General features: G+C 43.0%; 3 protein-coding genes across 6 annotated transcripts in view; all 3 read left to right on the top strand.

The window, feature by feature from the left end:
* The window catches only part of KLHL31 (kelch like family member 31), a 6,528-nt gene extending 5,116 nt beyond the window's left edge, over positions 1-1,412 (top strand). The window contains exon 3 of the mRNA XM_065730802.1: positions 232-1,412. Within this exon, the coding sequence (XP_065586874.1) occupies positions 232-964 (733 nt within the window). The 3' untranslated portion in view covers positions 965-1,412. The remainder of the gene's footprint in view (positions 1-231) is intronic.
* Positions 1,413-30,274: 28,862 nt separating this feature from the next.
* On the top strand, positions 30,275-60,764 carry GCLC (glutamate-cysteine ligase catalytic subunit). 3 transcript variants are annotated; one of them, XM_065730812.1, is made up of 16 exons: positions 30,275-30,523; positions 42,692-42,804; positions 44,073-44,255; positions 46,184-46,297; positions 47,051-47,109; positions 47,199-47,335; positions 49,749-49,823; positions 50,637-50,753; positions 51,484-51,622; positions 52,149-52,261; positions 52,928-53,020; positions 53,728-53,832; positions 56,795-56,876; positions 56,964-57,067; positions 57,161-57,281; positions 60,194-60,764. In XM_065730812.1, exons 1-16 carry the CDS (start codon positions 30,374-30,376, stop codon positions 60,397-60,399), a joined length of 1,911 nt encoding a protein of 636 aa, XP_065586884.1. In that variant the 5' UTR covers positions 30,275-30,373; the 3' UTR covers positions 60,400-60,764. The 3 variants fall into 3 exon arrangements, with proteins under 3 accessions (XP_065586884.1, XP_065586886.1, XP_065586885.1); XM_065730813.1 differs by lacking the exon at positions 30,275-30,523 and adding an exon at positions 34,008-34,067; XM_065730814.1 differs by lacking the exons at positions 51,484-51,622; positions 52,149-52,261.
* A 29,175-nt stretch (positions 60,765-89,939) lies between these two features.
* On the top strand, positions 89,940-130,680 carry ELOVL5 (ELOVL fatty acid elongase 5). 2 transcript variants are annotated; one of them, XM_065730823.1, is made up of 8 exons: positions 89,940-89,995; positions 110,782-110,847; positions 112,745-112,932; positions 123,038-123,115; positions 123,542-123,713; positions 125,198-125,322; positions 127,151-127,285; positions 128,744-130,680. In XM_065730823.1, exons 2-8 carry the CDS (start codon positions 110,790-110,792, stop codon positions 128,873-128,875), a joined length of 888 nt encoding a protein of 295 aa, XP_065586895.1. In that variant the 5' UTR covers positions 89,940-89,995; positions 110,782-110,789; the 3' UTR covers positions 128,876-130,680. The 2 variants fall into 2 exon arrangements, with proteins under 2 accessions (XP_065586895.1, XP_065586896.1); XM_065730824.1 differs by lacking the exon at positions 89,940-89,995 and adding an exon at positions 91,185-91,258.
* The last annotated feature ends 13,070 nt before the right edge of the window (positions 130,681-143,750 follow it).

Below are 143,750 nucleotides of genomic sequence, written 5' to 3'. Positions count from 1 at the left end.
TGATTGTGAATGGCATAAACACATTTTCCTCCAATAAAGAACTAAATTAATTCAGAAATTTGAGTAGGGAAGGAAGTTTCCTTCCATTGACTTCTACTGGGTTAAATAAATAGCTAAACACAATATTGATTTAGCATTCCTCAACCACAGCAGTAGTGGGACAGATATAGGACTGTGGAATTTACCAGAGCTGCATGTGAGACAGTCACCCTCTGTTTTTAATGCTTGTAGATATGATCCTCGTTTCAACACCTGGATTCACCTGGCAAACATGAATCAGAAGCGTACCCACTTCAGCCTGAATGTATTCAATGGCCTCCTTTTTGCAGTGGGTGGTCGCAACTTGGAGGGTTGTCTCTCCTCAATGGAGTGCTACGTGCCTGCAACTAATCAGTGGCAGATGAAGGCACCCCTGGAGGTGCCCCGGTGCTGCCACGCCAGCGCTGTGGTGGATGGTAGGATCCTAGTGACGGGAGGTTACATTAATAATGCTTACTCTCGTTCAGTGTGCACGTATGACCCCAGCACTGATAGCTGGCAAGATAAGTCCAGTCTTAGCACCCCACGAGGTTGGCACTGTGCCGTGTCCCTGTTGGAGAGGGTCTATGTCATGGGTGGGTCTCAACTCGGGGGGAGAGGGGAAAGAATCGACGTTCTCCCTGTGGAGTGTTACAGCCCTTACACAGGCCAGTGGAGTTATGTGGCACCCCTTCAAACCGGGGTTAGCACAGCCGGCGCTTCAATGCTGGATGGGAAAATATACTTAGTGGGGGGCTGGAATGAGATAGAGAAAAAATATAAGAAGTGCATTCAGTGCTATAACCCAGATCTCAATGAGTGGACGGACGAAGACGAGCTGCCTGAAGCCACTGTGGGAGTATCCTGTTGTACTATATCCATGCCCAACACCAAGACAAGGGAGTCCAGGGCAAGCTCAGTCTCCTCTGTACCAGTCAGTATTTAAATGTTGGTCAAACCAGCAACCAGTACAAATGTTTACCAGCATAGCAGTATAATTAACCCTTTAAGTAGCATTTATGAGCTTATATGGAAAAAAACAATTGGCTTTGCAACAGTTTTCACGCTGCAAATTTGCCAGTTCTCATGGCCTTTAAAAAGGTGGTGTGAAACAAGCAATTAGGGGAAAAGATGAATTTTCTTAGCAGGAAGAGAGTTAAGCCATAACTGCAGAGGGAATTTCATTCTGTTCCTGACTTTGCCACTGGCTCACTGTGTTATCTGTGGCAAATCATTTACTTTTTTTGTGCCTTGGTTTCCTTACCTATAAAATAGAGATAAATTTGCTTCAGAAGATTGTTGTGAGGCTTTTTTTAATACTGAGTTTGAAATGCTTTCAGAACTCAAAATGAAAGTCAAATACTGATAGTAATAAATCTCAACAGAAATTAGAAGTGTGACATGTTACGTTAAAATTGGTCAATTTTGTTATTTTTTAAGCTTTTTCTATTTTGAGGGGAAAAAAAAAGAAAAAGAAAAAAAAAACTTGCAGATAGAATGTACATACTTTACTTCTGGGAGCAGTGATATTCACAGAAAATTTTTCAAAACTTTTTCTCCATCAGAAGCTAGTAAAAGAGAGCCTTTAATTCTCCGATCTGATGCTGTGGTATGGCTTTCAAGACCCGAATCCACAAAGTACATGAGCTCCTGTAAGCATTACGTCCAGCCCTGAGGTCTTCCTTGGGTGCTATGTTGCTCTCCTGGCCTCCATGTGTACACCATGTAGCAGACAATCACCTCCCCTTCCTTCTCAAACCAGGGAGACTCTCCTGTTGCTCCAGATGGAAGACAAGCAGGCTATCCAGTGTGTTTCCTCCTGCTCCTACTCTACCCCACCTGTGTAGTTACGTACCTGTGGGCTGTATTCTCTTCTGAGAAGGCCCATGCCAGAAGCCAGGAGGTGCCACAACAGAGACAAAATCTGAAAACTGAGTTCGTGCCAGGGGACACCAAGGGCTAAGTAGTATCTCAGGGTGCAGAAAGTGCACAGAACATCTCTCCTACTCTGTATCATTTTGAAAAAAAAATCCCTGTGAGATAATGAACAAAGACTAAATGAAGGCTGCAGGATGTGCTTTTAAGCATAAGATATATGTGTGGAAAACCATGAATCACGGGAAACTGGATGAAATCAAAGATACTTTTCTTAATAGTAGCAAAGAGATCTTAACACTTTTCTTACCAGATGAGGGCAAACATCACACAGACTAACATTTTTCTAGACATCCCATTAAGTATATAGTTTTGAATTCTTTGCTAGAGCCTTATTTATATTTTGAGGAGCTCTTAGTCACATTTTCAAAGGCTAGACTACTGCTGTGCTTGTTGAAGCCTGTAGAGTTTCCCCAGTGAGTGAAGTCTCTGCTCAACTCAGATTAATTTCCAAGAACACTTTTTTTCTCTAATCTCAGCACACAGTAAAGGAATCAAGTATGATACCTAATCCCGTTCACATAGTCAAAGTGATATGCAGCCCACAAAGTCCCTGTAGTATTTGATTCTGAAGGGCTGCTGTCAGCATAATATGTCTACATGCTTCTGTTTGAGAAGTAAAGAAACAAAACTAGAAATTAAAACAATTTAATATAACCAAAAGGGTAAACATTCACTCAACAGATAGTTGAGTAGTTTATCTCATTTGCAAAAGAGAAATGCTATAAAATTGTCTGTGTATACACACTTTGTTGAGACAAGCATTTAAAGGTCTCTCCTCCTTCATACTTTGTAGCTTTGTTTCAGCTCCATACTGAACATAACACTGTTAGAGATGATATAATTCACCCTGTCCATTGCAATTAATTCTACTCGGTCCTGTTTTCCACTTCTTAATCAGAATTCACATCTGCATCCCGACTGCAGAAATTTAAATCCCAAATTCAATTTCTGAGTACTGCATGCTGTTAGAATACACTGCATTACAGTGTCCTGAAGTCAGAGTACCAGTCGTTTTGTTTTGGTTAATTTGATTTGCATATAGTTATCCTTTACCTTGTCTAATCCAAATGAATAATAATTCAAATCCAGTCACAGAACAAAACATGGACTTGTGTAACAGAGTAGGATTACTGTATTTTAAGTACAAAAATACTGTACCTGCCCAATCCTATCAAAAACATTCGCATGGGTGACAGCAACATTTTTACTTTCTTGAAGTCCTGATCACATGTTCCATACAAAAGTATTTAAGATGCTCTTTGAAAAATCCTTCCGCTCCAATAATTTTTTGCCAAATTATAATACTATTAGATGTAGCTGCTTATCCACCCAGGTCAATGAAGAAACAAATTCACTTATGTCTGTATATATACGCTAGTTATTTAGTGCTTCTAGGGTACCCATTAAGGTAATTAAGAATTGAATAAATAATCATTTGGCCTCGGATAAATATGGGATAAAATTCCATCATGGAAGAATCTTCTTTTGTCTTTAGGAAGTCAGGTCCCAAATGATATTAGCAGTCAGACGTTGCTGCACGCTTTCCTCTTTTGTGAACCCATACTTTCTATACTTCAGCACCAATCTTCTGCTTTTGGATATAAATTTATTTGTGAATGATGGGTTAAGTGCAATGAAACTACTCTCGTACTACTTAAAGGGTTAAAAACACTGGGGGCCAAATCCTTTTCATCTTACTCACAAAAAAAAAAGTTCTACTGACTTCATTGGGACTACTGAATAAGATGTATAGGATTTAAAACTCTTGGCCAAATTCTGGCAGAACAGTACATATAGATGCCTGCAAAACTGTCATATCCAGAGGGAAGATTGACCTCTCAGCCCTCTCCGCCCTTGGCCTCACAAGTCTGTAAGGAAGTGTCCTGGGACAGGAGTCAAGCACCACTGGCCATGCGTTTCTTCCATTGCACAAACTAGGTACATACTACAGGCAAAAAAATCTTAGGCAGATCAATAAGAGGCATTGTTATCGCGATGGCACTTCAATGTGGCTTTATATTTTCATTATTTTCTGTAAACATCTGTTTAGGCTTCAACTGCATATTGAGCCAGGATTTGGCCCTTAATATGTGACAATATCAGCTGAACTTAATATTATTCTGATCGTACCAACGTACTGAGATAACTGTGACCTTTTTATGTACAATCTCATTTTGTTAGAACTGTAAAAAGTGGTTTGTATGTTACATGTTATGGGACAGTGTTCTTTCATTGTTCGGTACCATAGTTTCAATCTCCAAATATTTAATAAGAAAATCTCAGTTGAACTGGAAATACTGTGCATCCCAAATAGAAAATTACAAATGCAGTTTTGGAAGTACCGTATACAGTAATATTAAGTACAGTAGAAGTTCCAACTATATGAGATGCAGGTTGCAAAAAGACTCCAAGGATCACCTTTAATGCTACAGTACTAGTAAAAAAATAATACTGTTGTCTTCAAAATTCCATATGCCCACGCATGTATAGTCTATAACATCTGTGCTTCCAAGGAATTGAAATCCGAAAATGATCTCTCTTCAGTCTGTGAGTTAAACAATTTGAAAACATTTAGTTTTCATGTTTATTAATGCTTGTATAGGTGCATGGGAGAGTGTGTTGTAAGGTTACGAGTGAGAAGCCTACTGGTGGAAAGGGATGCTGAATGGGAGATTCTGTGCATAGTTCTTAGCCATGATGAGACCATGATCATTCCTGAAGTTAACCTATATGATCATCTATAGATGAGTCAAGAGTCCAGTAAGTTTAAGTGACAACTTCTAGCTGATCAGAGAGGGGAGCAGCCAAAATTAACATCAACCAAAGCTACGAGGTGTTAAAATGTGTTGTGTGTTGGGATTTTTAAATGGCAGTTCTTGCAGGAAAAAGTACATGATTAATTAAATAACTGAAGTAGACCATCCTTTATATTATCCTTAAACCTAAATTCAATGATTCTACCCCTTTAACTCTTTCAAAATCCATCATGGGTTTAGGGGGACTTTTTCCCTAGTAACAGCATTTTCCCTAGTAAAAGCAATAAGTTTCTAGCAATCAGTTCCAACAGTCATAAATATAGTTGTATGAGCACATTTCACATTTTTAATACAGTGGTGCCTCTCTTATGTACATACACATAACATATGTATAATATATATTCTCATGCCTTAATGTTTGGAAAAGTAAATTACAAGAACTGAAAAAGTAAATTACTATTAACTGAATGAATGAAATAATTAATATTAATTATATTAATATATAATAAAGGCCAACATGGAGGTATCAGTATTACCATTCAAATGCCTACTTTTACCATACAGGCACATGAAATTTTTGCAGACTATATTTCCCCATTAAGCATTATTTCCCAGAGAATATCTGTTCAGTGAAATCCTGTGTAGGCTTCAAGGTTTTCTGTGCAACACACAGGACTGGAGATGCAAGATCCAGACAGGGGAAAGCAGAAGACGGAACCCCTTACCACTGTCAGGAGATTAAGATTTTGATCCCATTTCTCAAGGCTGTTTGAGAAATACATGCTGGAAGGAAATATTTGCTTCAACACACATTTTTCCATAAGCAGCCTTTGTGTTACATGACTGAAGTTGGCCGACATTTCTTAGAAAAGCTCAGTCTCAATTTTCTATTGACTATAATTTCCATTCACAGTTTAATAGAATTTTCAACTCGCTGTAACCTGGGCTTTCCCAATCTGGGAAATATTTTTCAAGTTCTGAATATACCTGCTTGGAAAATTCAGCTGAAGTTGATAGTCCTTAAACAGTCTCCTGACATTTTTGCAACAAATCTTCTAATCCTTTTGTCAAAGATTTGCTTTATATGAGTAATCAGAAACTTTTTCATGAACGCGGGTTTGTACTCTGATTCCTCCATGCAGGAGAATCTCTTGTTCCTTTTTATTTTCTACTTTTTGTCCATTATTGAGTGATTTTCTCACAAGCAACCAAAGCAGATGCTCATGGTGCACAGATGCACACAGTTCATGGAAGCTCATCTGTGAATCTAATGTAAAAAAAAAAATCTCTTTGCTGTGGATGGTAAAGAAAAGGTCATATTATGGAATGCCTGTAGGAAAAAAGTGGTGAACAATGAGTTGCAGGTGCTCACTTTTAAAACATGGCACTGCTAAGAGCTCTATTCCCAGTAGTTCCCTAAAGGACAAAGGAGAATCCATGCAATTCTGTATAGCTTGAGTGAGAGATCCAGATAATATCAGATGAGTTTTGCCATGCAAAACACTAGTACATTCATTGGTTTCTCAATGGAAATTCAATTTTCAGTAAGAATATATACAGTAAACTTTCAGGAAATACATCATAAATATCAGTCGTTAAGAATGGGAGCACACACATTTAGATACACTGGGTGTTACACTGGCTGCTGCCTTGGCAACAAGTCAAAAAGATAATTTATTTGTGTAAAGCATTTCCCTGGCTTATAAGTGTTAGACATACTGCTATACAAATAGGTTTTCTAATTATACACTGTAAGGATGAACTGTGATAACACATGGGAACATATTTCAACAGAAAAAAATCTATACATGTAATGTGAGAATGTTACTACTTAAAAATTGAAATTTGTAGTGCAGCAGTTGTTAAGTGGAATAAAACAGCATGTCAGTATTTTTCATTGTGTGCTTCAAATAAAACTGTTGACACAAAGAACAAATTATTTTTGTTGTCAAGTCCATTTGTATCTCTGGGACTGTCTTTCTGTCAGGCTAACTCCTGGCTGCAGTTTAAATATCCTTTGTATTCCAAGCCCCATGCTGATCACCTCTCCCATACCAACTAATTGGCATCTTTGTCATATGCTGACTGCCAATCCACGGTCATGTTGAGCTACACAGGATGACGCTGGTGCCACTTGTATCCTGTCTTCATTTCTTTCACAAGGAGAAAAACTTTTCTTTTTAACAAAGCATTTCATAGTCATTTTTCATCATCCAAATGCCTAACAAGAAAAGATAACAGAGTAGATGCGTGATGAGCAATTTGACATATTTTCCTTCTCATTGTATGAGTAACATTATCAGAAATAAAAGCATCTAAGTTTTGAGGGGGAGAGAAATAGTCATAATTCTAAAAGGCAACTGAGGGGTTTTGGTGCATCTAAAAAGTGTTCCCTGAGTTTTGACAACAAGGGCTTGCTTCAAAGCATGATTTGGTGTTCTGTGGATATCTAAGACAGCTTGATGAGACTGCTGAACAAGAACACGACCTGCATGCACTTTTGGACATCAAAATGTAAGAACAGAATCTGTTAGAGAGTGTCCAAAGGAGGGCTACAAAGATGGTGGAGGGTCTGAAGGGCAAGACATATGAGGAGCAGATGAGGTCCCTTGGTGTATGAGGTCCAGAGCAGAGGAGCTGAGGGGAGGCCTAATGGCGGCTGCAGCTCTCACAGGGAGCAGAGGGGCAGCGCTGAGCTCTGCTCTGTGTGACAGAGACAGGACCCGAGGGAACGGCATGGAGCTGTGTCAGGGGAGGGGCAGCTGGGGGTCAGGGACAGGGTCTGCACCAGAGGACAGTGGGCATGGGATGGGCTGCACAAGGAGGCACATAGCCCTGAGCTGCCAGAGTTCAAGGAGTGTTTGCACAATGCTGTCAGACACAGGGTCTGAATTTTGGGAGATCCCATATGGATCCAGGTGTTGGACTTGATGATCCTCAGGACATTCTACGGTTCTGTGAATCACACACCTCTGGAGCATCAGTGAGGTTCCTGACATCTGACAAGATGCTACCTGCCTGAGGTTATGCTCACCTGCACATCAAGTCTGAAAGTCAGGACTCAAGTGTCTAAATGTACCTCTCAAGTATTATTTGACATGCTCTGGACTCCATCTGCTGTGGTTTTTCCACAGGTCCCAAAATGACAGCCTTAAGCAGATGACCCAGGTGGCATAAGGTGTCTCATAGGTTCATAGGTTCATAAGGTTGGAAAGGACCTACAAGATCATCTAGTCCAACCATCCTCCTATCACTATCCCTACCCAACTACTAAATCAAATCCCTTAGCACCTCATCTAAACGCTTCTTGAATTAAATTAATTAACATGAGGTTATCAATCTGTGAGTGACCTGTAGAAGGGGATTAATTTGCCTCAATATAGACATTTTATGTCATTTCCAACGCTGAAGGGCATCCCAGCTATCCTCTGCCTGGCAGTCCAGAAATAGGTAGCTGTCCTATTGGTGTCTCAGTGCATCCGTGAGTCCTTGCTGCCTTGGGCAACTACAGTGTCTCAAATTTGCCAAAGCTCTTATCCAAAAAGATGTGCTGAACTGTGAGTTATAATTAATATAACTCATGGTAGTTACCCTACATAAATCTATTATTAAAATTTACATTAGCTCATCTTAGCTCAGAATTGACGTTAGCCTTTCTTAGCTCAAATCCTCATAAGAACACTATTCAAACTATGTGTAAGAGTTGTTTCTTTCAGTGGAGAGGACTATTCAAAGTGCCAATGTCTGACTTTGGCCCAGTGCAGTAGGATATAATGTTGTTACCTCTTGATGATGACCAGACTGGTAATTTAGCAGTGTAAGCACAGTGGTGCAAAAGTTCTTAGGGAATAAACAGATCCCTAGAGCATACAACTTACATTTCATATGGTTAATGGTGTGAAGCAGAAAGCAAAAGATTCAGGGATTATAGATGAATAACTTCCATCCAGCAAGCATGAAATGTCAATGTTTATCTGTAAAGCATTTCCCAGTGATCCTCAGGTAATTAAAATCTTTAAAGACTTAAATCTTTAATGTTGTCAGATTTCCTTTTTCATGTGAATAATGTTGTTGCTAGAGAAAAGGACAGTGTTGCTTTGCTTGGCATAAGGAAATTGCTTTGTATAGTCATAAGGTATAGAAAGAGACTTAATATACGATGTTACCTACTGAAATCAGAGTTTCACCATTTGTTTGTAAGGAAACATAACCAAGATCACATCAGCCTGAAAGGGATTCTGATCTACTCCTGCTGTGCAGAATGGGATGAGCAAGTCTCTCCCTTGACCCCTTGTCAAAGCTCATAGCACGTTGGTCCCCACCACTCGGAGGAAATGAGGCTGGTGCGGTACCGCTGTGCCCAAGACATAAATAGTGCTACTGCCATATCTCACCTCTAGATGAGTTCTTCCTGAAGCCAGAGAGGGGATCAGGGAAGAAATGTTAAGAACTATGTAAAAAGAAATGTATGAAAGAAACTGGGTAAAAAGAAACTCTCGATGAGTTCTTCCTGAAGCCAGAGAGGGGATCATAGAAGAAATGTTAAAGAACTATGTAAATGATTGCTGGGAGATAAAGTAGAGGAGTTGAAAAATCAGGGGTGTTTTTGAGGAAGCAAAATACAGGAGTCAAGCCATTAATCTATGCACTGAAAAATGCTAAAAAGTTTTTGTAAATAAACCATGGCTTAAAAGGCAAAGATTTTAATCAAGTGTTGCCAAATGCATTATTTGGCAGCATCACTAAGTAAAAAACAGAGTAAACACTGGCTGCATTCTTTCTTATTGAGTTTGCCTTGTTACTTAAGAGTAAAAAAAAAAAAACCCTTATTTTTCTGTATTCCAGGCATTTCAGAGATGATAATGTCATCATTTTCCTTCAAATCGAGTGAAATAATATGAATGAAATATTCACTTAGAGAAAACCATTTTTCCCTAAATTATCCAAAATGTAGCTGTTGGACTTGCACAGATTTATGGTGTCCATTACACCAATGTGTAAAGGTCTATAAATTGATACGTTTCTTCTTTCTGCAAAATGCTCACAAGATAAATGTATTTTAGTAAAATACAACCCAAACCTATGGCAATGCACTGTGTCTCATCTGAAGGACATTGCGTATCCTTAAGCAGAATCCTCATGTAGCAACACGAGCACAGCCATGAAGACCAGTAGGACCAAATGGGGGAGACTGTTTTCATCTTCTGCTATTTATGTACAGGATTATTCTGAGCCAAACAGTGAATCTGTTGAAGTTGCTGAACACAGAATCATAGAATTGCAGGGACTGGAAAAGAGCTCTAGAGATCGAGTCCAACCCCCCTGCTGAAGCAGGTTCCCTGCAATAGATTGCATAGGCAGGCATCCAGATAGGTCTCGATTCCATAGCAGGAGACTCCACATCCTCTCTGGGCAACCTGTTCCATTTATGAACACTAATCAGATCCCCTCTGAGTCCTCTTTTTTCAAGGCTGAACAGACCCAGGTCTGTCAGCTTTTCCTCAGAGTGGTGCTCTAGACCCTTGAGCATCTCTGTCGCTGCTCGCTCCAGCGAACTGAAGTCAGATTTCGGGTCAGGGCAGTGCCTGATCCTGGCGGGCTCGCACCGAGCGCGGAGGAAGCGGGACCTCAGCAGGGCCGCGGGAGGGCAGCAGCGGGAAGGACACGAGCCGGCCGAGTCCTGGCAGAAATGACGGGACGGCAGCGGGGGAATCCGGGAGAAAACTATTGCCGGAAAACTATTCCGGACAGGAGTGCTGTGGGGTTGGAAAAAGAGAGGAGGAAAAACAAAGACGATAGTTACGTCGTGTAAAAAACTATCAGTGGCGGCCTGCCCTCTTTCCTACACCTCCTCTGCGAAAAACACTTTGGGAGTGGACTGTGACTCGGGAAGAGCCCAACAGGGTGGTAAAGCGACCTGAAAAACATGCAAGCGTTCAGCGAGGGGCAGCCGAACGGATCCGGGTCGGTAACGTGGCAGTGCGAGGGGATGCAGGAAGGTGGGCAACATTCTCCGCAGCTGAAGTTTTCTTAGCTCTGGGATGAAATTCAAGCAGCCACAAGAGAGCATCATTCCCACAGCAAATAAGACACAGCTCTGGCTAGGGAGGACGGGCGGCTTAACTCCTTTGTGCTCACAGTGGGAACTTTGTCGGCATGTTCCAGATCTGTGGTCCCTACTTCCAGCTATATGAAAGTTCCTCTGTCTGCTCTGCCAGAGTTAGTTTCAGTGGGATTACATAATATTTATCCCCACTGGACAGATGTACAGATGTATTTTCTGCCTCCCAAGCCTTAAATGCTGATCACTTGTCAGGACGATGTTCACAAGAATATTTTTTGCTTCTATCTCAGTGCAACATGAATGAGCTTTTTGGAAATTGCTGAAGTTTAGGAGCTGGGAAAACAGTTCTTTCCCGTGTTGCCAGGAGGACAGTATAGCCAACAGATTTATGGCCCAGCTGCTTCTCTGAAGCTCATGTACTGGTCACTGCATACACTTGAGTGTTCAGCCAGTGAATTATAGGTTGCTATAATAAGAATGTTCTGCTTTCTGTTAGATCACACTCACTGCAACAATAGCAAATGAACTGACGCAGCTGACGGAGCCATCAGTGACATTTCAGGGTCTCTTTCCTTCACTGCTGGCTTCAAAGAAGTCTTGGCAAGAAAAAAAGAAAACACCTCAGTAGCATTATCAGAAGTAACAGATCAGTTCTTCTGAAGGAAGTAGAGAGGTCCCAGGCCATGTGAACAGCAAAAACTCCAAGAATCTCAACAAAACCAGAAAAAAGTGATTGCAGATATCGTAATTCATGTACTGAAATTCAATGCAGAACTCTGTCACAGTGTTGTGTGAGTAATAAATAGCACTCTCCACTCTCAGCAGCAGACTGAATACTTCTTTATCAAAAAACCCTTTGGGGAAAAAAAAAAAAAAAAGAGATAAGTGCATTTCCTGGACTAACATTGCTGAAAGGAGTGACGAAAAAGAGAACGGTTCACCCTGTGGAAGCAGAGCATGTGTGGGTCACACTGCCAGCAGTTGGAGCAGTTTGTGTGAGAAGCAAGTGTTCCAAGAATTCCTACGTGATCTTGTCTCTTTGGAGGGACAGACCACTCAGAAGAGGCCAGATAAGTCATGCAAGTTAGGAAGCTGAGTAGTCGCAGGCATTATCTGTCGGGAAGCTTAAATGTTTTTTATCTACCATTGCCCCTTTGAAGCAGTCAGTGCAGCCATTTCGAGTGACTTATTCAGTCACACACAAGGTCCTACTTTTAGGAAGAGCTGAACTGCTCTTCAGGCTTTACTGACTGCATTGGCTAGAGTCAAGATTTGCCCTTAGGTGTCCAGCACTGGGAGGGTGTCCTGGCTGACACCCAGCTGTTCCAAAGGGCATGGGTTTCCCCTGTAGCTTCCCCTGTCAGTGACAGACATTTGTCTTGGGCTTCTGAAATAGCACCAGCTTTCAGGGAACGGAATTGAGCCACTCATATCCACTGACTGAGCCACTGATCTCCACAGGCAAAATGTAGCAAAGCATATTTATAGTAGACACGTTAATGTAAGGGCATTCAGTGGAGCAGGATTCTGCTCTAGATACTGCATGTCTGTCTCTGCACTCGAAGATTTCTTTGGCTTGCAATTTTGTTTTGAAGCCATTGTGTCTTTTAATTGCAGAATCCCATGTATCTTTGTCTCACCAACCACGAGGCAACCTGAAATAACTGTTCAGCAGTAACTTACATTTATTGAGCCTTAACAGGTTGGTGCAGAACAGTTGCATATGCACAGAGGTGGTTCAGAGACTCCTGGGCTTTCTTCTACTGACTTACTGCTAGTGACTGAACTCTGGCATCAGCTGTCCATGAAAGGCAGACCTATGGCAAAGAAAAAAATAGTTGGGTAGCCACAGGTGAAGCAGGAATGGAAGTATGCAAGAGCAACAGACAAAGCAGTAAAGCAAGGTCAAAGAAATGGTCAGTATTAGTACTCAGGGACATGACTGGCAGCAAACTGGAAAGCATTGAGAAATGAGTTGGTCCCCTACTCTGTGATCAGACCTATGCTTTGTCAGCAAAAGGATGGCAGCGAGTTCACTGTGTGTCACTGCTTCCTGCTGCTGTCCCACCCGGAGGACAAAGATAACCAAAAAAAGGAATCTTGGGCAGTGGCCTTGCAGGAGATGCACAGAGGCTGAAGCTTTTGAAGACAGAAAGAGGAGCATCAGCTTGGGGGTGATTGCTCCAGTTCATTTGTTTTGAAGTTTTTCACCGAGCCCATATTACTTATTCTGGTTTTCCTACAATGAAACATAAACTGCCTGTTTTTGAACTGCTCTTTGGGTGAGTCACCAACTCACTCTGTGGCTACGAGCAAACACCAAGCTATCTCTGTTATGTCTTTTGAAAAACAGGGCAGTGAGCTATGCTTTGCTGATAATGAACATGTGAACATGAATGGAATTATGCCCGTAAAGTAAATTACTAACTAAATATGTATTAGCAAGTGATCCTGAGATGAGAACAAGCTTGTGGAGGCAACCACATATTCAATAAGGCCAGCCTTGAGCAATGCCCTGCCTTATTAACTACTGAAAGTCACCATGACAAAGCACAACTTGTTATGAAGGTTATTAAGGTGGTAATGACTCTTTTCATTCAATGACATTGCAGGGATTAACAAGCTTCTGAGAAATATCTCCTTCTGGGTTCATTTCCTTCTGTGTGATGCTGTTGTTGCCAATGACTGCCTCTCCTGCAGTGATGCTGCTTCCTAGTCTTCTGCAAACAGACAAGAGGCTGAGATTAACCGGGAAACATTGCAGCAGGTACATTGTCACAACACAGCCCAGACCCAGCAGTTTAGAAAGAGTACCACTAACATTCAGTCACGAATTTAGGACAGAATCACAACAGTAAAGTATTCTTATTTATTTATTTGCATTACCATGCATTTTACAGATTTAGGCTTGTTGAGTACGACATTTATGGCATGCAGCAGAGATGCTCTGAGCAGAGAACTTGGAGCAGGAGCCATCAGCAGGATGGCCACAGGAAACGGAGACAGAGAATCTGGGCAGCAGCCTCAGCAGAGCAGTCACTCCATCATCATCAGGACTTTAGGAGGCCCAGGGAAATTCAGAGAAAATAATTAGTCTTGCAGGTATTTGTGGTGAATTCTTCTGAGAAGGGAGAATGGCAGTGAGGAAAAACGCAGAAGTTTGAAAACTGTCAAGCTGGAAATGGAAATTGGCACCCTGTGTTAATCAAAGGTAGGGCTTGGCCTCTGAACAATGAAAGGGTTATTGTAGAAGTGGTTTTATCTGAGCAGTCACAGCATGCAGAATTGAGGTGAGTTCATGGGAACAAGCAATTAATTCTATGAGCAGTAAATCCAGTGAAGACTTGCTTCTTACCACCTAGTGTCTTTTTTCTTACCCACCCATCACAGCAAAGTTCTGTACCACTGTCTCCTCACCTCAGCGGCGCACTCACCTCCTTGGCACATCCCTCAGATGCTGGATGGGTGAAGGGCACCATCAGCTCTCCTGGCTCCCAACAAGGGGTTAGTGCCAGCTACCAGCCTGATGCCCACAGCAGCTGGCCACCAACTAGCCACTGTTGGAGAGCACACACCACAGCTTTGGCCTCAGTGGAAATGTAAATTTCAATTCTTATATAATGAGTTGGTCTTCAGAAGTCTCACAGAAAACTCCACTATTAGGCTGTTCTTCGTCTCAGCTGATGATCCCAACTACGTGGTACATAAAGGCACTCCTGGCTTGTGATTCATCCTATCCCAAAATAGATGTCTAAATCAGGTCAGGTGAATCCTGTTGAGAAGTGCCAACTGGTCTCCACTAACTGTAAGGACAACCTAAGGTGACGATTCAGATGATACTGCATAGTGATATGATGTTTAAAGTCTAAACTTAGGCGAAATTAATCCTAATGCCTTTGAACTGTGTGCCACACTGATGCAGTGTTAAAATTTGGCAGTTAGTTTAAAAGTTAGTACAGGGGGACAGCTGGACAGACGTTATCACCAATGTGTTCCTTCCTTGGGACATTAAGCTGAAAAATCAGAAAGTACATGCTAAAGGCAAGAAAATTTTTGAGAAGATTTGTGTATTTTTCCACAGAAAAAGGTGCTGCATTCAATGAATAAATTATTTGTCGTGTCACTCAGTCTGTTATAGATTTCATGCCCATACATCACATTTAAATATTTAAGGTCCGAGATAATAAACTGCATAAAGGTGCACACAATAACTTCTGTGTAAAATTCACAACTGTTCATTCAGTTAGATAATGTGCTGACAAAAAGGCAGCAAGTTTCATGTTGAGTTATCTTTTTACATTGTGAAAGTAAATTCAGAAATTGACATTTATTCTGGGAGGTCCTGTGTGGAGTCAGGAACTGGACTCTGTGATCCCTATGGGTCCCTTCCAACTTGGGATATTACACAATTCTACGTTCTATTTATCACTTTAATAGCCTAAAAAAAATCTACATAACAGCTTTTCCAGACCTCAGGCCATTTTCTGCCTCTTTCTTATCCCTCTCCATCTGCTCAGCAGCCTTGCATGGGTGTGGGCATCCTGACCAAGGCATCCTAGTGCTGCTGTCACCACAGCATCTAGAACCACCACATGTTGCTTGACAGCAAGTACCAACAAGCTGCCTTTTTCTACAGTGGTAAATGTAGTTCACTTACCTTCCTGCCTTTTGCAAGTTTTTGCAGGAATTAATGTATGTTTTTCTAGTGAAGTTAAAGAAACAAAGCTGCGAAAGCCAGAAGATGAAAGAGAAGTCACATATGACATGGGTTTCAACAAGATGAGAATATTAAGTTGTTCTGTGATGGGAAACAGAGCAGAAAAAGAAAACATTCAGTAACTAGTAAAGGACATTGAAGCTTTCTCCCACATGCTCCGGTTAGAGTTCAGCTTGGGTTAACACACACCTCTGTTTCTGCAAGCCTGGAGTTTGCCCACAAAATCCCTACTAAGGTCTACAGAGCAGATTCACAAGAGCTATAGAATTATGTGGAGCAACTACAGAGTTTCTTTCTCAACACACAAACAAAAATAATCCAGTTCAAGTTGCTGGATACACTGAAAATTGCAGAAAACTGACGTAGCATTAGAGAATGCTGATTGGGAAAAAAAAATAGGATAATGAATGCATTCCATACATTGTACTAGAAAGACAGACATTTTTAATAAAATGAAGACTTTCTCTACAAACTGCAGCACTGTTTTCTATTAGGCTGGTGAAAGAGAGCCAGCTTTCATGCTGATAACCACAGCGGAGTTGTGCAATGGTAGCCTGTCCCAGCACCATGTGACTCTGGGCATTTTATGCCCAGCATAATGTGCAAATATGAAGTTATTGGTTTGCTAGCAAGTTTGCTCCTGTGAAACAGGGCCAACAGAGGATGACTGGACAGAAATGAGAGGGAGCTTTCACGTTACGGAAGGGTACATGAGCCTCATCATAGCCTGACAGCAAGGTTTTGTGTTTTTGCAGAGAAGTAGAAACTAACACAAAAGTTGTCTCCAAGGCCTTCCTTCTATAAATCTAAGTACAAACAAATGGTGTTTTCAAATCTATGTGAAAAGTAACTTGAGACTGTATTTTTATTTTTGGAGAGGACTGTTTTTATAAGGGTAACAGCATATAGAGTTGGTAGCAGTGTGACATTCACATTTCTTTGTGAAATGAATTAGTAGATTTGGGCCATACTGCTCACTGACCCGGGCACTGATCTGCAGCTGCTGCTACACCTTGAGTTCTGTGGGATTTATCGCAAAGCTGCCTCCTCCAGTTCTAAATCTCTTTCTCCCACAAACAGGAACGTGCTTCAAAAAGAAAGACACTTGAGTTTCCCATGAGTTTAATTTCTGCAGCTGTTTTTCCCCGAAACTACCATGTAAGCTGCACTCCTGGATTTTCTGCTTGAAGCTTTTATAAATAATTTACAGTGCAAAGAATTGAAACAAGCCAGCTAGTCAGAAGAGAAAATATCAGTTGTCACCCATTTTTCTGGTTTATACTGCTTCTTACTAGTCTTGGGAGGAAAGTGAATTCTGTGGCAAATTTGATCATTCGGTTCAAATGAGAAATTAAAGTCATTTAGGAAGAACAGGTGCCAACTGGAAAACAAGCAGACAGCTAAAAGGTAATTAAGGATAAAATATTAATCTATTTGCATTCCAGGAAGCTGCCCTTTGGACTTTCTTTGAGATAATACATTAACATGAGGATGAAATGTTGATACGTCGTCCAAACTTTTAACCTGGCTCTGAATTACAATATCTGAATATATCATAGGAATATATCGTATAAATGCTGAGTCACTTTTTTATTAGCACAGTGAAATAGCATGACATAGCTCAAGTATGGGACCGGCCATATACTTTTGGCTTCATTTGTTGATATGTCAGCAGAAAAAAAATTAAATGAACTCATAAAAAGGATCTATCTGCTCATTTGTTTTCTTAAAGAAGAAGATTTGATCATCTTAGCTTATTCCAAATGACATCATACTGGATCTCTGGCTACCAAGAAATCTGATTCCCATAGTACTGCTGGTGTGATGCTGAGATGTAGTTTGCCACGATAACAATCTAGCCATGGTTATACATGGCTACATATAAATATAGTAAGGCACACAGATACACAAAGAACAACCACAGGAAAACCCATCCACAAATGTTAGTTGCTTCCCACTCCAAGCAGTCTGAGACTGTAGCAGTAAGCTGAGATTTTAGGGGCACAAGACCAGCAATTTGGTGCCAGTGAAATCAGCCAGTTTATGCAGAGTGCACCATCAGCTTTTGCTAAAGACAGCAGCTTGTTGGATACCTGCAAAAGAGTATTTATCAGAACTAACGATCCTCCTGCTGGGTCAGTAACTGAAGCACAGCTTTATCTAGGACAGCTCCTCCCTTTACTCAGCACTTACTAGAGAAAAACTATTTTTGTGGATTTCTGGTAATTACAATTACTTTTGCTATCACTCCTCAAAATAACACTGTTCCATTTCAAAATCACTATATCTATTGGTTGATATCTCAGTGGTTCAAGAGTATGAGAATATTTACAGCAGACTATATCCTTAACGCAAATATTTCTTCATGAACAAGGAAAGTTACTGCCTTCTGATCCCTTTCTCAGTTTTAATTCTGTTTTGGATTCTGCTGCTGATCTGTAGGACTCAAAGAGTCGGTGTGCAAGTGAAACTAGTCACCAAATGCAGAAATCTGAGGTGTGCTTCCTTTGCAAATACAAGTGGAATATGTTATTGGACACCTAAGCAGCTATTACCCTTATTTTAGAGCAAGAAAATGAAATGGCATGCCTTAGGGAAAAAGAATGTGAAAAAAAAATCAGGACAGGAGCAAAAAATAATCCGTCTGAGCTCTGTTAAGGATTTTCTGACTGGTACCATAAACAGAGGTTGCAATGCCAGTTCCAGGAAAGGGTATCCAGCATTTCATGTCTGAAGATCCTCATCTGACATTGTAAAACTGGAAGCTTTTATCTTCCATATCGAGTGTTTGTCATTAAAATTAACAAAAATGTTTGCTACTGCTGAGAAGGCAAGAAATAAGCCTTCTTTTTGTTTGTTTAAAACAAGACCAAGTAGCTGGGCAGTGTGGGTTTCGCTCATCTCAAGTTCTTCTGGAGCTGGGAATAAAAATGTTTCTTTTGTCGACAAATAACGTGAAAGGCAGTGGGAACACACATTATAGTGTCCTCTTGGGACTGATTCCTTGGGGATGGCAACTTCTCAATGCCCATGTTCAAATGGTCTTGTAAACCTACGAACCACCACACCGCACTGAATGAAAATTAGCATTGTAAAGTCAACCACTCTAACATCATGAAATGCTAGAATTAAGAATTAATTTAATGTGGCACCCTGCTGTTTTTATATTACAGTACACCTTTCTAATGGTACAACTGCAGTACCATTCCTTTCAAGAGATCCCTGCTTCATTCAGTGCACAGGAACAGCAGAGGTTTCTTAATGAGGGTCTAGCCAATATTTTTTATTAGTGCTGTCACTCAGAGCTGCACTGTGCCCTGCTTACTGAACCCTTTCTCAGCAAGGTGCTGAAGAGAAAATTAAAAACGTACAGTTTTATTTTGTAAGTTCAACTCCCAGTAAAATTCAGCTGAAGCAGAGTGCTCAGACTCTGTAGTCCAGGACAAAAAAAAATTAAAACAATGAAGACCAAGCAGGACCTGTGGTTTCAGGTCATTTCAGGTCTTGCCTTCCACAGGCTGTGTGATATCCAGCTGCATTAATTCTGCTTTCCTTTCAACTTGTCAGCTCAACTCTAAAGCTTCCATATTGTGCAGTAAACACAGACAAGACCCTTCAAGGAACAGAATCTTTCAGGTTGGCCCCAAAAGACGTACATCTTGTCTGCTTTTCTGACTGACTGCAGTGTAAGTTTGCAGAGTACAGAAAAATGCCTCAGGATATCATAGCAAAATGTGAAATTGAAAATCTCCAGTTCCCTCTGATCTCTCACAGAATTGACCACTATATCCAATACCTACATGCATACACAGAAGAGTAGATTCCTTTGAGAAGGATCCTGAAGGCGGTCAGACTGGTCAAAACTCAGGGAATAAGATAAAGTATTCAGTCTTTCTGCTTCCCAAGACACAGCATGAGGGCCATATCTGTGGCACCAGGAGCATTAGGCAAAGAGCTGTCTGTGGCAGTGGTAGCTGCTGGATGGTTATTTGATAGAATTCCTAAGATTCACCTTCCTCGCAACCCTCTCAATAGGAGGAAACACACCTCCAAAGTAAAAGGTACAAGGAAGAAAGCAACACAAATACTCTGCTTCTCAAAAAGAAGATAAAAGTGGAAACCCACGATACATTTAAAGGTGTCAGAGAACAATCCGTTCAGGAAAACAAACAAGTACACTCTTTCTGCGGGCTACATCTTTCAATCGTGACTTCTCCACACAGAAGCTCTAGGATATCTTCGAGCAAGACTTAGGTTTTCCAAAGTAGATGCCATCTTGAGTACTCTAGTTTACCACATCTAGCCACCAGCTACCAATATAGAGGGTGTGAGGATTCAAGAGGTCCTACATTGTATCAGCAGTACCATGTGGATGGCTTAGTTACCTTGGGTAGTTATGTCCTGATATGGACCTTGATCCCTACCAGCCATTGCACTGAGGCTGTGTTGAGGCATGTGTAGATCATCTGCTCCCTGCACTTAATTCTCTAGCATACCTGCCCACAGCACACGCCTATGCAGTACAGGATACCACAGGCAATAAGTCACTGCAGTGCTCACCTCCACATGCTGTTGCGTGAGGAGCATGTCTTGTTTTTGCTGTGTTTTAATGAGCCCAGAGCTCTACTTCCCACAGAGCTCAAAAAGCGGAAAAGAGAACCTTATATGACCTTTCAAGAGAGGATAGCTTAGGAGGTGCCTTTTCTTTCATACTAGACTTAGCAGAAGAATGAGGAAACAGATTAGTGTTAAAATGAATGGTGAATCTACATAGCAGATGACTGACCTAGCTCTGAAATAATACCATACTTTATTATTTTAGGTTTAAAAAGGGAACGGTTCAGAATTTATGAGATTAAAACTCCTTCAACTGCAGCCAATGGAAACTTGATTTTGACTTCAGAAGAAACAGAGATTGTATGAGTTAATCCAAAAAACACTTTGAACAATGGAGTGATTAGCACTTGCTGACAATCATTAGCTTTCCTCCCTTTTCTCTGTCTGAATCGCATAAAATCTCTCCAGGGCAGTACATTTATTTATTTGCAGTTGAGCTTCATAGTTTCTTAACGCATTTTTGAGAGAAAGATGAAAAGTTGATTTGTTTCCAGAAATCTAAGATTAAAAAAAAAAAAAAAATCCTGCCAAACCTGAAGAGGAAAAAAAAAAAGAAAGAAAGCTTACCTAGATATTGCAGAGGTGGCAAGAGAGATTGCAGTTATCAGATTATCTCTTGCAGGGAGCTCAAAAATGAGCTTACAAAATATCCAGAATTTATTGACCATGTTCCCTTAGAGCAAAGCCTTCTTGCTGCTGTCACACTGGCTAACCTGTGATATTGCAGTCAGAATGTTACCCATGGATATTCTGTGAAAGGCTAAACAATGCCAGCAAATAAAAACAACTTGTATATCTGGAATGGTGCTAAAAGTGGATTGTGCATGAACACAACGTCATTGTTTGCTATTCAGGGGCACCAGCACATTACAAGAAAGGTGATTTACAGCTTGCCTGTGAGATAAAGATCTATTCTCCTTTCCTCCTCTTCCTTTCCTTTGATCCAGATCCAGCATGCAGTCCTATTCACTACCATTAGCTATGGTGCTCCTCAGTACTTTGATGGTTTGAGTCAAATCCACACATCATCACAAAATGATCCACCTTTTTTTTTTTGCAGAAAATTGAATTGATTTGGTGTAGGGTCAAAGAAACACAAGCCAGTGCAAGCGAGGAGAGCAGGGCCAACTTGAGGAGAGCAATGAGTAGAGCAAAGAGACTTTTCCCATATGTGGAAACGAGCTGTTAGATAATCTCAAGCCCAAACGTGTAATTTCACCTGTGGCAGTTTTGTTGCAGACACTAATTCTCTGTTACTTGCACTATAGACTTGTCACAACAGCCATGTGCAGCCCATCAGTAATTAATCAGCCTGGCTCTGAGTGTTGAGCAACAGTGTGATATATGGTGAAGAACTTCAAGAGAAAACTTCAGAAGCTCAGTGGTCTAAATCATACAGTAGCATCCAATGAGGTTTTCACAATGCACTCTGGTAACCTTTGGGAACTGTGCATTTCTTTTCACCTGTAGCACCTTTGTATTCCAAGAATCTGGTCTTCACTTCCAGGCAACTCCTTTGGTTAAATAGGAGCACATCTTTCTGCAACACACGCTGAGAAACACATGTGGTAACACCACCAAAGATAGTGCAGCCCACAGTCCATGGCTATATCTAACAGCAATGTTTGTACAGCGTATGGGAGCAGCACCGAGGCAACAACCTGCAGAGCTCTTTCCTCATGATTCAGTTTCTTACAGCAAGTAAGTAGCGCTGCTGAGTCCACCCATACTTTCCAGGAGAAAAAATCTTTCTAAAAATACAAGCTGTCACAGAAAGATACAAAGAAGATGTAAAATTGATTACCTGAAACACTCAATGGAAGACCAAGGTTTCCTTTTTTGATCTAGTAGATCTGGTTATTCAGAATGAGAATGGCATATTCACATCTCTGCTTCACTAGTATTTGGTAACCTAGCTAAAAGCATTGTTGATTCTTGAGCTGTCTGGAACATGCATTGGCTCACTAATAACTTTAATCTTCTGATACCTCTAGTAATAAACAGGATTCTACTTGGGATTTTGAGCAACTATTCATGAATAAGTTAAAGCCTTTTACTTGGTGGAGTGCCATGGTATTATACAGCTCTTGTGAAAAGGAAGATTAGAGTAGACTGGTGAAACAGAGTCATGAGAAATTTGAAAAGTACAAAGGTTTCTCATGGGATAATCCATGGGACCAAAACTTGCACACATACATACCAATGGGGAGCCTTCTCCGCCCCTTTAATTGTGCATGGATATATGTTGACCAAAACAAATCAACACTGCTGCCTTGGCAATGCCCTTACTGTCTCCTCCTGGAGCAAGAGATCATGGATCACACGGGCCTACGTTTGGAAAGAACCAGGTGGTCTCTGGCTGATCCCATAGGCGAAACAGACAGGAGTCCTGCTGTAAGCACACGAGCACGGCGTGTTTGGCAGGCAGATGCTGTCTTTTTTACTTAACTGTGCAAAGTACAGTCCCTGTGATAAAAGATTACAGTATCTTACAGGTTATGTGGGGTAAAGGTTACATTTCCTCTACTCTTATCTTTGTGTCTGATGCATTCTTTCATAGAAATGGAAATTTGGGCAAAGACTAAAAGTGACACGGTTATGAACTAGTGGGTAACCACATACTGTTACTGGCAGTATTAGCAAGGGTTAGAATCTGAGCCATATCATCATTTACAGGCATTGAAGAGAACGAACATATTTTCTATAAACCTCAAATACAATGGAGACTTCAGGGATTTACTAATGCAAAACCTGGTTTGAGTTCCAACTCTTACCTCACCTGCTAAGCATTAACTATTTCTTCACAGTTAAAATCTTCATGAACGCCATTACAACAGGTGTATATATATATATTACAGAGCCTGAGCTGAAACGGGGAATATAAAACCACTGTACCTTGCACAAAGCAATGTTACTAACAGACACGAACATACAAAGGCAGCACTACTTTAAAACCTACTTGCATGTTATTACTGTTTTATGATCATAGCTTTAGTATCGGCAGTTGAACAAGGGGAATATTGTTTGTCAAGCCTCCCAAGGGAGCCAGAGAAACTGAGGACACAGCACACAACGTTTACCCGTTCCACTGACCTTCTGCACCAGGAGATCAGTAGGTCACCATCAACAAGTCCAAGTCTCACGTCAGTGGTCTGGTAGGGAATGCACAGCTTTGCCCAAGTGGTCTCTCGTTAGTCCTGACCTTTTCAACAGTGCTCTTTGGAATGGTGCTCTCCTGCAAAGCCGGCACACGGAAGGGATGCCACTAAACAGTTCCCAGCCCCAGTTAGCTACACAGTTGCACAAATAACCCAGCCAGTGCAAACAGCAGACAGGAGAGAACAGGGTGACATATGTCTGGCAAGCTACTGCCCAGCTCCCCACCTGCCGGTCCCAGTACCTCAGTCCACAGATTCCTGCCACTGTGCTTTCTCACATGGTAATTTCACATCATACTTTATGAGAAATTCAGCTTCTTACCCTAAGATAACTGGAGTAGACCCTATAACTGAGGACCTACAATTAAAGTAAAGCAATAATTATTGTATGCACTTAAAGGAAGCATCCTGGATCCCACCTGAAGCAGCGTGACATCTCTCCTCCTCAGTTTGTCTACCTGTACAGTAGGACTGTTTATGCTTACTGCCACTTGCCAGTTGCTCAGATGTGCTATAGATGATAAAAACATATTTAAAAAATGCTGTAACACTAAGGCCAACTTTAGCAGTTACTCCACTTAGAGAAATTTCAAAGAAAGGCATTTTCCACTTCCTGCAGCTGAGGAAGACGTAACTGATCTCCGGAAACTGTTCCGTGTGTGATTATTAGCAGAACTTAGGGTACCCTGGTTTTCAACATATTCCTGAAAAAAAGTACTGTCATGAAATATTACCTCTGAAAATATACTTTTCCCCATTAGTCTGAATAACTGAAGTATGGCACTCAATATAAGTTTGAGATTGCTTTTCAACAGTTTAACAATTGCAGCCAATGCTGTTCCAATAAAAGCCTGTTGTTATTTTTCTTGTCATGTGAACAATGACTTATTCTTTAAGGAAAATGATGTCCCGGTTATTAGTAAAATATCAAAGGGTATTTGCTGACTGCCTCAGTCTTTCTAACTGGATGCAGTTCTTTTAATCTAGATTTTCTCTGGGACTTAATACTTAGGGAAAAAATCGATAGAAGAAATGTTCTGTATAATCTTTTTGCAACCATCCCTGCTTCAAATTGACAAAAAGATCAAGTGTTTAAATCCAATCATTTTTTGAGACTTTGGACTTATAGGCTTGGAAAGCTTTCACTCACGTTTTTGAAAAGCTTTTATCTTATCAAATCCTGCTCTGCTATCTCATTTTCTTCCTGAAGGTTAGGTAGTTTCTGCTGCTGCTTTATCAAAGGTACAAACACCTGTATGCGTGGCCATTTAAAACAAGGGATCATTCCCATTTGTTACATAGCCAAAGGCTTCCAGAATGAGCAATCCCGTAAATATTGACTATTCCCACTACAAATCAATCAAGCATAATTTAAACCACAGTAACAAAATTGAATGACTAAGGGAGAAAAAGCTGCAATACAAAAAGAGCTGCCAGACAATGAACAGATGCACAAATTGGGTAGGAAATCATATCCTGTCTTGGGAAGTTTGTGATATTTACAGCCTGCAGATCTAATAGTGTAACTGTTCAGTATCTTTAGCTGGACGTGACCTGGATGCCTGTCAGTGCAAAAGGATCTTAGATTCGTGCTGAGTACCTATGCATTTTCTAGACATTTGCTTTTCCTGGTAAGGAGACCTCACCACAGGGGGACAACTGGAACTGCTACCAGGACAGGACAAGCTTGTGGCTCAAGGTTGCTGTTGGACAGTCCCAAAGAAGGATGACTGAACCCAGGCTGCCCACCATGGCACACTCCAAGGTGGGAGAACAGCACAGCGTTATGACTATTCTCCCCTTTGAGGCTCCTGGCACAGCAGTCACAGGTTCTGCTTTCCTTTCCTGGTCTGAAAAATAATTAAGGCTGAACTATAGTGTCAAAATCCAGGCATGATATGTTACAGAATCACAGAATTGTGAGGGCTGGAAGAGTTTGCTCTCATCAGTTTGATTCCCAAACATTAAATACTTATAAACAGTTATGAGATTCCCTTCTCAGCCTTCTCCAGACTGAAGAATCCCAACTATCTCAGCCCTTCCTCATAAGGGAGATGCTCCAGGCCCTTAATCATCTTTGTCACCCTCTGCTGGACTCTGCCTGGATCCCTGTCTTTTTTGAACTGGGGAGCTCAGAACTGGACACAGTATTCTACACATGGCCTCATCAGGGCAGAGTAGAGGAGGAGGAGGATCACCTCCCTTGACCTACTAGCTGTGCTCTTTTTATCGCACCCCAGGAAGTTACTGGCCTCCCTGGTCACAAAGGCACACTGCTGGCTCATGGCCAACCTGTTGTCCACCAGGACCCCCAAGTCCTTTTCCACAGAGCTCCTCTCCAGCAGATCAGACCCAATTCTGTACCGATGTCATGTGGCTATTCCTCCCCAGGTGCAAGACTTGATATTTGCTCTTGCTGAACATCATCAGGTTCCTCTCTGTCCAACACTCCAGTCTGTCCAGATCTTGTTGAATGGCAGCACAGCCTTCTGGTGTGTCAGCTACTCCTCCCAGCTGTACTATCAGCCAACTTGCTGAGGGTGGACTTCCTCCCTTTATCCAGGTCACTAATGCATCTTACTTAGGAATTATGCTTTTTTTTTTTTTCCACTATGGATCAGTATTTTATTCATAGCTGTTAAACTTCTCTATTTAAAATAAATATACTACAGTTTGTGAATAGCAGGAAAGAAAAGGCAGTTGCTAAAGAGAAAAATGTTATGTATTTATTATACTTTTCAACTAACTTGTGAATGTTTCAACTAATATTCAACTTACGTTTGGGGTTCTGCAAGTTGTTTTCAGAAGCTGACTGTGAATTAACACTTTCTGGTGTGCCCTCTTTGACTGCAAGAAAAGACCACAGCCAGATAGCCCTACCAATGTGAAGAACCCAAATAACCAAGTTGCTTTGTTAAGCTGCATTTGTCTGAAGCCAGTCCTTTGGAAAAATGTGCTGTCAGCAAAGCCTTTGGAAGGACTTTGCACATACTCCTTGTTTCTGGTCATGCCTCTGTTGTTCCTCCTTTCTTATGCCGAAAAAGGAATTTTACTGCTTCTGATATTCATTGTAAATTACATGGCATTGTAAAGAGAACAACTTAGCGTCTGGAGAGGATCAGAAGGAAATCTGTCTTCAGCTTTGTTACCGAGCACCTAGTATCAATTTATAGTACACAGAGAAGACAATAATTATAAATCTAGTTTGGGGAAGAATCAGCATTATAATTCTGACTGGAGTAGGCCTTTGTTAGTCATCTTCCTCACTGCAGAACAGGAAGACCTTCATTGGATGATCCTCAGGAAATCACAGAATCAGAATCAAACATCCTGAGTTGGAAGGGACCCACAAGGATCACTGAGTCCAGCTCCTGGCTCCACACAGGAACACACAAAATTCCAACCCTATGTCTGAAAGCACTGTCTAAATACCAGTAGAACTTCAGCAGCCTGTTCTGTGCCCACTGCCCTCTGGTGCAGACTCTGTCCTCAAAAGGAGGCAGTTACCACATCTGCTGCTCAACTCTGTTGATACTGGATACAGGTGCACACCATAATTTATGGACCTGGATCAAAAAATACAATTTTTTTTTCTACCAAACACACTATTCTAAAATTGTGAAAGGGGACTGTTCAAAATGACTTCTTCATTGTATTCACAGAATAACACTATGTTCAGAAATGACAACTCAATAATCTCTTTGAACAGTGCTACTCTAAAAATTTTATCTGATGATTCATGAGGAAAAACAAACCTTTCTTCATTCCTTGTAACAACAGCCTCATCACAAGACATCTGCTTTTTACTTGTTACTTCTAGTGACAGCTGGTAAAACAAAGCTTTCTGTAGAACAGAGCTTTGAGCTACCTGGTCTAGTGGAAGATGTCCCTGCCCACGGCACAGGGTTGGAACTAGATGATCTTTCAAGTCCTTTCCAACCCAGACCATTCTGTGAGTCTATGATTCTATGCCTGGTCTCATCCATGAGTCTTCCACCTCTTTCCACGAGTATATTCTAAAAGCTCCAAGCTACTTTATTTAGATTTAGAGACAGGTGATTTTAACAGCTTAGCATATATTCGATGTGTGTTGTACTCTCAGGACTTTCTAGAAGACAGGAACACAAATGCTAAACCAACTGCTCGCTATTACAGGTATTGTGCCATATACTGTCTTCCTACAACCCTACCATCTCCAACTTAAAACTACATATGCCTTTTTCTTTAACTATTTCAGCTGTAAAAAGTAGATAGTTTAAAATGCTTTTCTAATGGCTTTCAAGGCAAGGATCATTAAGATCACCTAGGACTTTTTATCTTCAGTACATCTTTATTTCTTAAATTATTTGCTTCCTGGCATAGCCCTCACTAGGTGTTAAAATGCTGTATCAACATTATTGTAAACATACAGCTGAATCTAACCTGAAAATGATTTTTCCATCTCTGGGGAAAAAATAAATAAAGAAAAAAAAAAAGATTCCTTTTTACAGATGGATGCAAAGAATTTGCGTTCCTTTTCATATCAGGAAAAGCTCCTCATTAAGTTTTTGTTTCAAAACAAAAGCAGGGAGAACAAAAAGGAATGAAAAGCTGATATTCATTTAACTGGACATGTAATTTAATTAGAGCAATTATCCTGATTGCCTGAAAGGTAAAAAAAAAAGTAAGGAAAAAAAAACACTCAACCACTGAAAATGTACTAAAGTCACGTCCTCAAATAAATGATAATTTGCCATGTGGTAAAAAGATACAGCTTCAGGAATGAAGAGCAGAGTCCCTCACTGGGACTGAAGAGCAGCTACTCAATAAAAAGTCTGGCCTGCTTATAATACAGATCTCGTCAGGGTAAACTGAATTTGGACTGAGTCTACCTTAATAATGTTCCGCATTGCTAAGTTTACATAAAGGATATTTGTGGGGGAGGAGGTATTTCTTCCCCATAAAATGGCTTTCTAGTAAACAATTTGTTTCAAAGATGAATCCAGAGTTTCCTTTGGACTGTCCAGAGAAAGTCATATCTTGGGGCTGGGAATATTGGTACTGAGTTAAACACACTACAACAACCAAAGCCCTGCAGGTATGTTTGAAGAAGCTTTCTTTTTCTTTTTCTTTTCTCTATATTAAGTGTATTGGAAGCAATTATACATCACATTAAGTGCACTAAATTATGCAACATTATGAACACATGCAGATATTACACAATACTTGTGCATCTAGAAGTCCTATTTTAATGGATGAGTGAATACTTCTGCACGTGTGCGTGTCAGCCTTAGAATGGCTCATACTCCTATGCTCAGTCCTCTACAGAGGAGAAGGCCACGTGTACATCCCAACACTCCCAGAACACACACACTGGATGTGTATGGAACTGAACTGAACTTCTTCCTTCATGTGAACTGAGGGGAAAGAGCTTCAGCTGAAGACAGTAAATACCTCATAAATGGAGCTGATATGTTACACTGTGAGGCTAAATATTACAAAGTGAGAAAACAGTTCATATTTTTATCAGTTTTACTGGTGCAGAAGGAAAACAACTTTTTTTTTTTTTTGTCATAAACAGTATACTAGCTCAATAACTGATAAGCACACAAAAATGTGAAAAAGACATAAACAGTGACACTGAAACAACTCAAGAATTAGTATAATAGTGGTGAGAGAAAGCCACTGAAAATTAGCTCATGAATTTCAGGATGAAGAGTAACATTAGCAGTCAGCCAAAGAGTACAGACTGCTAAATAGCAACTTGCATTATTGTAAAGTTGAGCTTAGTTTGTAAATTCAGTGCATGTTGCCAGAATTAACAATTAAGCACAGCAGCACACTAAAGGAACTTTGGGATGATAACAAATACCCAAACCTTTCAAAAACTTCTCTCAGCAACACAGTGCTCCACCAGCCACATGAACAGAGAGCACAAGTCCTGTGTAACCTATGTAATGTAGGTTCACCTGGATTCATAAGACAGAGTTTGTTCTGAGGTAATAACATTTGCTCCCAAACCAGGACAACTGCTCCAAGAGAAGGAAAGGGGTCACAGGCAGAGCCATTTCATGCTGTTCGGATGCATTTGGCATCAGTGTGACTCCTCAGGTGCACCCAGCTGGACACCAAACCTATAGAAAACCTGAGTCTGGGTGGCAGTGTGGTGGCACTGATGTTTGAATCTGTCCTTTGGCACAAACAGCCTCAAATACAAGGGGCCACGCATGCAGTCACTTCGTCCTCTCCCAGCACAAAGCAGAAGTAGGCTCAGCATAAGCAGTATTTTTCATCAGACTTCTGTTGCCAAGCATGAAGATTTTCTAACTTCCCCATTTTTCAGAAATCAGAAAGGCTGTAGGAATTTTGGAACTAGAAGAAGAGATTATTTTCTTCTCCTTCAAACTCAAAGGGCCTCTTTCAGATCTACATCTGTACCAGCAGCACAGCGCTTTCAGTTGGAGATCAGCCATGAAGTCTGTGCTCAAAACCACGAGTTTTAATGAAGCTGTAAGCCCCTAGAACCAGGGCATAATTTTAATTGCAGTGGTCACTGCCTTTCTGGTAAAGGTTTTGTCAACACTGTTCTTTTAAAGCAAATTCAGTCCTTGAAAAAATAACTAACACGTTTTAAATTCCAGCGATTTTTACTTTACTACTGTCTCCTTTCCACTAAGGCACTTTAGGTTATTTTAATACGTTAGGAGCCTGTCCTATCCTTGAGGCACCTCAGATCCTGGAAGAAGGACCATTAGGCAGCTCTAGCCTATCTAACCTTTCAGTTAAGGGAATATCTAATAACAGCATTAGTAGGTATACCACAGTTTAAATGTTTTACTAGTCCTCGAGCCCTTAACGAGGTAACCCTGCTGCGTGCTCCCCGCAAAGGATCGCGCACCCCGGCCTCCCCCTCACGGCAGCGCGCAGGAGCCGTGCGGAGCGGCGGGGCGGGGCGGGGCGGGGCGTGCAGGCGGAAAGTGCTGAGTCACGGCGTGACGCGCCGCCACCGTCACGTGCGGCGCCGGGCTCGGAGCCGCCGCGCAACGCGGCGCCCAGCGCAGATCGCCGCGAGCTTCTGGCGGAGTTGCCGCTCGTTCCCGCTTGTCCCTCGCTACCCGGGGCCGGCATGGGGCTGCTGTCGCAGGGCTCGCCGCTGAGCTGGGAGGAGACGCGGCGGTACGCGGAGCACGTGAGGAAGCACGGCATCCTCCAGTTCCTTCACATTTACCGCGCGCTGCGCGACCGCCACAAGGACGTCCTCAAGTGGGGCGACGAGGTGAGTTCCCCCCGCGCCCTGCCCCGCCTTTGTTTCCCCGCCCGCGGCGCCCGGCTGTCGGGACGGGCCTCGGTGCAGTCCGGCTGCGAAGGCCTACGGGAGAGCCCGTGTGTGCCGCATCCGCACGCTGCGCCTGGCCGCGGCCGTCAGGAGCGACGCGGGGTGCTCGCAGGTGTTTGCTGCCGGGGGAAAACGCCGCTCCCCTCCTGCGGGGTGAGAGACCTCGTGTGCTACGTGTGGACTGCTGGCTGCTTTGGGGTCAGCGAGGCAAACGGTGCGCGGCTCTGCCCCCGTCTGACCCTGCTGTGCCGGCAGAGGCCGGTGAGTTGTAGGTTCAGGAGTGAAAATGGAAGAGTACTCCTGTTAGTCCGGGACTGGACTTGAGGGTTTCTTCATGAGCCTTTAACAGAGGTGCCCACTTCCAGTGTTACATGTAAGTTGTCCTTGTCTACCTCAGGTGAGGCAAGCTGTCCCAGCATCCCTCCTGGCTGCTGCTCTCTGAACTGCCTCTGCTACCCAAGCACCGATCATATCTTTAGCATGGTCTTTTCTCTCAGCAGCACTTCACAGCAATCCAGCAGGCTCTGGTCAAGGTGAGGGAAGCACTGGGAGCTGTGGAGGAGCAGGCAAGTGGCAGCAGCCTGTTGTTGAGTGAGCACTGCTTTGTTTGTGTCACTGGGTTCATCGCCTCGCTGTGATTTTAGCAAATGGTAATAACCTCAGGTGTGGCAGCTTATCTTTATTCCACTGCATTGTGCAATTTTTATATAATGCAGCCTTAAGGCGTGCACTGGTGTACTGGGTGCTTTTGCCACTCTGCAGTTGTGCAAAGCAGAACCATGCCTGTGTAGCTCACTGTGCTGCAGGCACCTAGCTGGAAAAGCAGCAAACTTGTTTTCAGTTTTTTTTCTTCCACTTTCTGGTTATTAGAAAGTGGACCCACACTTACGCAGTCCAGATGAGAGCTGGGCAGTTGCCACTAACTTGCCTTCTGTGCTCCTTGACCCCTCCTTTATAAAGTCACATCCTGAGGGTATATTATTGTCTTAAAAACTGACAAAGACAAAAATCAAAGAGGATGACAGGCCTCACATAATGGTAGCAATGAAGTCAGGATAAAGAAAACTACTTCTGTGTTAACAGGATGTTACTGAGACATATTTTGGTGGAGAATACTTTTTAACTTCATTTTCAAAGACTACTTGCAAGCAAAATCCAACTTACATGTCATGCACTGAGTTTGTCATCACTGCAGGCAATGTGAGTGTTAGGCAGATTGTCCCAATGACACTAAAGCCATTGTGGAGAGGAACTATGATGTCTGCTAGTGAGTATAGAGCCGTCCTTAGCCTTGATCATATTATCGTCAGAGCTCAGTCACACAGCATATGCTGTAAGACTCATTAACAGAGCAGTGGTGGTCCTTTAGGATGCTTTAATGTGCTGTAGACTCCACTCGTGGTTGCAGATGAAGCTGCAGGGAGCCCGTGTATCTCTGTCTGCCTCCTGCTGCCAGGCAGGAGCACTAAGGAGAGGGGCAGACAGAGCAGTGTGGTGGCACTTGTTCTGAATGAAGCTGAGCAGCTCTGCAGCTCCTGCTGCTGCTCTACACCCTGACTACAGAGCTGGAGTGGTAGAAGCATTGGCTCTGCTGCCTCTGAGACAGCCAACTTCTTACTTGCAGTGTTAGGAGAGCCAAGGGCTCTGCCAAACTGATTTTGGCTTTTTGGGTTCTGTTTTTCTGGGGGTTTTGTTTTCTACACCTGTGAAGTTTTTGTGTACTTAAGTACACTGCAGAATAAGACGTGCTTAAAAAAAAAAAGTTCTTAACATCTCTTTGAAGGTGTGTTTAAGGGGCAGAGGACACTTACCTCAATTACCCTTCTGCCTCATTTACTTTAAAATTCCCTATTTATGCTTAGCATCTCCTGGCTGTGAAAAATACAGAGCATTGAACTGTCTCATTATCCCTCATTAAACCTCTTTTTATGATCCCTGTCTTAATGCCTGTCTTACGTTCTCCTGAGCTTTTCATCCTTCTCTCCCCACCAACAGTGTGTGCTTAACCATGTGTTCCCAGAGAAAACAATTATTAGGTATTTTAATTCTTGTGTGTGTGCAGCAAATGCAAAAACCTCCACCTTTTCATTACTGTGTACTAGCAGCAATAGCAAGCACTATGTGAAGCAACTGGATCATGCTGCTTGGCACATGTTAGTGGTACCAAGAGTTTTCAAAGTTTCTTTGAGAGTAGGGCAAAACTTACTCCATTGCTTCCCAACTTTTCTGCTGCAAGCTGTCTCGGGTGCTCCTGCACTACTGTGCTGTGCAGTGCCTCTGGTCTGCTATTTGCATTCCTCTAGTTGATGGCTGTTGCTTAAATTTCACTTTGCAGCTTAATGTGGACGTTCAGATCAGACATGTGGAATGAGTGGCTCTTGGCTAGGCTCAGCTCCATCACTTTGTGCTGAGTGGGCATCTGTGTGTATGGAGTAACAGCATCGTGTGTGGATCTACATATGTGGGTGCACATCCATTAGTGCTTACATGTGAGAATTGAAGCTTTCTTGCCATCTGTTTCATCCCTGAATGGGACAGGTTGATGTTCTGCAGGCTGAATGCCTGTCTGGGCTGGGAAAAATGATGCAAGCAAGAAGAGCTGGAAGAGGGAAGTTGAAGGGGCAAAAAACTGTAAAAAGTATATGAAAATGGGGAGAGATCCCGTCAGAAGAAAAGATGTTGAGAACAAACCATGATGGTTTTATTTGGTGGAAGTACATGTAGATTAGATGGCAATCTGACTTGCTTTGCCTTGCTTAATGAAATTGGATATAATGGTCTCTTTGCCGCTGTCAGCGTTAGGCCATACCACGTACTGTGCATCTTCAGCTGTTGTCTTCGTGGCGACATGGACTTTAAAGGTAGATGTTACTATGTTTGATACTGAATTTTATGAGACAATATGAAACATGCTACCTTACTGCTTGCAAGTGGTGGTTGCGCGCAGCAAAGTGTCCTTTCTCAGAAGGTGCTAGAAGAGAAGCCAGAGGTTTCTTGTCTAAGTGACCCACAGTTGTTACTTCTGAGGAGAAGATCTTTAAAGTTTTCTCCTTTTTCCTGATGAAAGCCTGTACTGGGAAAAGAACTCCTTGTCCTTTTGAATAATTCCTCTTGAGGACCTAGCTACAGTATTAATGTCTTGCTGCAGTTCATGGCCTTTGTTTTTTTCCAGACAGGAGCAGCGCGGTGCTGGGATCAGTGACACTGCACTGCAGCCTGCATGATTTCAGGCTGGTAAATTAGTCGCTACAACTGAAGGAAATGAATTTGGGCTCAGGTGCACATGGTTTGAGTCTCCTGTTAAATGTTTGTTATTTATTTAAAACCAGAGACAAAGTCTAGGGTGTTTTTTTAACAATGATTAATCCAGCTCACTTGCTGTATGAAGTGCAGCTCCTGCCTAAAACACATAGCTGAAGTTTTGGTCATCACTTCTCCAAAATACTGCAGAGGCCTGGTGAGAGACATGCAAGGAGGAATTCGGGTAGAGATGAGAGAGAACTTCAGTAAAATAAGAAATAGGTTTGGAGAGCATTGTGATGTAAAATAAGGGAAGTTGAATGTTTCTTCTATACAAGAAACTTGGTAAGCTAATGGAACAGAAAAGCAGCAGATGTAAAATAATTATCTCAAAAGGACAAAGCTTACATATCCTATGGCATAAGATACCATACAAAAGCATCCATCTTAGATTTAAAGCTAATGTGGATGACAAGAGTAGGCAATTTCTTAAGACTTTTATTCACAAAACTCCACATTCTGCAAGATATCCATCCCTGTGTCCAAACCTCTTAGACAATTTTCAGTTGTTGGTTTGTTTTGTTTGGTTGTTTGTTTTTTTTTAGCATTTGAGCTCTTGTTGCTTTAAGACAATCCCTTGTAGTCTCCTCCTCCTGCTGCAGAATTCCCCAAACAATGCATTTTTAAATTTCTTTCATGCAGAAATTCCTGGTGATGGCCCCCTGCCAGATGCAGCATGTCTGGATGCATTTGAATGATGGTTGTCTCCATCTATGTGCTTTGCCTGCTTGCCACGTGAGGAGAAGCAGCACTCATGAATGATTGGGTTCTGTGTCACGTGTCTTCCTGTTCATACTTTCCCTCTGAGCTTTGTCTATGTAAAGGAGCAGTGATATTATTTATTTACCAGCAATTTGTGTTTCCTTTATATTTTCATAGTTGCACTTGCTGCTTGTTAGAGTAGTGTTTCTGGGGTGTGATTTTAATGCATCAGCTGCCACTGCTTGAAAACTTGGGGTTTTTGAATATACTAATGAATGCAAATATGTCTCCTTATATCTTGATTTGGATGAGGTAGGTGCCCTTGAAGAATCTTCTTGTTTATTCCTTGTTTATTTCAACTCATAATGTACTATGTGATGTTATGATGTGGAATACCAATGCCAAAAATCATAAAACCATGGCACCCTGGATGCTTCGGCTGACAGTTGTAAAACTACATTTCTGCCCTGCTTTAATTCTTCTATTTGCTTCAGCTGCTTCCTCCTCAGTTCTTCTGTGACCAAAAATCAGGTTGTAGTGGAGCAGCCCTGACCCTCAGGCTGCTCATGTGTGGTAGATGCTGATCTGTTTCCTCAGGGAACATGCTACTTACCTGCAGTGCTCTACAGCCACCATGGGAAATGGATGTGGTGGCTGTTTCTGTGGAAACTGCTGTGTGTAACTTTCATTATACCTGCTATTTGATGCAGTGGCCTAGCCCGTGTTACATCCTCAGCTTAAAACAGGTGAGACTGCAGGAGAGAGGAGCAAACGAACAGGAAGAGGAATGCAAGGTACCTAATATTCAGAAGACATGAGCTGTTAGGCTGAAGAAAATGTGGAAGCTTAGATTTGGGGAGAAAACACAGATCTGAGAGAAGTTTAGCTCTGGAGTATCCAGAGGGGGACACGTGCTGGGATTTGTGAGGTTCCCCCTATCTGCTGCTGCAGAAAAATAATAACAGAAAGCACAAACACAAAGATTTGTACATCCTGGTGTTTTTGTTACCCTAGACTGTTAGGAAAGCAAAAGAGGTTCTCGATTCTGTCTTAGAAAGTGAAAATACAGATGCAAGTCCTTTGCCTTGCGTTATGCTTCTGCTTTTGGTTCTCTTTGTTTAAACTGTCTCTATTGGTTTGGAATTGCTTTCATAAAGTTTATTAGTGTAATCATACAGGTATTTAGCTCAGTTGTACTGAGTGTTTCAGCAAATTGTTCACAGTTGGGTGCTTTATTGAAAGCTAATTTTGCAGTTCATGGAAAATGTTTCAGAGGGCTTATTTTTTTCAGTTTTCTCTAAACAAGCCAGAATTCAAATAAGTAGTGCCCAAGCCCCACAGTATGCATTGATTTCCTCCTTTACAAACTCCAATTTAAATAAAGGGTGTTTTAGTTATCTGCTGCCTGTGTATTTCAGATAGAGAAATACTCTGTTCACAGTGAACTTCCTGCCTTGTGTGAATGTCAAACGAATTGCCATCATCTTGTCATGGATTCACCATCTATTGTTTCAGTATAATTCCTCTTTTGCCACAGGCTCGCTTCTTGCTGTGCAGATGTGTATTAGAAAAAGGCTGAGTAGGAAGGATGAATACAGGATTGGGGTTTTATTCTTTTTTTTTTTTTCCACTCTGGCTTTGTGATGGAAGAAGCAATGTAGAAGCTTGCAGCATCTTGTTTAACAGTTAAGGAAATAATCTGTTACTAGTCTACAAAGATTTCTAGTCTGTGAATTAGAAAACATAGCTGTATCAGAAAGACTTCTACTTTTTTGATTTAAATCTAAATTTTGAGTATCTTAAATTTGTCCTTGATTCAGAAATGTGGAATTAAAACCATCTTTTATAGTATTACCTCAGATGTGACACAATTCGGCAATTGGAGAGGAGACACTTAGTTCTCTAGCATGCCCACGTGTTGTTCCAGAGAGGCGTGCAAATAGTTAAAACCTCTAGATTCAGTTTTGAGTAGCCTAGTTTCCTGGTATGTGCAGCACAAGACATCCTCTTGTTACGTTGAATCACATGCGGGGGAAAAAAAAATCTGCAAATCTGATGTCTACAAGTGGGAGGGGAGCAGGCAGGAGCCCTTATCTAGGTCTGCATTGCCTCTTCGTTTTGTGCAGCTACATCTGCATCTTCATCTTTTGTGTGGTACAAAAGTGCTTCAGCTTTGTATGTACTGGCAGTGTAATAAGCATCAGTGACGCTGGGTTTTTTGTTACTGTTGTTCAAGAGCATGATTATTGTAGGTTGGTTTTGTGTAGAGTTGAGGACTGTTGATTGGATTAGCTGCTCCAAGGGTGACCGATCAAAACTGAGCATTTTGGGAAATACATTTGAGTAGCAAACTTAAAAAAATAAAAAATGTTTTAATGGCAGAAAGTAGGGATTGCAGTCCCATGAGCCTGGAAGTGCTCCGTGCTGTGCCAGTGGGTCATCTGGGGGCTTGCCAGTGAGAAATGGGGAGCCCAGCTTCAGCTGCAGTGCCAGAGTTCTCCTCCCAGCTTCTCTCCCTCAGGACTTAGGCTCTCCTCTGTGGGCCTGCAAACCTTTATGAGCTGGTTATTACCGAGACTGTATTTTATGACAGCAGTGGTGAGAAGGTAACTACAATAAAAAAACATTGCGTGTATCACAGTACTTAGAGAAAATTCTGCTTTTTCCGTGTTAATGCTGTAGACTTGTGGTAGAGCTTTTTAATGAGTAGTCGGATTATTAAAACTTTGTTCTTCTCTGGGCCGTCATTTTAATGAAATGTGGCATTTTAATGACTGGCCAATAAATGTTCTAAGGAATTCTTCTGCCACAGTGGATCTTAATAACTAGTGAAATGGGTTCGGGTTTTTTGTTTGAGGCTGTTGAGAAGAAAGGTTAACTTTAAATGTGTATGTAAATACGTGAGGCATACTACATGAAAAGATTTTAAATGTTTTTGTGGCTTCTGGATACAGTAAACAAGCCTCGAGAACTTGTTTGGTGCTCAGGAAAGGATTGTGTTGTTTTGTTTTTAAGCTTCAGGCCAAGGGGGAAGTATGAATCCAGAGACCGCTTCTGAGCAGTTGTTAAGGTGACTCAAGTAATTGCTCCAAATACTTGTGGCAGTGGTTGCCCAGTGAAGGCCCTGCTAGGGAAGAGAACTTGGATAAGGCTGTCTTCGAGGAAGAGTGGTGGTCTGTGAGTCATCCCAGGCTCTCCAGTGTCTCCTGTGACTCATGTGTCAGTTTATTAGCTTGGGGAGAGAAGCTCAGGGAAAAGGTGAATTCAGAGGTTGTTTTTCCCCAGGAGGAAAGAGCAAGGCTGAGGGGATGTGGACTTGCACTTTCCTCTCAAAACCAGCTCCTTCTCAGATAATTCTTTTAAAATTAGTTTCTTCTGTTGTGTAATTTCAGTCTCTTCAGTGCCTTATTTCTGATCTTACTAATGTGTAAGTCTGGGTGCTTCCTTGTGTCTTTATATACAGAAACTCCTCATGGCAAATATTTTATACATTAAAAGCATCTCTCTAATGCCCTGGAGTGGAGGTTTGATACTCGAATATCAACCAGACTTTGCTCCTAGTGTACTTAGCATAATGGTGTTATGTTGGGTATGCTGAGAGAAGGGACGGATACTGGAGAACTGGCCCCTGCCGAGACAAGTGTTTGTACGCTGCTGCTCTGCTGGACACACATCAGTTTAAGTTCTCTTTGTATCTGAGGACTGCTACTGGAACTTTGTGTCACCAGCATGTCTACAGTTTTAAGTAGTGTGCTTTGAGAAGAAAGAATGCATGTAATTAATAAAATAAAAGTACATGAACTCTAACATTCACATGCAGTTTTAGACATGCTTGCCCATTTCCAGAAAACAATTAGCTTTGGCATTGCTGCTGGGCAAGTCCAGTAGCAGCTATTTGGCCTCTTGTCTAGAGTGAGGTTTGGCTCCTTCCCAGCCAAGAGTGGTTTGCAGTCTTGCCTGCAGTCATATGTACAGAGGTGACATTGAAAGAACTTTGAAAAGTCTTACATTTCTCTAGTAAGCAACTGTAAGAAGTAAACCTGAAGCAATGCTGTTCTGGGAACTATCCTGCCACCAAGGTGCCCCAGGCATAGCACTGCCACCAGACGGGGGGAGGGGATGTTCTGCTGGGCAGAATCACAGGATTGTAGGGGCTGGAAGGGACCTCCAGAGATAGAGTCCAACCCCCTGCCAGAGCAGCTCCCTAGCCCAGGTTGCACAGGTAGGCATCCAGGAGAGCTTTAAACATCTCCAGAGAAGGAGACTCCACCACCTCTCTGTGCAGCTGTGCCACTGCTCCGTCACTGCACTGGGAAGGAGTTCCCACACACACCTGTGTGGATCAGCATCACCTCCAGTGCTCTATGGGCTTTGGGTGCCACAACATAAAAAACATCAAACAGTTCGAAAGCATCAAAAGGAGGGCTGTGAAGATGAAATGTCTGGAGGACAAGATGTATGAGGGAAGCTGAGGTCCCTTGGTGTGTTCAGAGCAGGCTGAGGGGAGGCCTGATGGTAGCTGCAGCTCCTCACAGGGAGCAGAGGGGCTTTGCTGAGCTCTGCTCTGTGACAGGGCCCAAGGGAATGGCATGGAGCAGTGTCAGGGGAAGGGCAGCTGGGGCTTAGGGGCAGGGTCTGCACCAGAGCACAGTGGACATGGGATGGGCTGCTGAAGTTCTAGCAGTATTTAGTCAGTGCTCTCAGACATAGGGTTGGAATTCTGGGTGTTCCTGTGTGGAGCCAGGAGCTGGACTCAGTGATCCTTGTGAAGCCTTTCTAACTTGGGATCTTCTGTGATTGTTCTATGATAGTGAAGGTCTCTGCTCTTGAAAAAACATGGTGAAACTGATGTGGACATATTCTGTAGTTGCAGTGTGCTGCAAGTTAGTGGTTGAAGGAAGCCGATAAGGAATGTTTTTTCTTTACGTTGGCTCTAAGGTAGATCTTTTGTACTTGAATTAATTTATTTATTGGTACTGAGATTTATTTACCATTCAAATTCAAACCTATTCCTAGTTTTGCTGTACATCTGGAGGGATTTTACAGCTTTCACTTCTCTTTCTTCCTGGCCAATTTCATTTTCTGTTTCCCAGTGATCTGTCCACATTATTTCTGCAAGCTGAACAGACCCTTCCTGGTCAGAAGCTTCTGCGTATTGGAATTGTGTTGTGCACCCCACTGCAGGGAGGAGCCTTTTGTCTTCACTGGTATCCTCATACTGCACGTTCCAGATGGAGAGAAGACATGCTTTGCTCTAGGGCAGGAACACCACCTAAGTGTATGAATCTGTGGTGTCTGCCTTTCTTATAGCAGCAGAGTGCACTTCTCTAGCAGACCTAAGCATCACTTCTTAGCCATGTGCTTTAGTGATTTAACCTAGTATGTATTTTGCTGCTTGCTAGGTAGACTAGTTAAAAGTGGGGAGCCAAGTGAACTGCAAGAGTTTGTCAAAATATGCTTGAGGTGAAACCGAGATCACTGTCTTTCAGTCTCAAATACTTACAGATGTGCTGATGCTTTCAGCTTGGTCACAACTCTTTGAACATTACTGTGGATACAAAACATGCTAAGTCTGTGAATGAAGAGTTTGAGTTAAATGTAAAAGCATGTGAACTGTGAATGTTTCTCTTTTGCTAGCCATAGGCTAAATCTTTTGATGAGCTTAAATTAAAATCTTTGAGGATGCCCATTCAGTCAGTCTGTCTGTTGGCAAGATATTCTGTGGGCAACTTCTAATTGTTGGCAGCTGTCTGAAGTTCTTCTTTCTCATTAATTTTAATGGCAGATCTTCTGTGTTTTAAGACAGCTTTGAAGATTTAGTCTGTTTCTGGAGGCAAGAGTAGCAGTTGTTTCTAAAGCCAGATGCATAAATGGCATGTATTCACTACTGTTTTCAGATCATGAAACATTTTGATTTCCTTCTTATTGCCTTCTTGACTTAATGCTTCTTTACATTCTTTTGATTTATTTTCTTTTGTGATGCTTTTAAACTGTGTGTAATGTAGTTCATAGAGAAGGACGGTATTCTCACTACCAGATTATTGTAGTTAAATCACAGAAATGTATTTATACACAGTGGACAAATGTTAGCCTTTGGGGTCTCTGAAACACAGCTGCAATTTTTTTGCCCTTTCTCTGCTCACAGTCCTTCCCGAAGGTGCCATAAAGACAGTGTGGATGCCAGGAGAGCAGGAGGCTTAATGCCCAGTCACACATCTGTCTTTATAACTTGAATTGTGTTCTTAAGTAGCTCTGATAGGTCGGGAGTGAAGGTAAGTTGGCTGAAGCTCTTCCAAAGCAAGAGATGATGTTGACTATGGTAGGAACCCAAGAAGTGTAAAAGAAGTCCCTTTGTGTGGCCACTAATCGTGAGTCAAGTGTCAGTAGATAATAACTAAGTCAGTGCTTGAGTGCATTCCGGTTGGCTATTGTCTTTACTTATCTTGAGTAGATTATTGTGGCATAATGCACACAAACCACAAAACATGCTGTGCTGAGAAATGCTGTGTTGCACAGAAACTAGAAATCATTATTTATCTTTAGGGGATTAAGAGTTCATCTTAAAAAGTATTGAGAACATACCTAATTGCTCAATGAGTTCCTCCAGGATTTGTATCTAATCAGATTCTGTAGAGTTACAAACATTCTCAGATAATACTGTTCTAGATTTAACCATAAATCCTGGCAGTGTTACATTCATTGTCCTGTAGCTAGCAACCACTCTTCTATGAATGCCAAAGTAACCAAAGACTAGGAAGCCCACAGATCTATTTAGTGTGCTGGAAAACACTGCACAAGCTTTCCTGTGCTTTGCCAGACTGCTTTTCCAGGTGCATCAGACCTGTATAAAAAGAGGTTGCTACCAGTTTGTACACTGACACTTCAGAATCAGTGTCTTGTGTGAATCTGAGCTCCTGGCATTGAAGTAGAAGTGTTGAGAAAATACCTCTGGGTGCATTTGTAGATAGAGTCAGAAAACATAACTGAGTGCAAATGCTGGTAAATTCTAGCTGTGGAAGTATAGTTGGAATTCATAACTACAGCTGGCTGTTTGCATTAGATTAGTTGTGAAGGGCTTGGAGCAGAGGTCTGAGAGCCTCAAACACCTGGCACTGTGTAGCAGTGCTGGTCCAGCCAGGACTGTTCAAAGCCATTACCCTTGTGATGCATTCACATCTATGACTTCTGATTTTCCTTGGCAAGCAAAGCATCCCCTTCCTAATAAGTGTCAGGAAACACTTGTGTCAGTAAGCGTTGAAAGGTTATCAAGTCCTGGTGGCTGTCAGGGTACTCTGCTTGGTAGTGCTCTACAGGTCCATAAGGGAGTTTGGGTAGCAAACATGCATCAAGATTAGAAAGTTTGAAGTGAGGGTGTTCCGAGTTTGGCAGCTTTCAGTTAAGCAAACAGTTTCCTTCAGGCCTGGGGCACAGCACCGGGACTGCTTTCAGCAACAGCTTGTGGGGTTCAGGTCTCTATTTAGATGGCACCAGAGTGAGTGGAAGGGCAGCCAGGAACAAGCAGAGGTCCTGATGCACAGTGAGATGAGGTCAGGAAGGCAAGAAAGGCTGTGAAAGGGAAGCTGAAGCAAGCCTCCTGTGATGTACTAAGAGCTGGAGTGCATTAATAGCAGCCTGATGCTGTTTGTTAAAACCATGGACTTCCTGTGGTATAAATGAGGCTCTGTTGCACCACTTAATAACCAGCCACTTGTTGGAGCTATAAATGGCTGTCCTGTTTGTAGAACGAGGGTTTTCTGTTTTTATCAGCTGCAGAGACTGACCTGTGTGATGACAGGTTAGCAGTTTGCATGGAGTTTTAGCTTTACAGATATAGAATCTTGCTGTGAAGTGCCCGTAGTTAGAAAAAAAATTTAGTCAAATTTCCAGAAACTTCAGTTTTGTGTTGAAGATGAAATAAGCATGCAGCCATCTTCTCCAGCATCATTTGCTGTATTCACAGTTAGCCATGGCTTTTAAGCTTCTGTTAGGTTCAGTCTGACATTTGACATCCCTTTATACTTGATGCTTAAAATCATGTGCCAGTGAGAGTTTGTGTATGAAAAAACCCTACCACTAACTGCTTATTTTCTTCTTATTGTGTACAAGGTGGAATATATGTTAGTAAAATTCGACCATGAGAATAAGAAAGTACGCTTAGTGCTGTGTGGTGAAGAAGTTCTTCAAACGCTGCAAGACAAGGGGGAGAAGATAAACCCCAAGTGAGTAGCTGTTTCCTTTTATTTCTTCTTCTTGTACAACTGATATAACTTGAAGTCTGCTTTTTGTAAGGCGCAGTTATCAACATTTTCAGATTCAAATGGGATGCAGGAAGTGAGAGATTTTGAATGCATCTGCAGGTTGCCCGTGTACCTTTTATTTTAGACCCTGTGAAAATGAAGGATGTAATGATAAGCACACAATTTTCGGTTTTAGGTATTTGTTTTGTCTTGCTCTGGTTTTGTGGTTGTGTGTACAGACTGCTTGCATACCAGAGCTTCCTGCCCAGAGAAGCACGTGTGCATTCAGTGTATCCCTGACTGCAGGAGCAGATGAGGTCTGTCTAAGGAAGCTTTCATCTTTAGAAGCACTGTCCTGTTTTTGACAGATTTAGGAAGATAGACACAGCAGGCCAGTTCTTCCTCAGCCTGTGATCTGCAGAATTTGTAGCAGTGACTAGATGATATCCCACTTAAACTAGCTGCACAACTGCAGTGCCTTCTAATTGATGGCAGCAGGTCTTATGTTTCCAGAGCTGAGAAATGAGATCACAGATAGCAAAGTGTTTGGCTAAAAACAACTAGCACTTAGAGGAAGTTAGAGAAATTGCTGCGGTGGTGAAAGGTCTTTATGCCTCAGGCCTTTCTTCTTCTTGCTATGCACCTTAGCCCATGTCATCCAGAAAGGCTTCCCTACTTTTCTCCTCAGTAGAGGAAGTAGAAAGCCTGCAAGAACAAATCTCTCTGCTTTTAAATCTTTGTGCTTGAAACCACTGCTATGTGAAGGAGCAGCCAGGAAATGCTGCTCTGCCTTCTGCTTTCCTTTGTCAACAAAGCAAGCTGTTTTGAGGGGAGATTAATGGTGTGCTTAAACTTCATTTCATTTCTTGACCTGATAAGGTTGTGAAATCTGACCAAGTTTCCACTAGCAGCAAAAGGAAGAAACTGGCCACAACTTAGCTTGCAGTGTGCTGTGGCATGATAAAACCCCAAGAAACAAAATACAGACAGGTACTGAAGGTGGCTGCAAGATGACATAAGCAAATTTTGCTTACTGCATTATACAACAAACTTTTTAGCACAAAACTCTGCCTTAATTTCTCTTAACTGTCTCCCAGTGGTGAGATCCATTGGAATGCACATTGTAGTGCTCCATCAAATAATGAGCTTGAAAAGTTTTTTCTTACAAATTGCATTAGTCTGAAACTTATGCTAATAACCCATCTTTAAAGTTGTACAGATATTTAAATATGGCTGTTTATGTATTGAAGCCACCCAACACTCTGGCGACCAGAATACGGGAGCTATATGATTGAAGGCACACCTGGGCAGCCGTATGGGGGAACCATGTCTGAATTCAACACTGTACAAGACAACATGAGGAAAAGGAGGCAAGAGGCTGCGTCCGTGCTCAAGGAACATGAGGCTGTTTGCACTGTGACATCTTTCCCGAGGTGAGATTGCTGTTTCAGAAGTGTAGTGCTGTATTTCCTTTCCTCTTTATGCTCCTTAAACGCTTTTTCTCCCTTTTACTTTTTAGCTAAACTGTACAATTAAACTGAGCAAAATATGACTCTGTTAACATTCTTGTTTTCAGAAACCGTATTGCTGTGAGTCGGAAATAACTGAACATCTGTATTTTTAGGTTACTTCTGATTTATGGTTTTGCAGTAGAATATCTAGTTATTCATAAAATACTATATGTAGAGTAGCTTGCAGTTTTGAATTGATATGGCAAATCATACACAAAAGGTTTCTCTTTATTTTCCAAGCTTTGATGTTTATAAATAGTGGTTTTGTTAAATGTGGTTAACCTGATCTGTTTTTTTAATTCTCCTCATGCACTGAAGCACACACATTCTTCCTTTTATGGCTCTGGACACAACAGAAGAATATGATTATCATTAAAAAATGAAGATTTAAAACTTCTATAGTGCTGTATTTATCCGATCTACAAAGTAGTCCACCTCTCCTGAGTTGCCTGCATCTTTTCAAAGGGTAGATTTCTTCATCTGTTGTTGTGAAGAGACTCCTGATGAAGTGCATTTGGAGTGTACTTCATTGCCTAGGGAAAGCTGTACTTTGTGACCTTCCTTTCAAACACAGTTCTGAGGGAAGATTAGATGTGTTAGTTCTGAGCAGCCTGGTCAGCCAGATGAACAAAAATAGTTACACTTAAAACAGTATGTTTAGTTGGTTGGTTGCCTCCTTTTTTTTTTTGTTTGGTTGTTTTTAAGTGATAAAAGTTCTACGGTAGAACAGAAGCATCTGGGCTTACCACCTGGTTCTTTGTGTAGTACAGGATGAAATGGCCCTGAATTGTTACTGAGAGTGTGAACACAACTGTGTAACTTAGCAGCAGTATCGGGTACCAAAATGCCTGTATTACCTCTCATGTATTCTGAAGAATGCTCCGTTGATGAAATACGCTTCCTCTTATGAGAACTGTACTCTCTGTAGTAAGGAGAGCTTATTTAAAGTTTGGTGGTAAGCAGTTCAGTATGTTAAAGAATTGTTTTGCCCTGCAGTGTAATTAAAAGGTAATGTCAGTAAATACTGTGTAGAAAGATTTCAGAGCCAGTCTTGCAGGTAATAAAACGAGGGACCCAACACCTTGTAGATGCCAGTAGGTTTTACATATCTGTAGAAGCGACACATAAGACTTAAGTGAAGGCCAGTAAATAACAAAATGTGCAGTGTGTATGTTTGAAATGATTCTTAGCTTCATCCTTCAGAGTTTATTCTCCCTAGGTCATATAGTTTATTTCTGCCTTTTCTCTCTTGCCATTTAAGTCCCTGTTTGACTGTAATCCTGATAACTTGTTTTTTGGGATTTTTTTCTGTTATTATAACCTCTACAATAGATAGGTCTGTTGATGTAGATATTACATGCATATAAAAAAAATCTGTGCATCTGAAAAAGAAAATGTTAGATGTCGGTGATAGGTAGATGGTTGGACTGGATGATCTTGTAGGTCTTTTCCAACCTTGGTGATTCTATGATCTTATATATTCTGTGATATAGAGGAGTTAATTTTATGCAGCTTTATTTCTGTTTGACTCAGTTGTACTGAAAACCTACTCTTTTTTTTTCAGATGTTTCTTAAACTTGCAAGGAGGGCTTCAAAGCAGAAGACTTTATTTTCATTTTCTTGAAAATCTCTTAGCATTTTATGCCTTATAGCTGTATCTTTTCATTGCTTACTATTGTTTCTCCCACTTAGAGGATTCTCTAAAGTTTCAAAACCACAAGTTGTCGTAACAAGTTTTTAAAAACCTCTTTTTATTCCTTTGTATACTGGAATCCTTGTCTTAGGTCATCTGACACTTTCAAGATCAGTCTGTTTTCTTAACAACTTGGACTCTCATTGTTGTGTTGTAGGTTAGGGTGTCCTGGATTTACGCTGCCGGAATATAAGCCAACTCCAGTAGAAGGAGGAGCTTCAAAATCCCTCTTCTTTCCAGATGAAGCCATCAATAAACATCCTAGATTTAGGTAGGAGTATCTGAGGAGTGTGAATGGGAAGCCTGTTTTTTTTATTTTGCTGACTTATTACAGGCATAACTTCAGTAGAAAGACTACATGGCTGCATGTATCCTAGGGTCTTGGACAGAGATGGTTGTGATGGCATGTGTTTTTTCTCAGTGACTTAAACTGTTAAACTCAAGGAATTTTATATAGTAGTTTCATTACATTATCAGGGATAATAACACCAGAAATGGTGTTGATTTTGCTTCTGCAAAATTGTTTCCAGTTAGAAAACCTCTGGTTAACCACTTTGCTCCCTGTTAATCCAATTCTTACTCAGGTATGTTGCAGTACATTTTATTTTAGCAATGTCACAGTGTACTGAACTTAGCCAGGTTCACCTGCAGTGGATCAGAGCATCAAACAAGTTGTATGGTCCAAGAAGGGGTTTAATTATAGGGTGAGACTTAGGAGAACCAAATCATTCAATTTAAAAACTAAGCAGTGCCTTTTCACTCGCCCTTGGTTTCTTCAGGTCAGTAACCTATTACTTCTGCCCATCAAGTCCTTCAAAACAGGACTGACTTCAGTGAAGAAAAATTCAGTTTGGAGTCTGTGGTAGTCTGTTATAAACCAAGGGAAGACAGATTTCAAAGGAAAAGCTCAAAACAAACAGGAAGCTGATACTCTGAAATCTTGAAAATTAATGAGAAATTAACTGTTAAACTACTCTCATAAAGAGAAACCTTTGTGAATTTCATTGAACTCTTCTTGTTTTAGTACACTGACCAGAAACATTCGGCACCGAAGAGGAGAAAAGGTTGTCATTAATGTACCAAGTGAGTAAATCCAATAGATTTTCTTCTTTCTGAAATTAGATGTTCAGTCTATTACTCTGGGTTACTGAATATCTGTGTTCTCCACACAGTATTTAAAGATAAGAATACACCATCACCATTTATAGAAACCTTTCCTAATGATGATGGAGAAGCAGCAAAAGCAGCAAAGCCAGACTTTATATATATGGATGCCATGGGGTTTGGAATGGGCAACTGCTGTCTTCAGGTAAAACACATGTACTTTTGAGATGTCATCTTTCTAAACTGCTTCTTTTTATTAATTATTATTATATTTTTAACTTCTCTTATGCCTAATCACTCTTGCTTAATGCTAGTTGCTGCATTTTCAGTGTGGCAAAAGGGGAAATAAAAAAAGACAGACTTGTGTGACAATGCCTTCTTAAAATCCAGATTTGTTTGCATGCACTATGTTTATTTTTTGCAAATTCTCAGTGGTAGTTTGCTGTTTTGCTGAAAGGGTTTGCTTGAACTGGCCATGTCCAATTCAAGCACCTTCTCCTGGTGCTCCAGAGTTTTTAAAGTCTGAAAGGTCTTCTTGTTGCCATCTTTTTCAGGCATATCCAAAGAGCCTGGTGGAAATGAAAACTGAACTGTCTAATAGAAATGTGTTCTTTTTTGGGGGGGGGGTTATTCACCTTGCATTTTCTCTCTTGACGATTGTTAGGACAGTAAAAACAAAGAATGATAAGAGGTCACTGGAACACCTTTAAGAAATAAATAACTGTGCTTCTATATACAAACAGCATCAACTCCTGCATACGAATTTTGTCATTCATGCATATTTTTACCTGCCTGTAAATCTGCCTTCTCACTGCCAAATCCACATGGGTAGCTGCCTCCTTTCTCTGTTTAATGAGAGACATTCTGCTTCTCTTATTTCCCCTGTTAAAACATTGCCTCTTTCTACTGTTGTTCATTTGCCTGATTTAAAGTATCCAGTTTAAATCCAAGTGTCATTTTCTTAGTGCTTTGATTCTTTCAATCTGGAGTTTTGTGTTGTTGGTTTTCATTTGTTTGTTTGCTTGTTTTAATGCTTTTCTTTCACAGTAGCCCAGTAGGGATGATGTCTTGGGTAGCAACCATGTATTTGACTGTTGTTAAAATCTACCTGTTGCCAGCACTGGCAGCATGTAAGCAGAGTAAGGAAGAGGGGAGTGTTAGGTCTCCAGGGGGTTAAAGGAAATTATCTATTGTTTCAATGCACTGGGGGAAATAACCACATGAAAACACTTCTATTTGAGACTAAGAAAGTTAAAAACATGCCCAGATAAAATGTTCTGGGCAACAACTAAGTATGATTACTTGTTGCTGTAGGTAAACTAGCGGGAATATGACAAAGTAGTGAAGTGTGTTAGTGTAAAAACATGTAATATTATATTATATCCAGCCTGTTTTGTACCAGCTCTTCTGGTGCAAGACCAACGAAGAAATCCAGCCTTCTCTTTCAGTCACTATTTGAACTTTAAACAGAGATTAGCATTTTTTTTTTATTATTATACAAATCTGCTATTCACCAAGCTTATAATCAGTGGTTAAATTCAGTACTCTTGTTATCATCCAAAGGAGAATGAAAAGAAAGCTGTCAGATGCTGTAAGCAGTTGCTTGTGTGTTAACTGTTAATTCTTTATAACCAAGTAGACAGAAACATACACATTGCCTATTTTCTGTAGTTTCTAGTATGGACTATTTCTCACTATGCATGTAGAATACAACTTGGCTTGAGATATTTCTGGGGTCAGAAATAGTGCCCTGATCAGCTCAGCTGGGATCACTTGCAATGGTACAGTCCCCCGTGAGCAGCAAGGCATGGTGTTGTGCTCCCGCCCTTGTTTGGGCTTCATGCACCAGGCCTGTGAGGTTTGGTGGGATGTTTTTGTTTTGCTTTGGGTTTGGTTTTTTTCTTGGCACGTGCTCACAGGTGGAGAGGGCTTCACTGGGAGGTTATCTGTGACTTTTGTGGGAGTCCTTAGTTGCTGTCTGTGGATGTGGATAATTGTGCTCAGCTGCTGTTATTCTGGCCAGTGTGCAGCGATGGTGATTCGGAGCTGAAGCAGGTTGCATAGTGTCATGATAAGTTCCATTCCAACCTAAATTAATTGTGATTTATGAATATAAACTGAGAAGAGGGGGACAGAAGCTTGTAACCTGTTCATCTTTTAACAGTTTTGAGGTGAAAGAAAATTATGAGGATCAAAGAAAAACACACTGAGGGCAGTTATTTAAAACAGGAGTTAAAACAAGATTAGCTGTCGCATAAAACAAATGTTAGAGCTAAATCTGGCTGTTGTTTTAAATGATTGGGTTCCTGCTGTGGTTCCCGAATGCACATTACCAACCCACATGTGTTGTAAATGTTAATTCAGTCTTTGGTTCTGGCAAGGATTTGTGTACGTAGCTTCACAGCTGAAGTGCTCTAATAAACATGAAAGTGTGGGGAAGGGAGCTTGTAATGCTGCTGATAGGTGAGGCAAAAGCTTGTCCAAGTGTCTGAAAAGGAAAAACACCTCAACTTCTGTTATTACGATTCTTTTACAGTATCATGCACTCTGATTGCAGGAAGACTGTGCTCACACTGAGATTATAGAGATTGTAATAGCAATTGTCTTTCCTCCATCAGGTAACATTCCAGGCTTGCAGCATTTCTGAAGCAAGATATCTGTATGATCAACTAGCCACAATCTGTCCCATTGTGGTGAGTAATGCACTTCTGTCACATCACATCCTCGTTGTATGAAATAATAATAATTAATATTTTGGGGAAAATGTTGATTTCTTTTACTATGTCATCACATTCACAGTGTTGTTCATTTAGTGGCCAAAAACATGTAACATATTTTCACTTTGGGGTGTATGCTACAATCTTGAAAGAGAAGCATGTGATACCACACAGCTTATGTCTCTTAAGTTTACCCTGCTAAACACGTGAACAAGTATTTTGTTGAATACTTGTAGAAAGGCATTTGAGGAAGCTTCTCATGGAAAATAACCAAAGTCACTCCTTAAACAATTCTTTAATCTTTGGCTTCAGTCAGTTTTGCTTACGTCTGTCCGTTTGTAAGCATGCGGAAACAAGTATTACAACAAAATAAATATTGGTCTATTTTGAATGGTGAACAGCTCCTACTCTGAGCAAGATGTGTTGCAGCTTTGCTGCTGAACTGCCTGCAAGACAAAAATAAAAAGATTGCTAGGTGAACTTTGTGAGTGTGGAAGCACCACACTTGCTGATCTTGTTAGAAAGTTGGTGAAGTAGAGAAATTTTCTGTTCCTTAGATGCTGTGGTAATAAGTACAGAGAGAATCAGGTGCCACTTCAGAAATACTGACATTTAATCGAGGCATCTTAAGGAGATAGCAATTTAGAGACTTCGTGGTGTGGGCTTTGTCTGCGTGCTAAACTGGAATGGTACTTCTGGTACTTCTTGACTCTTTCCTATGGGATTGAGGCATTGTTTCTGGTTCCTTGGTTTGTAGTTCTGTTTTCACATCAGGCTGTTTTCTTTTAGATGGCACTGAGTGCTGCATCTCCGTTCTACAGAGGCTATGTGTCTGATATTGATTGTCGCTGGGGAGTAATATCTGCATCTGTAGATGATCGAACACGGGAAGAGAGGGGACTAGAGGTAAGTGATACAGCTAGTAGGCATCTGCTTCAGGCAAAAATGTTACATTTCCTTTAATAGCACTTTCTGCTTGTGGCCATCAGAGTCCCTGCTGGGGGAATTTTGCAGTCATTGTGGTGAATATAGAAGAGATTGTGTAAGCAGTCATATTGGTTGTACAGGTTACAGCAGCAAATGCCTTCTCAGTTAGGTGTGGAATTCCAGTGAAACTCCTTTTTTCTCCTCCACAGCTTGCTGAAATTGCCCGTGTTCAAGTTTTCCATTCTGTGCCTAGTCCCAAAAGGCAGAAATAGGTTTGAGTTAAATAGCAGGTGATCCCGAGTAATCCAGTAGTGTAAACTGAAGCTATGTGAAGAAAGCAAATGCCACAACTTCAGGAATTTCTGTAAGCAATAATTGGCATCCAAGACATAAAATATAACAATAAGAAAAGGTCTACTTGAAATACTTCTTGAGCTGCCTAGTTTAAGACCATCTCTAGCAATGTGTGTGTAATAAACTGCATCAGTATGTGTTGAAATAGGTGTAATAATGCTTTCTGGATAGTTGGGGTAATGTTGATTACATCAGGAAAATGTTTCCATTTCAGATTCGTGCTTTGAATAATTTTAATTGAGGCTGTAGGTTTTTTTAAACAGCATAATAGTTCTGACATAAGTGTCATTAGTGAGCAAAATTTAGGTAACATTGTTAACAAGCTGTTAAAATATTGTATTCTTAAATTATATAGCCACTGAAGAACAACCATTATAGAATCAGTAAATCCAGATATGATTCCATAGACAGTTATCTATCTGAATGTGGTGAGAAATACAATGACATTGATTTGACAATAGACAAAGATATCTACGAGCACCTAATAAAGGAAGGTAAGTGATTGCTTCATTATGAGCAGGTTTAGAATTGTGTTTGCAGTGTGTGGGGATATTTTATGTTTTAGTTTTTATTTCAATCCTTGTGATTCCCTGAGAGTGACTCCTTTTCAGAAAGTACCTGTAATCTTAAGAGTAAAAAACATAAACATTTGTGATAGGAACTGTCCCTAATTACAGCGTGAGAAGCTTAGTGTTTTGTGTACTAATCTTTTACTTCTGTGGAGAGAGCAGAACTGCTTTAGGAAACGTGGCACAGAGGTACTTCAGAAAACAGAAAGAATGGCAGCCACACCAATATCCAACTGCCACTTCCAAAGAAGAACTTGTTCTTTCTTTTCTCTTTAATCATTTCTTTCCTTCCTTCCTTCCCAAAATCATCGTTTTAATTTAACAGGATGTGGTGGGTTTGAGGTAGTATTACAGAGTTGGATTTTTTCACTTTAGGTTCTTGTAAAACAAATCGTTTCTTAGAGCCTCCTTTGCTGCGTTTGAATTGTTTCTCTGAATTTTCATTTTGTAGGTATTGACCACCTTTTGGCACAGCATATTGCACACTTGTTTATTCGAGACCCATTGACTTTGTTTGAGGAGAAAATACATCTAGATGATGCAAATGAATCCGACCATTTTGAGGTTGTGTCTAATTTTGAGGAATTTAATAAATATATATGTAAAATTTCTCTTTCTTTATAGTGCTGCTTAATTGGAGGATGGTTGTATTGGCTAAGAATATTCCTTTTCCTAAATTTTTCACTTCAGCTAGTTCTTTAGCGTATGACTTTGCAGTTATAAGCACATAACTCAGTTTAATCGTTTACTTAGAAGAAGATGGTGGCTTATATTTTAAACACAACAAAATTAAGTGGGTGCAAACCAGTTATGCATATAATAGATATGGGGAACTGCCTTTTTCGTATGACTTCCTGAGAACCCATTTGCATGACATCTCGTGCATGTGTCTCACTTACAGAAACTTCTGAAAATCTGTGTAACGTGCTATGATTACAGAACAGTAGCTGTGGCACTGTTCACATTTGGGTGTACCAGTCCATTAGGAAAAGACCTGCGTGATCTCAGCCCTTACATGTAATCCTCAAACAAAACAGATAAGAAAGTATAGCGTAGTTGCTTAGAGGATGAGTAGTTACATTTTGCTTTCTAGAAAGATGTCACTCAATCTGGAACCATTTCTCTGTTAATTTGAGCTGCTCTTGGGGAATGATTAAGATGGTTCATTTTGCTTTCATTACTATAATGATGCATGTCTTAACTGTAACAGATACTTCTTGTGATTTGCAGAACATTCAGTCTACAAACTGGCAGACAATGAGATTTAAGCCACCCCCTCCAAATTCAGATATAGGATGGAGGGTGGAATTCAGGCCTATGGAGGTAAGGAAGGAATCGGTTTGCACAAAATCACATTTACTTTTAAGTGGGAAAGTCCTAGGCATGCTGCCATGCAGTGTCAGACCCTTACTGCTTGTGTTTTCTTCCCTCTGAGTTGCTAGATGCAAATGAAGTGGATGGCAGTGTTTAATCAGACATGGACTGTGGAATGTAACTGACAGGAGAATCCACTGTAGCGCAGCAAAGCACGCTAATGGATTTGGGGTGATGGAGAAGAGAATTAGGATTGTACTAAAACTTTTGCAAACAAAGACCCATTTAGTTTCCAGGGACCTTACTTCTCCAGTACTTTTATTGGTGCTGAACAATTCTGCTGTCTCTTGTTTTGTGGTTCACAAGTGCTTTTATTTTATAGCTGTCTTGAGTTCAGTCCCTTAAGTAGGAATTTAAAAGCTATTACACTTTTCTCATTACACAGAGCCTGAAGATATAGATTATTGGATAGCCTTTTGAAACACAAGTGTGCTTTGGCATTGGTTTAAAGCGTTGAACTTGCTGAAGTGTCCACACTGTGTTGTGCACTTGAAGGCACAATCACTCCAGCACATCCATCACTGTCTCCACTAGTAGAATGTGTGTGAATACAAGCATCAGTGTGAACTGCTGGAGTCAGACTCTTTCAGATAGCCATGTATTGCTACAGGCATGTTCCACTAACATAATTCCATCTCTCATTCTTTCATGTCCAGGTCCAATTAACAGACTTTGAAAACTCTGCATATGTTGTATTTGTGGTACTGCTGACTAGAGTGATTCTGTCATACAAACTGGATTTTCTCATTCCTTTGTCCAAGGTAGGTGTGAAAGATGAGATTTCCTAGAGCTAGTGGTGAAATGTTTGCATCGCATTTAATTTTCATTGCTGTCAGAGTGTTTATTGAGCAGTCATTTCTGTCTTTCAGTCAGTTTTCATCTGGAGCAGTAGTTTGCTTCAATTTAAGTTCTGGGATTGCAAATCTGTTACTGCCATCTAATGGAGTTAAGCTTACAGGAGTATTGTTAGCTGCCACTCCATGAAAAATGTCTCATGGGCCCTTACTTAGAAACTGTTTAGAATGAAAATTAAACTTCAGGTGATTGTTCCAGTGCGAGCTCTGAAAAGCAAGGATGGACCAAAATGGCAACTGTAATAAAGCTTGTATGCTAAACAAAACAGCTCTGTGGATACTTACTTTTTTTATTTATGCACCAAGCCATTGCCTTCATTTCAGTTGCACACTCTACAGTCCTGCTGCTGTCTCTCAGCGAGCAGTGGCCACGTGATATTGTAGTGTTCCTTTCTGGTTGCTGTGTGGCTTCATGCTTGTTAGTTGAGCAGCAGACAACGCTTCCCCAAAGCCTGCTTGCTTGTGGCGTAGGAATTCCTGTAGTGCCCAACAATGTCAAGCTGCTACAGAAATGCTGATAGAGTGCTGTCACTAAACTTTTGAGGCTCAAAAAGGGCATTTTTCCACCATTCTACAGAGATAGCCTGTGGAGTTAAGAATCAACTTAAGTATTTGCTTTAATGTGGTTATATAGCATGTGTCTTGCATTCTTATTTTTTGTCCATATTTGGAGTGAGAGGAAGGAGAAGGAACCTAACCTGAAACCCCGCCTTAGCTTAACTGAGTAGTCCTGCAGTGCTATGGGTAACTTTGAAGATCTTGTACCGTAGAAGGCTTTTGGCAGACTAATAGACAGCAGTGCCAGTGCTGGCAGAGACCTCATGCTTTTCTTAACGTGTTTAACTAAAATGGAGGAAAACACTGAAGTTGTAAACTAACAGCAATTGTACCATACAGGTGCTGTGACCTTGTACTGTATGAAATCATACTGAACCTGCAAAGAGAAATTCTTTCCCTTATGTCATAGGTTCATAGGTTCATAAGGTTGGAAAGGACCTACAAGATCATTTAGTCCAACCATCCTCCTATCACTATCCCTACCCAACTACTAAATCAAATCCCTTAGCACCTCATCAAAACACTTCTTGAACAGCGCTAGGGACGGTGCCTCAACCACCTCCCTAGGCAGGCCATTCCAGTGCCTGACCACTCTTTCAGAAAAGAAATGCTTCCTCAGGTCTAATCTAAATCTTCCCCGGTGCAACTTGTGGCCATTCCCTCTCGTCCTGTCATTATTTATCAGGGAGAAGAGGCCCACCCCCTCCTCACCACAACCCCCCTTCAGGAAGTGGTAGAGTGCAATAAGGTCTCCTCTGAGCCTCCTCTTCTCCAGACTAAACACTCCCAGCTCCCTCAGCCGCTCCTCATAAGACTTGTGCTCCAGACCCCTCACCAGTTTTGTTGCCCTTCTCTGAACACGCTCCAGGGCCTCAATGTCCTTCTTGTAGTGAGGGGCCCAAAACTGAACACAGTACTCGAGGTGCGGCCGTACCAGAGCTGAGTACAGGGGGATGATCACCTCCCTGCTCCTGCTGGCTACACTATTTCTAATACAGGCCAGGATGCCGTTGGCCTTCTTGGCCACCTGGGCACACTGCCGGCTCATGTTAAGCCGAGCATCAACCAACACCCCCAGGTCCTTTTCCTCTCTACATTCTTCAAGCCATTCTGCCCCAAGCCTATAGCATTGCATGGGGTTATTGTGGCCAAAGTGCAGGACCCAGCACTTGGTCTTATTGAACCTCATCCCATTGAGCTCAGCCCAGCTGTTCAGCCTATCCAGATCCCTCAGGGAATCCAGATTCCAAAAATACTACAATGCATAGTGACATTGTTACGTGGAATGTCTCAAAAGCACAGCAAATGTATTGAATACTTGTTAAGAGTGAAGCAGAGTTTTGGTGCAGGAAGAATATGAAGAGAGTTTGTGATGAAGAATTCAAGTTGTTTGAGCCTGCCAAGCAGTTCAACACGCAGTGCAACACAGAACTGTACAACCATTGGTAAACCTGCCTCTCTCAGTCAAAAGAAACAATACAGGTCTTTGAGACTAATAATCTCTTCTGTCTGATTGAGTACTGATGTAGTTTAGTTCACTACTGCGTAAAGAAATTTCCTAAGACAGAAAGAACAAAAACAGACTTGCTGAAAAGCAGAGCTCTGAAGGGTGAGAGTTCAGTGTTTATTTTGCATTGCCCTTAAAGATGAAACACGGAATTCAGCAATTAGTATCCCTTCTTCTAAAGGCAGTGGAGTAAAACTGCAGTCCAGATATAAGCAGTGTTAATTCCCTGAGGATGCATACACCAAAGAACTTCCAGATAAAGAACAAATTCTTTATCTGGAAACATAGGAGTAATGCTTTGTTGTTTGTCTGCAATGGAGAACTACTTTTCTAGCAGTTTATCTGAGTACCTCACAGATGTTTGGTATGGGATTCCCCTACAGTGTTACTGGAAGTTTTTATTTTAACTGTTTTTAGGTACAGTGACAACTTTTCAGAAGACTGCAGTGGCCTTGTTAACAAAAGCAACTCACCGTGGCTAGGAAAACAGCCATTTTTGTCTGTATGCACTTAAATTGTATCTGAATACATATACATACACACACAGTCAGATATAATGCAACCTGTTAAACACAGCTGTGTGCTCTTTTCAATCCAACTTAAAAAATTGTGCTGGAACCCTGATTTTATAGTGTCACCTTCTCATGGTTTTGTACAGAACCAGTAAATACTTGTTTCTAGAGTTTGATCTTATGTAGTAAAATAATGAGAAACATGGGAGGTTTTTGAATTAATGGACTCCAAACTAATGTGAGGGTTTGGAGTGTCCTTACTTTCTAAAATGTCATATATTTGTTTTGCCAGGTGGATGAAAACATGAAGATGGCCCAGAAAAGAGATGCTGTTCGGCAGGGAATGTTTTACTTCAGAAAGGATATTTGCAAAGGTATCCCAGTAAGCAGTCTAACAACACGACTGTCAGTAATGGCTACGTTTTTTCTGACTTACTTCTTTCCCTTTGTCATTCACGAAGGTGGGAATGTCGTTGTGGATGGATGTGGCTCTGCGCAAAATGGGACGGGCACAGACACAGAAGAGTACACCCTAATGAGCATCGATACAATTATAAACGGGAAGGTCATAGCCTCTTCTGCCTGGAGCACACAACCTTCCCCACTGCTCCCAGAACTGATGAAGTGTGTCTCATGCTGACTGTGTTTTCTCATGCAGGAAGGAGTCTTTCCTGGTTTGATCCCGATTTTGAATTCGTACCTTGAAAACATGGAGGTGGATGTGGACACAAGATGCACCATCCTAAACTACTTGAAGTTAATAAAAAAGAGAGCATCTGGTACGTTTGACACTTCCAGGCACTGATTTTCCTGCCTTTTTTCTACTTGGAAAGTAATAGGGATGTTCTCTAATTATTAGTTGGGTAAAATTAATGGCAGCTGTGGCTCTCTGGTTAAATGTTAAATCTTAGGAGCAAAGAAAGGACTGACATGTGTCCTCAGACTTAAATCAGGTCTGGTTTAATTCTGATCATAAATGTTTCATGATCCATTTTAGAACTTAATTTCGGAGTAATCAGTGCAGTACTCCCAAGCTGCAGTTGCATTTCCAAGATATTTTTTCATCACCACTTGTGCTGCTTTTGCCCGTCCGTTGTCTGTGTTCCTACACAAACTAATCCCCTTTGCCTTTAACATGTTTTATGAGCATGTGGGGCTGGGGCTGACAGCCTGGCAATGGGTGTGCCTCCAAAGTATGTTGGCATTAAGGTAGGTTAAGCTCTGATATGCAAGAGCATGGGGACTTGTCTTTAGTTCCCTGATAAGAAGGCCCTTCTGTGAGTGAGTAGCAGTGTTCCTTGAAGTCAAAGCAGAACAGGTTCTTCCCCTGCCTTTTTCATGCTACGGATCTGTGTCTACACCTCCAAGATAGGTGGCATAATGACCTCTTGGGCTTCTTGAAATGCAGCACTGTACTGAGTAGAAGATGCCAGACAAAGCTTTCATTTAGAACCGAGCATATAGCAGTCTGTGGCCACTTTATGCTGATGTGCACATCCTCGTGCCTGCCATCCTCAGGTTAGCTAGACAGTTAACTTCAGTCATAGAATGGCTTGGGTTGAAAGGGACCCCAAGAATCAAGTTCCAGTCCCCAGCACAGGCAGTGCTGCCAGCCTCCACACCTGGTGCTCAACCAGGTTGCCTAGGGCCACAGTCGTGAGTTAAAGCAGAAATCTTATTTTGACACATAAATTGGTTTTAAATTAGTGTTGCATTCCTTTTTAATTCCTGAAAATTGCTGTAGAACCTTCTAGCGAAAGATACTTCTAAGCTGAGGTGAAAAACAGGACTTTTTTTCCTGCCTCATCCTTGAACATTTTATAGCAGCTCTTGAGGATGATAATGAGTTTTAATTATTTGTTGCTTTCAGTGAAGGTGTTCTTACCAAAGCCTGCTTGTTTGTAGATGGTTTCTGACCCTCGGGTAACACAGATTGGGGTTTGGTGCTTGACTTAACTGAGAGAGGGGAAATAATGTGGCAGGAAGAAAACAGCTGGGGTACACTGACCCTCAAAGTAGCAGTGCCTCCAGAACATTCCATTATTCTGTATTGCTTATAATTTTTGGAAAAAAAAAAAAAGCATATTTATTACAGAAGGGGTTTTTTTTGTTTCTTTTTTTCCTCAAGAGCTAATTACCCAGGCTCAACCCTGTACCACGGGTGTTTCATGTGCTTCATAATTATTTTATGGTGTGCCTTCTAGTTCCTGTGCTGCACATTAACGTTTCTCCATTCACTTAGCGAAATCACGGGTGCTGATAAAAGCTACTCACAAATGTCGTCTCCTCCAGTTTTGATGAAGCTCTCCATCCCGTGTTTCCTTACTTGGAAGTTCTCTTACACATTTTGTCAGCCCGTGGTGCTCTTTTCTAATTCTGTTACTCTTTTTTTTTTTGAGGACTGCATGGTGCATTTGAGGCACAGGTTTATACAGTGTTACACAGCTGTATGCACTTAGAAACAGCATCCTTTATTTTCAGTGGAGAGTGCTGGCTGGTTGGACCATCCGACCACTAGGTGTCCGTGTTGGTACGGGCTGCACAGCTCTACCACAGTGGTGGTAGCTGGGGAGCACCCTTGTCAGGCTCAGCTCATCTCTAGGCCGTGCTTCTGTTCTGTGGGAGAGCACTTGTGCTTGTTTGTCTGATACCCTCTCCAAATGCTTCAGGCATATATTTTGTTCAGCCACTTGTTTATACAGAAGTAGCACAAAACACTGGCCACGTTTCTAAAGAACCAAATTTTTTTCAGGACTGCATCCTGTCAGCATACCGTGATGCCTTACTGTCACAATTACCTGTATCTTGTCCTCATTGGGGTTTGCTTGCATGTACTGCATTCAGGAGCAAGATTCAGTAAGCGAAATGCTGGTGTCCAGCTGGCCTATGGCTGCTCCTTCACAGGGACACAGGTCTCCTGCAGGCAGCGTGTGTCACTTGGTGCTGGTGTGCTCTGTGGTACACTGCCCTGTGTAGTGAAGTGGGGGCAGTGTGTGCAAGCCAGGAGCTGGTGTGGTTGGGAACCAGTTGCCTGTCTTATGCTAGGGTAGCTAAGAGAAAGGGAAAAAAATAAGAGAGTAATTAAAGGCAGATAAAGCAGAACTAGCACCTGAGTTGGTTGGAAAACTACATAGGATCACAGAATGGTTTGGTTCAGAAAGGTCCTTTAAGGTCACCCAGTTCCAACCCCCTGCAGTGGGCAGGGCTGCCACCCACCAGGTGTGGCTGCTCACAGCCCATCTGATGCTTGAGCACCTCTGGGGATGGGGCACCCACAGCTTCTCTGGGCAGCTGTGCCAGGGCCTCGCTGCCCTAAGTCATTACTGTAGCACGTCTGCTGGTTTGTCTCGACAGCTTTTCAGGCCAGGTGATTTGAAGACCTCTTGCTATCCAGTCTGTTGGTCACAGCTGTTCTAGCATCTGGGTGTGATGCTTCTCTCTTTGCTGCCTTCCTAAAAGATCTGAAATTTGGAAAGGCAACAGGAAGATGCTACCAGAAGAGTGAGTTTGGGGGACTCTCAGTGATGTGTCAGCTCGATTTCGCTTCAAGTTTAGCCTCATTAAAAGCAAAAGTAGGAACGTGTTTCTTAGGAAACCGCGAAGCGCACAGAACGGTGCGTTAACGCCGAGGATGTTGTGTCGTACTGCTGCGTTAGCTGCACTGACTGCAGTTTGTTGCATTCTCCCCCAGGAGAGTTAATGACGGTCGCCCGATGGATGAGGGAGTTCATCTCACAGCACCCAGGCTACAAGCAGGACAGCGTGATAACAGATGAAATGAACTACAGCCTTATCTGGAAATGCAACCAAATCGCACAAGGCCAGGCAGAATGTCCAGAACTGCTGGGGGTAGGGTTTAACAAGAAGCCAAGTGGAAACAAAACTGACTCTTTGTAATGAATGTTTGTGAAGTAATAGAAAGTTGAAGTCCTTTAGTGAAGCACTAGCAAAGATACTGTGAATCTGGTACAGTTTCATGGTGTGACGACCAAAACAGGGATACTGCACTATAAAATGGGCCAATGCCTCAATATTCGTTTAAGGCATCCTAAAATGGGCATATTGTTATTGTTAAGGTTTATACAATGTACATGTAAATAGTAAAATATTTTTATGATTAACATCAATGTATTTTAATAAGCATTGTATCTAAAGTTCTTGTGAATTAGCTTAACTTTTTTATGCTCAGAAAAGGAAAATTGTCCCGAACAGCTTTGTAAATGTAATGGTTCTTGTATATTACATGCATTCCAGTTACTGAATGTTTACTGTAATTTTTTAACCTGGAATGTGCCGAGTAATCTACCTTATTGTGTAAGAAAGGAAAAGGATTCTTCTTGACCTGCCTGACTCCCAGACTTCTTCCTTCCATTTTGGTTTTAAAATACTTAGGAACAGAAAATGCATGTGCATCCGTTTAGTTATTTGTGCAGCAGTTTCTCAGTTGCCACTAGACACCATCAGGTGTGCAGAACTGGAGGAGCAGAGCTATCTCCATTCAGATGACACAGCTCCCTGCCTCCTGGTAACTGCAGGTTTACATTATGGCTGCCATGGTCTTTTGTAGCTTGCATTTCCTGCAACAAAAACTCCATCTTTTCCCACAATGTTTTTGTTTGTTTGTTTTTTCTGCTTCCTATCATGGTTCAGAGGTTTGCCTCTTTTTATGATTGCACAGAACAGCAGAAAGAGGGGAGAGGAGGAAATGGGAGCTGGACACAAAGCTGTCCTTGCACAGGAACCAGACGTGGCTGCTGTGGCACTCTGTAAGTGCTGGGAGAGCCTGCGTTGCTGCTGCTCCCACAGTCAGTAACAACTGCAGCACGCAGCCAATAGCCGGTTTGTTCTTCCTAAGGCTGAGTTCCTTGTTCATCATGCACTATTAAGAATACTTCTGGCAGCATGTTGTACTTGCTCTCGGTAGCTGAGGTACCTATGAAGCTCTAATGGGTAACTTCAGCCCCTCTGTAAAACAGATGTGAGATCATAGAGCGTGAGTCTTGAACTGGGAGCCAGTGCTGGTGGTGACTGTAAGATACTTCAAATTTAGCCATTGCAACTGTAAATAATGCGAACTTATGGGGCCTTTTAATTCAGCTTCTTAACTGATTCCTAAAAGTGCACTGCATTATGGATACGTTATGCAAAGCTTAATGCAAGTGAGTATAAAACCTGAGGCGCAGTGATCTTTACCGAGGGCTGATGGAGAAACTGCATTGAAAAGGTGCACTAAAGAGAGGCTTTTATGTACTGACATTAGAATTTGTTCTGTGTTCACAGGTGTGCTTTAGAGAATAAAAAGAATGCTTTTTTTTTTTTTAATGTGGTGGTGAATTTGTTTTAATCGAGATGTAGGCATATGCTAATTTAGTTTGTGTAATAAGGAAATAAAATAAAATTTGCAGTATGTGTTTGTCAGTTGCATGCATTGGAGTTGGTCTCAAATTCAAAAGAGGAGCAGTTGTACTTCTGAGGCACGAGAGCTAAGGTTTTACCACTCTGCAACAGACAGTACTCTGGGACAGCTGCCCATTTTCTGAAAAATCATGCAGCTTGTGGAGACTGGAAACATTTGCAGCCATGGTGTTTAGTTTTATTGGAGGATTAGGATTATATTCTGTGCGTTGCTCTGGTTTTGCAGCAGATTAAAGAGAAGTGACAGCAGAGGCAGCTCCAGCAGCTGCTTGGATAGCTTGAGCTGGGTGGCAGCAGGAAGGGATTGCTGCAGCCCCTCCAGGAGCTGGGCCATCCTTCTGACTGCCTCTTGCACCTATCAACACGTGCGTATGAAAACCCACTCCTGGGGACATCCTCCAGGGAAGCAGATGAAGGGACAAAAGAGCAATAGTCCTGAGTGCGCAGCAGAAGGTTCCCATGGGGTGTAGTGCAGAGCAGTGCCAGAAGCTGTGGTACACCAGAGATTAGGAACAGGAACTTTGGAGCATAGTAGTTGAAACATGGGTTTCTTTAATTCCGAAAGACCTGATGATTTGCTGAAATGTTCTTGAAGCATCTTTGCTTGGTGAGGAACAGCTCACCTGTCCCTTCCCAATGCAACAGGAGAATAAGAACAAAAGCAAGAAAGTTCCTGGGTCACAACAGACAGCTCAGTGAGCGAAGAGGGAAAAAAACAGGCAGTGCAAAAGCATCCACAAACCACCTGTACTGTCTGCCAGAAGCCAAACTGGAGGTGGAAGTGTGTCCTCAGCGCACAGAGCAATGGGCAGGAGCAGGCAGCCCTACTGCCATGACCTGCGCTGGGGTTTGGAGGAGGCAATGACATTGCTTCATCACCCAAACCACTGAAGGATGCTCCTCCAGAAAGCTGAGCTGCCTGCAAACTGAACAAGCAGGTGAACAGCTTGTCTTAAGAAATGGCTCTCTAGTGTTTGCTAAATCCGTATGTATATGCACCTGTAACTTGGGCCTCCTGCCTGCAGCTTGCCCTGGCAGGCTGGGAAATAGGGCAGGCACAGTTCAGCTGTACAGATGCTCTGCCCGAAGCAGCATCCAGGCACTCCCGAGGTGAGCTCTGCTCCCCAGTAGGGCAGTGGTTGCTCTGAAGTGTTCACTTCTGGATAGCAAACATAACGTTAGAAAACAAACTCCTGTCAAAGATTGCTCAGAGAACAGCACAAAACAGCACATTTCACATTTTTGTCTCTTCTCCTTCATTTGTGGTGCTGTGTCTCTTGGCTGTGGCTCTGACTTCCCACAGCACAACAGCTGGCCAGTGCCCTGAGTCCAAATCTGGTGCTAGAACGAGACCATGTTACATATCCTACCTCAAAAAAGCAAAATCAATGGAAAGTCCTGCACCTGGGTCAGGGCAATCCCAAGCACAAATACAGGCTGCATGGAGAATGGCTTGAGAGCAGCCCTGAGGAGAAGGATTTGGGGGTGTCAGCTGAAAGATGCAAGATGAGCCAGCAATGTGCACCTCCTGCCCAGAAGGCCAACCATATCTTGGGTTGCATGAAGAGAAGTGTGACCAGCAGGTCGAGGGAGGTGATTCTGCCCCTCTGCTCTACTCTCATGAGACCACACCTGGAGTACTGAGTCCAGTTCTGGGGCCCCCGACACAAGAAGGACATGGAGTTGTTAGAATGGGTCCAGAGGAGGGCCACGAAGATGATCAGAGGACTGGAGCACCTCCTCTTCGAGGACAGGCTGAGAGAGCTGGGGATCTTCAGCCTGGAGAAGAGAAGGTTGTGAGGGGACCATATAGCGGCCTTCCAGTACCAGAAGGGGACCTGCAGGAAAGCTGGGGAGGGACTTTTTATAAGGGCATATAGCAACAGGAGGAGGAAAAACGGCTTTAAGCTGGAAGAGGATAGATTTAGGCTAGATATTAGGAAGAAATTCTTTACAGTGAGGGTGGTGAGACACTAGAACAGGTTGCCCATCGAGGTCATAAATGCTCCCACCCCGGAAGCATTCAAGGCCAAGCTGGATGGGGCTGTGAGCAACCTGGTCCAGAGGGAAGTGTCCCTGCATAAAGCAGGGGCTGGGAATAGATGACCTTAAAGGTTCCTTCCAACCCAAACCATTCTATGATTCTATGAAATCCATGGTACAGAAAGGAGGATTCAAGATGTGCAACAGAGCATCCAGGGGAGGGCTCTGCGGGCTGCTGTGTGCAGGCTTGCTCAAAGCCTTGTGGCTGCTCTCAAGACAAACCAGGGCAAGCGGTTCTCAGAGCAGAGGAATGCATCTTCTTGGGCTGTGCTGTCTGGAGGAGGGGATGATCCAGGTGCATCCCTGCTCGGGATGTCATCACTCTGTTTCCATGTGGGATAACACTAACTCTGGTCTGAAAGATCCTAGGATGTGGTACTGTGAGTCTAATGCTCTAATTGCAATTAATGTTAAAACATTCTGATTGTTTCTATCTACCAGCTGCTCTGTCTTTACCACGTTTCCTCTGCTGTGCCTGGAGTTTGAGAGAGGTGGTACAGTGGCAGCCTCGCACATTCATCTCCTGTCTCTTAACATGATGAAATACACACAGCATGCAGAAATTTTGTCTGTTCCAGAGACATTCTTGTAACAGTTTTCAGTGGAGCCCACTGGCAGCCAGACTGGTGTTCATCTGATAAGTACCATGAGAAGACATCTATGAGCTGTGCCGTGTTAGAACAGGCTCCACGTGTCTTGCCTCCAGGGGACATTACACACAGTGCTGAAGTCACTGAACACTGGTGCTTTGTCCTTGTGGCACATCCCCAGTTGGGTATAGGCTGCTCTGACAGGCCCTGCTACAAGAACTAGTGACGGGGTAGGTACAAGAATTAGTGAAGGGGGTAGGAAACTCTCCATAACATGACATTTCTGGTTTGATGGTTTTTCTGTTTGATGGTTTCTCTCTGGATAAGCAAGGGAGTGAACCTCAGCCACTGTGCTCTCATGAGTGATCCCAGGAGAGCACAAACTTGACACAGAAACTACAGCCAGCCTTAGGGAAAACGGCTGTTTCCATCCCTGCTTCCCTCTTTATCAGCCTGACCTCTCCTCCAGCACACCCCTCCCCTAACACCAGGCAGAATGCCTCTACTGCTGAATCTCCTCTCCCTTGCTCTGGTGCAAGCTCTGCCTCTATCTGCCTGCCTGGGAAGAGGGCAGCTGCACATCCTCCCACAGCAGCACTACAGCAGCCCTGAGGCTACAGGAAGCAAAGCAGGAGACAGTGATTTCTTCCTGGTGCCAGAGAGGGCTGGGAAAGGCAAGACGACCTGCGGAGTCAGGGAACAGGAGCAAGCACCACAGTAGCCCTCTTTGAAAGGCCCCATTATTATTTGTTGTTCCTAAAGAAGACTGAGGGCTTAGGCTCTTGAAGGCTGCACGAACCGAGGGAGAGGGCGGGATCTAAATGCTCATGTTAAAAGGTTATGTATGCTTTTTTATTGTCTGTGGTCAACCAAAAAATGAAAAAAATAAAAAAAAAGAGAAGGAGATGCTGGAGAGTTCCAGCTGGGCCAAGCTCAGCTTATCTAGCCGCTGAGCTCAAAGACACAAACTGAGATTTCATTGTGGGCAAAAGAAGACAGGGCTAGCACAGCTGTAAATGGCCAGCAAAGAGGAAGGCAGATGAAATTCTGCTTTCATCCAGAGATGGGAAAACAGGAAGCAGCTATGGAGATGCTTCAGCCATGGAAGAGAGGTGAGAAGAAGAGAATCCACCAAAGGGAACCTATCTGAGAGTCCAGGAGTCCTATCTGAGGGAGTCCAGGACGTGGGCACCTGATGGTCTGTGGGAGGTGAGGCTGGTGTGCTATTTAGGACCGGAGGCCTTTCTGGTGGCAAAATTTAATCTTGAGAAGAAAATGACAAGCAAAACAAAACAACTCTAATTCTAAGCCACTCCTTGACACTTAGACATCCACAAATGATTGCCAGGGAATGCTTTTATATTCTTACCTCATGAGCTTTGACATGTGGCAAAACAGGCGGGGAGTTTCTGTGTGTGTGGCTAATGGGGAACAGGTTTGGGGTGTGCAACCAGCAACACTTCCAGAAATCCTGAGCAATGCTTTCTCAGCGAGAAGAGCTGCAGTTTCCATCCTCTGTCTACGTCTTTGTGACACGCATAGACCTGAAAGGAATGAAGCAGTTCTGAGGTAAAAATGGTAGCTCATATGCCTCAGAGAAGCATAAGAGCTTGCTATTGAGAAAAGGGAGTTCTGAGAAGGTGATCCTGTGGGATGGCTGGGACTGACACGACAGGGATAGCACCATGAATGTGGCTGTGCCACACTGCCACAGGATGGCAGCTGAAGTTTTCTGTCACTCACAGCAGTGATGCTAACTCAAACTGTGGCTTTTGCAGGCTTAGATAAGGGGAGAAGAAAGAAAGAAAGAAAGAAAAGAAAGAAAAGAAAGAAAAGAAAGAAAGAAAAAGAAAGAAAGAAAGAAAAGAAAGAAGAAGAAAGAAAGAAAGAAAGAAAGAAAGAAAGAAAGAAGAAAGAAAGAAGAAAGAAAGAAAGAAAGAAAGAAAAGAAAGAAGAAAGAAAAGAAAGAAAAGAAAAGAAAGAGAGAAAGAAAGAAAGAAAGAAAGAAAGAAAGAGAGAGAAAGAGAGAAAGAGAAGAAAGAGAGAGAGAAAGAGAGAGAGAGAAAGAGAGAGAAAGAAAGAGAGAGAGAGAGAGAGAGAGAGAGAGAAAGAGGAGAAAGAAAGAGAGAGAGAGAGAGAAGAGAGAAGGAAAGAGAGAGAGAGAGGGAAAGAGAGAGAAAGAGAGAGGGAAAGAGAGAGGGAAAGAGAGAGGGAAAGAGAGAGGGAAGAGAGAGGGAAAGAGAGAGGGAAAGAGAGAGGGAGAGAGAGGGAAAGAGAGGGAAAGAGAGAGGGAAAGAGAGAGAGGGAAAGAGAGAGGGAAAGAGAGAGAGGGAAAGAGAGAGAGGGAAAGAGAGAGAGGAAAGAGAGAGAGGAAAGAGAGGGAAAGAGAGAAGGAAGGAAGGAAGGAAGGAGGAAGGAAGGAAGGGAAGGAAGGGAAGGGAAGGGAGGAAGGGAAGGAAGGAAGGAAGGAAGGAAGGAAGGAAGGAAGGAAGGAAGGAAGGAAGGAAGGAAGGAAGGAAGGAAGAAGGAAGGAAGGAAGGAAGGAAGGAAGGAAGGGAAGGAAGGAAGAAGGAAGGAAGGAAGGAAGGAAGGAAGGAAGGAAGGAAGGAAGGAAGGAAGGAAGGAAGGAAGGAAGGAAGGAAGGAAGGAAGGAAGGAAGGAAGGAAGGAAGGAAGGAAGGAAGGAAGGAAGGAAGGAAGGAAGGAAGGAAGGAAGGAAGGAAGAAGGAAGGAAGGAAGGAAGGAAGGAAGGAAGGAAGGAAGGAAGGAAGGAAGGAAGGAAGGAAGGAAGGAAGGAAGGAAGGAAGGAGAAGAGGAAGGAAGGAAGGAAAGGAAGGAAAGGAAGAAGGAAGGAAAGAAGGAAAGGAAGGAAAGGAAGGAAAGGAAGGAAAGGAAGGAAAGGAAGGAAAGGAAGGAAAGGAAGGAAGGAAGGAAGGAAGGAAGGAAGGAAGGAGGAAGGAAGGAAGGAAGGAGAAGACTTGAAAATATTAGAGCTTGTGACCTCTGGAAAAGAGGCGTCTGGGTGGTGAACATGACATGGGTACATCGAATAAATCATCACACTATAACTGCGGAACTCAACGCTGGAAGATGTTATAGAGGCCCAAAATATAGAAGTGTTCAGGAGAGATTAGCCACCCCCAAGCTGATGGAAAAGATGTAGCTATATAGTTAGATAGTGGCATCATCGTTTTAACATTCAGCATTCTGGTTGCCATAGTTTCAGTGCCATCTCTGTCCATGGAAATCCTCAAACCACTTCTGCAACATGGGAAATATTTCAGGGAAGGATCACTTTGTACAGGCTGTTTCTCATGTTCTTTTCTTAAGCATATACATCTGCAAGGAAGGAAAATACTGACTCTCTGGTCTGTCTGAGTTAAACAATTTCTGTCTTCTTATATGATTCAGTGTTAAGAAGAGGGCATAATGCAGCTATGGCAGGGACTGTGTTAGAAGCCCTGAGCTCTGGGAGCTGGTTCAATGTTCAAGCACTCACTAGTAGAGAATGCTAGAGAAGAGACTGGGCCACTCAGACTTCTCACCTAGCAGCTAAACATCCCAATCAACAGCTTCCTTCAGCCACCAACTTGCAGTGTACTGCAACTACAGAAGGTGTCCAAACCAGTTTCATGTTTTGGCCATGTCTACTGGAGGGAGGCCTTCATCACCATAAGACAGAATCACAGAGCACTGCAAGTTGGAAGGATCACTGAGTCCAGCTCCTGGCTCCACACTGGACCAACCCAAATTCAAATCCTATGTCTGAGAGTGTTTTCCAAACACTTCTTGAACACCAGCAGCTTGGAGCCATGACCACTGCCCTGGGCAGCCTGTTGCATGCCCACCACCCTCAGGTGAAGAACTTTTCCCAACAGCCAAACTGAGCCTCCACTGACACAGCTCCATGCCATTCCCTCAGATCCTGTCGCTGTCACCAAAGAGAAGAGAAAAGTGCCTACCTCTGCACTCCCCTTTCACCATCTCTTCCATCTCTTACACCTTTCCAAATCATCTTTTCTAACATTATTAATGAGTACAGTACACATCTTAGGAAGCGCTGTTGTAATAGCCTGTTAACTGTAACAAGCCATTCGGGTTGCTTTGAACTGTAAAGATACCTTAAAAGATAACTGTAAAGATACCTTAAAGATACCTGCCCAAGAAGCAGAGTTTGGGTCTAAAATATGGCCCTAGGAAAGAAAGCAGTCATGGCTGGCCTAATACACACATAAACACGTGGTTAGCTTACTCCCTGGCACAGTGCTAGCCTTATCTGATCAGCAGTCAGCCAGCCTACACCCATGCATTGCCCAAAGAGTTACACAGGTGGTAAGGGTATGTAAAACACATGTGGCCATGCTGCTCAGATGGGCACAGAGTTTTTGACTGCATGGCTGCAAGCTGCTTCAAGGTGAGTTGGTCCCCTTGGACTGTTTCATTTTCTTGAACGGATTTAACCTCACATCAACTTCCACTGGAGGGAACACAATATATCCATAAATTATCCATGATTACTTTTAATCTTCATATACCCACATTTTTTCTTGGTTTTGCCAGCAGACTCTCTACAGAACTAGAATTTATGCTGTCGTAACTATATCTAGAAGTATTTGACGGCACACCGTGTACTATACAAGAACCAATGAGCCCTTCACAGATGAAGAGCCTGGTCAAGTACTACTGCTCCAAGCAAATGACACAGCTTCAGAAATGTATATTCAACCTTGTGAAAGCGGCAGTCTCATATAATACATGTTCCTTGTATACACTGTCTCCAAGTTTTTGGTAAAATATCTGAAAAGCTACATCCAAATGTTGTGTTTGAAATAACAGATGTTATCATGCATGGAGAGAATCTGATATCATTGCCTGTTTCCTAAAGCATGCACAGGAACTGATTTGCTTTCCCAATAAACAGAAGTGCAGCTCAGAATGCCTAGCAATTTAGAAATTACAGAATAGAAATACAAAACCATAGAGGTTGGAAGAGTCCACTGGAGCTCATCTGGTCCAATTCATTGCTCAAGGCAGGATCAGATGAATTAAGTCACTCGGGACCATGCCCACTCGGATTTTGAATGTCTTCAAGAATGGAGACTCTGCATTCTCTCCAGGTAACCTGTGCCATTCTCACAATGAGAAAGGGTTTTTCTAATTTCAGGTTTCAGTTCATGCCTCTCATCCTGTGACACGGCACCACTGATAAGGGACTTTTTCATTCCCTCCTGTCAGGTATTCCTCCGCACAAACAAGATCTCCCATAAGCCTTCCCTTTGCTAAAGAAAGCAGTCACAGCTCCCTCAGCCTCTCCTCACATGACAGATACTCCAGTGACTTTATCACCTCGTTGATCCTTCGTGGAGCCTCCCTCAGTAAGCTCATTTCTTTTTTTCTACTGGGGACACCAGGACTGGATACAGCACTCCAAGTGTGGCCACACCAGTAGTGGGCAAAGTGAGAATTACTTCTCTTGTCCCGTTGACAACATTCTGCCTAATGCAGTACATCTTGACCTTCCTTGCCACACGACAGAACTTCTGACTCATGGTCACTTTGTTTTTCGTCAGGACACCCAGGGCCTTTTTTCTTCAAGGCTGTTTTTCAGCTGGTTGGCTCCAGCCTATGCAGCAGCACAGGGTGACTATTCCCCAAGGGCAGGACTCTGCATTTCTCTTTGCTGAGCTTCATGAGGTTCTTCTCTGTCCATTTCTCCAGCCTGCCAAGGTCCCTCTGGATGGCAGCACAACCCACTGCTGGATCAGCCACTCCTCCCAGTTTTGTTCCCATCTGCAAACTTGTTCCATCACTCAAGTTATTTGTGAAGATGTTGAGCAATATTGGCCTCGGTAGCAATATCTGGTTACACCATTAGGGAATGACCTCCACCTGGACTTTGTACCACTGATGATTGCCTCTGAGCCTGCCATGTGAGCCCTTTTTTCAGCCCACAGTTCCTCAGCTTGTCTGTGAGAATTTAGGGGAGTGCTGACAGGCTAAAGTCAAGACAAATGACATCTACTGCTCCCACCTCATCCACCAAGCCACATATTGTAGAAGGCTACCATGGCGGTTATGAACTATTTCTTCATCATAAATCTATGCTGACTGCTCATACTTTCTTCTTCTCTGCATGTCTGGAATGGGTTTCCAGGAGGTTTTTCTCTACCATCTTCACAGGAGTTGACACAGAGTTTTGCAGTCTTGACCTTGTGTCAGACAACAGGTAGTCACATCAACAATTCGTTTTTAGCTGCCCAGCTGTTGTGACAGGACAAGGGGAAATGTTTTCAAACTAAAGGAAGGGAGATTTAGACTACACATAAGGAAGAAGTTTTTTATAGTAAGGGTGGTGAGGCACTGGAACAGGCTGCCCAGAGAGGTGGTGGAAGCCCCATCAAGTCAGACTGGACAGGGCTGTGAGCAACCTGATCGAGCTGTAGGTGTCACTGCTCATTGCAGAGGAGTTGGACTGATGACTTCAAGAGTCCCTTCCGATGTTTCAGAACAGACCGTATGTCCTCATATGCCCACCTCACCAATGCCCTCACATCCCGCTTTCCATACATTCCCACTGGCTCTTGCTTTCCATTTCCCACTGGGTGCCCTTTGACTAAACCAGTTTGTTGTGCTTGAAGAAAACTTCCGTAAATGCATTTTCACTTTTCCTTCAAGTTCTCATCATTCATATGTGTTCTCAGCGACAACTGTTTGCAGTGCTACTGGCCATGGCTTGGTCCTCGACTTCTACCAGCTGTATAGCATTTATCTCAAAAAGACAGCACCTCAGAGCAGGGGTGTGTTACCCATGAACACTGTGCAGAACCGTGCAGATCTTTGATTCACTGCATGGTGGTAAGTGATGTCCAGAGCATTTATATCAAAATAAGGCAGGCAGCCAGACTCTGGCTCTCTCACCTGTGTTGGTATGAATGTAGGGTTACAGCTCTGAGGTTATCTCAGCATTATGCTGACATTGTGTGCGCAGAAAGTTATACAGCAGGAGGGTTTTGCAATTGGAATGGGTAAATAGATTTTCTTTTGTTATTCTTAGCAGCTTATGCATTCATTAGCAATGTTATATAACCTGCACCTGCAGTCAGGGTTTATTTAAATACGTAAGGCAATCTCCATAAAGTCACCTGCAGATACACTGAATTTCTTTCAGTGAATTTTACACAACTTTCCAAGAAGAAGGCTGAGCAGGAGTGCAGCACATTTGCTGCTGCCCAGTCCTTACCACTGTGCCAGATACTAGCATCCAATTGCTAGAGAGATAAAGCTGCTTCTGAGAAATGTTTTCCCCTTTTGAATGTTTAGAAATATGCAGAACTGGTACGAGTGCATTTTACAGGAACAGGGAGAATCAAAAAGCTTCATTTTGATGAAAGCTTCATCCTTTTCAAAATTCAGAAGGCACAATATATGGCCTTGCTACATTTAGACCTCATCCTTAGTTATTCCTTGCACAGTAGATGTAAGAAAATGCCATCCAATTTCAAATTACTGCAACAGTGGTTATTGTGCCGCTGACACACATACTTAGGTCTCTCTGGCAAGGTAAAGCAGCCTGCAGGGTATCCACGTTTTAAAGCTTTTTCTTGCAGCCAGAGGACATAATGAGGTCACAGAATGTTGCAAGTGATTCTCTTAAATTATTGGCATTCGTTAGGTTGTTAATATTAGTGAACAATGTAAGATTTTAAGGTGAAAATGAGTCATATGCGCTGTTCTCATGGCAGAACCAAAACCACCTCTTGCCTCAAGCTGAATCTCTCGCAGATCTTGGAAGAAAGGGTAAGGAATCAGCCAAAGGAATGTGCACGCATTACAGCTCATTGTTTCACTTTCAGTAAAACCCTCAGTGGACCATGAAAAAATACATTTGTAGCTATCATCATATGTCCAGCTCCTGCAGTCTCTGCCTGGCGAAAGATATTGAGCTGGCATATCCTTTGTAGCATTGTACAAATATTGTCACAAGATCAGCTTAGGAACATTTCTACGCTAATAATGCGCTTGTGCTTATCTAACAGGCTTATCCAGCAGCCCCCGAGCAAGCAGCAAACTCGACAACCGGAAGCAAAAAAGGGGAACACAGCTTCCAGGAGTAGTGCACACGCACTCAGCAGCACAGCACAGCCCAGGCCTGTCTGTTTGCCAGGGCTGAGGAATGCCTCATTAACAAAGGCGGGAAGTGCTGATACATTTTCCCCAAGCGAGGCATTAAAACTGTTTTTTACCCCGCTATCGATGCCACCATTTTCAAAAATGCGTTGAAAACAAAGGGCGTTTGTTCTTAGGGGTTCTAACAAAGAAAAAAAGTTCATATATAATGGCAATCAATCTTTTTATATTTTTTTTCTTTGTCAGAAGTGGTTCTTTTGGGGCTTTTGGCCATTCGTGTTCAAAACCCAATTGTTTCCCTCTGTATTTTCTGAGTGTTTTAGGAGTTGCTCCTCCCTGACAGGACGGCAGCAGAAGTCTGTCAGTTTCCATCTGCTTAGAAACAAAGGAACAACGAAACATTCAGCCAAGCTTGCCTGAACAGATCTCTTCTTTTTTTTTTTTTTTTCCTTTCTTATTTATTTATTTTAACTTTCAGAGCAATATGCAATAGGAGAATGGCTGAACTACTTGAGATCCCACAGCATTTGTGAGGAGAGGCTCAGGGTGACAGCTGTGACTGTTGGGAGATTCAGGGTCACATCCTCCTCCCCCTTAAACTCCTGAAAGTTCGAAGTGAGCTGAGAGAAGGATTTGACCTTATTTCTTGTATTGTATTCTGAAGGTAAATCACCACGATGAGCGAGTCCTGTTTGCTGACCGAAATGCAGTAACTGGGCATGTGACAGCCAGCTCCAGGTTTCCCAGCAGCGTGAGCAAAATCCATGCCCACAGCAGCAGCAGCAGAGCAGATTCTGCTTGTGGGTCTGAGAGGTGGAAGTGTGAAATGGAAGCAAGGCAGGTGCCTGGCTCCGGAGGTGAGCGCAGCCCACGGCTCCCGGCAGCTTGCTCCAGCAGGCAGCCATCAGCTCTGTCACGTCTGCTCAGCCTGTGGCCCTTGTGAAATAAGTCTCGTTGTTTAAATCCCTTCGGCTAACAGGATTTACATGATAATCCTGCGGGCTGATAGCACATAAGCAATGGAGGCCAACTGTCACCTGGGAACCTGCCCGATTGCTTGCACATACACTTCCTTAAATACAGATGGCACCTACACTCAGGGCTTACAGAGGAGGCAGTGGGACTAGAAGCACTCACCTAATAAGGCTGGGGCCCTATTTTGTACTTTGAGAGCAATTTCCAGCTCTGTGGTCTGAAACTGCAGCAAAACATTAACCGACATGCTGTACTAATACATGAAAAACAAGTATAGCCCATAGCATGCCCATCCCATAGGTCAGGAGCTGCAGTTGCTTTGTGGCACAGATGCTTTCACCCAACAGCACAGGCTGAGAAGTGAAGAAGGATTCCAAATCTGGTTTAAAGTAATTTCAGCAGGTGGAATGTAATCATGCGGGCTGGAAAATAGCCAAGGTGCTGATTAGCACCCTTCAAAAAGCTACAGGGAATCACTAATGATCAGGGCTGTTTGATTAGCTGCTGTTGCATTCTGCATGCAGAGAGCTGTGTTCCCCACTGTGCTCTGTGGCTCTTCTGGTGCTTGCCCTCATGTGCTCCCTCCACAAGGGCTGGCAGGCACATCAGGGCACCCTCTTTCTCCCAGGAAAGTAAAGCTGTGCTGGCACACAGAGGATTGCCCTTTGTACTGTGGCCTGGACTGAGCGCTACAGCCCCTGGTATGTTTTGTTTCTTGTTTTTTGCCTTTCTTTGGGAGCGGGATTCAGCCTTGGAGAAGTCTGTGGAACTCTGCCTTTGGCTGGCTGTGCTGCTAGCACTAGGAAGCACTTCCAAGAAAGCTGAGCTACAGTTTCTATCGCTGGTTCAAAATAAGATATTTATGATCCTTTTTTTTTTACCACTGGTATTCCAAAAAGAGAATGTTAAAATAGATTTGGTATGAATGGCTGTATTCTTTACTGTTCTACAGTTCAGTGTTTCCTCTGCTGTTTCAGCCAGCATTTCCTTGTTACCATCTCTCTAAACCTTATCTAACTTCTGCTCTGTGGCTATTGTTTTTCAAGTGCCTTTCCTTTGTTTTCTTCACTGATTTTTTTCCATTAGTTTTCAATTTTACTTTCATAGAATCATTGAATGCTTTGGGTCAGAAAGGACCTATAAGACGATTTAGTTCCAACCCCCTGTTGTAGGCAGGGACACCTCCCTCTAGACCAGGCTGCTCACAGCCCCATCCAGCCTGCCCTTGAATGCCTCCAGGAATTCATGACCTCACTGGGCAACCTGTTCCAGCGTCTCACCACCCTCACAGTAAAGAATTTCTTCCTAACATCTAGTCTAAATCTTCTCTCTTCCAGCTCAAAGCCTTTTCCCCTTGTCCTGTCACTACATACCCTCTTCCCCAGATTTCTTGTAGTTCTGAACTTTTCTGTTTCCTTTTCTGTTTCTTTTCTGATCCTTTTTCCCACCTTACTAAAAAGAACTGCCAACACCATAAATATATGTTATTTAAGTGATACTTTATAACATAAAAATAATGGAGGCACAGGCAGGACGTATGTGTTTTTAGAAAAAGAGATGTTGTGAAAGTACCTGCAGAGAGACACTCACCAAGCTGGTACTGAAAGAATTGTGTATAGAATGAAGGCATCCATCCATGATTTAGTTTTGGCCAAGGAATGAATCCTGGTGCTATGGAGGAGCTTAGCTCCTGACCACAAGGATCAGTTTGTTCCTGAGGTGACAACATGACCACATACTTTTTGGTGTGAAGAAAGAGACTTCTGTGTTGCTCTGGTGACCTAACCTCATGTGTCCCAGTGCTAGGCTGAAGGGCTGCAGCCAACTGCCTTGGTCAGAGGGGCAGGGCATCAACCTGGAAGGGACAGTTGGTGAAGACAGCAAATCCCAAGGAGGTGCAGAGGTGCTCATGTTATTAATACAAAATTGCCCTGAAAATTGGTGAAAACAACAGATTAGATATTAGAGAAGGATGGAGGCAGACTTCTCAACTTCTAGTTAGTTCATGTGAACTCAATCTCAGCCCACTGCTCTTCCCAGCAGGTAAGAGCAAGCCTGGGTAATGAAGTAGGCTGCAATGTTTTGCTGGGATACACCCCCAGCTGTGGCACCAGGATGGCCACGTCTAGTGCTGGCTGCTAGGATTTAAATGACTGAATCTATTTTTTACTAAAACTCTGGACGGTTTCTACACCAGTAGAGACTTGTAGCTCTCCCTCCAAACTACTCCTTCTGCTAACAATACCTACTGTACAAACACCATGATTAGCAGAGCAGTGGGCTCTGAACAATGCCTGATATTCTTCCCTCAGATTCATGGCTTACTGCAGAAGCCTCATGAGACACCTCCTCTCCACTCCTTATTTCCATTTGCAAAACCATGCTTGTTGCAAGATACAGGCACTTGTCCCACCTCCACCTCGCACCTCAGGGAAAGGCTTTGGTGTTTCAACCCCAAGGCAGGGCAGGGCTCCTTGCACCTCAGCTGAAGCCAAAACAGTGCAAAGGCAAGTCATGAACAATTAGTCCTTATGAGTCTGCTGTAATATCTTGGTCTCCACCAGGGACGTTACTGGCATCTTGTCGTGCCTTCAAGTGCCTTGGAGCTGGAGGGAGGAGGGACCTTGAACCAAGCTAAACAGCTACTTGTCTGTGGATTTAACCCAAATCCCTCAGCCTCCCCAGTAAAACATGCCTTGCAGTATCTCAGAGAGCAGCCTGTAATGGGCATATCCCGAGGCAAGAGGCCAAGCAGCAGCCCTGACTTACAGCCTGGAAAACAACTATCACTTCCAGGCAAGGGCTGGGCCCAGCCCACACCTGAGGTGCACCATTCCTTGGAAAGGGAACTGCACTGGAAAGGCCGCTTGTTTCATCCCTTGTGCTGTGCATAGCCTGGTGAGGGCTACCGGCTTCAACTTTGCACTGGTGCTCTTGGGAAAGGGTTATCTTGTCCAGCCTGCTGGCACAGAGCTCTGTGCGAGTGCTAAGTACTCCCTCTGGGACCAGTGGCACAGTTCTCACTTTGTTGTTTTCCTCAAGTCTGAGATCTCTTCAGATGGGCAGAGGATGGTGTGCCATGGCACTGAGCTTGGAGGGCACCAGTAGCAGTGGTGGTGGTTGGTTGAATTCCCCCATGTCCAACACCTGGGACAAGAAGATGGTCATCAGGTTGTGGTTGGACTTGATGATCTTCAAAGTCTTTTCCAACCTGAGTGATTCTATGGCAGCAGGGCAGCTAGGCCCTAAATCATCCTTAATTGCCCTACATCCCCATCATAGAGCGAATTTAATGCCCTTTGTGTGTTTCCCAGGCATTTGGGCAAGCCTGCTGCCTCACGCTCAGAACTTATACACACACCAACCGCACGGAGCTTTTGCAAGGGAAAGGAAAGGCTGTGTATCTGATATCATCCTCAGGAGTAGGAGCTTTACAAGAGACTTTTTCAGTGTTTACAGCCTATTTAAATTCTGTTATCAAAACTGTCAATTTAGTAACAAAACAGACGAGAAACAAAAATGGAGATAAACAAATCCTCATTGCTTCACGTGATGAGATTTCATTTTCAACCCATCTCAGGACAAACCACTCCCAAATGTGGCTTGTGGCTCTTTGCTGGGCAGCTGGTTGCCCCTGCAGTCTTTGATACAAGTTGTCAGGAACAGTGCAGTTTTTCCTTTCAGAGGGAAGGCTGGGAAGCTTCTGAGCCCTCATGCCAGATCCAAAATGGTGGGGTTGTATTTGATAGCCCTTTGATTTAGAGAAGAGTTTTAAGGCAACAGTGGAAAGTAAAAGAAAGGACAGCTGGGAATGCCTAGATTGAAACCTAGATGAGTGTCCACATGTAGAGAAAGAGCCACCAAAATGTATCTCACAGTTTTAGTGGGGTTCCTCTTGATTTGAAATGCTTAAAGCAAAATCAGAGAAGGGCTGGTGGGCTGGCACTTGGGAATTGCAAGCAGTAGGGTGACTGCAGTTTGGCAAATGAGCTTTTGTCAACTGAATTGAAAGAAGCGCCTGAGGCAATGTTCCCAGCCTTGTCAAGGAGTTTTAAAATGACGTGCTCTATTTGCACATTGGTGTGTTTTGTGATTCAGCTGGTGAGCTCTGGCTTCTTGCTAAGGCGGGGTGACTGCTCTCCAGTCATCGTCTGTGGTATCTGTAATCTCACTTCTCTATTTCTGTACAGAATGCAGAAGTATTGTTCAGTAATTAAAACTGAACTGAGTGCAGATTGTTTTTCTTCCTTCATGAGACATTACATCAGATAAAATGGCATTTAAAAAGGGAACATAAGAAATATAAGGTTCTTAATAGCTTTTACCCAAAGTGACATAATTTGTCATGACCCAAGAACAGTTTGCCACATGAAATCCAATTTTTTTCTCTAAATCAATGTGAGGCTCATTCGTTCTGCTGTAAAAATCAATGGCAATTTAAGAAGTCGGGACTTGTTTCTTTGAAAATCTAAAGCCGGACATTCTCTTGTCCCTCTTCCTTTTTACAAAAGAAATCAGCAAATCTATGCCATCACAGAACTGTAGGGGTTGGAAGGGACCTCTAGAGATGTTCCTGGAACTCTTCAGAGTGCAGATACTGATTCCACCAGGTGTGGACTTGCTACGCAGTTCCCAGGGGTCAGTCACAGTGTTCATCTGCGCTAAGGTTTCACTGACACAGTAAATAAAAAACTGATTGAGGTCCACTCAATACCTGATGTTGTGGGGTTGCTTTCTTTCAGCTCTAGTTGAATGAGATGGACCAGTGTGGTTTTCTTTCTCCTTGCAATTTCTGATATAGAAAGAAGAGTTAATGCAGGGAAATAAACCCTTTTCTTTTTTGGGGAAGGTAAAAACAAAAACCACAAAAGAGCAAAACTAGATAATGTATTGAATGCCCATTTTTGAGACTCTGCAAGCAATTAAAGCAGAGAAGTCTGCTTGCAAGGAGAGGAGCACACTGCAGCAAGTACATCAGCACTTGTCTCTGCAGTGACAACTGACACTGTAGTTTCGCTGCTCCTAACTCAGCACAAGCACCCACTCGAGAGAAGAGTGGTCCTGTCTTTCCTTGCTCTCAGTTCTCAGTGCCATCCTCCGTTGCATCCATTCCAATGTTCATGCAGCATGCCAGACCCCACTGCTCCCTGAGCAGGTTCTGTCAGACATCCTATGTGAAGAGGTTGTAATGTTTTAATACCAAATTTACTTATTTGACAATATTTGACATCACGAAGGATTCTGATTATCCAGAGTGATGCACCAATATACTGAAATCATAAGGCCATTTACACAAGCCTTGTTGACCTGCTCAACTGATACTGTTGAACTGTAGTGATTAGAACAGTGGCCTCCTTCTGGTCCACTTGGTGTTGAGGCAAGTTCATCTAGTTATGCACTGAGGGACGTGCTTAGTGGTCATGGTGGTTGTTGGTTGGACTGGATGGTCTTAGAGGTCTTTTCGGATCTTAATGATTCTGTGATTCTACAATTTCTTTGCAATAGTTGTGGTTGCTTCCTACATTTTTTCCCGAACTTTGTAAGAACATCATCTTCACCCATCTCCTCTGAGCCTCCTTTCATGGATCTGTATGTTTGCTCTTAGGTACAGGATGTTGTGCTGTGACATCAAACCAGGAATCGTGTTTTACAAAGTTATGTTACACACACTCATTCATTTTGGGACCACGTGTTTTCCCTACAGATTTGTGACAAAAACCATACTACACATTGTGGAGTGTAATAGTGTGGTAAGAAACACTGATTAATGTGAGCATTAAATACAGGAACAAAGATGTGGTGCTAATATTAAGATGGGGAAGTTCAAAGCCTTCCAGTGCCTGTGCAGCCCTCTGTGTTGTCCCTGGGGACAGCCATTCCCAAGGCCCTGGCTGTGGGAATGGTAATCCTCCTCCAAGAGCCATCACCACACATGGGATAACGTGACGGCGACTTTCCAGTTGGGCCTGCAGAGATTAGGGCTGGGGAAAGGGCAGAGGAAAGGCAAGCACTGTATCTTGAAATAAACGCAGGATCTAAGTATAACAAAGCTATCTGCTGGAAGCAGCAGAGCAGCTAACAGCCCTGCCCTCGGTCACGGCCCATGGGAGCTCTGCAGAGAGGAAGCAGAACCTCTCTGCTCCAGGCACAGCACAGGCACATCTGTGGTAGAGCCCTGTGGCTTCAGACACTCACAGGACCACATATTATTGCTCAAGTGTCAGAACCATACTATTATTAAGCAAAGTACACTCTTCTACTATCCTTTAACCTTGTATCGTCAAAAGGGTAAGTTACGCTGGCTTTGCTTGTAGTTCTAATCCTAATGGACTTGGTGCTGCTGCCATTATTAGACAAGCCTTTACCACGTGGGTGGAAGCCGAAAACCAGCCAAGAGTGAAGAGACAAATAAGAAACTATTTGAAGAATGGGGACTTCAAATGAGAGCCTTTGATGATTAATGCACTGCTGCTGCAGTCATGAGAACTGGGCCAGAAGTTGAAACTCTGAGCTGCCTTTCCTGTGGGGTTAGTGCTCCAGCCACAGTGTTGGAACAAAACTGTGATGTTTATAGAAAGAGATGCAGTCAATGATCCATACAAGAGCTGTAACAAGGCAACTACCTTGTCAAAATGATACGAGGAGGAGCAGTGCATAGCAAAAAGCAAATAGGCTGTGGCAATGCTTTTTTCCTCATAAAAGTAGGTTGAAGTAAGCATGATATATTGAAGCTGATGGTGCATTGTTTGTCAGCAGTCCAAAGCTAGGACCTTGCTCACACTGTTTGGTGTGTGCACCTGCTGTGTGCAAAAGGTAAGGGCTGGAGGGGCACAGAGTCTTTGCACAGAATAAAAGGAGGAATTACTCGTTCCTCCTGAGCCTCAGAGGATGCTCTGCACAGCCCCTGTACGGAAGATGAATATATTCAGGGAGTGTGTGTGAAACTGCTGTGTAAAATAATAAAATCTTGGTGTTTAATGCTGGGAGGTGTCCATACATAAAAGATTTTTTAAAAGCACTCCATTGAGCTTCTCCTGCTATTCAACAAAAAAGACAACAGAGCTGTTTACAAAGACCATTCGTGCATGGTTAAGTGCATACAGAAATCTCCATTCAAGTGAAAGGTGAGGTGGGTGTGAGGATACCACCTATGCTGAACTACAGCTTCAAAGTGATTTTTTTCTCAGCAACAGCTGTATCCGGAATGTAGCCCATTTCACCAAGGAGTAGGAGTTCAGACAATTTTTAACTCATCTAATTATAGCACGTTTGTTGTCATACTGTAATTAAGAGCACTGAGGCACACATATATATGCCTAGATGATGGTGCCAAGGCAAGCTGCTAGCAGCTGTAAGTGTCTTTGTTGTACTCACTGCTAATTTAAGTGTAGTTAAAATATATGTAAGGGCTCGGGCACCTTAAATGAGCCCCTGCAGGCAAACAAGTTCCTGTGCATGAGCAGTAGCTAGAAGCCTAAGCCAGAGTGAGAGTAATGCATTCCAGCTTCAACCTTCGAGGATTCATGCTAATATACCTCATTTCTCACTTCCAATAGGAAATAAGAGCACAAACAGTTTATTTCCGTGGTTGAAATGATGCCTAGCAACTCACTGAGTGGCGATAACATGGAGTGTCTGAGTTCCAGCTGTTTCCCCTGTCCCAGTGAAGCCCTCCCAGAGACAAAGGGGTCTGGGGACATCCCAGCACAGCAATTCCCACCCCAGGCCCAGAGGCAACAGGGAACAAGGCACAGCAACTGCTCAGAAACGTTTGGTCCTTACCTTGTCATCACGTATTTCAGTAAAACATGGAGGCCTTCAGGCACAAAGTTGGCAAGGCTGACAAGAGCTGAAGGTTCATGAAGTCTGGAATGGCAGAGCTGAAGGAAAGTAGACCTAATACTTAATATCTTTCTTACTTAAAAAACAAAACAGCACAGCCTGGAACACCAGAGAAATGAACTCCTGCAAGCCCACAGCTTTGTCGCACTCCAGGAGATAATCACACATTACACAAGTTGTTTGCCTTGCAGTACTGCAACACTCAAATCACTGCCAATTTCCGTGTCTCTGGGCTTCTTCAGTCAGTTTCTCAGAGCACAGAAAATAACTTATGGTTTCTGTTTCAAAACACAAGAATAATCTGAGGTTGGGCATATGCTGTACAGATTCCATTTTAGGAAAAGTCAGTGCATAAAATTACTCCATTAATAAGATACAAAGATAGTAAGCCAATCACACTGGATCTCCATCTTTTGAATGAGAAAAAGGCAATTACAAGAATTGCATACAATAAAAAAATTCTCTATAACTGATCAGATAAGAACCTGGTATATACAGTTAGCAAGTAATACAGCTATTAGACACTGATGCAGGTAAGTTGAGAAATACCACCTTTTACCACAGAAATCTCTGAAAAGATTAACCTTAAATGCAAGACACAAAACTGTCCCAAAAGAGGAACTTTGTTTCATATGTAGTTATGCTAGAGAAATAAAGACAGGGAAAAAAAAGAAAAAAAATAATCAAGAACTGGATCTCATAATCCCAAATTGTTCATAGGAGTGGCTGCTCGTATGTGTGTATCTACTACCCTTCCCCTCTGAGTACTCAACAAAACCCACAGCATAAACTCAGCACTGGAGCTCGATCAGGCAGATGCTGATGTGACAGACAAGCACACAGTGTCTGATTATAGTGCAGTCATGCCATTCACCCATAGCTCTACTCCAACTGCCTCTAAAAAGAAACAAAATAATTTCTAGAATCCCTAATAATTGTAAGATTTCAGTCAAAGGACTCAAAATACAGTTTGTAGTGGACAAATAATCAGGTTTTAGCAGACAATGACTTGGACATTTTATAAATGCAAAACAGAAATTTAAGCATGAAAATGGAATTAAAATTACAGCTCAAATTCTGCACCAAAGACACAGGGAAAATGTCAAGTATCATTAAAAATAAAATAAAAATAAAATTAAAAGGTGTGAGGTTTAATGGAAAATTATAAAACTGAAAGACAGAACTCTTCTTTTTTTCCAAGGACCCAACCATAATCTCCTGTTGTCATTAACGTGGGCCTTGGATGGCTGCCTCTGTCTCAATCTGTAAGGTAGGGTCTGTAAAGTAAGCGATCTTTGTGATAGGGGACGTTCATTGTGGCTGCTAACCTTGGGCAGCAGGAATAGAGTAGAGCTGAAGATACCAAACAAGAAAATCTCATAGGTTCATAAGGTTGGAAAGGACGTACAAGATCGTCTAGTCCAACCATCCTCCTATCACCATCCCTACCCACTGAACTACTAAATCAAATCCCTTAGCACCTCACCTAAACGCTTCTTGAACAACGCTAGGGACGGTGCCTCAACCACTTCCCTAGGCAGGCCATTCCAGTGCCTGACCACTCTTTCAGAGGAAAAAATGTTTCTAAGGTTACTTGATGTTACCTGATGTAACTAATGTTTCTAATGTTTCATGTGCCTAAGGGTGAGAGAATGGATTAGATTACCTTGAAAACCTTTGCTTCCCTATGTCTTGTGGTGAGTCACGAAGCGTCTCTGTAGAGCTGCATGAACAGTGCCCAATCTTCCTTTGGAGCTCTTTGGGTAGTTACCAACATCACTCCAGCAGGATGCAACATGTCTCTGCCTTTCTCCTATCTACTGAACATTCAGCATCCGTGCTGTACACTCAGAGAAGGAACCTTCCCTACTCTGAGTTTACAGTCTAAAGCAGTCAAACTAGACAAGGAAAAGAGAAATAGCCAGTGTGATCTATCTCAGTGTCATATCCACTGTCATTCCCATCTGGAAAATAAAAAGCAGTACTGATACCTAGGAGACAGGGAAATAAACCATCCTCCTGCCCACGGCAGGAGGGTCAGACTAGATGATCTTCAAAGGCTGCTTCCAACCTAAGGTGCTCTATGATTCATTCCATGATTCCCAAGGAAACCCAAACTAGTTTTCATTTAACAACAGGTGTGATTATGCTAAAGTTTCCCCTGCACAAAAGCTGGTGTGGATTCGTGGCATTATCTCACACTGATTACTCAGCAGTGTGCTGCTGGCAGTTTGCTGCCAGGGAACGTACCCAGGCTCTGAGTGCAGTTCTCCACTCTTTTGGGTGGTTCACTTTTCAGAATTTCAGTGTTGGTCCCATGAAGTCCACAATGACCACCGAGAAGATGAAAAACTGATATATTGGTTATTATAAATATTTAAGCTGGAACTTAGGTTTTTTTTTTTTTTTTTACTAACTGCCTGTAAAACATACTCCCAAGCCATTCTTCTTCCCAGGTTGTGCGAGGTCTTGAGGGCAAAGGCTAGTTCTGCTTTCTTGGCTGAGAGCTGAAACAGGGCTTCAGCAAGCAACAGAGCACAGTAGGTGTGCAGAGAATTCATCTCCTAGGGAGAAGATATGCAGGGGAAGGCTCAGTTCTGTGTACTGAGGACTCAGTATCTTGCAGCCAGGAAGGGAGGCCTAGAGCTGGTCTGCACAGCGATCCCAGAATAAAATAGACTATTAAAATCACATTCAACAGTTCTAGTAGAGGACAAATGTACAGATAACATGGTTTTCTTTAAGAGAGAAGATCTTTGTACACATAGCAGATTACAAAGGGAGAGGAACTATGGCAGAACCTGAGTGCTCTGTCAGGAAGCAGCCTCCTCAATAACAGGGCCACAGTAATGACCTACACTGATGGTTCAGGTAAGAGTTGGTGGCGCAAAGTTCAGCAACAGGGCAACCTGAATGGATTTAATACTTGAAAAATTCCAACAGGGAACGACAACCGTTCAGATTTATGTGCATGCTTTTAAGTCAGAGTATTTACAAAAATACTTTTCCTTGCCTCTTTTGGGTTAAGACAGTATGATTTCCAAAAATCACTTGGACAGTGTGCTGTTCAAAACTGCTTCTCCAAAGCAGAACAACTAAGACATTCAGTGGAAATAGAGTGGCGTATTCCTACCAGCTCTACTATACTGAGTGCTGTAACAAGTCCAGATGCCATTCCCTCTAGTTTTGAGTTGAGACAGTAATGAAAGATAAAGCAGAAAACCGGTGACAGGCTGCAATGGACTATGATGTTGTTTTGGAAGAACAAATGTTGTTTTGAAGGATTAGATGTTGCAATCTATACAGTAAGCCAACAAAATAAACACCATAAAAGGAACAGTCAAGAAGCATCCAATTTCTAACATAAAATAATGTAGTTCATTATTTGATTGCAATTCTAATTAGCGCTGAGATGATCCTCACATTCCACTCCCTTCATAAACCAGCAGAACTCCATATGGGCTAAGTGGCTCATGCCCCACTAGAGCTGGGATTTGCCCCAGACAGAGGTACACTTCGAGCAGTTTTGAAAATAAGATGCCTCTGCCTGCCATTTCTAACACAGGAGCAACTGGTGCAGAATGACACGTGGGCACTACCTACACAGTTAGCTGAGTGCGTGTGCCTCTTGCTGAAGTGTCTGCTCTTGTCCTCGTGTTCTATCTTCATGACTCTTTTGAAACTACTTGCTCCTTTATTACTTGCTCATCAGAAACGCCTTTAATGTCTCCTGTTGACAGTGACAGCCACCTAGCAGTGTCACAGGGAGAAACCAACAAGTATACAGCAGCAAGATCCCCCGGGGCTCATTTTCTAAGCCCAGGGCAATGGAAGCTTAGCAGCCAACTGACGGCACCAAAGAAAAATGCACGTATCTCAAGTAACTAAGATAAGCAAGAGTGGATTTTCACCAAATTTTCTTTCTGACATGCAGCACTGTGAGAGAGAAAAACATACTATCAATAACAGCATAGAAAACTTTCCAATTATTTAGCATATGTTTTGTTTGGCTAGAAATAAAACATTTGCTATCACAGAACACCATCTGTTCTGCCTCTGGGGCAAGCCTGGCTTTTAAAACACATCACAGGTTTGCTGACTTGATACAGTCTTAGAGAATAATCATTCACCTACAGCTCCAAACAGTGTAGTGAGATATAAGAAGAAGAAATGCAGGAAAATAACTGTGGTTAATATGAAATGAATGAAATTGGATTAGAAATGTGGGAGCAGTACCCTGCTTCCAGTCTTGCATATGAGAATTTTGCCATTGATGGCAGAAAGCAAAAGCACTCTTAAAAGTTACAGCAGTTGGTAAAATGAGCATCCCTTAGAATAGAGTCAGTGCGTTCACACCAGTTCTGTGCTGAAGTCTCAAACTCGTAGCCTCACCCTGCCACTTTTTATAGTATCTGCCAAGCAAGGAACTGACAAGAAAACCCTGTCCAGAAGCTTTTTGCATGGCAATCAAGTAATCAAAAGACTTAGACAAAGTTTTACAAACAGCACAAATCATTTGTGCTTTGCACAGAAGAAGAAAATGCTATATTCTGAACAGAGAGATACTGAAATTCCAAGCCTAGTCCTTTCGTTCGGTGTTTGATTTAAAGTGAACAGTAATCATATCCCACTTATCTCACTGATAAAGAACATGGGACTGCCACAGTCAGCCTGGACAGAAGCCAAAGCAAACTCAAAGCAGAACTGAGAACTGGCATTTAGATGACAGTCACAAATGATGGTTGTTAATTCAAGTCAAGAACAATTGGATTTATTTGTTTCAAATCGCAATAGAGATCTATTCATCACAGTGTGCATGATGAACCATTGCTAAATATGTATAGCACAGATATCTAGTTGACTTTTGGGAAGGAAAAGATCTGGTTTCTCATCTCCCTCACCCCCATACAAAAATAAAAATAAAATGTAGGCTCATTTCCCTTGCAATACACACTTCCATCACTTTATCCAAGCTAATTTCAAGCAAAACACCAATGGGCCTTCTACTCCAAACTCTTAATTCTGTGCTAGAGCTCTTGCTGACTCTCAGTTCTACTTATGGCTGCTCCAGCTGTTGCCCTCCTATCTTCATTCCCAAGCACTAGCAGCTATTTAGCCTGCTCTCTTTGCTTATCGCTGCATAAGGAGCAAGTTGCTTTAGTGAGGACAAGCATGCCTGCTGAGGCCCCCTGTCATCTCTGCTACAGATACCTAGGCTGGGCTGCTCATGGCTTGGCTTTCTGCAGTCCTCAGCATTCTGCCTCTTCTCTCAGAACTATGATAGTCTTGAGACACACATAAATCCCCTAGTGGGGACCTCTGGATGAAATAAGTTATCTAAATGCAGGGCATAATTTGCTTTGTGCCGATCCTGGCAATCTTTCTGTCTAAACCCCTGATAATGATTAATTGTCCTCCTGAACTCCAGCCTCATTGATCCTGCTCTGATAACAAGGTCTATGAAGTCCATCCTGAGCAAACACTGCGATAGCATTTCCATCAGCACTCGACAATGAGGCCAACAGTGATGTCTTCACTAGTGAAAAACTTGCAGATCTTCTAACAAAACACTTACAAATCCAAGACTCAGGACATATGCAGCCCAAAATGACAATGGCCTGCCCCTACTCCTTGTCAAATGCTAAATGCTTGGTGCTAAAACTACTCAGCACATTTTAAACTCTTAAAATAAGCATGAACAAACAACCCATTTGTTTACTTAGTTCTCCTGACAGGGTTATTCTGAAACAAAGCTTCCTGTGCCACGACCTTGTTCTCATTTTCTGACTGATAAGAGCACGAGAAATTCAGAGAGGTCAGGTGAGGAAAAGAAGCAGCAGATCAGGGAGTTGGTACCATGCTGGCAACGCCCAAATTCCCCAGCTTCACCTCCCCTGCTATGCTGGGCAGGAGGAAAGGAGCTCTCTCCCACGCAAGGAAGCGCTCGCCTTTCAGCAACTACTGGCCCTTGCACTGGCATTCCCTGTGCTTTGCTTCATCACTTCTTGCATCTGAAGTTGCAGAGGCTGTTATTTATTTTTAAACTGCCAGATTGAGTCTTAATTATTTAAGCATCTTCTAGATATAGAAAGCTGTTCTGGCTGTGAAAGTAACACTTGGTGCAATCAAATCACATCAATAAGCCATAGAAACAAATGTGTATACCCGTTGGGAAGAAACTTGTTGTGAATGTTCATGCCTTACTGAAAACCATTACAAAGGCTCAGATCACAAAGGGAAAGATGATAGAAGGGCTTCGTTCCTTCAGAAAGGGAAATGGGAAACTTGGGCTTTAAAAGCAAAAACTGTACATTCTTAGTAACTAGGATCAAGAATAACACTGCACTATGGTGGGGCCACAATGTCCAGTTTGGAGAAAGAATCTTTCTAATGTCCCAATCTTAAATAAGGGTTCTTTTTCAGCTCACACTGTGCAAACAAACAGTTAAAACGTTGTCTGATAGAACAGAGTATCACCCTAGGGGACTGTTTGCACACCAAAGTCAAACCAGGCCAGCTGTACATGCACCATGCTGCATAGGCTAAATGGGCATGGACATAGGACCAGTGAACTACTACAGAAGAAAAGCTACTGGAAATCAGGGTGGCAAGGTTAGCTATCATTTGCATTGATAGCTTTATCCAAACAGCCTTTTCTTACAGTCAGAAGGAGAAAAGATCCTTACACCTCCAAGTCTCTAAAATTGCTGACTATGCAGCTCAGTACTGCCTGTTGAGCACTAATCTTCAATCTTGAATACAACTCAAGCGAAGTGCTGCTCTATTCCTCTCCTTAGTGAAGCAAAGCTGCTCTCCGTGTAACGTTTTCATTTAATTAGCAAGGAGATGAAGCAAAAAAAAAAAGCAAAAAAAACAAAGCAAGGAAGAAGCCATCTCTCTTCCAGCATGAGAGAGTATGAACAGCAGCCTGACAGGAAAAGAAATTTAATTCTGGCCACAGTGACCCCCAGGCTCCCCACTGTCGCCTGCTATGGGCTGTCTGCATCCAGTGGAGGTGTGAACAGTGTGGGGTCGGTTCTCCACTGAACATACCGCCTGTTGGAGAGAAGCCAAACAGAATGCATTAGGATTCCTTCCTCAGACATCTGACACTGTCAGGACAGGTTCAGAATATATATCTAAATTACACAACAAAATCAGGGTTTTATTGTATGAACAAGATAAGATCTCACTTTATTTACCACACAAACTGCTTCCATTCAAATACATTATAATGTTGTAAAGCCCTTTACTGCAAACATAGCAAACAGATCAACAGAACCTACCTGCGACCTTTAATTTAGGCTTGTGGCTTACCTCATTATGGCAGTCTTTAATTACGTTATCCCATATTGTTTTTCACTAGGATGGAAAATGCTCATTTAATGAGCAGCCTCTCAATATTTTGTTTAATCCTCAGGAGTCAGTGTGGAGGCTCAACTTGTTGTGCACAGCTAGAAGCAGCTGGACTCCGTGCTGGGTTCCCCCTGGGCTCTCTGCATTGGGAGCCAAGTGCTGCCATCCCACCCTGTGCCCTTGAAGCCATCCTGGCACCACTAAGCCACTGAATCATTAAGGATGGATAAGATCATCTAGTGTAGCTATCAACCCAACCCCACCATGCCGGCTAAGCATATCCCTCAGTGCCACATCCACACGTTTCTTGAACACAAAGACTGTCTCCGGAATCACCCCAGGCAGCCTGTTCACTCCAACACCCCTTCTGAGAAGAAATTTCTCATAATATCCAACCTAAACCTTCTCTGGTGCAACTCAAGGCCATTACCTCTCACCTCATCAGTGTTAGCTGGGAGAAGAGGCCAATCCCACCTCACTGTAACCTCCTTTCAGGGAGTTGTACAGTGATAAGCCTCCCTGAGCCTCCTCTTCTGCAGACTGAACAATCCCAGCTCCCTCAGCTGCTCCGCACAAGGTCTGTGCTCCATCCAGATCCCTCACAGCTCATCGCTCTTCTCTTGACACGCTCCAGGGCCTCGCTGTCTTTCTTGTAGTGAGGGGCCCACAGCTGAACTGCACTCGAGGTGCGGCCTCACCAGCACTGAGCACAGACGCATGATCACCTCTCTGCTCCTGCTGGGTGCGCTATTTCTGATACAAGCCAACACTGGCCTTCTTGGCCACCTGGGCACACTTGCTGGCTCACATTCACCAGCTGCTCCCCAAACCCCTTGGCTCCGTGCAGCCTGCCAGCCGCTCTGCCCCAAGCCCGTATGGACGCACCCGCGAGGCCAACCCAGACACCCATAACATAGCGGCGCGACGGCTCCCAAACCTTCCACCGCAACCAAAGCCTTCGCCGGCCATGACGTCATACCAACCCCCCCCCGCCCAGCCCGCACCATCGTTACGTCACGATCAGCCCATGGGGGGCGGGGCCGGACACAGGGCGGAGGAGCCCCGCGGCCCCGCGCCCGCCCCCGTCCCCGCCCCCGCGGCCCCGCAGCGTGCACAGCCGGCCGGTGCCGCCCGCAGCGCCGTCAGGTAGGACCGCCGGGCTAGGGTGCGGCTGTCCGTGCCCGGGAGGAAGAGGAGGAGGAGGAGGAGGAGGAGGAAGGGCGTGGGGTGGTCGGTGTGGCGGCGGCCGGGTTTGGGGGCGGCAGCCGTGCGGGGGGCTGGGGGCTGAGCAGGGGTTTTCCACCCCAAATCGCCTCCCGCTTCTCTGGCAGCATGATGCAATCCGGCATTGCCATGGCTACTGCAGCTTCCCGACCCCCGCCTCCATCCTCAATGGGGAAGCGGGTCGTTCTCCGTGCGTGCTGCGCGGGAGGGGGGGGGGGGGGGAAGGGTGAAAAAAACAAAGCCCCCAAAAAAACAACAACAAGAATTAAAGAAGACAAAAGGCGGAATCAAAAGCTAACGGGAGCCGCTCTGTGCCCCGCGGAAGTCGCTCGGAGCATCCCGAGCCCCGCGCGGGGCGGGAGCGCTGCCAGGCCGGGCCGGGGGCGGCGCGGGGACGCGGCCACGTGCCGCGGATGCGCGTGGGCTCCGCTGGGAACTTCCCCGCGCCGCTGTATGCCGCTGCCCTCCGTCCCGGGAGCGCGGGTCGACTCCCGGCTGCTCCCCGTCCGCAGACAAAGGCGGCTCTGCGTGGCCGAGCTCTCCCGCCGGGCGCCGCCGCTCGCTGCGGGCTCCGGCCGGGTGCTGAAGACGGACTGACTCGTGTCCCGGCCGGCGGGGATGGCGAGGAGGGAAAAACAGCGCGAGAAAAAGGCGCGGGTGCTGGTGTGTTCAGGATGCTTCCGAACAGGAAGTCTCGAAACCGCTCCTTGTGAGCGACGCACGCCCTGCAGCTGCAGCCGGGCGAGGGGGAGCTCGGGCTGCTCGGCCCTGAGACCGAGTTTGATGCCCGGGTAAGGCAGTGCCCGGCCTGCGGCCCCTGCGCGCCTGAAGCTGGTGGCCCTGGGACGGAGGGCTGTGCCAGCGGGGCGCAGCGCGGATGCGGGTTCAGGCAGAGAGGAAAGGGGTTTGCTTGTTTTTAATGCCAAGTAATGAATAGCACGGAATCTAATGTAGGTGTTCCAGCCTAAGCCTGCCTCCTTCCTTTGCCTGAGGGTTTGTTGGAAGGGTTCGTGGCTCGTGCTGGGTGCTGGCGTGCCCTTGCTGCCAGGAGCAGCAGCACAAACAGCATCAGGGCGGTAAGCCTGCGTGGCACTGCGTTATCTCCTACTACTCAGCAAGACTGGAGCTTCCACAGTGTGCGTGTATCTGGGCTGCAGCAGGCAAAATCTGTTGCTGGAGCAGCAGGTAACAAAAGCGTGTTCCAGAACAGGGCCAGTTTGCTGGCTGGGATGGCTGTGTTGGCAGGCACAGATGAAGGGTTTCCCTTGAAGCCTGTGTGCCTGTGGATGGCATTGCTTGGCGTGCTGGAAATCCCTGCCAGCTTTCTGCACATGTCAAAGAGAGCAGTGCACCAAGGTTAGCAATGGGTTTGCCATCAAAGATGCCAACCAACAGGGCTTAAGGGTCCAGGACACTACAAAAAATGCCAGAATTTGGAATCCTGTGCTGGCTTTCTTACAGGCTGCAAACTACATGAGTAATGAATGCTTGAAGCATTTGAGGGTTCCTTTGTATGTTTTCTTGTCTATAAGGAGCACAGGAAATCATAAGTGAACTAAGGTAAGCGGCATGGTTTTAGGGACATGGTTTAGTGGTACAGTGGTGATGAGTTGATGGTTGGACTATATGATCCTAGAGGTCTTTTTCAACTTTAATAATTCTATGATTCTAAGCCTCCAGTATTGTAGCATTCAAAAGCAATTGGAGAGCAGTCATGAAGTTAACGTGCCATGGAGCTTTGCCTCGCAAGTTCAGGAGGAGTTGGTCTGTTTGTCCTACTGTGGTCATACTCATTTAAAGGACAATTACAGTTTGTGTAGTTTGGTGTACTTTCTGTATCAGCAGTTGATAAAGCATCTTAGGATGAAACTCACGTGTACCTGTAACGTAAACATAGCATCATTACGGGTATTTAGCTGGTGTGCTTTTTGACTGACCTTTCAGTATACTTAGTACAGTATTGCAATAAGTTGTTGTCTTTATGTTTCTCAGCAAGAATTCATCACTGCATTCCTTGCCTTAGTACAGTCAGAGCTAAAATTAAATATTTTGAATTCTCTCATCTTTTCTGTTCTTTCCATGTTGACCTTCATTTTATGTTGCTTTTAAGAGGAGTTAATTTGGAGAAAATACAGTTAACAGAACAATAGCAGAAAAATCTGTTGGTGGGAAATAATAATGTGACTTTGGCAGACTCCTGTACAGTGACTTCAATTGCTCATTCTTGTGCAGCTTTTTGGTAGGACTTTTTAAGGTTCTGGTTTTTTGGATGCAGATCTGACCATTGTAGGTTTCCAAACTGCTGTGGCGTTCCTGTTTGGGTGGTCACATGTGGAAAGCCCAGCGCTGAGTTGTCAGTGAGCACGTTCTTTGTGAATGCTGTTCCACTGGTAACTGCTTAAATGCTTTCACATAGTGAACAGACCTCATTCCTTTACCTTCCTCATTTCTGGGCCACAAACATGAACATGCAACATGAAACACTTCTGTGGCTGTAGAGCTCAAAATGCCCACCAGGGTACAGCAACATGGCAGCGCTCATATGCAAAAGTGACTTGCAAGGCCAAAACGATTCCTGTCCTTACTATCTCCTACCTGCCCTGTACTGGTCTCAGCAGTAGTTGGAGGAGTGAGTCTCCTGGGCAGTGACTGTGCAGGAGGGCAGCTGGGAGGCATCCAACTGTTACCATGCTGTCAGCTTGCTGCCTGGCCAGAAGTGACCCCCTCTGAGTCAAGAAGCCAAGCTGCTCTTGTCTTAGGTGGAGTTGTCTGCTGGAGTGAGTGGTGCTGGATATATTCCCTCAAACCTGAAAACCCTTTAATTTCACTGCTGAGGAGCAGAAACATGTAGAATCATAGATGGTGTGGGCTGGAAAGGACCTTAGGGATAATCCCTTTTTAACTCACCTGCCATGAGCAGGGTTGCCCCCCATTAATGAGGCTTCCCAGGCCCTATCCAACCTGTATTGAACGCCTCCAGAGAATACTCCTGCAAATGGTGTGCTGTCCTGACATGGTTCCTTTTCAAAAGTCTTGAATTCCGTTTGAGATTTGCTATCTCTTTGTAGAGGTCATGAAAACACCTATTTATTTTGATGCTTTTTGCCATAAGCTTCCCTGAACAATCAGTCAGCTTGCTCATTTTGTCTTCTTAATCTGTCCTCCCTCATTGCTCCGTCTGGAATTAGCCTGATACATGTGATACTTTTGAGGCTGTCAGCCTCAGCTCTAGCAGTAACATTCTGCTTTTACAATGTACCAAATTATATCCTTCCGGGACACAACATATGTTTCTGAAAGCTGTATAATAGACTTCAGAAATTGATGCTTTCTGTGCGCCACTCATACTTCAAAACGCTTCACAAAACTGACAACAATCCTTGTAATCTGTAGCTGTTTCGTCACGTACAGTGTAGTCTCTAATTTGTTTTGCGATTCCTAAATGCATTAACAGCACACAGATTCCTGCACTTCAAATGATTTATGCATGCTAGCATCTGAGACAATTTTTCCCTTAAAGATGGCAAATATTCCTCCACGCCCAGACAAATCAAGAGGATAAGTAAGGAATTGAGTAGAGGTTAGTAGAGGTTTAGTAGAGGAGTAGAGGTTAGCTGTTTGAAATCTTGCTTCCAGTTTAATTGCTTTTCTTTGTTCAAATAAGTAGTCAAATCAGACAAATGCTGCCTTGAATCTTGCTGTCAACATACCTCTCGCAGTTGCAGTGTGTGTGTATGCAATCGACTCTATTGAAATTGATTTTGTTTATTAAAATGTACTGCCATGGTTTCTCTGTTTATATTTTGGTGTTTGGGACACGTTATTGTACAGGGTAAATAAGAGCACAAGAACAAACTTGCTCGAAGTATGTGACCTGTGAATGCTCCCGCAGTGCGGTCAACACGCTAAGGAATTATTTCATTTCCTCGCTGCGATGGCTGACTCACGCAAAGCACAAAGCATCAAGCGTTGAGGAAGCACGATGGCAGCTCAGTAAATTCCCTTACCAGGTGCACAACTCTACAGATGCGTGCTGCTCAGTGAAGCTGTCACTCCTCCAAGAACAAATGAATCACGCTACTAATGCTGGACTCAATGCTGTAAGCTAGGGTCGGGTCTCAGCATCCCAGTGCATCTGGATTGCCCTTATTAAAGCATTATTAGCTATATAGGTTATGCTTCAGTGGTTCCTTCCTAATGGTATCTGTGAATTTACAGTTTCATTTACACAGAGCAACTGTCCCTGTCCTGCTACTGCTTCCAAGTGCTCTCTCTCCCCCTCGTGACCTTGACAGAACTGTTATTCTTCTTGCCAGCTGTATTTGTGTTGATTGGAGGATAACTGCTTCCTTCCCCCTGCACAAATTGAGGCACTCTGCTGTAAAAGAAATGCCATAGTGTTGAGTTCAGATACCACGCTAGTTTTGGGGGAATCTGTGTGCTGATGGATGTTTCTGTTGGTGTCATGATTTTAGGGATGTTCCCATTATGAGACCAAAACACATCCCAGTATCTTATGTTTTTAGGCCATGTGTATAACTACTTACTTCATAAGCATGCAAATTTGCAGGTGCCTTATTTGCTAATGCTTTTTTAATTTTCTCTTTTTTAAATACTAGCACAGACATGCTGGGGAACATTTAGGATTGAGGCAGTGTGCGTGCCATGCCCATGCTGGCTGAGGATCCCCTGGATGGGCCAAGCTGTGAAAAATGTGTCCCTCCCTCAGCTGCTGTACATTTGCAGGAATTTGAGCACTGAGAGGCTCTGCCAGCCCATTGGAAGTCTGAGGCAATTCGAGCAAACACCACCTGCCACCAGGCTTCAAAATAAACGAAAACTGGCATTTCTCTGTGGACAGGGGCAAATCAGGTTTTGAAGCTCTTAGAAATGAGGAAAATTTGTGTATTTGTGTATTTGTCACTACTTGATCAACTCTTGTAGACTTCTTCCAGCACAGGGCTGCAGTCTTGCATTGGTCCTGTGTCCTCCACTTTGATTTCAGTCAAGGCGATCAACATCTGGGAAACTGTAAACCTTCATACTGTGATCTTGAAGACTTCCCCTCAGGAGTGCTGTTTGTATGCATGTAATTCAATCAAGAAGCTTCTCTTAACCTTCTCCTGAAGGATTACTTCTTGTTCCCGGCTGGCTTTTAGAAGTGCTGATCATCTCCTAGACAAACAGTAAGGAGAACCTTTGACTTAAACAACCATTAACCAGTTAGCAGGGTGACATTCTACGACATTTAGGCCTACCCTTTAAAGAAAAGAAATTTGAGAAACCTTTCTGCATGCTGAAGTTTTAGCTTATATGCCAGTTACGGTGTGTGGCTCTTATTGGTACCTAAATGCACACATGTTCAGCTCAGCTGTGTGGTGCTTCTGTGCTAGGCCTCCCGTGGGAGTTGCAGGACAACTGCGGGCAGAAGGACATGAAGCTGGATGTGGCTTTGAAGTATGCAGCTACAAGTTATGTATCATATCCTAGAATCATAGAATCACAGGCTTGGGAAGAACCTTAAAGCCCATCCACCTCCCTTGCCATAGGCAGGGCTGCCCCCCACCAGATGAAGCTGCCCAGGGCCCCATCCAACCCGGCCTTGAACATCTCCAGGGTTGGGACATCCGCAGGTTCTCTGGGCATCCTATGCCAGTGCCTCACTGCCCTCTGAGTAAAAAACATAGAATCAATAAACTATATAGAATCTTACACTTGCATTTGTATGTATATATTGTGATGCTGTGTGGGTTGCAGGGTCGCAGATGTTCATAGTGAAATTCTGGGCAAGCATCCCTATCACCTTCTGCAAGAGGTTAAAGAATAGCATAGTCGCTGTAGGACACGTGTGGGGAGCACTAGCAACGTATGTAGTGGCAGATCCATTGCTCGGTGATAGGAGACAGAAGGCACTGTGTGAGTCAGTAAGGATTGATGCATTTCAGAAGCCTTGTCCTGTTAAAAACAGAGAGGAAAAAAGAAATACAAGTGGTCCCAGGAAGGTCACCACATTTCAGTGTAGATCATGGCTCTGTTAATATAGTAGCTGCTTGTACATTAAAGTTTTGCATACACATATGCCATTGTTAGAGCCAGTTGTGTTATGCCACTTACCATTAGAGTTTATGTGATGTTAGCTCTGTCTTCTGGTTTTGCAGCCATTCCCAAGTTCCCAAGTAATTCTGAAATGTCTGGGGGTCCTTGAGGCACCACTCAGCCCTGGCTTCTCCTTGTCAGGCTCCTGAATCCCCTGACTTCTGTTACCCTTTCTTCTGCCCTTTCAAAGCCATCATTATCTGCCTTTGAAGCAAGCAAAAGCAAAATGCAAGCCTGACAATGCATTGCAGAACAAAAATAACATACTTCGGTACTTTTTTATCTCCTGTATTGATTTCTTGCTCTATCACCACTGCTAAGTGGTTGCATTACGATACAGAACGGGATCACTAATGTTCTTTTCTAAGATTTTGTATCATTTTTTTCAAGTCCCCCACCTAACTGACTCATTGGTTCTGGATACGGTACAGAGCTCATTTAGCTAATGTATTCAAATATAAGCTCCAGTTGAGTAACTGCAGAGCTATTGTGAACTTTCAGTTGTGCAGGCTAAATGCTCCTTGGTTTTACCAAGCGCACATCAGGCTTGGATGATGTGCAGGGCTGGGTATCAGTTGCGCATAGCACAGGTCAGTTCTCTGGGTGTTTGTGTGGGCTGGCTCTGTGTGCTAAAACAGGTACTTAAGAACTTAAAATAGAGCTTTGAGTCCTGAAGGACACCATAGATGAGAACACAGGTAGAGTGTGTGGGAAATTATCACCTCGGAATAATGTGTTTGCTGCAGTGCTATTTGTTGCCTTTGGAGGAGGTGACTATCACCTACCTACAGCATTAGGGCTGTAAGTGAATTGCCAAATGTGTGCATGTGGTAGATCGTCAGTAACACTAAGGGCTTTTCTACCGTTCTTCCCCTTTTGTTTTTCCTTTTCTCTCTTCTCCATTTCTCTCTGCCAGTTTCCCAGCATTGCCCTTTGGGAGCTGGCTTGCTCAGCAGGTGCTCTGGGAGGTTCTGCAGAACAGGTGAGCAGAGCTGGGCTGTGTGCTGAGTCATTGGAGGAGTCCTGGCTGGAGTCAGCAGGTGAAGGACATTATTTAGGCCGTGGGCTTGAGCACTGTGCTTCCCCTGTCTGCTATAACAGGTCTACCTAGTGGAGAGTCCCTTTCTTCTGTTGGTTCAGAGGTGCCATGCCTGTGTGCAGGATCCATATGCCATGGCGATAAAATGCAGTGGAACAACAAGCTCCAGTCACCAAGACTGGTTTGGAAAAGACCTTTAAAGTCATCTAGATCCAACCCTCTGCTATAGGTAGGGACATCTCCCCCTTAATCAGGTTGCTCACGGCCCCATCCAGCCTGGCCTTGAACACCTCCAGAGTGGGGCCATCCACAGCCTCTCTGGAAATAGGTGCACCTCGGAAGATAAAGCTCTGGTTTTGCTTCCTAGGCAACTTGTTATGTTACCATTCATGTGCACAGAGTTCTGTGCGGGCTAAAGAGCTTCTCTTTTCCATAGAGTTCAAAGAGTTGTTCTACAAGAGTGGATAATGAAACAAAACTTAATTCCTTCCCGTTTTTCACTCCTGGCAAAAGATTAGCGCTTATAAAATACACTGTAAGTTAGGTTTTCATTTTGCTGTAAGCGGAAAGGAGAAAGCATCATTTTCCGTATATAAATCACTTTCTAATTATCTAGCAATGGGTTTTTCCTATATAATGAATTTAATTATAAGATCCAGGCATTGAGTTAAACTGCTTGGAATTATCAGAAAATCAAAGTCACTGACATTTTTTCTCAGGCTCCTGCACTTGAGGCTTGTCTCACATCGTTACTGAGGACTTAATTATTGCTTCTTGTAGTATAATATGCTTTAATACTGAGCATTAAGCTCTACTGATGAGTATCTCCTCCATCTTCCAAGATCCTCAGCTTCAGACTGACTAATGTGTTTTTGTTCAGATTCACCTGACTCCCCATGTTTAGTTCTTTGTTTTTATCATTTTCTTCCCCACTGTTTCTGTCTCTTGGAATATTCTTGCAGACTGAACAAAGCATTCAGGCGTCCCTTTGTGAAGAAGCCTGTCCTTGATCCCTGTCTGTGCAATCTCCTGATGGTTGGCTCTCTCCTCCTCTTTACATCCTGCTCTCTCACAGCTGGTTTGGATTGCATCCATCCTTGGTCCTGCGTTCAGCAGGTCAGATACTAATGCATCTTAAAATCTGTCTTTTGTATTGTGTACATCTTGTCCCTCTTTTATTGATTCTTTTCCAGTGCAGTAATCTGTCAGCTCGTGCTGTAGTGTTTACATGTACGATATCTCTATAAGGTAGCTCTGTATGATGTTAGCATGTTCTGTATGACCTTCTGTGACTTAACATTCCACATTTTTCCTACAGATCTCATGCTTTCCCCCAGAACACTTCCAATATGTAAGATGCAGTATGTACAATGCATTTTATTCTGGCTGTACTTGAATAGTGTTTTATAATTCTGCCTTAAAAACAGAGACATCTTCCTCTTTGTCTGTATTCTTTCTTTACCTTCCTTTTTGCTGCAGCCTTGGTTTCCTGCCAAGTGGTGAGAAACAGGTGGTGGAATGGACATGGCCGAAAGCTCCTCTCCTCACTGGGTTGTTTTGGAGGGCTATCCTCATTTCCTTTTTTTTTTTTTCCCCCAAGCCAGGGGTGCCTCTTGTATTTCTATACTGTCTTCCCCAAGCCAGAAAGCTGTAAGGCAGAAGGTGCCTGTCTGGTACTGCCCTATAGAGGAAGCGATGGTTGTAGGGCAGAGAGAGGAAACTCATCACCTTGATGAATATGGGTGTCCTGTCCCTGTGTTTGGAACAGATATACCATGCTGAATTACAGTACTGACCCTGCCTTTGTGTGCTAACTGGAGAGCAGGGTCAGACAAGGCTGCTGGGAAGGCCCTCCCATTGCATCATGGGGTTTGGAAGGGAACCCCTGTGATGGGGATTATGGGGGGGGTTTACCTTGCTCTATGGGGTCTGTGTGCATGGCCTGGTGAGCTGCTGCACTAGGGATAGAATTTGCCAGACCAGGTCCCAAATTTAAGGAAGCTCCCTGACCACAATAGCTGTTTGCTTTGTTCCCACTCAACATTATTCAGTCCCTGTCACTTAAGCATAGTTGCCTCAAGTGGTTCAGTTTCACCTGGTTTTCTGCTGTATGTCTCTTGCAAATGTATAAATTGCACTGGATCCTGAGACATGGTTTTTGTATTATGTTGCAGTTACACCCCAAGGTCCCTCTCTTCTTTTTGTTTGAACAGTAGGTCTGGCTTCATATTTAAGAGGATTTATGGGAAACAAAGGATCATTTTCCTCTGGCTCGCTGTCACTGGGATCACCCCAGATATCCCCATCCCAGTCTTCAGGGGATACTCTTAGTTTCCTTTAAAATGTGCATTGTTGGGTGGGAGGAAGCCTCCGTAAGGATCATCTCAACCCTTTCTTCCAAATTTTTTCTTTTCTCCTTTTCCTCCTGTAACTGTTTCTGCAATTGTTCGGCTTTTAAAGACTCCATAGCCTTAACAACTCCATAGCCTTCCTATCCTCTGTTTCTTTCTCTAGGTCCTGTTCCTTTTTACTTCTATTCTTCTCCATACACAGCTTCTAACCAGGAACCTAACCCAGATAACTCCTTTCCTTTTCCATCTGTAGTGCAGCCTCTAGCTGCCTTTAGGTGCTCTTCAGTGACTTTCCAATTATGCCAGTTGTCATGAGCCCACTCTGTTGAGGAGCTGGGACTCAAGTTCACTCCATGCTTCATTATAAGCTGAAATACCACTTGCCATCTTGTTGGCTGCACCATTTGTTGCGGAGGAGATCATGCACCTTGCTGGTAGGAGAGCAGCAGCAATGTGTTTCATTGCTTTAGAAAAGCTTACGCAACTTAGTAACATCGGTGTTGGCAAGGTCATTTTGTTGAATACTGGATGGAGAACAGGGTCATTCCCAAAGCTGCAGTTTTAGTGCAGCTGGTTTCTTCATTAGGAGAGATTTTAATGTCAAGAGGGTTTCACTTGCACCAGGAATTTGTGTCTTGTTGAACAAAAAGAGCAGCAAAGTTTTAGAGATGGGATTTCCGCAGTTGCCTGAATTTTTTGTATTGTAATCTCATAGAAAATGGCCTGGCAGCTGCCAGATGTGTGGACAATGCTTTTTTTCTTGAGTAATCTTAAAGTTAATAGAAAGTGTCAGTGATGTGATCACACCAAGCCTTACTGCTATCTTCTCAACTCACTGGTCTTCCTCACCTGAAAGCAAGCGATAAGGAACTGCAGTGCTTGCATCCCAATGAAAACCAAAGTACCTATACGTAGAAGTGCTTTCTTTCCTAGTTTAGCATGGAGTCAGATCTAAGTTCCAGCATCCCTCTTTGGGCTGCTAACCTGGTGCCCTGCATCATGTGCACCTCACTGACTTGGCACAGGACTTTGGGGGCACAGCCACAGCAGAGTCTCACACAGGTACATCCTCACAGCCCTTTGGGATCCCCCAGACTTTTCAGCTCTCAGCTTCTGCAGCAGAAATGCCACCAGCTGGCTGCCTGTTGGCATTTTTGGCAAATCTGTGAATGAAATGCTGCCAGGTGCCCATGTTATACAAGAAGGCAAAGGAGTGGGAGATATGGGAGTAAGGCTTTTGTTAGAAATCTCCTGTGTCCCCTTCCTCTGCCACTATTCCATGTCAACTTCACTTCTGACACTGCTTGTCAGTCCTGGGCAGGGAAAAATCCATCTTGTTTTCCACATAAGTGTTTTACCTCCTTTATCCCATGGAAAAGAGTCTGAGTTCTGAATGCTTCAAGGGCAGTTGCTTTTTCTGAACGTTGAGCTCTGCGTTTATGCCATTTTGAAGGCAAGAGAGATAGAAACAAGTCTGTGTTTTGCAAGAGTCTAAAATATTCTTGAATGCATCAACCACACCAGGAAAGCATTCACAGATAACCCAGAGTATGATAGCTGCAGAGTTTTGTTCTGAGCAGCATAATGTCATGGACTAACAGTTGTATCTCAACAAAACTTTTTCCTTTCTTCTCCATGTTACTTTGCCCACCATTCTGAGAACTGTTTTGGTACCTTCTTCTATTTAAAGCTGTTCGTACCTGTCTGATTATTTTTTGATAGCACAACTGCTTGCAGTGAACAGTGCTGTCTGGCATAGTGCTCAGCATCTTACACTGAACATACTGAGGATCAGTGCAGCTTCAGCCATGCAGCATTAGCTCATGTCTTCCAGGAAAATGCATAAGTTTCAAGATTGACTTCTGGTAATGTGTCTGCCTCCATGAAGAGATGGCAGCAACGCAAGCTGTGAGCTGGGCTTCCAATTAAAATTGTAGAAAATCACTTTTTGAGGCCACTTTTTTGTGGACTGCATCTATTTTTCTGTGCATTGCATCCTGCTGGGGAATTTCACTTCTCCATCATGCTTACTGGAAATAAGAACAAGCACATAAATAAATAACATGCAGTAACTCGCCTAAAGATGACATGTGGAGATGTTGTTTTTTTTCTGTTTCCCCAAGCACAAGTGGTCCTCACAAAGATATCATTTACCCATCTGAACTTGGACTGTAGCTACATGGCTTAACAGGGCATCTTGATTTTTGTTTTGTGTGCTTGTTTAACCCTGTACTCATCAGTATGGCGTGGTGTAGCTTTATCTTTGTGACTGTCACCCTCTTTTTCATGGTCTTCCTCTGATTTCTTGGCTTTTTGGTGATCACTGCATCTAGTCACTCTGTGGACTCTTAATCTCTAATCCTGTTAGCTGTGCTCAGCACTCTGCTTAGCACGGTGTTTCACATCTGCAGTAAAATCCCACATACTGTTATGGGGCTGATTACTTGCATATGAAGCTAATGAGTGCAAAAAAAAATAATTAAGAATTACAGATGTCCTCTGCTTTGTTTCACTCTTGAGATACCCACTGGGCTAACCAAGCTAGTGTGGCTGCTGTGTGGTGCTGAAGGAGATGATGGCTTGCATGGAGGAGTGGCTTCACTTAGAACTTTTTATATTGCTGTGTTTTTGGTGTTTGCTTCTTTGTTTTTTAATGTGCAGTTATGAAATGTGGCTTTTTGTTTTTTTGTTTATAAAGAAAGGAAAGAATAAGCTGGAGCTCAGCACTGAAGCTGCACAGTGCCCCTGAACTCTGCTGTCAGCGCTGGGTGCTGCTGGTGGTCACTCAGGACCAGTCTTCTTTGTCCTTTGGACTTCGTTGGCTGTGGTCTCAGCAACTCTGTTACTAGAAAATAACTTCACTGTGTATTGCTGATACAGCTTAGTGTTTGTGTGTGGCGGGGTGCCAGTCCCACTACCAAGAAGGCTCATGGAAATAGGCTTCAGGAACTAGACCTTTATTTTCTCCAGTGGATGTAATCGGTTGACTCAAGGATGAGTACAGTCTGGGATAAGAGCTTTGCAGTCCTTGTTGCAGGTGGCACTTCAATGTTGGGAAGTAAAAGCTGTAGCCCTCCTGGCCCCTGGCACTTAGCTCCTGGCTCCTCCCTTCTGTCAGGTCTCCTTAGCTTCCCAGGCTGCTTGTTGCTGGCTTGCAGCAAACAAAACTCAGCAAGCAGTATTTTCTCAATTGCAATACCAGCAGAGCTTTTGGGAAAAAAATAAAAAGAGTGCTTCACATTAAAACAGCAGCTGTTTACTAAATACTCGTATGCTGTGTGGGGAGGAGGGGTTTGGAGCAGAGCTGTATAGGAAATGCTACGCTTCAGCTTTACTTCCAAAATAGTCAGCCTCTAAGTATTGTGCCATATATAGACATACATATTCTCCATCTCCATCCAGCCTAGTTTGATACATACTTATCCATTCTCCTGCTTCATTTCCCATTTAAAAAAAAAAAAACAGTTCCTTAAATAGCCAAGAGGTGTGGTTGGTTGTGCTGTGTCCTTGCACGTTTTGAAGGTGTGTACTGTTCCAAACAAAGCAACTGAATAAACCTGCATGCTTTGCCTTTTCTTCCTCGTTTTATTTCTGTAAAATACTTTTGCAGCATGCACTGTGTGACTCCAACACCACTTTACAAGCTGGCAGCTGTGATGAGTGGTTCTGTGGTTATTGAATAACACAAGCAAGCAGCCGGGCAAAGGATACTGCATCGAACACCTGATTCCTGGAAAATGCATACTGTTGCAAAAAGCAATTTACCGTAGCACCAAAGGATACTGGATTCTCTGCTGCTAATTGACACTTAGCAGCATGGAGAAACTGTTATTTCTAGGTGGATGCATCCTTCTGGGTTTAAGAGGGGATGGTGTACCCCTATTTCACCTGTTCTCAGCGCTTCCATGGGAACATTTGTTTGCTTCCAGCTTTGGCTGTCATCCTCAAAGCCCTCCCTAAGGCTAAACTTATCCTGTGGCAAAGCACAAACTATTGGCTGCAAGGGGATGAAATGCATGTGAATGTCCTAATCCTAGGACATTCAGATCCTAATTCAAGCTAAATCGAGCTAGTTGTGATCTGCTGAGAGTGTGATTTAAATCCGAGATCTATGATTTGTCTTACCTCATCTATCTGATGATGATTAGATTTATTGAGGTATGGGGGTATGGAGGTCAATTAACTATTCCATTTTGCTGTACTCTTTCTTATGTTTCTTTCTACCCTGTTAAACACTTCAATTACCACAGTTGTACTTCATTGTACAGGCAGTCACTGCCGAAGGATTTGGCAAGGTGTGGGAAGAATGACAGGAAAAAGTAATGGCATGAAATCATCCCCCTAATTATCTGGGCAAAGCTCTCCCTTACCCCTTCATTTTCACATTTTTTGAAGTCCCATTGAGGCTAAACTGCTTGAGACTAGCTTCTTCCTTTGTCCTGCTTTTTTTTTTTTTTTTTACACGTCCCTGAGTTTTGTACAGATAATTTATTTCCAAGCTTCCTTACGTTTGTGCTGATGAAAGCTCAGCGCAGTGAGTCCTGGCGAGTCAGCAGCAGAGGGAATGATTTACCACCAATGCAAGTTGGGCCGAAAATCTGCAATGCTTTGCTAGAGATACAGTTGCAAACTGAAGTTTAAAAATAGTTTAATGCATTTTTTTAAAAAAGCAAAATCTGCAACACTCACAGTTCATGTGGCTTCCCATAAAACAGGCGTGCCTATGCTTTCAGATCAAATGGACTATGAGTTATTCTAAACTTCATGTCAGTGCTAACAGGAAGCATGCTTGGGGCCTACAAGGGTGTTCAAAAAGGGTAAGAAAGGGCATCTGGAGCTGGTGGCGAGTTGGACAACAAAGAAAATATATGCAAGGGACGGTGAAGGATTTGGAAATGCAAGGGGGAAACTGGACAGCTTTGGCAAATGGACAGTAAAATGTTGCCAGCTTTGGTTATTGATGCTGCCTTCCTATTATCAAGAAGATGAGCTCTTGCAAACAGCAGTGTGATGACTGTATTTGGACGCGGGACCACTGGTACTTTAGGAGGAGAAAAAAGAAGAGCTACCTCTGCAGTGGTGAGGACTGGGAAACATCAACTAGAAAACATCATTCAAGATTTTCAAAATCAAGTGCCTAAAATTAGGCTTTGAAGTCCTAATTTAAGAACTGAGAAAGTGGCTGATTTCCAAGAATGCAGAGCAGCCAGGCCTGACTATGCATTGCACTCAGAAGTCAGAACAATTATTTACATGTCTATTTTAGGATTTTTTTGAGCTCTTCTTGAGGCACTTGGATTTAATAAATGGCATATGTTATTTCAGGGAGTTCTGGAGCACTGGGATAAAAGCTGAAGCATCCTGCTTAAGGGGAGTGGGCTTCTAACGTGTTGAGCATTCAGCCCAAAATGTTTTGTTGCTGTCGTTTGGTTTGTTGATAAAAGGGTGCAAACCTTCAAGTTTTAGTGGCTGGTCTTTGGAACTGGAAAATGAAATTTGGACGTGGAAAATAAAGAAAAAAAAAATCAACAAGAAAATGCAACGAAGAATTATTAAATCAACATTTGGCATAAAACTTCCAAAATGTGTTTTCTGTTGAAAGCGTAGGAGAATAATTTCCTTTGAATGGAATAAGCTAGTAAAACACTATTTAGCAGCTCTTTAGTCATGATGTTCATTAGAAGGGCAAGTTCCCACTGCTGTATGAAAAATACTGATAGATTAATAAAATGTCCTGAGCAAAAACACATCTGAGTGTAGCCTTTGGCCTGTGCTTTCAGCTGCCAAGGTTTACTGGTGCCCGAGCTGAGCATCTCAATAGCATTCAAGTTTTCTGCCAGCACTGTACTGAGTATATGTGTGAAGTGCTAGAAGTAGACAAAGCATACAGAACATTCTGTAGTTGTCCAAAAACCCTATTTAGATAAGTCCAGAGGAGTTTTGAAAATATATATTTTGATGATAGGCTTTGATCTGGTTGGGACAACATGAAACTATAGCCTTTGTTATGTTTGTGTTGCGCACTTGGAAGGTCAGTAATTAGAAGGGCCTGGGAGCGGTTTTATGAAAATCAGGGTTGCCTAGAGATACGTAAAAGCTTTAAGAATACAGAAAAAAAAGTGAAAAATGTGATCTCTCCGTGTGTTTGTTACTTCTTTGATGTAGTACTGGCTGCTACAAGACAGAGAAGGCCTAGTTAAAGTCATCTCCACTCTGTTAATATCTCCTATCCTCCTAAGGACAACTTTGTGCTCTTCTCTACACTAGTTACAACAGAAAAATGTAGATTTTTTTTTCTCTCTTGAGCTACATGAACATAACTTGGATATGTTCATGTTCTGTGCCACCTAGTCAGTGTGAATTTTCCCTCTTTGGTATGGTGAAACACCAGACCTCAAGAGATAAAGCTCAAAACAACCAACCTCTGAAAAAAAAATAGGAGTTTTTGTTATGTCTGTCCAAACCTTTCTCCACATAGAACCTTTTCTTCAGTGTGCTCATCCTGGGTCTGTTAGTTCTTAATGCAGCTTGCCTCAGCCAGGGCAGGTGATGCTGTGCAAGTAGCTGCAGCAGCCAAGGCCACAGCCCCTTGCCTGCCTGCTATCTTTATCTCATTTTCAGAAATCAATGGTTGTCTGGTTTTGTTATTGCTTTACCAAGTGTTCCTGTAACACACAATCTGTAATGGATACTTTACAGCCTAGCAATACTGTGTCTCTGCTTATACTGTGCAAGTCATAGAAGAGTTTGAATATTAGCCAAGGAAACAGTTATTTTCTTTGAAATAATAACCTGGATTAGTGACACATCTCTTCCTAGTATGGACAAATTAGCAGTCCACATGTTGCTTTTTTCCTTTCTTTCTTCTGGGAATGGAAAGGTGTTCATGTTTTCACTGGGACTGAGTTTCTTCCATCATCTGACAAGACCCTTGTCCTTCCATCTCTCCCAGCTTGTTAGCAGTTTTGGTTCCTGCTGTGTTTTGTGGCATAATATGAAGTGATACCTCATGGCCTTCATCTTCACAGTGCCCTGAACTAAGACTTCTAATGTACTTACTGGTCACCCGTGAGTGGGTAGATACCCAAGTTCTTCTGAGTTCTGATCAGGCATCTGACAATTTTATATCTGGCATTAGCATATCTTAATACTTGTAAAGAATTTCACAGTAACATTAGCAGAAACGGATCTGGACACATTACAGATTTCTTTTTGCTAGAAGCCTTAATGGCTTTTTTGATGGATTTCCAAACTCTGCTCACTTATCATTCTAAAAATGATAGGGAAAGAGAAAGTAAGATCTGGTTTAATTCTGCTGAATGTAATTGATAAACTCAAGTAATTAGGATGGATCCTTTCTTCATTTATGAGAATCATTCTTGACCTCGATGAGGCTTATTTGGGAGTGATTTTTGTGTGTACTATGAGAGCAATTAAAATACAATGCAGTTTTCAGAGTGTACTGGATGTCTGGTTTCTGTCCTTTAATGGGAATACCCGTAAATTTTGAGAAAGGTTCCATGTGCCTATATGGAAGACTCCAGCATCTGTAAAAGTCAGATCTTTTTATTTTATATTGCTTAAAACACCAGATCCTTGTTTTCCTAGATTAAATATTTGGACCTTAAGGAGTACAGTCTGTTGTAGGTCGTGAACCTGAGCACTCCTAGATTCTGATCCAGCCTGTCCTGGTGTTCTGGGGTTCTACTGCGCTGATAAAATATGGTAGCAGAGAAGATGATCCATTTCCTGTCCGCTGTATAAAGGCAAGCTAGAGAATCAGAGAAACATAGAATGTCAGGGATTGGAAGGAAAAAATGCTGTATACGAAAGTACCTGTTTTAGAAAGCAGAGTGTGACATAATTGGGTAATTTTCTTTCTCACTTTGAGTGCCAACTGGTACGTTGCTGTGGTATATGACTCCTAGGAGTCAGGAGCACTGTAGTTATCTGTTCAGGTATGTGGTGAGCTGCAGGATTTGTTTATTTTCAGTATTAGGAAACATGCTGCTTACAGTGTTTCAAATAAAAGCAACTGGTTTAATTTTTCTGGAAGTTGATGTACCTCTGAATTGGGAAACTATTCTAATTTAAAAAGAACCCTTGTAGTTGCTGCAGTTGAAGCAGTGTTTAATGTTGTGCAGTTATTGGCAGCAGACTTGATGCATTTTCACATGACCCCCCTCTGGAACAAAAGCAGATTGTTTCACTCTGTTTTTGTATTATACAAATGAGTTCCTTTTGAAACAGTTTCTTTTTTTTTTCCTGCAAATTCTGGAAATTAACACCAGGAGTAATTCTTCCTTTTACGGTATGCTGTATAATAACCGTGGAACAAAAGCTACCTGGGGCAGCAGCTCTCCTGGGTGAGACCTTTGCAGAAGACCTCCTTTTGGGAATGAGTTCTTCCTACACTATTATGGAACGACTAAACATGGAGTTTCCTTTCCTTCTTTCTTTGCTATATATAGCTTGGTGTGATTTGTTTCTACTTTCCGAGTTGTTTTCATAACTGAATTTCCTTTCAGTGTCCATAAAAAAAAAAAAAAAAAAGAAGAACAAATAGCAAGTCAGTTATGAATTGAGCTCAGTTTGTGTAACAAATCACAGAATCACAGAATTGTAGGGGTCAGAAGGGACCTCTAGAGATCACTGAGTCCAACCCCCTGCCAAAGCAGCTCCCTAGCCCAGGTTGCACAGGTAGGCATCCAGGTGGGTCCTGAACATCTCCAGAGAAGGAGACTCCACCACCTCTCTGTGCAGCTGTGCCACTGCTCCGTCACTGCACTGTGAAGAAGACCCTTGGTTTTGAATCAAACTACCCTCTCAAGTCTTCCCCTTCCAAGTGGAAAGCTGAAGTTAGAAGTGGGTTATTCATATCAGATGAATGTGTAACTAAATTATAATTGGATCAAAGGAGCAACTGATAAACTTGAGTAAGTGAGGGTTTCTAACAACAAAATAAATTATCAGCTGCGGAGTGGGCACTTTTTCTGGGATTTGTTAATAGCTAACAGATTAAAGAAAGAAGCTTGCCCTGGATGATTTTCTTTTTTTTCCTTGAAACCAGGTGCTTATTTCTAAAAGTCTTCCCAATGCTCATGCTTCTGATAGTGTAGCCTTCTCCGTTAGATGTGAGTGCTCCTAGGATACCAGCATTCCAGCAGAACTCATAAATTGTGTCATAATTGGTGCTGTAAAGCAATTAAAAAAAAAAAAAAAAAAAAGTATGTTCCTGTGAATCCGATACTTACTTGGACCAGAATCCTTCAAAATTCTGAGTGGGAAAATAAAACTGGCATGAATCTGGACTTCAAAAGACTTTTGACTTTCCCTGTTATTTTAATTGAGTTCTTAGTTTGGTTTGATATTTTTTGGTTACCAAATTTCAGGGAAATTTCTGTGTCATCATGTAGTTTAAAACATTATAAATGGCTTTGTGTGCACAGATTAAGAAAGCTCTTCTCATGCAATTGGTAAAGATGGGTTTGAGGCACAGCTCCTCTAGGAGGCTCTCAAGGTTACAATGCTGTGGAAAAGATATGGGGTTATACAGAACAAGTGATGTAAATACATTCTCATCCATGTAATTTTCCTTGTCTCATGGGAAGTAGAAGCTGAAATGAAAGTGAAGGCCTCACCTGCCCTGAAAGCATGCAGCCCTGCCCACCGCATCTCCTTGGCATCCTGCTTTGCAGTTCTGCTGCCCTCAAGGAGAATATGAGGTGTCAGTCTCAGCTGACCTAATATTTACTTAACTTGTGTAAATTGGAAACATCCTAAAGGCAGTGTTCTAACAGGATAAGTAAAATATTTCCTTAGCTAGGAAAAAAAAATGACCTTGCTTGTTGTTAGCTATATGTAAACTTGAAAATTTGTATAATGGTTTCAGTTCTCGCTGTATGTTGACATCTTATGAGTTGCTTGCATTATTTCCATGTAATAAAAATTGCTGTTAATATGAGTTCTTAAAGGGAGAGAAACATCAAGAAGTGAAAATTATCCTACTGAAAAGGGGCAAAATTATTTTAGTGAAAGCTCTGTATAGGTATAATTTGAAGAAATTGGAAGGAATTCTACATAGAAGAGAGGAAATTGTATATATTGATATAAAGCAAAAAGAAAGTTTCTTCCTGTTCTCATAAGAATTTCATGAGCATCTCAAGGAGGGCTACAAAGATGGAGGAGGGTCTGGAGGACAAGATGTATGAAGAGTGACTGAGGATGCCTGGCGTGCTCAGCCCAGAGCAGAGGATCTGAGGGGAGACCGCATGGGCCTCATCAGCTTCTCACAGGGAGCAGGGGGGCAGCGCTGAGCTCTGCTCTGTGTGACAGCAGCAGGGCCCGAGGGAACGGCATGGAGCTGTGTCAGGGGAGGGGCAGCTGGGGGTCAGGGACAGGGTCTGCACCAGAGGACAGTGGGCATGGGACGGGCTGCACAGGGCAGTGGGCATGGCCCTGAGCTGCCAGAGTTCAAGGAGTGTTTGGACAGTGCTCTCAGGCAGTTTGAATTTTGCATGTTCCTGTGTGGAGTCAGGGGCTGGATTTCAGATCCTTATGGGTCCCTCCTCTATCTGAGGAGTGTTCCTTCATAATAGTCTACCAGTAGGGAAGTTCTGGAAGTGATCTTCGTGCTGTGAATTGCAGTATTTTCCTTCCTTGCCTGTGCAACTCTCTGTTATTCCATAGTTGTTCATCTGTTAGTTTTATAGGCTATTAATCACAGCTGCAGTCACCTATTCACAAAATAATAGAGAGCCAGTTTTCACATTTTTCCTTCCTTTCCTCCTCACTGGCTAGCGTTGCCAACTATCTGGAGCTCTTTGTTAAAATAGCTTCATAGTATTTATTTGGGAATCTCAATGTTGCTGTTTTTTTTCGAGGTCCAACCCTCCGGCTCCTTGTCAAGCAATCTTGCAAATTGTCATCCTATGTTTATTCTCTTAAAAAGTGCACCAGAAGGAACTGGGTTAATCTGAACTTATTGTTTTAAAACTCTATTCCTGTATCTGTTATTAAACACTGGTCTTTACAACTGTGGCTTTCTGACATTAGAATATGTTTTCTGTACTTGATACTTGCTAATAGTGTACAGCATCTGTCTGCAATTTTTGTATATTAGTATTTTCTTTGTTAACCTGAACAGTTGGTGTTCAGATAATTAAGCCGTTTCTGTGCAATAAAAAATAACTAACTTTCTCTTCATTCTTCCATTTCACCAGATTGTAGAATGGAACGTCTGGATAAAACAATCAATAGCTACCTGGATGTTTGGCTTGGACCCAGAGGTAGGCTTTTCCAGAGAATAAAACAGTATAACTAGTTCAAAAGAACATACATGGGAGCATAAGGAGGATCATTTCTAGCATCCTAACTTTGAAAAGTGATCAGTTTTCTTAGTGTCTGCAGAGCAATGTAAAGTGTGATTCTATAAGAAATCAAAAATGTCTCAGTGACTGTTCTCTTCTGACCTGGAGACCTGATAATTTTTCAGTAGCAGAGATGCTGTTTTCTTTACTAGCAGTTACATGCCAGTGTTAGCCTCAGTGACCTACTTAACTCACTCAAACTCTTTGCAGGTTTTGTCTTATAAGTTAAATAGGTTGTATTGGAAAAAAAAAAAAGTATTAGTGGAATTTATATTTGATGAAATAAAAATACTCTTACCCTCATCATCGGAGCTGCTTATTTAGTTTTCACTGAAATAAATTTTAAAAAAAGGTATTTTGTAGAATGCATTGCTTCCTCAAAATCGTTCTTTTTAAAGGAACAGTGATTTTGGTAGGTTTTTCACTGGGAAAAAGTTCACGACCGGAGAGCAGAAATCCTGCTCAGCATGTAGGGAGGGGCAGTAGCACCAGAGCAGTGTCCTTGTGCGAGGGCTTTCATCCAGGCCTCGTGTGATCCTGTAGCTGTGCATAGTTAACCCATGTGGTGTTGCTCAGTGCTTCTTCATGTTCCAGTAGCATATTTCATCTTGTAGCCTACCTCCTTTCTCTATCCAAGTGAAGCTCCTGCTGTCGCCTTGCAGGACAGGGTCCATTGGGCAGTTCCTGCTCTGCTCTGCAACAGGCTTCTGATCTTTCAGAGTGCTTTCTGCTTGCTCTTGAGTTGCTTGGTGCCCTGATTGTGCTCACCTTCATGGTAAACTTGCTCAGATTAATCAGGATGTTGTGATATGACATACTGCACGTAGCCTATATTTGCCATATTTAGGAAATAAAGTCAGCAAATCTGAACAATTCCTAGGCTTTTTTAGCCATTTCCCAACCTACATTTTAAGGCCTTATTTCTTGGATTCTGGTGCTGCTTGATTCCTTTACAATGAAGACATTGCTGGTTTATGGTTTGGCAAGCATGGCTTCAGGGTTCAGCACAGGGCTCAGGTGAAGGTAGTTAAAGGCCAGGCTGCTACTGGGTAGGGACCACAGTGTGTTCACAGCAGCTCAGCAGTGACTGTGGAAAAAGTTGTGACACACTTGTCTCGGGCATTTCTCTGAAATGCTCATTGTGAGCAGTTAATGTGCTTTTTCTGAGGAGTTCAATATTTTGCCAGCTGGTCTTGTTAGTCAAACAGGACTATTTCATGTTTCACTGCTAACACAAGGACTGCAAAATTTAAGTATCAGAAGTAGCACATTTGTTAATCTAATTAGGCTAAGATCAATACAGTGCAGACTACAAAAAGCCAAAAGAACCATCCACTGAGAACCTCAGGGTGTCCACTTCACTCCTAGCTTTGCTGACTCTATGAGGGAATATAAATTGTTCTGCTGGGGAAGGTTTCTTTGAGAGAACAAGGGAGAGAAGATTGCTGAAGTTTTGCTTCATAATTTAATTTGAACTCATCTTTGGTGTTCAGGATGGATAAAGCTTTTGAGCAGTAGTTAGTATTTCACTCACAGTAATTAGATAATAGTTTAGAAATATCTTTGCCTTATGAAGATTTCTATTTTCTTTAACAACCGTATAACTAAAATCTTGCTTCTGAAGTTGTTTGTAATTAGTAACATAAAAAGACTTGCATAAGAAGACTTGATAAAAGGCTTGCTGTTCTTCCTTCGTCCTTCTCTGGTTAACTCTGATGCTAGAATCATTCTTGAGTAAAGGTTTTTCTGGATGCATTGAATTCTTCCCTTTACGAAAATCTAAGTGTTTGTAATTTTGTTTGTTTATTTTTTTCAGACCCCAGAGTAAAAGGATGGCTTCTTCTGGAGAATTATGCCCCTACTTTTATCTTCTCAGTCTTGTACTTACTAATTGTATGGCTAGGACCAAAGTACATGCGGAACAAACAACCATTCTCATGCAGGGGTATTCTAGTGATCTACAACCTTGGACTCACGCTGCTTTCTCTGTATATGTTTTATGAGGTAGGAGAAAGAATTTGGGTTGGGGTTATTTTTCAGTGTCTGCTTTAATTACATTGCCTTATGTTGAAATTAATCTGTGAAGATAGTCTTCCTAAACATGGGGAAGGATCAGCAAAAAATGTTGCACCATTCTTTGATGTCGCTTCTCAGAGAATACTCCTGTTGCCTAGAAGATGGGCTTGTTTGCTTTGATAGATTGTACAACATACTTGGTAGCAAGAATTTATCTTGTTTTGGAGTGCAAAATGTGTTTTATTTTAATGTGCTTAATCACACTCTTGTCATCTGTTTGTGTTAACTTGGAGTAGCTTCTCATGTCCTTATTTTTCCTGAAACAATTGCATGTAGACAGTCGTGATTCATCTGGTTTTGAATGTTAAAATCTGAACATAGAAATAGATTTCAAACTGCATTGGACTTTCTGTGGACTTCTTTTTTTTCTTGACAAAACAAAGATTTATGCACTATGAAGATTTCTGCTTCCATAGTGCAATTTAACTACTTGTAATTGGAATTGCATGCCTTTGATTAATGTGAAAATGGAAAACTATGACAGTTTAAGTAAGAATGTGGTCAGTAAATGATGCAGCATGTGGCTTTCATGTACAGAATGTTGTGGCTTGCTTTTAACCAGAGCTATTTCAATTTCAAGATGGGATTACAGACAAGAACTGAAACTACTGCTTTCCTTGAGAAGAGGAGGGGGACATTTGCTTAGAAATAAATGAAAGCTATAATTTTTTCTTACAAGTTTGTAGTTTATAGTCTTGTAAGAGATGAATTTAGTTGGAAAGTGACTTAAAGACGATTCCTCTTGTATAGTGAAGAGTTTAGTCAAAATTGATGTATTGATTTGGATTATTGACAATTTTGATACCTAATTCATCAGGGTGAGCAGTGTGGGATTCAGTAGGTACTTAGAACAATTCGTATTCCATTTGCTTATGCTTCTAATCTTCCTTTTAGGATACTCCGAATGTAAGTGTGTGAGGAGCACATACAGAATTTGTCCATTGATATGTTAACACGTAGTGTTGCTATGGACTTCATCAACAGTATTTGCATTGTTAGTTTATGCAGAGGTTATTTATAATTATGCAGTAATTCATATTATTTTAACCTCCTGTCTTTATATTGTAGGTTTACAATTATCAACTTTTCTTCAGTTGTACTAAGTATGGATAAAATTCTCAGAATAGCCAATCTTCTTTTTTTGAATACTTGAAATAATTCTCATGTTTTACAAATGAAAACTACTGTATGCATTTAAACAATAGAAAAGATCTGAACTGTTGATTATAGGCCTTTGAAAGACTTCCCTTGCAAATAATGAGTAGGTTACTAAGAAAAGGCTATGTTGAAGTTCCTTGTACTTAAGACCACCTGAATAGCTTTTATATTGTCTTATTCTTCACAATTAAAACACAGTGGATATTGTTTTATGCTTTCTATAAAGAAAAACACCATCATTCTGAATATTGCTCTCAGTGTAACATTAAGTGAATGTTTGTTGGCATCACTATAAATATACATTCTCCTTGTAAATAGAAATACACAAACCTACAGTGTTATGTCAACTCAGGCAAACTCATGATAACTCATGATAGTTACAGCAAAATGCTTTTGAGATCATCTTGTAAGTGAGTTTGCTCTTTTGTAGCATATGTTGTCTTAGGAGACCACTGGATGACCTTTACTGTGGGCATTCCATGTTGCTTTTCTGCTGATGCAGCAACAGTGTGCTGTACAAAGGTGATGAGGAGCCTGGAGCATCTCCCTCACAAGGAAAGGCTGAGAGGTACAGGACTGTTCAGGCTGGAGAAGAGAAGACTGACAGAGGATCTTGTCAATGCTTATCTAAAGGATGGGAGTCAAGTGGATGGGGCCAGGCTCTTTTCAGTGGTGCCCAGCAACAGGGTGAGGGGCAAGGGACACAAACTGAGGCATAGGAAGTTCCATATAAACATGACAAAAAATTTCTTTATAGTGATAGTGACAAAGCACTGGAGCAGACTGCCCAGAAAATCTTTTCCTCTGGAAATATTAAAAACCCACCCAGATGCTTTCCTGTACAGCTTACTATAGGGAACCTGCTTTAGCAGAGGATTGAACTAGAACATCTCCAGATGTCCCTTCCAGCCCCTGTGATTCTCTGACTTGGGGGCAAGCAGTGATCTGCAGCAAGGACTGATCCCTTAAAATGTTGCAAGCAGATAGCCTTGCTGACGTAACACTACACTGCTTGCTGTTTGCAGGATGAGAGCTAAAAGGCCAGCTGATAGGGAAAAAGTCAGATTCCAATACTTCAGGTACATCTGCTGGCTGTACTGAGTGCCTCCATAATATGCATGTCAATGCAAAGCCAGCAGCAGCCTCACTCAGACCATGTCTGTCACTGGAATTTAGCTGCAAAGTTTGAATGATCATCAGTCACACTTCGTGACACGTGTTCTTTTTCCTGCTAAAATGGTAAAATAAAGAGAAAATGAAGGAATAAAGAGAATAAGGAGGTATTACACCTTCCTCATCACATTGTATTTCTGAATTAAACTTTTATCAGACCTAGTTTGAGAAAAGTCATAGATCACTGCATACAAACTTAAGTATCTGATCTGAAAACAAGCTGTTCTAACAGCTTGCTATTAAACACCTGGCTGGGAGTTTCTTCTGAGTTATAACTGTCATGGTTCAGCTTGTGAATCATAGCATCACAGCTCAGTTTAAGTGTTGTGTGACCAAAGCATAACATTAAAGTGAGGCATGCTCCCAACCAGGATGAGAAAGATGACCTAGTTGGTTTTCTGACCTTTTTGTCCAAGTGCTTGTATACAGTAACTTGGAACAAAAAAAGAAAAAAAAAAGTGTGGGATTTCCTTAATTCCAGCTACTGTGTTCTTGCCTCACTTGGTCCTGGTATAACCCTATTTTAAAATTACTAAAAATCTTTTACTTCTTATTTGGAGTTTCTGTATAGTATTTTATGTACATAATAATTGTAAATTACTTATTCAAGCATTTAATGACTGGACAAAGCTGGGGTGTTTTCTCATACTATCAAAAGAGAATGGTGGTGGGCTGCTTGTCCCACATAATTTAAGAGGCAAAGCAGGGGAGTGGGAAAGGTTCCTCACAACGGCCCTGTCAGGGCAAAGGAGCACAGCATCATCATGCTAATACTATAGGATGAGGGCATGCTCATGAAAGGGAAATAACGGGTTTTTTATTCTATGTAACTATACAATGTCTGTTCATTGAGAGAGTCCATGTGGACTCTGATAGTGTTAATTACCCAAAGAGCTGATAAAATCTGTTTTATAATCAGAAGAAGTCATTAACAGACGTGTTATTTAAATCCCAAGCTTGAAAGCAGTGAAGAACACCAGCACTGCCCTCACACTGCTTTCTCTGAGGAAGCTGCCAGGGGAGCTGAAGCCATAGAGGCAGTCCTGCCTTCACCCACATCACTTTTTTTCTCAGAGCTAGTGAGTGAAGTTGTCCTCCAACACCTTGAGTTCTGGATCCCTCTGGAAAACCATTACCTGTGGGTGCCATATGTTTGTTACTCAAAGCCATGTTAATGGTGTTAGGTGTAGGTGTTAACGAGGCATAGGCGTTGCCAGGGTTTCAGCGCCCTCGCCCACACTCCTCAGCTGATTAGGGCTGAAGGGGTATATCCCTGAAGGGCTCAGGGAGGGCCGCGAAGTATCACATTCAATTCATATCTATATATATATTATTATAAACCATTATTTATTTATTTACTCTCAATTTCTTTTTTCGTTTCTTTGTCTTTATTTTTTTCTGTCATGGTCTCTACAAGACAGAGGGCTTGCCTTAAGAAGGCTGTGGCGACCCAGACAGAGGGTCTGCCTAGAAGTGTGGCTACACAGGTCTCTGGTTGCAAGGAGTGTCAGAGCCTGCTACTACTAGATGAGGGTGCTAAGCAGTTCTCCTGTGCAAGGTGTGAGCAGGTGGAAGATCTGCTTAACATGGTGGTTAAATTGAAGGAGGAGGTTGAGAGACTGAGGGCCATCAGGGACTGTGAGAGGGAGATTGACTGGTGGAGTAACTCCCTAGAGTGCCAGAGAGAAAGGTACCAGGGAGATCCCCCACAGTTTCTGGTGGACTCCCTGACCTGTCCCCGTAGGGCAGAAGGGGGATATCTGAGGGATAGGGAGGGCTGGCAGAGAGTCCCTACTCGGTGCCGTGGGCGATCTCCCCCTCTGCCTCCCCAGATACCCCTAAGCAATAGATTTGCAGCATTGGAAGTTGAAGAGGTGATAAGGGGTGAAGTGCAGGAAGATTCCCGCAGGAGGTCACCAATGGCAAGGCAGTCACCTCCGTGCATTGAGACTGCTGCTACTAAGAAAGAAAGGAAGGTGATCGTAGTGGGTGGCTCACTTCTAAAGGGAACTGAGGGCCCCATTTGCAGACCAGACCCAAACCGCAGGGAAGTGTGCTGTCTCCCTGGGGCTCGAATCAGGGACATTACTAGAAGACTCCCGGACTTGATACGCCCCACTGACTACTACCCATTACTAGTAGTTCAGGCAGACTGCAATGAAATATCTCAGAGAAGTCTGCGAACTATGAAAAGAGATTTTAGGGGATTAGGGCGATTAGTTCAAGGGGTGGGAGCACAAGTGGTGTTTGCTTCCATACCTTCTGGGGCGGTGAAGGACACAGAATGGGCTAGGAAAACACAAGTGATGAATAACTGGCTGAGAGGTTGGTGTAGAGATAGACACTTTGGGTTTTTTGACCATGGGACAGTTTACTCGGCTCCTGGCCTGTTATCTGTTGATGGGACACACCTATCCCAAAGGGGGAAACGAATCCTAGCACAGGAGCTAGCCGGACTCATTGAGAGAGCTTTAAACTAGCTGTGACGGGGGAAGGGGATAAAACAGGGCTCTCCAGTAAAGAGCCTAAGGAGGCTGTGCTGAAAAAAGGGGTGAGGCAGATATCTCAGCTGAAGTGCATCTATACCAATGCACGCAGCATGGGCAATAAACAAGAAGAGCTTGAAGCCATTGTGAGGCAGGCTAACTATGACCTTGTAGCTATTACAGAAACATGGTGGGACCTCTCCCATGACTGGAATACTGGGATTGATGGCTACAAGCTCTTCAGAAGGGATAGACAGGGAAGAAAGGGTGGTGGCATAGCTCTCTATATCAAAGAGTGTTTTGATGTTGAAGAACTAGTGGTTGGAAATGACAAAGTAGAGTGTCTATGGATAAGGATCAGGGGGATAGTCCTTAGGAGTGACATCGTGGTGGGGGTCTGTTACAGACCACCTAGTCAGGATGAAGAAATAGACGAGGTGTTCTATAAACAACTCGTAGATGTTGCACGATGGCCAGCACTCGTTCTCATGGGGGACTTCAACTTCCCTGATATATGCTGGAAATACAATACTGCGCAGAGGAAGCAGTCCTTGAGATTTCTAGAATGTGTGGATGATTGCTTCCTGACTCAGCTGGTGCAAGAGCCTACCAGGGGAGATGCCTTGCTTGACCTACTTTTCACTAACAGGGAAGGACTAGTAGGGGATGTGAAGGTTGGAGATTGTCTTGGCCAGAGTGACCATGAAATGGTGGAGTTTGCTATTCTGGGTGCCGTCAAGAGGGTGACTAGCAAAACTATTACCTTGGACTTCCGGAGGGCAGACTTTGACCTGTTCAGGACACTTGTTGCAAGGGTCCCTTGGGACTTGCTCCTGAAGGGTAAAGGGGTCCAGGAAGCCTGGATGCTCTTCAAGATGGAAATCTTAAAGGCACAGGAGCAGGCAGTCCCGGAGTCCTGTAAGTCAAGCCGGAGGAGCAAAAGACCAGTGTGGATGAACCGGGATCTTTTGTTGAGACTCCGAGAGAAAAGGAGAGTCTATGTCCTCTGGAAGATGGGTCAGGCTACTTGGGGTGACTACAGAGAACTGGCCAAGATCTGCAGGCAGAAAATTAGAAATGCTAAAGCCCAGCTTGAAATTAGGCTGGCTACTGCTGTAAAGGAGAACAGGAAACCCTTTTACAAATATATTAACAGCAGGAGAAAAACTAAGGAAAATTTCCCTCCTTTACTCAACGAGGCAGGCAATATAACCACAGATGATAAGGAAAAGGCTGAGGTTCTCAATGCCTTCTTCACATCTGTCTTTAATAGACAGGACAGTTGTCCACATGGTACTTGCCCTGACCTGGAAGTCCGGGACGGGGTGCATAATGCACCCCCTGTGATTCAAGCAGAGATGGTCAGAGATCTTCTCCTCCATCTGAACTGCCACAAGTCCATGGGGCCAGATGGGATCCACCCAAGGGTGCTGAGGGAGCTAGCAGAGGTGATTGCCGAGCCACTTTCTGCCATCTATCAGCATTCCTGGTTATCTGGAGAGGTCCCACAAGATTGGAGGCTTGCCGATGTGACTCCCATCTTCAAGAAAGGCCGTAAGGAAGACCCGGGGAACTACAGGCCTGTCAGCCTGACCTCGGTATCAGGGAAAGTTATGGAACAGATGATATTGAGGGAGATCACACGACATGTGCATGGCAATAAAGGGATCAGACCCAGCCAGCACGGGTTCACCAGGGGCAGGTCGTGCTTGTCCAACCTCATCTCCTTCTATGACTGGGTGACCAGACAGGTAGATGAGGGAAAGGCTGTTGATGTAGTCTACCTGGACTTCAGCAAGGCCTTTGACACGGTCTCCCACAGTATTCTCCTAAGGAAACTGGCATCCCGTGGTGTGGACAGGTTCACTCTTCTCTGGGTGGAGAACTGGCTGGAGGGCCGTGCCCAGAGGGTAGTGGTTAATGGAGTTAAGTCCAGCTGGCGTCCTGTAACGAGTGGTGTCCCCCAAGGGTCAGTTTTGGGGCCCATCTTGTTTAATATCTTTATTGATGACCTAGATGAGGGAATTGAGTGTACCCTCAGTAAGTTTGCAGATGACACAAAGCTGGGAGGATGTGTCAAACTGCCTGAGGGTAGGGAGGCCCTTCAGAGGGATTTGGATAGGCTGAACAGCTGGGCTGAGCAAAATGGGATGAGGTTCAATAAGACCAAGTGCCGGGTCCTGCACTTTGGCCACAATAACCCCATGCAATGCTATAGGCTTGGGGCAGAATGGCTTGAAGAATGTAGAGAGGAAAAGGACCTGGGGGTGTTGGTTGATGCTCGGCTCAACATGAGCCGGCAGTGTGCACAGGTGGCTAAGAAGGCCAACAGCATCCTGGCCTGTATTAGAAATAGTGTAGCCAGCAGGAGCAGGGAGGTGATCATCCCCCTGTACTCAGCTCTGGTGCGGCCGCACCTCGAGTACTGTGTTCAGTTTTGGGCCCCTCACTACAAGAAGGACATTGAGGCCCTGGAGCGTGTTCAGAGAAGGGCAACAAAACTGGTGAGGGGCCTGGAGCACAAGTCTTATGAGGAGCGGCTGAGGGAGCTGGGATTGTTTAGTCTGGAGAAGAGGAGGCTCAGAGGAGACCTTATAGCACTCTACCACTTCCTGAAGGGGGGTTGTGGTGAGGAGGGGGTAGGCCTCTTCTCCCTGATAAGTAATGACAGGACGAGAGGGAATGGCCACAAGTTGCGCCAGGGAAGATTTAGATTAGACCTCAGGAAGCATTTCTTTTCTGAAAGAGTGGTCAGGCACTGGAATGGCCTGCCTAGGGAGGTGGTTGAGGCACCATCCCTAGCGCTGTTCAAGAAGCGTTTAGATGAGGTGCTTAAGGACTTAATTTAGTAGTTGGGTAGAGATAGTGATAGGAGGATGGTTGGACTAGATGATCTTATAGGTCCTTTCCAACCTTATGAACTTATGAACTTATGAACTTATGAACTTATAATGGGCAGTAGTGTCAGCTCATGGCAGCTTTTTTTAGTTTCTTTTGGAAAGGAAGGCTTAAATTTGTTATTGTAACTATACTATTTCTATGTTAAAAGATACTACTATTTCCTACACATGTTGCTTTGCTTGTATCATTTAAAGCATTATGGCTGTGAGATAACACTATTACAATATGCTCTCCTGGAAACAAGGCAATGCTTGAGTTTGACTGAAGCTTCCTAGATCCACACTGATGCCTTTATTCCTTAAAGAGCAGAATCAATCCAGACACCTTGTCAAGCTTTAGATAGTGAACCTGTATCTGCGCAGGGAAAGCCCCCTGAGTGTCACTGTGCTAACCTTTGCTCTGAAGGAAGAGTTGGAGATGGAAGCTGACCCTCACTGTTTGGAATAAGCAGAGTGCGAACATTGTGATTATTCCTCTATTTCTTACCCTGCTTTGAACTGTGAAAACTGTATGAAAACATCTGTAAGCTCTTAGCAGCAGTATTACAGCACAGTGTTTTCTGTCAGATGGACTAGCAGGCATCCAAGAAGGCTTTACAGGCTTTCCCTCAATACCATCAGAGCAGCTTGGTGTAAGGCTTGTCCAGAGAGGTAGCTGGTACCTGGATGAGTTCTCTGTTGCTTGGGTCTGCTGCTGATGCACAAGGCTGCCTTGCTGTCACTGTAGTGTGGTAATATTGATTTTTCTCCATTACGTGAGGTAATTTCAGGTCTTTATGTTATGGTTTAACTGGATGTCTTTTGTTTTTCCTCACTAAATAGTGGCTTTGATTCTATCTCAGGAGGTCTAAAATAACGACCTAGACAGATTGGGTATTTTTAAAGGTAATTTAGGGAGAAAATGAGCCATGAAAGAAATAACGTTAGGAAAAGGTCATTTAAATGATAATCTTTACTGTGCCTTTCAGAATTAATTTCCCGTTCACAGTTCTGGGCAGGATTTAATAGCACCAGTTATTGTAGCCTTTTAATCAACTAATTATTTTAAATGATTTCTGGTACAATGAGTTTTTAACTGTGGCCTTACAAAGCCTTTTTTTTTTTTAATTCTCCATGAGTGTAGGTAAGACCAAGAATGGACAAGTCACTTATGCAGGATGTCTGTCCCTGCTTTTAAAAGTTTTTTTTCTGCTGCCTTCCCATTCTTGTAAGTAGACTAAATTTGTTACTCCTCTACTAATGCTATTTCCAAGAGGAAAAAATGTCTTCATAAACATCAAGCATGCTCTTCTGTCATAAGTATAACTTTAATAGAAGCACTGATGGCATCCTCTTAAAAGTCAGAGGCCAGAACCACTGGCCCATCCTCCTTGGTTTTAAAAATAAATAGCTTAAATAGCAAGCTGCCTTCTGACCATGGCATGAGCCAAGACACTTGTTCTCATCTTGTGTCCTCAAACCTGCTACCCTCAAAGTCTGCCCTTCCAGGTGCTCCTCCATCTCCCCCTTCAGAGCTTGCTTCATCCTTTCCCTTTGCAGTCTGCTTGCTCCCCATGAGCCCTCATACGCAGAGCTCAGGGACAGCAGCATGGTCCACCAGCTGTGGGAAAAGAATGGGACGAGGGCAGCTGGATCTGGGTACCACCTTGGCTTCAGCCAGCCCCAGCCACAGGGCTCCTTGTCACCCTCTCATTACTATTCAAAGTAATTTTGTCATATTGGCAGTATTATTTCATGTGTCAGGAAGGCAGGCAGGCAAGGGCAGATACTGTGGAGGAAATCACTTCTATGGTGAAGATGGTAATGAGCTTGGGATTAGGGATTTACTTTAAAAGATCCTGAAGAATCAAAATATGGTAAAACATCAGTTGTTAAGGATAGCAAAGCTGAAAGGTTTGCTATGTTACACAGTTGAAAAAAAATGTAGTCAGATCCCTGTGTTTGTAATTGTATTTTGTAATCTTTGGTATTATAAATGACAATCTGTAATCTTTGGTTGCTCCCTTTCCCCAACAATGAGATCATCAGCTCAAGGGAAGATCTGCCTCGGATGTCTATACCAAACACATGCTATGTGGGATGAGCTGGAGTGCTATCTCCTATTTGTATTCTGGTATGCTGCAATTGAAAGAATTTCTGTTAATTCACCCTCCATTACGATTCAGTTGGTGCTTGGAGCTGGGACCCAGCCTAGTGTCACATTGAAGTGTTCACAGATGTCTTGTCACCAGGTGTCTCCCAAAGCTGTCAGGGTGTGAGCTCACTGCCAGGCCCCATGTTGGCACTGAGTGACACTTTGTTCTTTTCTCTCCCCAGTTGGTGACAGGAGTATGGGAAGGAGGATACAATTTCTACTGTCAAGATACACACAGTGGAGGTGAAGCTGATATGAAGGTAATGTAATCAAGACTTCAAGACAATTGCATTTCAGATCATCTCCTTGAATGCAAGTAGAAAGCAGAATGGTAATGGTTATGCAGTTTTTGATCAAACTGTATGTTTTTTTCTCCTTCCACAATATGGACGGTGATGCATATTCAAACATAAGAATTAACCAACAGTATATTCATTGATATTTACAAACTGAGTGAATAAATTATATGAATACCTTCATATATGTTCCCAGCTCAAAAAACAGTTGGTCTTCAGCCTGTATCTGGCCACTGTGTGTCTGCTCTCTATCTGAGGGAAGATGTGGTGATGATATCTTCTCAGATGTCACCTTTACAGGCAGCACTGCAGCACATTTTTGCCATGGTTTGCTAAATATTTTACGGTCACAATGTGCAATACTTCTAAAACTTGTTTCCTCCTTTCAAGATCATACGTGTCCTCTGGTGGTACTATTTCTCCAAACTCATTGAGTTCATGGATACCTTCTTTTTCATTGTGCGGAAAAATAATCATCAGATCACTGTCCTGCATGTCTATCACCATGCAACGATGCTGAATATTTGGTGGTTTGTTATGAACTGGGTGCCTTGTGGTCACTGTAAGTACTGGGTTATGGTGGGGTATGCTTGCATCAGAGGCCTTGTTTTGGGTTTTGTTTGGTCGTATCAAACATTTCTGGTATCTTCAGCTGCAGGATATGTTGTTTCTGACATTAAGCAACTTTGCTGAATCATGACTAGTTCTTGTAAAATATTAAGATGCCTGCAAAGAGTCTGGAAAATACATGACTATATACCTTGGAGATTTTGCTTGTCACTGTGACCTTTGTCTACTGCAGCAGTCGAGGTCTGGCACCTGTCAGCCTTTCTTTCTCTCATTTTTTGGAGATCCTCAAATTAAACAGTACTTTTTTCCAAGTAAGAGCCAGAAGTTTCTTGTGGCTGCAAGATGTCTGATAGTGACTCTTCTCCTTAAATCCGTAAAGTTCACTTGAGGTGTTACTTTCTTAAATTAATCTCATTACACTTTTAACCACAATAAATGATTTCAATTAAAATGTTGTCCCTTGAGCACTAATGAACTTGACTGAATGCATCTTAAGTGAAAGGTTTCTATGTCTCTTTTGTCTAAATCTTTATAACCTCTGGCAACCTTGCCAGGTTCTTTAATTTCCTTTGTTTTTAGCTGGCATCTAATTTACTAAGTGTATTTTCATGGTTTAGTTGTGGTTCAGATATGCAGCTTATAGATTCTGGCTTTCTTGAATGTTCATCCAAGAGAAACCTTTTCATTGTGAACTAACAGCAGTGCAGACCAAGTAGCTGGATTGCTCAGGAATCTGCTTCCTAGCCAAACAACATAGAAACTCATATTTGTTTTGTGTTGTCAGCACAACAGTGAGTAATGTTGAACTTATGGGAAGCGTGCATCCAGTACCACATTTTCCTCTAAAGAAGTCAATCTCTGTTTATAGAACAGTCAAAAGTGCAAGTACTTAGAGTCTATCTTGAGTTTTTGTGGTCTTGAAAATACTTCTGTGCTATTTCTGGTGATGTGTTTTTCTTCTTCCTTACCAATCTTTGTGTTGTGCTTGGTCATCGAGTACCACACAGTTTGGTGCTAAGCTAAAACTGAAATGTATTTGATGACTAAAAGTGCTGTAAACAAGGACAAAGGGAATGGTTAGCTTTCACATTCAGAAGATACTTGTTGCTTTTGCTTGTAAATGACAAAATAGGCTCCCTCCCCGAAAGTGAAACTGGCCTAAAATTAGATTGGAGAAGCTATGGATTGTTGGGCATGTTTACATGATTCATTTTTATCAGCTTCCTATTGAAAAGATGGAGTGTAGAAAAATAATAAACAGAGCAAACAAAATCAGAAGGCTGGTATAGAGCACAGAGTTGCAAAGCATCTCAGACACTCAGTTGAGTCAACATAGAAAGTTTCAGGGGAGTGGAGTTGTTTGCCTTTGTTTGAGGAGAAATCATATTTTAAACAGTAACATTTTGAACTTTTGGTTCCATGAAACAGCATTTTCCTGGTAATTCAGTGTACTTTCTTTCTCCTTTGCTGTTTCAGCTTATTTTGGTGCCACGCTGAACAGCTTTATCCATGTCCTCATGTACTCCTACTATGGATTGTCGGCTGTTCCAGCGATGCGTCCTTATCTGTGGTGGAAGAAGTACATCACTCAGGGGCAGCTGGTGAGTGATGAGCTCTTGTAGTGCTTCAGCAGGTTATTGTATTCTCAATGGGATCTTTTTGCCTTTACGGACAGAAAAATTTGGTATGAGTAGAAAAGGGGAAATGAAATGGAATACCTTTTACATCTTTGTGCACACAAATCACTTAGCAATCCAGCTAATCCTCTCTGTACTGTTTTCAAAGCAAAAGGGAGGTAGGAGCTGATGGCATACACAAATCAATGCTAAGCAGCTTAGTAGGATCTTTCTCTCCCTCCCTCAGGCTATGTGGAAAGAGGTGTTTGGGAATCACAGTACTGAGTTTTCAGGGACTTGGGAGCTAGAGAGGAGCCCGTGTAGATACTGTGCCCCTCAGGGTGCTTGTTGCTCAGGCTGATGCTGAGGGGGCAGAGCAGAAGCAGAGTGCAACACGGTCTGCAACTAACAAGGCCCTTCATTCTAGTCCTGCAGGACAATGGATTTTCTGTTCCACTTTTGCATGCAGTTGCAAATGGTTTATTAAAAACTGTTCAATATTTCTGTTCTCCTTCCGCACTGTAAATGGGTGGATTTTTTTTCACTTGTGATTCTGCATTGAGCCCATTGCATCCATTCATACTGTTTCCTAGGTGTACAATGATGAAGCCTGAACGCTGTGAACTGGGGGTAAAAAGAGCTCTGAAATGAAACACTGAGATACATGCTGCAGTGATGCTACAGATGTGTATAACATCTCAGAGCTGCACAATGAAATGCTCGTGGGCATTTTGTTCTCCTCCTTTTATAGATGGGAAAAACAAAGCCAAGAGATTTTTTTATATTATCATTAATACTTATTCTTTTTCTCCCCACTTAGCATGACCTCTGATTAGCTTTAGTAACATTTGCTGGTGATTATCAGTGATTCAGAGTTTGATTCTCAAAATCTTTTATCTTAGCACTGTTTCTTCCAGAAGGATGGTGAAGCAGGATTGCTCTATGTGGTTTAGCTTTAGCGGGTTGTTTTGTTCTGTTTCCCTTCCAGATTTAGGCCCTGTTCTCCATCCACGCTGTCTGAGTGCTGCAGAGTGTGAGTGTCTCTGCACCCCTGGCTATTGTCACAGCACTTCCACTTCCCTGCCTGCTCTGCATGCATAACTATTAGGCCAGCAAAACAGCAGAACAGAGCTGTCTTTCTCTTTTAAAATAAACATTCCCTAATCTGGTAGCCTTCATGTAAGGATGAATTTTTTGCCTAAAGGCTTTTGCAGCACAGGAGCCCAAACTGCTTTTTTTTCCAAAAGAGAAAACCAAAGATAGTTGTAAACAGATGTATTGAAGCTCTGGCCTCTTCCATGTCCCCACTCCCTCAGCTTCTGTGCTTCGTATGTGCAGTTTTTGACCTAAAATTCATTCATTCACTGGAGCCATATATAAGGTAGTCTCTGCCTGTGAGAGGGGTGACCCTGGATCTTTAGCAGAGCTACTGTGTTAGGCTGGCAGAGTCAAAACCTGGTGAGCTCTCCCTCTGGAGGTGGTGGTCTTTTTTCTTAGGATACTTATAAACCGGTTCTATGTAGGTTACACTAATGCTCTAACTTGGAAAAAATTTAAATAAAAGCACTTAAACAATAGAATATCGCAACCTGAAAGTCTTCCTAAATCATGTTTACTTTCTTCTCTGTTTCACTAAAACATAAATTCATCAAACTTTCTTTTTTGGACTTATTTTGGAGATACCTAATTAGATTTTGGGAAGTAATGACTTTTTCCCTTCTTGCACTAATATGCTCTGTTTTCTTTTGTTGTTGTTGTTTTTTTTTGTTTTTTTTTTTGTGTGTGTGTGTGTGTTTTGTTTTTTCTTTCCCAGATTCAGTTTGTCCTGACAATCTTCCAGACCAGCTGTGGTGTTGTCTGGCCATGTGCATTTCCTCAGGGGTGGCTGTATTTCCAGATTTTTTATATGATTTCTTTGATTATCCTCTTCACAAATTTCTACATTCAGGTAAAAGTAATATTCATAGATTCTTTGTAGCTTTCTGCTGGATTTGTATCATTAGAAGGCCATTTTACAGAAAGATCTCCAAGTGCCATTTTTCTTCCAGCAATGTACATGCATTTTTCTGGTCTACCCACTAATAAGGGCTTTGGGTGTGCTGGCTACAAAATGCAGAACTATGAGAAATCTCAAGAAGCAGGGTATCACAGAAACACATTTTGCTAATGCAGTGTTAACTGCAGGTAAGGGAGAGGAGGAGCTTAATTTAGGGAACGGGTTTTCATTCTGAAATAAAACAGCAGCTGTGAACCTCTGAAGCAGACAAAGGAATGGTTCCTTACTTTTTACAAGGGTAAATGCTTAGTTTATTTCCTGTGAAACTTCTGAAACTATCAGCATACAAAAATCCAGTTTGGGTTCACCTTTATAATCACTGTGATGTATTTCCATATGGAAAATTAGCATTTTGAATTGTGTTTCTGTGACATTTGTTTCATGTCTGAACAGATTTAGACACAATCTTTATGTTGTTCAGGGTAGGTCATAATCAGGCTCTGGGTAAGGTGGAGCCACCTTCAGGAAATATAATCCCATGCAATCTACTGACCCCAGACAAACTCTGTTACCTATTTTAAATGTCTCTTTAAAGAGCTGAACATGTCAGGTCTGGTGAGAGTGACTGCAGCAGCAGAAAACATAGTAGGCTTCACCTTTCTGATCTTTCAGTATTTCTTAAAATCAGTTCCACAGTCCATATGACTTCCTGGCTATGAACATGCTAATTAAGATGATCATATATTCCAAATATTAATCTACTTTCTTCATCGGTGTTACTCATATTTGAATTGTCCTTCACGTGCACACTCTGGAAATGCACTCTCATTGGGCAGTTGAACCCCTCTAACGAAAATTAAGTCATGTATTTTTTCACTGTCAGTCATTTTTTGTGCCCTGAGCCTCCTGAAAGCTGTTAGTTTTCCCTTCTTTCTTGCCTTGCAAGTCCGCTTCAGCAAACTTGTTTCTTATTTCTGTCTCTGAAACTTCCCTTGCTGTCCTTGTTTACCCATTTCTTGTTCTGGCGCTGCTGGAGACAGTCACCTGCAGTGCATCAAACCTCCCTCCTTCCTTGTCATTTTGAGTATATTCTTGTGCCATGGTCTGCTCATAAAATTGCTTTCCTGCTTCTAATTTACTGTTAACATAGTACTACCGGTGCAACCAGCGTACGGCAGTCCTTGTTCTTTGCCAGTGAACTAATTCTCTGCTTGTGATGAATGAAACACACAATATGGCCTCACAGACAAAAAGTGTTAGCTTGTTAGACTCTGCTGCCAGCACAAGGTCTTCAGTATGATGAATGCAAGTATGATGGATGCAAGTTTTCTTTTATGCTTCTTGAATTGCTGTGAGAAAATTGTCTTAAATCAATTTAAGCAAAACCACGTGTCTTTCCATATATTCTAGACTTACAACAAGAAGGCATCCTCGAGGAGGAAAGAGTATCAGAATGGCTCTACAGCCACTGTGAACGGGTACACAAACAGCTTTTCTTCCCTTGAGAACAATGTGAAACAAAGAAAACAAAGGAAGGATTGAAGACCAAACTGAAAAACCATTTTGATAACCCCAACAACAAAATCATCTGATTGTAAAAGCACAATAAGAGTTGTGCACTAATACTCTAATGGCTACTGTAACTATTCCTGCCTAGAATAGTGTGACTTATGTAGGACTTAACCAGTGCAAACACCCTAGAAACTGTATACAGAACATAAAAGTAGGTTGAAGTTTAAAAATAATTCTGGGCTATCACTGACCCCGCTATAGACTGTGGAAGGGAGTATTATTGTAGTATACGACACTGCTGTTGCCTTACTAGTCAATACGATAGGTGCTGAATTATGATTCACAATTTGAAAACACTGTAATCTAAACTCCATTTTTTTTACTGTAGATCATGCATGTGATTGTAGAGGTAATTTGTATGATGCTGGTTTCGTTAGTTGAACACACATGCCTTAAATTAAAAAGCAGGGCCCAAAGCTTATTACTGATTTAAAATTAGGGTATGTTTCAACTTTTCAGTTGACTGACTTTTTATTAAAAAGTCATGTAGAAGAATCCATTATCATTTTACTGGTCTGTATGTGATACACAGCGTTCAGTATCCCTTACGTGATACAGTGAAATTAGAAATGGTGCGTTTAGTTTTGTATATTTGGCTTTAACTGACTAAACAGTCACAAAACAGATGGAAAAGTTATTTTACCTTTTTAATAGATCTTATTTTTTTATTTGAAGTATGTCACTACTGTAAAATTAATTGGCGCTTACTCAGTCCAGTAAGACTTAAATATTTGTCTCTAAGGTTTAGGGTATATACAGGGTGGACCCATTTTATTTTCTCTTTCTTATTTCTGGGAATCCTTCAATGCTAAATGAAGAGTGGGTTTTTAATATGGAAACTGGCAGATTTTCAAGTGTTGTTACTATAGCCATATCCACACTTTTAAGAGCTACCGTATAAATCTGTAACATATCCAGAAGTGTATTTAAAAACGAAGACAGAAGGATGCTTTTCTGATGGAAATGTCTGTATTTAAGTTGGTATCTGTGTTGGTCTTCATGTAGCATATATTCATTTTTAAAACGTGCCTAACAAATGTCTTTTCCCAAACAGGTGAAATTAAATGGTCTCAGTCATACGTAATGTTTTTTAAGTGTTACTGAAACGTGCTGGAGATGTCTGTTTCTGTAGCATGAGTCGTGTATGTCACCAGTAATGTCTTGGCTTGTTATCTGAGGATTTGTTTAGAGGGCTTCTTAAAGTTACTCGTGTAGAATCTTGCCTTGCATATATAAGGAACCAGCTGCAGCGCCGATGTACCTGTTGCTGGGATGTTACTCTGGTATCTGCTGTGGTGGAGCCTGGCTTGAGAATATCTTGTTCATTAAGCTCTGAAAAATGGAATTGTGCAAGATGTTCAGTTGGTTATTGCTCAAGTTTAGCTATTTTTGATATTTATATAAATGCCAGTTTTAACTTGTTTCATTTTTCTTTTTTTCTTTTTTTTTTTAGATTAAACCTTTTTAAAATTTTTTGCACATCTCTTAGGGAATTAATAGGTTTTCCTGCTAGCCTTGTGGGTTTTCAGTCCTTGTTTTGAAGGAGACAGTGTCTGTCGTGTTTACATTATCAAAGCTCGTGTGTGTGTGTCTTCATTTCTAGGTACTGGTTTGCAGAGTCTTTACATAGCTCAGTACAGCAGCTATACTGTTCAAAATAGGCTGTCTAAATGTGCTAGAAATAAACTCTTGGCTCATCTGAGTATACCTACGTTGTTAATGTTTGACATGGTTTAATCATTAAAACACTTTTGATGACCTCTGCTTGAATTCTATAGTGGGTTTGTACAGACTTAATCTATATTTCCTGTGTAACGCTGAGAAGGAGTTGTCTTGACCAAAGGGCAGCAGGGGAGATGTGGAGAAATTTAGCATCCCAGAGATTTTTGGCTGAACACCGATCCATTGCCTGGCTGCAGAAATGGTTATCTGTGTGACAGATTAAACCTCCCAGTGGAATTAGTGACTTGCTGGAAGCAGACCTCGAGTGGCTCCGAGGCTGAGTTTTTGGAGCAGAACTTAACATGGGCTTTCTACTTCCTATACTCTCCCTATAGAATGGAAATGATACCTCTCTCCAGAATGTGAGAAGTAAAAAGCACTTTTGCAATTTCTCTATAGCTCCTGTTGTCCTCTGAGTGATCACTTCTGAGCCCTGTGTGGTCTGAGCAGCTCAGACAGGTTGGTGATGGACTTAGTGAAAACAGAACTGTGTAAGAAGATAGCGGTCTTCTGCTTTGCAGGCTCTTAGTACAAGGAACCTAGAGCAATGAAATGAGTTTTGCATTCTATTTGAATGGCTCAGAGGTTTTGTGTCATGCTGATCTCTTCTGGCAGGGAGCTCCAGATGACCCCTGAGGCAGTTTCCTCCTCCTGTATGTGCAGGTTCAGCTGTGAAAATGAGTGCTCCTCTGAGCAGGGCTCTGAAGGCTTACCGAGGGCAGTGCGGTACTTTGGATGCTGAGCCAAATCTGCAGGTTGTTCCTTGAAGGCATGCTGATCATCAACCCAACTACAGCATGTAGCATCAACCCAGCCTTGCCCAGGGAACTGTGCTTCAAGCCCACCCTGGCCATACCTGCAGGTCAGGAAGCTGACCAGAACCAGCAGCCCACCTGATGGGCCGAGCCTGGGCCTGCCTACCTGGTTCTGCTTCTAATCCACTGCCCGACCTGGAGCAAGTAGCAGCCTTTGGGTTGCCTCCACTGCATGCCTGCTGCTCTGTTCATAGATACAACCTTGGCTGGGGGCTTGGGATTGTCACAGTCTTCTAAACAGTCCTTCGGTGTTGTAAGGGCTGGAGGGGGTGAAAAAAGGACCAGCTGCTGCCACAGGCCTGGAGAGGTTTACCATGAAGCAGGCCTAGGAGAAAAAAGCACTTCAGTGATGGTTTGCAAAGAGTAAATGACCAAGCTGCAGGCTGATCCATTAAGATCTTGGGTAGCTAGTGAGCTGTCTGTTTCTCTTCTTTGTTCAAACCCTGCAGATTTTTGAGGTAGAGAGAGATGCCAATGATTCTGTTCAACTCCAAGGGGCCACATAAGCGTGTCTGCCCAGCACAGCTGCTCTTAGAGCAGTCCCGTTGCAGTACCCCCAGCGTTGTGCTGCTGTGGCACACGGCACCTCACATTGGGGGCACACAGGTACTGGGCTGGGGAGTTTGCAGAGGGTAATGAAAAAGCTGAGAACGATAGTGACAGTTTAGGAAGTCTTCTGCATTGTTTATTTCACCTGACTCAGATCAGGTGTTAAAACAAGTGCTGGAGCTTCTGGTTGGCCTTTTACAACCAAAATGAGGGCAAAGAGACCCCCTAAAGCCCTACACCTGATGGAGTCTTCTAGCAATTGCCTCTACCTTTTGATGTTTGATTGCTGTGTTGAGGCACAGGTTGATAAGAACATGTGCTCTGTGTGACTGGAATGAATTGTTAAAGGGAACGCATTATTTAAAAAAACATGTAAAAGTAAACTGGATGCTGAAGGATGATGTGAATAAATCATTGCAGAATTGCTTTGACAGTGTGGGGTTCTGCTGGGAGCTGCTAGAAAACAGGGCAGGAGGTAATTACATTATGGACAGAGATCTCTCTCTTGCTAGAGCAGTGCTGCTGAGAATTGTGTTGGTACATGAGATTACCTTCACACTGTCATTATCACCCTGTTGCCAAGAGCTGCTAAACCAGCAAAGGTGTTTAGTTGTGATTATCAACGTCTTGCAAGAACTGGCCTTAAAAGAAATGAACTTCAATCCATTTTCAAACTTTCAAACCATTTAAGTAGAAGGATATGCAAAGAAAGTATGTATATTTCTTGATTTCAGTAGAACTAATGTGGATGAGCAGGAGAAGCTGAGTGCCCGGAGATTCTAAAGACAAAAGGGGAGAAACAGATTGGGTTTTCTGAAGGCACGGAGCACTGGCACAGGTTGCACAGAGAGGTGGTGGAGTCTCCTCTGGAAACGTTCAAGACCCACCCGGACACCTACCTGTGCAACCTGGGCTAGGGAGCTGCTCTGGCAGGGGGTTAGATTTGAGGATCTCTTAACAGGTCCCTTGCAACCCCTGTAACTCTGTGATTCTATGAAAGCAATTGCCATGTCTTACTGATATTAGGTAATAAAAAGGTTGTCAAAAAGGACATACATGTTTCGTCCATCTGCAATAGGTAAAAATTTTAATCTCACAACTGGTTATCTAAACTGAAGAGTCTGGTGACCCAGCCATGGGCAAAGGTTAAACTGGTGAGGAGGCGGCCGAAGGTAGCCCAGTAATAATGCTTTCAGTAACAACAATAAAAAGTGGGAATATTGGCAGATGACAGTGCTAGGAAACTGCCTCAGTACTAAGCAAGGGGGATTACATTTCCTACAGCAACAACCAAATGTCCCAGTCCTGGGTGGCTGCAGAGAGAGACAGGAGCAGTTTTAATTTGCTAATCAGTCTGTACTTAGTAGAAACAGGAACGTGCTGCTGCAGGACACTGATGCTTTGGTGAGGTTTCCTTCCAGAGGATACATTTATCCCCTCCCGACTGCTGTCACCTCTCTTCAAGACAACTGAGCTTAAAAGGAACTGTACAGATGGAGTGGTGAGAGGAATGGAGAAGCCTGGCAAGGAGAGGGAGGGCCCTGCACTGGAGCAGGGCAGAAGTGAGGAGGAAGGAGCAGCAGAGAGGAGCTGTCAGGCACTGACCACAGCCCCGTTCCCAATCTGTGCTGCTCTGCTTGGGCTGCCTCCTGGGCAGAAGAGAGGTGGTGTCTTTGTTTCTCACTTTCCAATCCTGTTTTAATTGTTAGTAAATTCATATTCCCCAAGCTTGACTTCTTGCCAATGATGGTAACTGGTCTCTCTGTCCTTATCTCAAGCCTCAAGCTTATCAGTGTATCTTGTCCCCCTGCCCTATAGAGGAGGAGTGGTGAGAGAGTGGGATTCTAAAGGGAAGCAATCGCTGTGATGCAGCCAGAGCTTTCAGTGGCTGGGAAAACACGCTCTCCGGAGAGAAGCAGCTGCATACTTTCACCTTGTTTCTTCCAAGTATAACCCGTATCAAGGCAGCACCTTTTCCAGGAACCTGCCCTGTAATTTTTGGAAAGGTATTAAAGGCGATGGATGAACCTCTTGTCTGCTGAGGGGGGGTACCTCAGTGGCACCATGTGTGGTGGAAGCAAGGTCCTACTTATCCTGGTGGGAAGAATTGCCTCACTACAAGGCAGGAGGAGCCCTGTTGCTTTTTACAAACAGGGATGGGGCAGCAGTGCAAGAGCAGGAAAGGAAGATCATTCATATTGCATTTTGTTTGGGAACGGGTAGACCTTGGTGGGAAATGAAGCTGTTCACATAAAAATGGAGTCATCTGTGCATTTGCTTCTCCTGAGTTGGTGTGAAGGGGAATGCACATTGTCGGATGATTTCACTGTTTCTGCCATGTTCACAGCGCTCCCTCCAGGATTAACAGGCACACGGTGATGATCACTGTGTGATGATAAATTACCCAACAGAAGTATTTAAAGAGAAAGCAACGGATGTATGTTCTGTGCATACTGAAGCATTGCAGCATTTGTGTGGCTGCTTGACCACATGGTGTCACAATGCATTGAGCAAGCAGGAAACCTGTCTTCATGAGCTAATCTACCTGCCACACAAAGCCGATGTTTACTAAATGCTATGAATGCCATTTTACCAGCTGCTGTAGGAAATCAGCATCTCAGGTCACACCACAAAAATGGGAGCTTCTGGGAAAAAAACAACAACAACAACAAAAAAAACCCCCATAGCCTGGGTAGTTATTTAAAATACATTACATCCATTAAAGTCAATGAGACGTCGGTGCCTCAGGGCCTTTCTAGGTCTAAGTTCCTAATATGCTTCTGTAGCTCTGGAAAGGATTCCCTCTTCGAAAGATTGCTCATTTCTCAGCTTGTTTTGCTTCCCACAGCACTCGGGGAAGTGCCGGCGAAGTGCTGAGAGCTGCTCGGGGTGCGGAGCTGCTGCAGCCTCTCTGATGCAAATGAACTTCTGCTCACTAGAATAGCGATGAGTTTGCAGAAAAGAGCAGGAAATAGCTCCTGCGCATACAGATGGAGTAACTATTGTCGCCTGTTATCAGCTTTGTTTCCTTTTTGGTTTTTTTTTATTTAAGATTTTTGGAAGTCGTTGTGAAAAACATCCCCCTAGCTTCAGACGCTTAAATAAAGAGCTAAGAAGTCCTCTTAGCATCGCACTCTGTTTTCTGTATGAGTACAGCTCGGTTGGAAATGTTGGGGAAATCTGCTGGCTGTGCCCACTCTTATCAATCATAGCATCACAGGATGGCTTGGGTTGGAGTGGACCTTAAAGACTCCAATTCCAACCCCATGCTGTGGGCAGCGCTGCCCCCCAGATCAGGCTGCCCAGAGCCCATCCAGCCCGGCCTGGAGAGCCTCCTGGGTCTCTTCCAGCCTAAGCCAACCTATGACCCCAAACCCACCAAACAAGCCCACCCCAAAAACCTATCACAGCCCCCCCAAATCCCCACCCTTTACCACCCTTCTGTAGGGACGTCTTTTTCCTGTGCCTGCTTGAGCCTCAATAAACAAAGTGAGCATCATGCCCGGGGTACACATCTCGCTATTGCAGGATGCCCTCTCCTGGCGGCACAAGTGAGGCGACGGGGGGGGGGGTGGGGGAGACAGGCTGGGCCGCCTTTGGGTCCTCTATAGAAGGAGGGGACTGAGTAGAATGAAATTTTTTAGGTGAAAAGGGCTCGTGTCCTGTATTTGAAGCACCCATGGCAGCTCTAGATCTATAACACTGTAGTTACAGATACGCAAAGTGTTGCAGAGTTATAGTTTTGCAAAGTGGAGATGAGAATGAAATAATGTTGTCCTTTATTTCACTGCTGTGAAGCCTTTGCAATCAAGAATTACTGCTTTTCCTACTGTGAAAAGAGGGGTCATTAAGGAAGAGGAGATTAAAAGGAAATGTGTCCTGTATAATGGATTTGGTACTGCACCTGGCCCCAGTTACACAAATCAGCTTGGGAGCAGCGATTCAGGGGGAAAAGCAGGAGCTGTTAGGATAAAAACAACTGGAGTGCAGGTCTGTGTGTTCTGGTGCTCATGGCTACTCAGAGCATTTTACAGGTGGAGGTTCAGGCTGTGGAGAAAAAAATGAAATTGTTAAACTTTGCTTATATCTCAAATCAGACTAAAGGCTATCCTGCAATGGTTATTATCATAATACAGCATCAGCTGCCCAACACATACAAACAGCTGTAATTACTTAATAGCATTCGGTATTGATCATGCTCTATATCAGAAAAGATGAGTGAGCGAAGTCTGCCTTGAAGGACCACCAACAGAGGGAGAAACAGATCAGAAGTCCAGTATCACTTCATGGGCATGTACATGGGTCAGGGCAGCAGATGGCCATACTGCAGCCCAGAAGAAGCACAGTGCAAAGCTTATTTCCCTGTTCCATGCTAACATTTCCTAGGAACTGCTGTCCCCAGTCTCTCTATATGGGTCATGGTTAGTGGGCACAGTGGGGATGGGTTGATGACTGGTCTAGATGATCACTGGTCTAAATGATTCAGCAATTCTGTGAAAAGATGGAGGGGCACGAATCGTAAGCCAGTGCTCACCCTGAAATGGGGGTCATGACTCTTGGCAGCCACATGGCCTGTGAAGACAGAGCTATTGGGATCACTGGGGTCTGCAGGAGCCGCTCTCTCCTGGCACCAGGCCTGGCCCCATGCCACACTGCTTCTCTTTTCTAATGCTCTTTGTTTCACCTCCAAGTTTGTGGGGATTTTTCCATGCCTACCACTGGATTCTTGCTTTCAAGTAGAGAACAGCAGGAGCTGCTGCTTTCCACAACTTGGGCTCAGGCTTGCTCTTTTTTGCTGGATTCAGTTTCAATTTATCCTTTCCCCAGACCCAGCTACCTTTGGCTACCTTTTATACGATCTGCTATTCAGAAGTGAAGGTAGTGGGTCTCAACTAAGCAATCCTTGAAAGTAAAAAGGAAACTCGGGTATTTTTGGCTTACTTTTTGTCTAAAATCCAACATCCCAATTACGAGTTACTGCTCAGAGCTGTAGCTACGTTCCCTTGGCCTGGCTCAGGCTTTCCAGGTTTTCCTTCTTCCTCCTCTCTGACGTTTTCATCAAAATATTGAACCTTCAGCAATGCTCTGGCAAGTTCCTGGAAACTTTCAATGGGAGAATATTGTGTCCGTTACTATGGAGACCCTAAGACATCTTTTTTTTTTTTTGCCATTTATCTCAGTGGCAATTTACCAGTTCTTTTGCTGAAAAAAAGCTCACTTTTTTCAGAAGAAAAGTGTGTTTCCATTTCTGTCAACATGATTTATGGAAAAACACAAAACAAAAATACTCTTCTACTCCCAATACTAAAAGACAAATCAGAAGAGATCACGGTGTCATGTGTCAAGGAGCTTGCCTGGCGTCTGCTCTGCTGCAGCGGCCACCTGTAAAACAAACTTTGTCCTGCTGGCTGCTGAAAGATCACATCACTTCTGTGCAGCAACATCCCATTAAAATAATGATGGCAAATGTATCTGATGAGTGGATGAGAAGAACTGTAATAACTTTGCTGGCTGTTGAGATGCCGACTCCTCCTGAGGGAAAGGTTATCCGTCATGGTACAACGTGAAGACACCAGGTCATAAGGAGACTGAACACATTCTAAAAATAATGTAATCCAGGTAGGAAATGAAAAGGTCTGCAAGATGCCAACTTAGAGGTCTTGACTCTTTTGTCCTTTGAAACTGAAGATCCCAGATCAAATCCTATGCTAGCTGTGTAAGAATGGAAGAATTAAAGACAACATTCTGTGCTTAACTTCTGATGGAGAGAGGTTGCATAACTAGATCCCTGAAAAGAGTTGGGGGGCAGCCATTCGACTGCCTCCCCTCAACCTTCGGGCAACTCAGGATATGCTGCCACAGTTTGTCTCTACTTAAAGTAGTCAAAGTCTTCCAGTGTCCTGACATTGTGAGGGTGGCTACTGGCAAAATATCTGTGCATGCAGGTCCTCAGATGGAAGAGCCAGGCTCTGCTTGGAGGGGCACGGTAAGAAAAGGGAGAAAAGGAAACAAGGAATCACAGAATCACAGAATTGTAGGGCTTGGAAGGGACCTCTAAGGATCATCTTGTCCAACCCCCCTGCCAAAGCAGCTCCCTAGCCCAGGTTGCACAGGTAGGCGTCCAGGAGGGTCTCCTTCCAGAGAAGGAGACTCCACCACCTCTCTGGGCAGGAAATGACAAAGGTTCAGGTTGCAGCAAGGGAAATTCAGATAAAACGTAGGGGGAAAATTCTTCACAGTGGAGCGTCACGGGATGCCCAGAGAGGCCACGGGATCTCCATCCTAAAACGTAGGGGGAAAATTCTTCACAGTGGAGTGTCACAGGATGCCCAGAGAGGCCACGGGATCTCCATCCTTGGAGGCATTCAAAGCTCAGCTGTCCAGACCCTGGGCAGCCTGCTGCAGTGTTGGAGTTACTTAGCCTTGCCTTGAGCAGGGATTGTCTCCAGATTGCTCCCCAACATGTTATTCTCACCGTGACAGTGTAGAGAATGAGAAGAGACCTTGTTTAACGGGGAAGCAACTGAAGTAGTTTCTCTTCTCCAGGCAAGTGGAGGGAAGTACTCTGGGCTTTGCCCAAGCCATGTGTGTCTGCACTGGAGTTTCTGCAGTTGAAAGCCAGAGGCAAGTCAGTAGCATATGAAATTTGCATATATGAACTCTAAGTAATAGAAATAAATGTCAACTAAAAGCAAACAGTTTCAAACCTGAACTTTTTAAAAACAGCTGTGCAATAATAGGATAAATAGCACCACCTTGTTCTTCCAGCTACCTTTCTGTTTGCAATGAGATGCAAAGGCTGACACCAAACAATTTCTGCTTCTGTTTCCTCTGCTGTTAATACCTCCTAAGCTGACCTGCTGGGCATTCCTCCTCCTGAGCTTCTTCTCCTGCATGCTTCATCTCAGTACAGTCCGTGAGGGCTATATTATAATTTTCAAACAAGATGGAACTTAGTTAGCTTTTTACCAGCCAAAGCAAGCATTTGTTGCTTTCAGGGGTTTCCACACAGCAATTTTTTCCACTGGGTGCAGCAAAGTTTTCACCTTTGCACTGGAGCTTAGGAAAGACATAAGCAGGAACACACAGTGGTCATCTCTCCTGCTTTGCACTCAATTTTTTCTGCAATTTCTTCATGTCTTGTCTTCATATCTGATTCCACCACTCAAACTGTTACATTTATTCACAATCACTGCTAAATTAACATGGTTTTCTTCTGTCTTTTTAAGAAGAAACTAAGAGAAGTTCAGCTTACTGGGTAAATGGTCCCATCTTCATTTTGAGATTTTGAGGTTGAATGTTTCATGGCTGTTAATACTTCTTGTAAGAAATATTTACACTTGCTTCCTAAATCCTTTGCTATTTGTCCTATCCCTGTTCAGCTACCTTAACATTTCACCAGAAAGTCAGGCTGCACTTGCTTTGTTTGTTTCTTTATGAGCTCCTTCCTTCTTTATTCTATTTCTTACAAAAAAAGGACAAATCTTCCCATCAGAAGCCACTTAGTCTCCCAAGAACCTGACAGAGCTCACCTGTGCCATAATGCACTGAAGTGTTAATAGCCCAGTTTGTAATTAGTACTAACAAATTATTAATAACTGAGTGTTGTTTACTTGCATCTCTCTCCTGTTGGGATTAAGTAAAAACGGAGCTGAGCTTTAAAGAAAAGCAAGCAGCAGAGATGAACTAACAATCACAGTTGGAGCAGGAATGCCTTGTGGACTTGGGAGTAAGGAGAAGTGTCGCCAAGGGCTTGCAGACAAGGCTTGAGGGATTTGTTTCACAATAGGAACTGTCTCCAGCTGAGGAGAAATGAAGGCATTCAGCAAAGATGCATTGGGCTGCTTCCTCCATGCGGTTGGTTGGATCGCAGCTGCGCCTTGTGGTGGAGTCTTGGCTTCTGGGAGTTTTCTTCTGGTACTGATTACATGGTGTGCTAAACCACGTGTGTCAGCTGCTCTCAAACCAGCAAGCCTTTCCGTGTCCTGGCTGCCAGAGTTGCTGTCTCCAAGCTTTTCGTCATGCAGAAGAGAGCTTTGTTCCTGCTCTGGGACACCTTGTCCTCCTGCTCTGCCAGGGACCTGCGGGAGCATTGCTAAGTGGTTCTGGTAATTACCAACGGGTGGCACAGCCAGTGACTGTGGCAAGCAGGGAATCTGAACCACAACTGGAAGGGTTTTGCTTTATTTTCTTCTGCTCTCTTCTTTTTCCATCCACAGACTGTGAAAAATACACAGATCTGTATCGGTTCAATGCTCTAAGGAAAGTAACGGGACACAAAGGAGGACCAAGCCAACAGAGCACGGCAGGCAGGCTGGGTGTGGTGCATCCTCACCATGAAAGCAGGGATTAACGTGACTCACAGCTGTGTCCATGCAGGGAGAGCCTTTCCAGCTAGCGAGATCATCTATTGCAGTGCAATGACTCAGTGACCGTAAGAGGCAGCCAGAGGCTCTCTCTGGAGTCTGCTGCAGCGGCAGAGCAATGTAATAGATGGGGAAATGCACTGAGCACATCTCCTCTGGGCCTTGTTACTGACCTCAGCTGCACAGCCCTGTTCAGCTCTCGGAAATATTTGACAGCTTCCTGGGATTTTCAAATAACTCAGTTACCACTGAAGAGCGTAAAGCACACCTTAGCTGCATACTGCTTACTTTTTGCTGTAATTTTGGAAAACTTCCATAACATTGGAGCCCATCACTTATTTCATTAGGGCACTTAGAGCACTTTCCCCTAGGAAAACACATCTTCCCTAAGGCAAAATTATTGGCCCTTGGGGCAAAAAATGGCATTCAGCTTGGGGCAGAAAGAAGCAAACCCACTAAGCAGTAACTTTCAAAGCCTGTTACTCCCAGCTATTAGGATTCTGGATCATTTTTGAAATGTCATGTTGTTCTAAGTAAGAAGACACATCACAGAAGGGGAACCAGAAATACTTGGACCGAGCAGATCGCATCTGCTCCCAGGCTAAACAGGACCACGTTGTAAACTTCCTTCTGAAATCTGATACCAGTTCCATCTGATTCAAATGGGAATGTGCCCCTTGCAGAGCTCCATTGCAATGACAGCTCCTGGATGTGGAGCTCCACATGTGCAAATGGAACACAGAGGGCCTCTGGGGATCTTCTGCACTGTCTCTGTGGTGATTTCTCAGGATCCTGAAAATCTTGTCATGTCTTCTCCTGCCTGCAGTCTATGCAAAGCTCCAGTATGTGTAGCAATGAGGACTCACTATCAAGGAAGAAAGGGAAGCAAGGGAACTAAACCCAGCAGCTCCCGGCCCTGCTGCTTTAGCCAGCGGTACTCACCTGGCATGTTCAGCAAAGAAAGGCTCCAAAGGTGTTCGGACGTCATTTTAGCTTATGACTTCACTACATGCATTACCTACAGCAGCAGGAAATGGAGCAGCCCAAAATGACCGTTGTGCATCCTGAACTCACACATTTCTCTTCTTGGTATGCTAGGTATGATCTCAGTTGTAGAGGTTTATCCCCAAACCATCCGTTCATTTCATTGCTTTACTTAAGAAGATGGTTGTTCTGAATGAGATGACTGACTCACCCTTTTTTTCCTTCTGAATATTTAGATGAGTGCAAGTGAGAGGACACGCTTCCAGCAAATGAGTAACCACCGAAACTTTGCATTCCAAATACTTCCATATTTCTGCTTTTTTTTTCACAGTTAAATGACTAATAAATGTTGTAGTGGTTGCTATGTCTACAGTCAAATAGTCCCTTTGAACAAATCCTTTACACAAAAATAACTGGGTTTCATGGCTCAGAAAAAAAGAAAGCTGCAGTGAGCTTAGTGGTCTCTTGACATCAGCAGTCTGCCTGTCTGTGATGGCTGCTTGTTAAAGGCCTGATGGGCAACCACAACCTGAGCTGTCCACATGTCTCTGGAGAGAAGCTGCAGGGGCAGTTCTTACCGTCAGTAGACTGTTGCTCCATTTCTTGACATTGCTGTTCTGTTTTTCTGTACGTAAACTTTTAAAACCCCTTCTCTGAGATTTGTCTGCCTCAGGGCATGGTGCATACTAGAAGCCCCAAACAGTCAAAGTAGCAGCAGGATTAGAGTACATAATCTCTGGAATTTATAAGAGCAGCTCTTGCTCACAGCTACTTAATATTAAGGCATTTAATGTGTTCTGTATCTAACCTGAGATCAGCAAAACAAAGTGGGCAAACAGCAGCTGAGAGTGGAAGCCATCACTTGTATGGTCAATTGGCTAATGCACAGCCAGTCCTTACGGAAGGGACAAAGGGCTTAGATGGTTGGAGGCATCTGTCTCCAAAGGCATAAAACCTGCTGCCAGTTAGTTGCACGAGGACATCACTTCTGGAGATGTAATTTCTCATACAGAGATCAATTTGCCTCCTTTGTCAAGGTGAACTGGAGTCACGCGCATACTGCACAAAGAATAGATGAGAACATCCTGACTTTCTCACTTTGCAATGTCCTCTATTCAGCAGACTGTAAGTTGTTCAGGGAAGGGAGTGTTAAAGCAATTCTTCATTCTACCAATAGCAGTGAAAAAAGGCATTTTTGCCACAAATTAAAGCCATCCCCAAAGAAGAAACTAGTTAAATGCAGCTAGGGAGGAAAAAAAGAGTTATAAAGAAAGCTTGAAGAAAGCAGCAGAAAAGTAATTTTGCCTCTGGTCTCTGGTGAGCTGAATGGCAGAACCGGTATGTTGCTTCCATCAGTTTTGGAGGTGTAAGTGCAACCACAGAGTCTGCTTTAACATGGGCTTCAGGGCTCCCTACATGAGGTTTTCCTTTCAGTTAGAAGGCTGGCTGAGCTGAAGCACGGGTCTTAGAGGAATCACAGACCTGCTGGAAGGCTTCAGAGGAATAAGGATTCTTCATACAGTTATGCTGCCAGTTACAAGAAAACTGGAGATGGTCCCATCTCATTAGTTAATTGGAAAGTTAGAAGCACCCTGGGAGGAGAGCTGAGGTTTCTCTAACTCAAATTGTCTGGGGCTGTCCCAGCCCAGCTGCGGGATTGATGTCTGCCTCTTCCCACTCATCAGGACTCTCTTGCAGCCACCACAGCCTTTCAGAGATGACCTTGCAGCGATGTCAACCAGTTCCCTCAGTCCTTGGATGCACCCCATCCAGTCTCCAGAGATGTGTAGGTGTCCAGTTTGTTTAAATTGTCCTCAGCTCCATATTTTTTTTTAACAGCTTGATATTCTAAAGAAAGCAAAGAGGACAAAATGCACATCATCACTAAGCATTTTGTCATCATTAGACCTTATCTGTAGGCACCTGTGCACCTCATTAGTTCTGTCTATATGTATGTATGGTTTTTACATCAAGCCCTTCCTTCCTTACTAAATTGCTATCCTCCGCTTTGCACTGCCTCTCCTACCATGATTTGACTTTCTGGTGTTAGCAATAGTGGACATCACTTTCCTAGAAACAACAGGTCACATTTTCACTGAAGAATGCCTATCCGTGAGATATGTTTCTTGTCTCTCCTGACATACTGCCTGTACTGTGGGAGGTGCAGCAGGAGGAGGCCAAAATGTGCACAGCATCTAGGGCAATAGGAGGCCATCCTCAGTAGGAATCCACCAGGAATCGCAAGTGGTGACTGCTTTGTTCAAGGCAAGATTTGTCCAAAGAAAGCTTGGATTTTCGATACCTTGGTCTCTGTTTTTTTCATTTTAGTGTCACCAGCAGGGGCCCAGATCTGTGGGGCTAGGACTGTGCAGTACTGCCCTCACACTGCACTATTAAGGCAGCTACAAA

Source organism: Cyrtonyx montezumae, unplaced genomic scaffold (genome assembly GCF_038088225.1).
Source record: "Cyrtonyx montezumae isolate F1298 unplaced genomic scaffold, pur_monq_1.0 scaffold_13, whole genome shotgun sequence".
Classification (NCBI taxonomy): domain Eukaryota; kingdom Metazoa; phylum Chordata; class Aves; order Galliformes; family Odontophoridae; genus Cyrtonyx; species Cyrtonyx montezumae.
This window is presented reverse-complemented; position numbering and strand designations above follow the sequence as displayed.

Excerpts from the sequence above, each read along its gene's own strand:
- GCLC (XM_065730812.1), top strand. The coding sequence starts at position 30,374 with ATGGGGCTGCTGTCGCAGGGCTCGCCGCTGAGCTGGGAGGAGACGCGG. Across the intron at positions 46,298-47,050 it reads AATAAACATCCTAGATTTAG|TACACTGACCAGAAACATTC; the intron begins GTAGGAGTATCT and ends TTCTTGTTTTAG. Across the intron at positions 50,754-51,483 it reads GGGAAGAGAGGGGACTAGAG|CCACTGAAGAACAACCATTA; the intron begins GTAAGTGATACA and ends TAAATTATATAG.
- ELOVL5 (XM_065730823.1), top strand. The coding sequence starts at position 110,790 with ATGGAACGTCTGGATAAAACAATCAATAGCTACCTGGATGTTTGGCTT. Across the intron at positions 125,323-127,150 it reads ACATCACTCAGGGGCAGCTG|ATTCAGTTTGTCCTGACAAT; the intron begins GTGAGTGATGAG and ends TTTCTTTCCCAG. Across the intron at positions 127,286-128,743 it reads TCACAAATTTCTACATTCAG|ACTTACAACAAGAAGGCATC; the intron begins GTAAAAGTAATA and ends CATATATTCTAG.